Here is a 132,519-nt window from a genome sequence, read left to right as displayed (position 1 = left end):
AAGAACCAGTATACGCTGGAATTAAATTAGTTCCAATTTTGGCCACCAGGTGCAAATCTGTACAGTATCTCGTCGACGTCTCTGGCGCTGTCCCATTCTTATTGCATTACATACGGAAAATTGTCTATACGTCTTCCTTGCATTCACAGCGCCATATTTGCACCTGGTGACCACAATTGCAGTTAACTTTTTTCCAGCGTAAAGCGATTCCGCATTAGAATATCTACCAAGTTTCGCTGCCATACGTTAATTAAGTGCTCCCTGGACCTCTGTGAGTAACTGAACTTTGATTATAACCACTAGATACTTTGGAAGAGGTATATTTGAGTGCTGAACTACACATGCCATAAACATAAAAAATTTCAAAAATCTGATCGTCTTGTCGTCCCCTTATGAGACAGCTCGTCTGCAGTTGATGCTCTGCTTAGCAGTTTTTCCCTCAGTCGTAGTAAGCAGCCAGCGAAAACTGTTCCTCGACATACGCGTAAAATTTTGAAATAGGTCTAATGAAGGCCGGGTTTGTAATTCAGTGACTGGTGCCCATCCACTGCGTGTTTGATGCGTCTGCAAAAATGCAGACACCCATACTTTTTTTTCTTTTGCTGCTTTGCATAAGCAACAGCACAACTGCCACACACTAAAATCCCGTCAGGGTATCACTGTTTTTATCGCGACTGTTTCACTACGGTAGCGCTCAATCGGGCGAAATCTGTGTGTTGTCTTTTACTGTGTGAACGCTTGCTCGGAAGTCAAAGCGAGTGTAATGAATATCGATTTCTTTGCAGAATGTCCATGCGCTTATATTGGGAGCTGTGTATGGGCACCTTACCTGCTGCAAGCATTTCGACATAACGCTACTTTAGTGACCTTACACGGCAATCTCGGTGTTTAAACTTCCAAGCAGCCTTCTAGATGCCCTCACAAGGCTCAATGGGCGACCTTGCGAACGTTTCCACAGAAAAAAATTTAGGAAGTGGTCGTGTTTCGAACCCGGGATCTCTGCAGTAGTAGCCAAAACCGATAAGCATTACACTACAGAGTCTCGGTAGGATATGAGCTTTGTATTCTGAAGTCTAAGCGAGGAACAAGAAAACTGAATATAACAGAATCTGACGGCTAACTAACAGTCGGCATTATCATCAGCGATTGAAGCAGCGGTGGGCGCGTCTCTTGATTTTGATTTGTCTGCTAAGATTTTACGTGATTAATAAAAATGTTTCCTGACATGGTGCACACTTCAAATCGGAACCAACATTCCTAACTACCACCATAATACCAGAATTTTCAGTAAATGCGACCTGTGTTACAATTCTAAACGTTGAAACAGTTTATGCCTTTTCAGCTGCTAATATTTTGCGTGGCTGATCTGAATTAACGTCTTGTACTTACACAGAGCCGAATCCTTGCCCCCCGCACCAAGAATAAAAAATTATCTGCTCGCCTGTTGTCCGGATATCACTGTTGTTAACGCAGTTATTTCACTATGGTAGTGTTCTTTCGGATGAAATCTATATATATGATTTTAGCGCCAAGCACTCAGCGTTCGCTTGTGTTCACAAGGTCAATCTTAGTTCGGCAGTGTTCTCTTTCGCTCGTCTACTATAAACGCTTGTTCGCAAGAACAAGCGAATGTTAGTGAACACTAACTAGTAGTTTCCAGAGTGCACGTTCACTTATGTTCGCTTCGGTGTGCAGGCACACTGTCCATTGCAAGCCTTTCGACGTAACGCTAGTTAAGAGGACTTACGCGGCAGTTTCGGTGTTTTAACTCTCTAGCAGCTTTTCTGATTCCCTCCAAACGTCTCTACCAGAAAAAATTTGAAGTAGATGACGGGTTTCGAACCTGGCTGCTCAGTAGTACCAGTCACCGACGGTAACCACTTGTTTTTTTCTTCATTTTGATTGGTAATGCTTTAGACATGTGGTCTGGGCTCAAGTCACCACACGACAACCGTCATTTTCATTGTAGAATAATTTACTCATTTCTTTGTAATAAAGAGCAGCCAACTGACCAAACACACATTTTTTTTTAAAATTCTTCCACAAAAACGAATAGCTTAGAATAAAATGACATAAATAAGGTGACTAATTGCAGTCATAAATTACAGTATTCACACAATGAGGAATGATATTCAGTTCCTAGCAATAGCACACATTTAGCATCTTCCCTCTCACTTTCAACTGGTGGCAGTTCATCATATCCCAGACCCAACTTAATCATTCAGTAAATCTTTGATGTATGTTCCTAAGTCTCCTCCAAGGTAAAAACACAATGAGCTGCCGTGCCTGCGTTAGACCAGACTGTCTACAAGCTATTCGCTGCAATATTAGCTGATATCACTGGAGTGAAATCAGATGACTAAACGGCGTGCATCAAGCCACAGAAAATATATGGTGACTACCGGAGGAGAGAGAGATACTTTCGTGAACAATTAAATCTGTCGGTATAGATCCTAAGAGTCGGCATTACTCATCCGTGACTGAAAAAGCAGACGACGAATAAACAGACTTCATTACGGAAAATATCATCACCGGTATTTATTTATTTTTTCTTTTTTGCCACCTTCTCGGGCGTAAACGTGATGGTAACGCCACAGTAGTTCACTTTGCCGGCTAATAATAATGGTATTTGTTGTTTACAAACGACAAAATGAAAACAGAGTTTACAAAAATTGTTGAGTGGTCGAGCAGTGTTTCTCCTGTCTAACCTGCCTTGCGCCCTGCTCCTGTCTCAGCGCTCCCACGTGCTAGGAGTGCAGCGCATCCACTTCTGACAAGTGGCCTAGACAGGAACTACTAAAGGGCGCAAGGCCCTCGTCCCTTTGAAAGGTTCGAGATTTGCGGTGGCAGGCACCGCGGACGCTGCGATGCCTCGACAGACGTCCGAACTGCTTGATCAGGGCAGTCCTTCCCACACAACGGCTTCCCAGTCGCATGGGATTACAAGAGTCCGCCATAACTCCCAGCCGGATAATGTTCTCTCAGAAAGCAGTCACATAGCACCTCTAGCCGCTCCCAACATTATTTCGCTGCTCGCAGAATGCCGCGGCGTAGGAGTGAGCAAGAAACCTCGTATGTTATAAATCACGGTGATTGAGAAGTTACAGATATCACAATAACAACTTTAAACAGAATCTTGCTGCGATTTCAGTCACAACTAGGAGAAGCAAGCAGCCTCGAACATTCAACGTTGTGTGCCATCTGTTGGCCGAATTCCGCACTTCTTCCTGTGAACCTTTTGTCTCGCTGCGATTTCAGTGACAAGTTGTAACTAGCAACTGAAGAGCACAGTTAACATTCAGCGTCGTGTGTCATCTGTATGTACTTCTTTCTCTGAACCTTAGCTGCGATTTCAGTGACCATTTGCAAGTAGCAACCGTTATTTTTTATAAGGTCTTTGGTAGCAACTAAAAAGCACAGTTAAGTTCGACATCGTGTGCCATCTGTTGGCCGAATTTCGTACTTCTTTCTCTGAATCTATGTCCTACATTCTAGCCCGGATTTCAGTGAAAAGTCGAAGTAGAAGCCGCACGTAGTAACTAAAAACCGCAGTTAGGTGCTGTATGCTATCTGTTATCCCACGTCTTTACTTCGTTCTAAGAATCTTGTGTCTCACGATACGGATGCATAACATGCCTATGGTCGAAGAAATGCACAAAGAGGTCAATTTGCTCTGAGAAAAATTTTATACTAACTTGCCGCCGAGGAATATGAAGGCCCAATAAAGATTATGCTAATACACAGGCCCAAGACGTATAATTTTCGTGACATAGATAAACACACTCCTCATCACAAGGCACCGGCGACTATTTTGAAGCGTATTACAAATATACAGAGAGATTCAGGAAGATTTTAACGTGTTATTCTACAAGTAGAACTAAAGAAAAGAGTTCATATAAACATTGGTCCTCAAATGTTTAGTTACGGCTATACTAGATTTGGCCCGAAATTTAGCAACTTCGCTAATATGAAGCCATCGCAAAACTGTATGAGGTTAAACTAAAGCATAATTTCCATTTATTTTGTTTTTATTGATCTGGTGAATCTAACAAAACATGTCCCAGACGTTTATCTGCAGTAGTTTTCGAGAGCATCCACAGACGAAATTTCGTAAAATTTGTAATTTATCAACTACTTGGCCAAATTTGTTTTTTTAAATTCCAGACAATTGCTCGAAGTTTTCAACAGAAGTTGCTGAGAATTTAATTTTGGAAAAATGATGGTAATAACGTTTACTGAAACTGTATGAATGTGTCAGATAATCTGCTATTATTAATACCATAGCACTCATGAAGTCATGTGAAACCGGAAAAAACAAAGCTCAGTGTTAAGGCAGTTGTATAATGTGCATACAGTTTCACATCACATTCACAATAAATGTTCAAAAATGTCTCAATCGAGTTCAATGCATTTAGCTGCACGTGTATGAACAGATTTTCTTGCTCGTTAAAGTTTCACAGGGTTGTTCGTACTTTCGTTAATGGTTCGTGCATTCGTTCTCCTCCCAGTTGGATAACATAGGCGATATTCATTAACTGCAGCCGTAGAATAATCGTCACATTTGTCATAAATAAACACCATATGTGCGTATTCGTGTGCCGTAAATTTGAAAGACATCCCTATTTCATAAATAATCTACAAACTACAACAGTTACTATATGGTTTCACTTACATACACTGTTCTTTCGCTGAAGAATACAGAAAATTGACTAGCTTCAAGGTTAGGAAACTACTAAACAACTCACTAACGGTTGCAACAATGACATAACGTTTCTACATTCTTAATGCAAAGTAAACAAATTTACTTGTATAATAATCTTTGCTTCTCTGGATGTTCTAGAAAGCTACTGCAGATACACGTTTTGGACATGTTTTATTAGATTCACCGGACCTATAACAACAAAATAAATGTAAATCGTGCATTACTTTAACCTCATACAATTTTGCGATGGCTTCATATTAGCGAAGTTGCCAAATTTCAGGCAAAATCTTGTATTAGCCGGAACTCTGTTACCAAACAATTGCGAACTTATGTTTATATGAACTTTTTTCTGCAGTTTTAGTTGTAGAACAACATATTAAATAGTTGCATATCTTCGTTAATTTCACATAAACTACTAAAAATGCAATATGGTGTCTACTAAGTAACTTTTACCAAATGTTTTTCGGACAGTGCAATTCACAGTTAACCTTTTGTCTGTATTTTCAAATATTGCGTTAGTACTATTCCCAACGTCATCTTGTAATTGTAAGATCAGCGCTTTCCACTGTTTTCAGTTGCACATTATCAACCTTAAAACACGCAACCTTCCAGCCTAACCTAGACGTTAGGCTTGCTACAGGTTCGTCTGTCATCAAAACCAACATTCACGGCAGGAGGGTTAATTGTGTTTGTTCACTTCTCTTCCAACTTTATACGTTGATTCAAGAACAATAGGAAGTGCAAATATAAACAATAGTTCTGTGATACACGCTAGCGCCCTGCGACTGTTTCGCGAAACATAACAACTGAGCAGCGAATAGTGTTAAACCGGAGAATATTTTCGGGCCCATCAGTTCTGCCATGTCAATATTTCCGGTACTAACAACACGGTAATACCCATCCTCAGACGGTAAAAATATAGGCGAACTGCCAATAAACTGACAGCAGTATCGAACGCATGAGGGCCCCTTAAAGCGTAAAAATTTGAAACTAAAGATGTTTTATATCTATTTTCCAAGAAAAAACTAACAAAAACTTTTTTGTCGAATAAACGTTTGATAAGGACTAAACACATTTACTTCTATAGAAAAACTGTTGACAACGGTTCAAACACGCATATAAAGAGAGCGAGAGAGAGAGAGAGAGTATTTAGGATTCTTATAAATTTCCAGTGCACTGATCACACAACTTACGTCTTCACTTTCAGTGACCTACATGTCATCTTCGTCATCAGATTCATCGGTCGAAAATTAACTCGCTGTTTCGCGAACAGTGGAAATCCCATTTTGGATGGTAATGTTGCTACCTGGATCGCCATCTTGATCTGAACAGACAGCGTCACATTCCTCATCCCAGGTTAGTATACTTTCCTCGAAGTTTGGATCTGTAGCGTTAACTTTTTTGGATTCGCGGACATATAAACTAAACTGACAATATTACACTAACTGCTTCGCGGAGTCCTGGGAACTCGGACATGTCTCCCCACCCTGATCAACAAATACGAAAGTTACTACAGCTTCATGCTACCCTGGAGTCCCAGAGAATCCACAATGCCGTTGATAAAGCAAGGGAAACTATAAAAATAAAGTCTAGTAACATATTAGCTGCGTTTGATCTCATGGCTTACGTCTTCCGCGTTGGTGAAACACTTCGATGCTGAACTTTCATTTTGATGGCATTTAACATGATTATTACAGAATTTCGTGACTCAGATGCTGCATTTAACCCGTGTTACAGGTCTGTGATGGACCATCATTTTTACTGTAATTTCCACGTACATATTTGGCGAAATAAGTTAAAAAATATTTAGAGAAGCGACAGTTAACAGTTTTAGTTTGACATGCTTACGTATTCGAGAGGAAACTGTTGTTGTTGTGGTCTTCAGTCCTAATATTGGTTTGATGTAGTTCTCCATGCTACTCTATCCTGTGCAAGCTGCTTCATCTCCCATTACCTACTGCAACCTACATCCTTCTGAATGTGCTTAGTGTATTCATCTTTTGGTCTCCCTCTATGATTTTTACCCTCCACGCTGCCCTCCAATACTAAATTGGTGATCCCTTGATGCCTCAAAACATGTCCTACCAACCGATCCCTTCTTCTGGTCACGTTGTGCCACACACTTCTCTTCTTCCCAATCCTATTCAATACTTTCTCATTAGTTATGTGATCTACCCAACCAATCTTCAGCATTCTTCTGTAGCACTACATTTCGAAAGCTTCTATTCTCTTCTTGTCCAAACTATTTATCGTCCACGTTTCACTTCCATACATGGCTACACTCCATACAAATACTTTCAGAAATGACTTCCTGACACTTAGATCGATACTCTATGTTAACAAATTTCTCTTCATCAGAAACGCTTTCCTTGCCATTGACAGTCTACATTTTATGTCTTCTCTACTTTGACCATCATCAGTTATTTTGCTCTCCACATAGCAAAACTTCTTTACTACTTTAAGTATCTCATTTCCTAATCTGATTCCCTCAGCATCACCCGACTTAATTCGACTACATTCCATTATCCTCGTTTTGCTTTGGTTGTTGTTCATCTTATATCCTCCTTTCAAGACACTGTCCATCCCGTTCAACTGCTCTTTCAACTAGTTTGCTGTCTCTGACAGAATTACAATGTCATCGGCGAGCTTTTAAGTTTTTATTTCTTCTCCATGGATTTTAATTCCTACTCCGAATTTTTTCTTTTGTTTCCTTTACTGCTGGCTCAATATACAGATTGAATAACATCGGGGAGAGGCTATAACCCTGTCTCACGCCCTTCCCAACCACTGCAAAATACACATCGCACAAGAAAAGTTCGACAAAAAAAAATGGTTCAAATGTTTCTGAGCACCATGGGACTACTTAAACCTAACTAACTTAAGAACATCACACACATCCATGCCCAAGGCAGGAGTCGAACCTGCGACCGAAGCGGTCGCGCGGTTCCAGACTGAAGCCCCTAGAACCGCTCGGTCACTCTGGCTAGCTAAAAGTTGGACATGAAAAGTTAATATTTTCAAGGGGAACATCTGTCTGTGCTAAAACTGGTCGTCTGTTGATCCGGCTAATCCCCCAAGGAGGTCAAATTTTTATTTTAAAGCATGAACCCCAATGTTTATTGCAGATTCGGATTCCACGCCGATAAATAGTGAGGGTTAACCAACGGGAAATTTTCCATTCGTGGTGGACGGCACTATAATCGACCAAATGAAATTTTTCCGTTTTTTTGCAAATTGAGAATCAGCTTATTTCATTCTACAGCACATCCACCATAACAAGGTAAACAATGTTCTCCTAAACAGTTGACATTATTGCTAAAATTTAATTTAGTTTTGCGAAATTGATTGTACAGGAAAACATTTACGTTTACACATTTAAAAGTCTGGCAAATAAGCTACATTTAAATTAACCTAGTCTCCCATTCTCACAAGAGATGATTTGGGTAAGTTTCTGAGCATCAAGATGCTGGATTTCGCATGAACCCCTCCTGTCTCACCGCCAGGCTGATTTTGGTGGTTTCTTCATCCAGCCACAGGAACCCTTTCGCTGATTACGGCGCAATCTTCCTCAAATCACAAAAATTATTTTGGATTAGCTGTAGGCATATTTTGGCAGAGAATCCGTGTCGTCAATGAAAAGGGGAGTTCCCACTTGAAAATAAAACATCGACTTCCGTCCCCCATGGAGCTGTGGGTTGGGGACTGCTAGTTTAAGGGGACCACTCCGTGGTTTAGGTCAACAAAAATCGATTTTCGGTTTTCATCATATTTCGATATATTAAGGTTTCATTTAAGTACTCTGAAAAGGATTTCGCTGAAAAAATGTTTTTCGAGCGTTTAATGAGCATTTTCCTACCACATGTTTTTATGTGCCACGCCCACTTTTCTGTCACTCACTTTTCTGCATATATTTTAGATATTTATACCCCCTGCATTGCACATTAGGGATTTTTTTTACTCCCGAATGTGTTGGCTATCCTTGGAATGCAACGGTCGGTATTCTTTTGTTTCTGCTGTTTGTAAACAACACACTTTCAAACACGCAGTTAGTTTTGTTCAAGTGTGATTGCAGGTACTTCTTATGCTTACGTTTGCAGTGCTTGTTTACGTGTGTTCTGTTGTGTTTATTGACGATGACAAAACGTAAAGGCATTTTCAAGAAACGACAATTTAGAGGAAACAAGTTTAGAAAGCTTTATGTCAAGAGGTTATGTCGCTTGGCAACGATGTTTCTAATTGTAGTTCTAATGTTCAAATGTGGGACTTAACTGCTAAGGTCATCAGTCCCTAAACTTACACTACTTAACCTAAATTATCCTAAGGACAAACACACACACCCATGCCCGAGGAAGGACTCGAACCTCCGCCGGGACCAGCCGCACAGTCCATGACTGCAGCGCCTGAGACCACTCGGCTAATCCCCCGCGGCGATTGTAATTCTACGAGTGCATCATCAAAGAAGCTCTCATCATTTAAAGATAGTTACAACGAATTTACTGTAAGTGACAAGGGCAGCCGTAACATTATTCTAAATTTGAGAATATCATCAGATGTAATTTCTAAATTTGTACAAGGTAGACAGTGTGGTGAGTCACAGAGTGTGAAAATTTGTGAGAGTGTCAGTGGGAGAAAAGGTCTAGCAATTGCTTTGGATTTAATTTGCACTAAATGCTCAGTTGTGATTTCATTTATGAGTTCTTCACAACCAGACACAAGTGGCCCTTATGAAATCAATACTAGATTAGTTTATGCCTTACGATCCACTGCCAAAGGCATGGCTGCAGGGAGAACATTTTGTTCAGTGATGTACGTACATCAACCACCAAATAAATTTGAAAAACTGACTGCATTATTAGAGAAAGCTGTATGTGAGGTCAGAGAGGAAAGCATGAAACTGGCTGCTAGGGAAGCAGTGGAAGAAAATGATGGATGTTCGGACATTGCACTTGATGGGAGTTGGGAGAAAAGAGGACATACTTCTCTGAATGGAGTAGTGACTGCCACGATTGTAGACAACAGTAAAGTGTTAAATGTGGAGGTAATGTCTAAATATTGCAAATGTTGTAAATACAGTCAATGAACATAAAGAACACAACTGTGTGGCTAATTTTTGAGAAACATGTGGTGGTATGGAAGTTCATGTATTACAATAAAACGAGAATAGCTGATGCTGACAGGTCTGTATCTAATATGGCCAAGAAAGCAAGACAAACATCCAGGAAGGTGAAAAAGAAGTTGGGCGATCTGCTAGAGCAGGGGTCTCCAAGCTTTTTAGTCCGCGGGTCTCCACGAAGGGCCAAGATCTACCTAGTGCGATTAAAGCACTCTAGCACTCCATGATCACCGTAATGTAAGGCTAAAGGAAAGACGAAATCGCAGAAATCTAAGGTTGTGGGAAACGAACTGCGATTTTTAGTTAATTACGTAATTTTGATTGGTGGACGTACCTGACCGAAATTCTGGCGAATTTCACCGACGATAAAGTATGTTACTGCACATTCTTCACGAAAGCCGCTTGCAAAGTTAACGAAATCTCAAAATCATTGTTAGCAACACTGTTACTGAAAGACGTAACAGAGATAGAGTATGTCAACGCATTGTTGTTTCAAGCGGCGCAACAGTACATTTAGTTATGTAGTCTTGTAGCGAGCAGCAGAGCCAGAGCATATATTTGATAGTTCTGTTGCGTGATTCTGTCTATATTTTGTTTAGGCAGACTACTCCCTAGTGTTATTAGTATTAAATAGCACAATTTTATTTTCAGGTTACAATCTTTTGTGAAGTTCTGTACAAATGTGGAAAAGAAACGAAAGGTTGGCAGTGAATGTAGAATTTTTAAAGAGCAGTGGGGATGTAAATATTTCGTGATGGAGTTAAGCAACAAACCAATGTGTATTATTTGCAATGAAGTAGTATCAGTCTTCAATATACAATACAAAACGTCATTATGAGACTAAGCACTCAGAATTACTCCAAGTTTACAGGATGCGAACGATTAGAAAAGTATCAGTCTCTGAAACGCCAGCTAAAAACCCAGCAGTCGCTGTTTAAGAAAGTAAATGTTGGCAATATAGGTACCACCTCAAATATTTGGCGGGCCGGATACCGGGGATGTTCGGCCAGCTAACGCGGGCCGGTTTGCCGGACCTCGCGGGCCGCTTTCGGCCCGAGGGCCGTAGTTTGGAGACCCCTGTGCTAGAGGCCAAAGAAGGGCCACCATTAGCAGCAGGACAGTTTAAGTAACTGTAAGTAACAAATTTCAAAAGTTTGTTCTTTGAAATCAATATCCCACAAAGTAAAATTTTCAGTACATATGCCCCATTATATCAGAAACTGTCACAGATAAATGAATGAAATTTTCAGAGACTCAGCATAACATAAAAAGCCACCTCTGGTACTACATTCATTAATATTCCCCCATTAGGAAGTTCACAAAAAAATATTTTCTGCAGAAAAAACCTAATATTTTTTGTTAATAAATTTAAAAAAGTATTTCTTAAAAACTGTAAAATAGATAAGTAAATTTTAGTACAATTGACTCTAGCATCATGTAACATACAGTAAAAGCATTAAGGTCCTGCATCAAATAGTTTTTTTTTCAGAAATGGGTCAAATACTTGCCTAAAATAACATGGATTAGATAGGCAGGGTGTGGCCTCCTTAAGTGCAGACAGATGTGTCCTTTGAAAATATTAACTTTTCATCTAGAACATTTTTTCACACGATGCGTATTTTTTGAGATATTTAATCATTCCAAGTTAAAATAAACATAAAACAACTAAACTCCACCCGAATAGACCATGGAGGCCCAACGGTACCGACCGGCCGCCATGTCCTCCTCTGCCAACAGGCGTCACTGGATGTGGACGCGGAGAGGGCATGTGGCCAGAACATTCTTCCAGGCGTATATCAGCTTACGAGACCGGAGCCGCTACTTCTCTATCGAGAAGCTCCTCAGTTTGCCTCACAAGGGCTAAGTGCACCCCGCTTGCCAACAGCGCTCGGCAGACCGGATGGTCACCCAGCCTGACAGCGCTTAAATTGGATGATCTGATAGAAACCGACGTACCCACTGTCGAGAGCCCATTGGCTCAGAAAAAACATGCTGTATACAGGGTGTTACAAAAAGGTAAGTTCAAACTTTCAGGAAACATTCCTCACACACAAAGAAAGAAAATATCTTATGTGGACATGTGTCCAGAAACGCCTTCTTTCCATGTTAGAGCTCATTTTATTACTTCTCTTCAAATCACGTTAATCATGGAATGGAAACACACAACAACAGAACGTACCAGCGTGACTTCAAACACTTTGTTACAGGAAACGTTGAAAATGTCCTCCGTTAGCGAGGATACATGCATCCACCCTCCGTCGCATGGAATTCCTGTAGAATTGATGCAGCCCTGGAGAATGGCATATTGTATCATGGCGGTCCACAATACGAGCACGAAGAGTCTCTACATTTGGTACCAGGGTTGCGTAGACAAGAGCTTTCAAATGCCCCCATAAATGAAAGTCAAGAGGGTTGAGGTGAGGAGAGCGTGGAGGCCATGGAATTGGTCCGCCTCTACCAGTCCATCGGTCACCGAATCTGTTGTTGAGAAGCGTACGAACACTTCGACTTAAATGTGCAGGAGCTCCATCGTGCACAAACCACATGGTGTGTCGTACTTGTTAAGGCACATGTTCTAGCAGCACAGGTAGAGTATCTCGTATGGAATCATGATAACGTGCTACATTGAGCGTAGGTGGAAGAACGTGGGGCCCAATCAAGACATCACCAACAATGCCTGCCCAAACGTTCACAGAAAATCTGTGTTGATGACGTGATTGCACAATTGCGTGCGGGTTCTCGTCAGCCCACACATGTTGATTGTGAAACTTTACAATTTTATCACGTTAGAATGAAACCCCATCCGTAAAGAGAGCATTTGCACTGAAACGAGGATTGACACATTGTCGGATGAACCATTCGCAGAAGTGTACCCGTGGAGGCCAATCAGCTGCTGATAGTGCCTGCACACGCTGTACGTGGTGCGAAAACAACTGGTTCTCCCGTAGCACTCTCCATTCAGTGACTTGGTCAACGTTACCTTATACAGCAGCAACTTCTCTGACGCTGACATTAGGGTTATCGTCAACTGCACGAAGAATTGCCTCGTCCATTGCAGGTGTCCTCGTCGTTCTACGTCTTCCCCAGTCGCGAGTCGTAGGCTGGAATGTTCCGTGCTCCCTAAGACGCCGATCAATTGCTTCGAACGTCTTCCTGTCGGGACACCTTCGTTCTGGAAATCTGTCTCGATACAAACGTACCACGCCACGGCTATTGCCGCGTGCTAATCCATACATCAAATGGGCATCTGCCAACTCCGCATTTGTAAACATTGCACTGACTGCAAAACCACGGTCGTGACGAACACTAACCTGTTGATGCTATGTACTGATGTGCTTGATGCTAGTACTGTAGGGCAATGAGTCGCATGTCAACACAAGCACCGAAGTCAAGGTTACCTTCCTTCAATTGGGCCAACTGGCGGTGAATAGTGGAAGTACAGTACACACTGACGAAACTAAAATGAGCTCTAACATGGAAATTAAGCGTTTCCGGACACATGTCCACGTAACATCTTTTCTTTATTTGTGTGTGAAGAATTTTCCCTGAAAGTTTGGCCGTACTTTTTTGTAACACCCTGTATAAATTACTTTTCTTTAGGTATTTTTTCACTTTGTCGTATGTGGCAACTATGTCTGGTCGCAAGAGAGCAGTCCTGGAGAGACTGAGATGTACATTTTTTCTGTAACGGATTCTTCGTCAGTACACATGTTGCTGAATCCTTAATACACGCCAAGGAAATGGGAGGCTGTCATCAGCAGCTATTTCATTCCCACTCTGAAACGAGGTGTCTCACAACACCAAGGTGGTCCAAATGGCTTGAAGAATTCCCCTTGCAAGAGACCTCGTTTGGGAGGGAGAAAGAGGTGTGAATTTTATGTAAATTGTGTAGATGAAGTGCAAGGAGTACTGTTCAACATATAAGTGGTTTATTCAGTGAAACTGCATTAACCTGCATATGCAATAATTATTGAAATTTAATCAAATTCATTTAACAAACACTCACAAATTATTCAAATAATCATAAACAAAAATAAAAAATTTTGTTCGCCAGATACTGTAGAAAGTATCAAATAAAAAACAACAAACAGAATTGAATTGGCACCAAGAGCTCACAACAAGTGAATTATATGAGGTGCCTGCCCTGGTATTTGCTATTTAACATGAGCATTGTATGACTTCATTCTAATTTAACATATAAATTACACGAGACGGGTTGACCTGGCGTAATAAACAGCTGAACATATGGCTCTCTTAGTGGGCAAACGGTGAATACTGTGCCTTGCGTCTTTATGAGCATCTAAAACATTGACTTATAAACTCATTATATCTTAATCAAAAAGTTTCAGTTAAAGTGAGAGGAGAAAGTACATACTGGATCAGACTAGGAAAAGGAGTAAGACAAGGGTGCTGTCTATCGCCTCCTCTTTTCAACCTCTACTTGGAAAATATGATTGACCAATGCTCATCAGATGACGAAGGAGTAGAAATTGGAGGAAGAAGAGTAGGGTGTTTGTGGTTTGCTGATGACATGGTCCTTCTAGCCACAGGGGAAAAAGAATTACAGGATTTGGTGGAAACCATTGCAAGTAACGGAAAAAATATGGAATGAAAATTAACACAAATAAAACAAAAGTATTGGCACTAGGAGGAAATAAGGAAATAAAAATTATGCTGAATGGAGAAACACTAGAACAGGTGCACCACAGAAATTAAAACCAAGGATAGCAAATGCAAAAGAGGCGTCTTATAAGAAAAGGAGAATTTTCTGCAGCGTTCTGGACAGAGAATTCAGAAAGAGACTCATAAAATGTCTTGTATGGAGTGTTCTTCTATATGGTGCTGAAACATGGACTATGAGGAAAAAAGACAGAGAAAGGCTGGAGGCTTTTGATAACTGGACATGGCGGAAGATGGAAAGAATAAGTTGGATGCACAGAGTAAAAAAATGAAGAGGTTCTGAGAAGAGTGGGAGAGAAAAGATAGTTACTAGATGTAATAAAGAGAAGAAAAATAAATTGGATCGGGTATATATTAAGAAAGAATGACGGACTGATAAAAATAGTTTTGGAAGGTTATGTAGAAGGGAAAAGGAAGCGAGGAAGGAAGAGATTCCAGATACTGGATAACATGATGGACGGTACAACATACAGCAGCCTTAAGAAGGAAGCAATGGATCGCAGAAAATTGAGAGGCAAAGGACCTGCTAATATAGCAGATAACTGATGATGATGATGAACACATTGAAAAGAAATTGAAGAAAGCGAAAGAAGAATGCGCAGCGAGGAAAGCGGGCGTCTTCTGTATTACCATGTTCATAGCGTTGTCGGCGTGGCGGTGGAGTCGGCTGATTGCGTCCGGCTGCATCGAGGCTCTGCCGTCGACATAGTTGATAGCGTCTAACATGCTCTACGCTGAAAATAGTGACCGCAACTTGCTACTGGAAGTTATCATTATTAGACGTCGGCGTGCGTCCATCTGCAAACCTAAGTGAAACTGCATTAAACAAAGCTCAAAACTGTTCTAACAATACTACCGCCATTGGACATGTAGTAAAACAAAATGTGATCCTGAGTTAAGCTCTCGATAACGCGCACGGTGAGTGAAGCTCGCCCACTTGGATGTGACAAACTTTGCTCTCTACGCCGTTTGCGACGATTGCAAAGTGCAAAGTGCTCATGACGAGCGATAAGAGAATTCTTGCGACGTATCGGAAGCAGTCAAGAGTGAACTCCTGCCTCCTCACAAGCGAACCTCCCCATCGCACCCCCCTCAGATTTAGTTATAAGGGGGCACAGTGGATAGGCCTTGAAAAACTGAACACAGATCAATCGAGAAAACAGGAAGAAGTTGTGTGGAACTAGGAAAAAATAAGCAAAATATACAAACTGAGTAGTCCGTGCGCAACATAAGAAAAATCAAGGATAGTCTGAGCTAAGGAACGCCGTGCTCCCGTGGTTAGCGTGAGCAGCAGTGGAACTAAAGGTCCTTGGTTCAAGTCTTCCCTCGAGTATAAAGTTTACTTTCTTTATTTTCGCCAAGTTATGATCTGTCCGTTCGTTCATTGACGTCTGTGTTCACTGTAATAAGTTTAGTGTCTGTGTTTTGCGACCGCGAGCTTATTTGCTGGATTCATGTTGCCCACGAAATACATCTCACGTATTTAATGCACTCTCGTCCAAAGTAGCGAACAGTCAACTGCCAGCCAGGGAGCCTCGTTAGCATGCATACTCTCTCCCGTGCGCTGTAGTCGACTGACGTCGTGTGTTTCGATGTTTGTTTAGGTGTAGCGTCCCCATACTACGGCGCAGTTACCTCGCATGGGACGGATGGACCGACAGATAATAACTGTCTGAGAATAAAAAATTAACTTTTCACTCGAGGTAAGACTTGAACCAAAGACCTCTCGTCCCACAGCTGCTCACGCTAACCATGGGATCACGGCGCTCCATAGCTCAGGCTGTCCTTGATGTTGCCTATCTTGCGCATGGACTACTCAGTCTGTATATTTTGCTTATTTTTTTCATAGTTCCACACAACTTGTTCCTGTTTTCTCGATTGATCTGTGTTCAGTTTTTCAAGGCCTATCCACTGTGCCAACTTATAACTAAATCTGGGGGGGTGCGATGGGGAGGTTCCCTTGTCAGAAGCAATATTCGGAATCCCCTCTACTAGTGCACTCCTCGCCCCTGGAGAGAAAGAACCACTCCCCTCCAGAGTCTTGTCTCCAGCCTTCCGCAAATTATGTAGCTCGTACAATTTTCTTGTCTCCAGCCTTCCGCATATTATGTAGCTCGTACAATTTTTCAAAGCGAACATGAGATATGTTGCCAATGAAGAGGTCCGTATCAAAATTTCCTCCCTCCTTGCCGTTGCATTCCGCGAGGAAAAGAGAGCGACAACCTGTGTGAGACAGAGTATACAAATAAACCGAGACTTCTTCCTTTGAGTATTGCCGCTACGTTCCCAGGTGTTCTGCTCACGGGAAACGGCCAAAATTCCCCGGGCTACTTTAGATTCTTGAACACCCAAGTCGTGTTGTTGCTATACAACTCTGCTCGCGTTACCTAGAAACGTGACCTAACTGTTTTTCGCTCTACGTTTGCGTTTCCGCTGCCTCGGGCACACGTGCGAATGTCCACGGCTTCCCTCGGCAGCGTGTTGACGTATGCAGCGTCTTTGCCTGTTGCTAATTCTCTGGGGCCCTGCCCTCTGTGAAGCGTGCCGACAGAGGCCCGTGGGCGCACTACCTGTGTCCAGCTGGTCGCTGGGTGTTGTGTACATAGTTCCACGTAGTCAGCGCGTACACAACTTTCCCACTAGAGCGCGCCCCGCTAAGCACAACAGCGCAGGCGCAGCGCTCGTCCGCCTCCGCACTACGAGATGGCGCTGCCTTAGAGACGGACCAATGCTGCTTCCGCCGATCCGCGTATTAATATGTAACGCAACCAATGAGACTGCTGCTAACGTAGAACCTTTTCTCCTCGCGGATCACACTCGCCAGGTATTATAACGAGTGTACAGACCTCCGATTAGTCAGTCTGCATTTGTCTGTACCAGTCTATAGTCAAGTTTCAGTCTGCACCTAATAAGATTACCATATTCCTGTACATAGCCATGAAGAGAAATGTATAGACACTTTCGTCAAGTATCAGAGATATGTGAGAATAGGATTAACGTACCAGGACCAAAGGAACTTCAGATTGTCAATTGTAAATAGCATCCAGAACCAAGTTAAGTAATTTTTATGCTTGTCATTATTTTAATAAATGTGTGTGAAAATTAATCAATTTCTGTTTAAAGTTGGCCACCGTCAATCTACTACTCTAAGCGTGGAAGCGGCATTTTTATCGTCTGACCTAATGGGACTATGGGACTCAACATCTTAGATCATAAGTCCCCTAGAACTTAGGACTACTTAAACCTAACTAACCTAAGGGCATCACACACACCCATGCCCGAGGCAGAACCGTACGGCATCCGGGGCCGGCTGTACCAAGTTTGCAAAGAGAAGAATCATAGCCCTTTACCGACGCTTAGTGACAGAATAATTCACCTCCATCACACTTCATAATTGCAATAAACTAATGACTGATTTTAAAAGCAATCATCTCCTTTATTTAAAAACATGAAAAACTTTGACGCTTTTCACCTTTACTGAATTGGAGATGCTCCTTCCATTTCTGCCAGCCGCGGTGGTCTCGCGGTTCTAGGCGCGCAGTCCGGAACCATGCGACTGCTACGGTCGCAGGTTCGAATCCTGCCTCGGGCATGGATGTGTGTGATGTCCTTAGGTTAGTTAGGTTTAAGTAGTTCTAAGTTCTAGGGGACTAATGACCACAGCAGTTGAGTCCCATAGTGGTCAGAGCCATTTGAAGCATTTTTTTCTCTTTCCAGTGTAGCTGGTTTTGTGGGACCTAGGTTTCAGCGGGATCTTGTCTTCAACTGCTGTATAACGACTGCCCTGTAATTGCCTCGATAAGTTCCAGTTTTCTTGTCAAAGGGTATTAATGTTGGACCTGACAAAGTCATATAATTCTGTGTGGTCATTTTATATTTCAATGTATCCCTGTTCTCATAGCTGCATTTGGAATTTCATCCACTTGTTCTTAGTTTTTGACTTCGTAGTGGGTTTGCACCCAATACATCTTTTCTGTTACACTGAAGAACTGTTCTGTTATATTATCATCACTGTACACTGAGGTGTCAAATAGCGATATACACATATGCAGATACCAGTAGTATCGTGTACACAGTCCAATGATGGAGGTGTCATTTGTACTCAGGTGATTCATCTGAAAGGTTTCCAACGTGGATATGGGCACACAGCGGTAATTAATAGACTTTAAATGTGGAATGGTAGATGGAGCTAGACCCATGGGACGTACCATAGCGGAAATCATTAGGGAATTCAATATTCCGAGGTCCACAGTGTTAAGACTGTGCCAAGAATGTGTGGTTGTTGTTGTTGTGGTCTTCAGTCCTGAGACTGGTTTGATGCAGCTCCCCATGCTACTCTATCCTGCGCAAGCTTCTTCATCTCCCAGTACCTACTGCAGCTTACATCCTTCTGAATCTGCTTAGTATATTCATCTCTCGGTCTCCCTCTACGATTTTTACCCTCCATGCTGCACTCCTCATTAGCTATGTTCTAAACATTCATGGTGGTATCTGTTTGTTCTATATCGTGTCTCCCTACCACTTTCGCGCAACGGCGCTCTGAGCGTGTTTTTTAGGGAATTGACTAGTTTGAACCTGGGACCTGTTGCTGGTAAGGAGACGCCAGACCACACATGACATGTAGAATTCAGAAGAGTTCAGTGAGACTAGCGATGATATAAGCAAATACTAAATGATCTCAGCGTCAGCTCCACTGCACTCCCTGTAAAAGAATCTTAATTCTAACTAAATATAGTGGAAAGGGTTCAAGGCTTTCCTATTTTTAGTTAGCTGGTAAAATAACGTCGAAAAAGCAGTTAAGTTTACCATTGGAAATTTATTCTAATCACAAAACATCGTTTATAAATTGCACTATTGATAAAAGGAAATGTTTTAATACAGGATGGTAAAAACCAACAGCGTTCAACAAAAATGAGAACGAGTATTCCCTAAATGGGTTTCCAAGTTCTACAATCGAACGAAGGATGACCTATGCCATATCACATCTATAATCTAGGTTTAATTTAAGTTTCACAAAAGAGAAAACTATCAAAATGGTCTACAGTGACCCTCAATTATCTTTAATAACTTATCTAACTTGTCGTAAATTACAGTGGCTGATGTGGCTTCTCAACAACTACAATCCTGGAAATTGAAATAAGAACACCGTGAATTCATTGTCCCAGGAAGGGGAAACTTTATTGACACATTCCTGGGGTCAGATACATCACATGATCACACTGACAGAACCGCAGGCACATAGACACAGGCAACAGAGCATGCACAATGTCGGCACTAGTACAATGTATATCCACCTTTCGCAGCAATGCAGGCTGCTATTCTCCCATGGAGACGATCGTAGAGATGCTGGATGTAGTCCTGTGGAACGGCTTGCCATGCCATTTCCACCTGGCGCCTCAGTTGGACCAGCGTTCGTGCTGGACGTGCAGACCGCGTGAGACGACGCTTCATCCAGTCCCAAACATGCTCAATGGGGGACAGATCCGGAGATCTTGCTGGCCAGGGTAGTTGACTTACACCTTCTAGAGCACGTTGGGTGGCACGGGGTACATGCGGACGTGCATTGTCCTGTTGGAACAGCAAGTTCCCTTGCCGGTCTAGAAATGGTAGAACGATGGGTTCGATGACGGTTTGGATGTACCGTGCACTATTCAGTGTCCCCTCGACGATCACCAGAGGTGTACGGCCAGTGTAGGAGATCGCTCCCCACACCATGATGCCGGGTGTTGGCCCTGTGTGCCTCGGTCGTATGCAGTCCTGATTGTGGCGCTCACCTGCACGGCGCCAAACACTCATACGACCATCATTGGCACCAAGGCAGAAGCGACTCTCATCGCTGAAGACGACACGTCTCCATTCGTCCCTCCATTCATGCCTGTCGCGACACCACTGGAGGCGCGCTGCACGATGTTGGGGCGTGAGCGGAAGACGGCCTAACGGTGTGCGGGACCGTAGCCCAGCTTCATGGCGACGGTTGCGAATGGTCCTCGCCGATACCCCAGGAGCAACAGTGTCCCTAATTTGCTGGGAAGTGGCGGTGCGGTCCCCTACGGCACTGCGTAGAATCCTACGGTCTTGGCGTGCATCCGTGCGTCGCTGCGGTCCGGTCCCAGGTCGACGGGCACGTGCACCTTCCGCCGACCACTGGCGACAACATCGATGTACTGTGGAGACCTCACGCCCCACGTGTTGAGCAGTTCGGCGGTACGTCCACCCGGCCTCCCGCATGCCCACTATACGCCCTCGCTCAAAGTCCGTCAACTGCACACACGGTTCACGTCCACGCTGTCGCGGCATGCTACCAGTGTTAAAGACTGCGATGGAGCTCCGTATGCCACGGCAAACTGGCTGACACTGACGGCGGCGGTGCACAAATGCTGCGCAGCTAGCGCCATTCGACGGCCAACACCGCGGTTCCTGGTGTGTCCGCTGTGCCGTGCGTGTGATCATTGCTTGTTCAGCCCTCTCACAGTGTCCGGAGCAAGTATGGTGGGTCTGACACACCGGTGTCAATGTGTTCTTTTTTCCATTTCCAGGAGTGTATATAAAAGAAAAATCATCGCGTTTCAGATCTTTTCTTCAAGTGGCAATGTGAACACCATGAGTTTTAATTAACGATCGACACTAGTATTACGCAAAAAGGGGGTGTAACAGATGAGACTTCTGCAGTTCTGAGTGAAGCCTTATGTGCTCAAAAATGCGGCATCGCGTGCGTTCATTACCTTGTCGGTGTTTAGGCAGCGTCAGGGCGACAGCGGCCGGCGCAGCAGCCATCCAGCTCGCCGTCTCGGAACCAACTCCCCTCTAACTTCTCGTTACTACAATTTACTGAAGTTGGTTTAAAAAAAACTATCTGGCTGTGTTTTCATCTGACCAATCAGGGTCTCAATGTTAACCTTAAGCTCCGCCTACAAAAATTCTGTCTATCCAATGAGAAACGTTATACTTTTCGTGGTGGGGCAATGTTTTTAAAGTTTGCAACGTAACAGAGACGCTAAAAAGTCTCACGCTAAAACCTGCTGCGGTCCTTTTAGCGTTATCGTAAGATCTATACTGTTTTTCTGGAGGGCTCTAGCTTTTAACATGGGCTGGGGGTGATCCTTGACGTACCTGAGACGCGAGAAAGCCTGACGCTAAAACGTGCGGGTTGTATAGTCGTACAGGTAGGCTCGCGGCGTGGGTGCCCAGCCCCTCCCTTATCTAGCTTAACACGGTTCTGCTCTCGGCTTCTGTCCTCGTTTCTCCCCTCGGAACTGCGTCTGCCTCACGGTGGGAAGGTACGACATGCATTTAGGCATTCTTGTGTTAGTCTGTGGTATTCCATTTGCTCACTCGTTACTCGTATTACTTTGGTTAATTTAATGTCACGATTTATTCGGAGCTATGTGACATACTACTGGATTTGCTTATCATGTCAGGGTTTTCATGTAAGGTGTTGGATTTGCCTGACACCTTACAATGTGATGTACCCATCTAATCTTCAGCATTCTTCTGAAGAACTACATTTCGAAAGCTTCCATTCTGTTCTTGTCTAAACTATTTATCGTCCACGTTTCACTTCCATACATGGCTAAATTCCACACAAATAATTCCAGAAACGACTTCCTGACACTTAAATCTATACTCGATGTTAACAAATTTCTCTTCTTCAGAAACGCTTCCTTGCCACTGCCAGTCTACATTTTATATCCTCTCTACCTCGACCATCATCAGTTATTTTGGTCCCCAAATAGCAAAACTCCTTTACTACTTTGTCTCATTTCCTAATCTAATTCCCTCAGCATCACCCGACTTCATTCGACTACATTCCATTATCCTCGTTTTCGCTTTTGTTGATGTTCATCTTATACCCTCCTTTCAAGACACTGTCCATTCCGTTCAACTGCTCTTCCAAGTTCTTCCAAGTCTCTGGCAGAATTACAATGTCATCGACGAACCTCAATGTTTTTATTTCTTCTCCATGAATTTTAATAGCTTCTCCGAAGTTTTCTTTTGTTTCCTTTACTGCTTGGTCAATATACAGATTGAATAGCATCGGGGAGAGGCTACAACCCTGTCTCACTCCCTTCCCAACCACTGCTTCCCTTTCATGCCCCTCGACTCTTATAACTGTCATCTTCTTTCGGTACAAATTGTAAATAGCCTTTCACTCCCTATATTTTACCCCTTCCACCTTCAGAATTTGAAAGACATTGTCAAAAGCTTTCTCTAAGTCTACAAATGCTAGAAACGTAGGTTTGCCTTTCTTAATCTTTCTTCTAAGGTAAGTCGTAGGGTCAGTATCGCGTACACAGCGCATTGATGGAGGTCTCATTTGTACTCAGATGATTCATGTGAAAAGATTTCCAACGCGGTTATGGGCACACAGCGGTAATTAATATTCTTTAAATGTGGAATGGTAGATGGAGCTAGACCCATGGGACGTACCATTGCGGAAATCATTGGGGAGTTCAATATTCCGAGGTCTACAGTGACAAGACTGTGCCAAGAACACCACACTCCAATACAGGCATTACTTCTCACCACTGGCAGTTAGCGACCCAGAGTAGCGGTGTTGGTAGAGTTGTCGACTTTGCGTTGAAGGCCAAAGCAACAGACGACCGACGCCAAGTGCCTTTGCTAAGAGCATGACGTCGCATTCAGTGGCTTCGTGACCATATTGGTTGGACCCTGAGCGACTGCGAAACTGTGGCTGATTAGATGAGTCCCGATTTCAGTTGGTAATAGATGATAGTATGTTCGAGTGTAATGACTTTTCTGGAGACTAGAAATATACTCTGTAGGAATCAGCAAGGGGTTTCGAAAAAGACGATCGTGTGAAACCCTGCTCGCGCTATTCCTCCACGAGACTCAGAGGGCCATAGACACGGGTTCCCAGGTAGATACCGTGTTTCTTGACTTCCGCAAGGCGTTGGATACAGTTCCCCACAGTCGCTTAATGAACAAAGTAAGAGCATATGGACTATCAGACCAATTGTGTGATTGGATTGAAGAGTTCCTAGATAACATAACGCAGCATGTCATTCTCAATGGACAGAAGTCTTCCGAAGTAAGAGGGATTTCAGGTGTGCTGCAGGGGAGTGTCGTAGGATCGTTGCTATTCACAATATACATACGAGGTTTGTCGGGAAAATACGTATAAAAGTTGAATAATGTCTTTATGTTACAGGTTGCAGTCACCGCCAGGTGGGACTTCTGCTGTAATCAACCCCATCAACGCTCAGTTCGAGTCAGAGCACTCTGCTGGGAGTGTGCGGCAGCTTGTTGACGGTTACCGTGTTTCACCTGCCGTCGGCACGGAGCTCTCTCTGATTGAGGAACAGCGCGTCAAGTCAAGTTTCTTGCAAAGCTAGGCAAGAATGGCCGTGAGATTTTTGAGTGTTTGAAACAGGTGTACGGAGACAATTCTCTGAAGGAACCAACCGTGAACAAGTGGTTAAAAAGGAGTGAACGATGACCCTCGCCCAGGACGCCCGTCGACATCGAGTTCCGATGCAAATGTTGAACGAATTCAGGCTTGTGGTCTTAAAGACCGTAGATTGACAGTCGGAATGATTGCTGACGAGCTGTTAATCCTCGAAACAATCGTTCACGAAATCCTGACACAAAAACTTGAAATGAAGAAATTGTGTTTGAAAATCGCACCGAAGCTCTTGACGCCAGAATAGAAAGCAAAGAGGGTCGAGTGCTGTGAGGATTGATTGGAAGCAGAGGAACGAGGGGACTCTCTCAACCGAGTCATCACTGGAGACGAGTCCTGGTTTTACGAATTCGATGTGGAGCTCAAATCTCAAAGCAAGGAATGGAAACTAGCGGGAGAAGCGAGAACAAAAAAGTCGCGAAAATCGAGGTCCAATGTGAAGACAATGTTGATTGTTCTCTTTGATTCTAGGGGCAATGTTCACGAGGAATTTATCCATTTCGGCCAGAGAGTGAACGGAAATTTTTACGTTGAACTTCTGACACGTGTCAGAACTCGTGTGGCCCGAGTTCGACCGGAGTTGCTGAAAGGGGGCAGGTGGATCCTTCATCACGACAATGCGCCCGCTCATACATCGCTCGTTGTGCGCGCGTTTTTGGCCCGAAGCTCGATCGCCGTGACGGACCACCCACCTCATTCACCGATTTAGCCCCGTGTGACTTCTTCATGTTCCCGAAAAGCAAAATGGTGCTTCGGGGGCGGCATTTGGGAGATGTGGAAGTCATCAAGGCGGAAACGACACGGCAACTGAACAACATGACAACTGAAGGCTTTCAGCAATGTTATCAACAGTGGAAACGGTGTTGGCAGAAGTGTATCGCGTCTCAGGGAGATTATTTTGAAGGAGACCATACTCTAATACCTGCATAATTGCAAAATAAAGTTATTATTCAACTTTTATACGTATTTTCCGGGCAAACCTCCTAAATGACCTTCTGGATAACATCGAAAGTTCACTGAGGCTTTTTGCGGATGATGCTGTAGTATATCGTGAGATTGTAACAATGGAAAATTGTAGTGAAATGCAGGAGGATCTGCAACTAATTGCCGCATAGTGCAGGGAATGGTAATTGAATCTCAATGTAGACAAGTTTAATGTGCTGCGAATACATAGACAGAAAGATCCTTTACCATTTAGCTGCAATATAGAAGGTCAGCAACTGCAAGCAGTTAATTCCATAAATTATCTGGGAGTAGGCATTAGGAGCGATTTAAAATGGAATGATCGAATGATCATATAAAGTTGATCGTCGGTGAAGCAGATGCGAGACTGAGATTCATTGGGAGAATCCTAAGGAAATGCAATCCGAAAACAAAGGAAGTAGGTTACAGTACACTTGTTCACCCACTGCTTGAGTATTGCTCACCAGTGTGGGATCCGTACCAGATAGGGTTCATAGTGTGCTCCCTGCCGCCGTTGGATAAGCAGCTGCAGCAGCAAGTCGTATAACCCTAGCTTACTTATTTGTTAGATAGTTTAATTAATTTCTTTGCGTGTTTTTGGGTACTTGCATTGTTTAATTCATATATTTCGGGCGTACTATAGTATTTGAGGGTTGTAGCATCGCGCCTTAGTACCTGAATAGTGCAAATTCGCGTAGTCGTCTGTCTTCTGTTTTTGTTTTGAACAGCCAGTGTCGGTTGGTCACAGTCAGTGTGCTCCCTGCTGCCGTTGGATAAGCAGCTGCAGCAGCAAGTCGTATAACCCTAGCTTACTTATTTGTTAGATAGTTTAATTAATTTCTTTGCGTGTTTTTGGGTACTTGCATTGTTTAATTCATATATTTCGGGCGTATTATAGTATTGGTCAGTTGTAGCAACGCGCTTTAGTGTTTACTTCGTAGATTCTTATTTAAATTGCGTGTGAGTTTCGTATATGAGGTGCAATTTCGAGTTTTAGTTACTGTAATCGTAAATTCAGCAGATTGTAGCGCAGTCGTTAGGCATTTGTACAGGTTAGTTGATACATTCTTTTCGTGTTCTGCTTGCGTTATCTAGGCACGGACTCGTGTTTCGGTAACTGTTGTTAAACATCGATTAGAATGGACAGGGACTGCGATTGCTGTGTTCGGATGAGGGCTGACTTGGCATGCCTTCGCTCACAGCTGCAATCGGCGCTGACTTCGGTCGCGCAGCTTGAGGCTGTTGCCAATGGGCACCACTGTGGGGAGCCGGACTCGGGTATCACGGGGATGTCAACCTCGTCCCGTCTGTCCCCAGATCGGTCTGCCGCTGTGGTTGCCCCGGTTGCTGCCCGCAGTGGGGCTGAGCCCTCGCCTGTGGTTGATTGGGAGGTCGTTCCAAGGCGTGGCAGGCAGCGAAAGGCGTCCCCGGAGGCTGATCAGAAAGCCTCCCCGGTGCGTCTGACAAACCGGTTTCAGGCACTGTCTCTGGCTGAGCCAGATGCAGCTGCCTGTCCTGTTTTAGAGGATCATTCTCAGCCTTCAAGGTCCGGGCAATCGCAGAGGGTGGGCTTACTGGTAGTTGGGAGCTCCAATGTTAGGCGCGTAATGGGGCCCCTTAGGGATACGGTGGCTAAGGAGGGGAAGAAATCCAATGTGCACTCCGTGTGCATTCCGGGAGGAGTCATTCCTGATGTGGAAAGGGTCCTTCCGGATGCTCTTCATAGCACAGGGTGCAGCCAGCTGCAGGTGGTGGCACATGTCGGCACTAATGACGTGTGTCGCTTTGGATCTGAGGAAATTCTCTCTGGATTCCAGCGGCTATCTGATTTGCTGAAGGCTGCCGGTCTTGCTTACGAGATGAAGGCAGAGCTCACCATCTGCAGCATCGTTGACAGAACCGACTGCGGACCTTTGGTGCAGAGCCGGGTGGAGGGTCTGAATCAGAGGCTCAGACGGTTTTGCGACCGTATTGGCTGCAGATTCCTCGACTTGCGCCATAGAGTGGTGGGGTTTCGGGTTCCGCTGAATAGGTCAGGAGTTCACTACACTCAGCTGGCGGCTACACGGGTAGCGGAGGTTGTGTGGCGTGGACTGGGCGGTTTTTTAGGTTAGAAGGCCTCGGGAAAGTGCGGGATGGGCTGCAATGTCAAAGGGTGCTTGGCAATTACAGGACGTGCTTGGATCAAGGAACAGTCGGAATTATAGTTGTAAATTGTTGTAGTTGCGCTGGAAAAGTCCCTGAGCTTCAAGCGCTAATAGAAAGCACAGAAGCTGATATCGTTATAGGTACAGAAAGCTGGCTAAAGCCTGAAATAAGTTCTGCAGAAATTTTTACTAAGTCTCAGACGGTGTTCAGGAAAGATAGATTAGGCAGAATTGGTAGTGGAGTGTTTGTGTCTGTCAGTAGTGGTTTATCTTGTAGTGAAGTCGAAGTAGATACTCTGTGCGAATTGGTGTGGGTGGAGGTTACACTTAACAGCCGAATTAAGTTAATAATTGGCTCCTTCTACCGACCCCCAGACTCCGATGATACAGTTGCGGAACAGTTCAGAGAAAGTTTGAGTCTCGTAACAAATAAATACCCCACTCATACGGTTATAGTTGGTGGGGACTTCAACCTACCCTCGGTATGTTGGCAAAAATACTTGTTCAAAACCGGTGGTAGGCAGAAAACGTCTTCCGGGATTGTCCTAAATGCATTCTCCGAAAATTATTTTGAGCAGTTAGTCCACGAACCCACGCGAATTGTAAATGGTTGCGAAAACACACTTGACCTCTTGGCCACAAACAATCCAGAGCTGATAGAGAGCATCATGACTGATACAGGGATTAGTGATAACAAGGTCATTGTAGCTAGGCTCAATACCATTTCTTCCAAATCCATCAGAAACAAACGCAAAATAATTTTATTTAAAAAAGCGGATAAAGTGCCACTAGAAGCCTTCCTAAAAGACAATTTCCATTCCTTCCGAACTGACTATGCGAATGTAGACGAGATGTGGCTCAAATTCAAAGATATAGTAGCAACAGCAATTGAGAGATTCATACCTCATAAATTGGTAAGAGATGGAACGGATCCACCGTGGTACACAAAAAAGGTCCGAACGCTGTTGCAGAGGCAACGGAAAAAGCATGCGAAGTTCAGAAGAACGCGAAATCCCGAAGATGGGCTAAAATTTACAGACGCGCGAAATTTGGCACGTACTTCGATGCGAGATGCCTTTAATAGGTTCCACAACGAAACATTGTCTCGAAATTAGGTAGAAAATCCGAAGAAATTCTGGTCGTATGTAAAGTACACAAGCGGCAAGACGCAGTCAATACCTTCGCTGCGCAGTGCCGATGGTACTGTTATCGACGACTGTGCCGCTAAAGCGGAGTTATTGAACGCAGTTTTCCGAAATTCCTTCACCAGGGAAGACGAATGGAATATTCCAGAATTTGAAACACGAACATCTGCTAGCATGAGTTTCTTAGAAGTAGATACCTTAGGGGCTGCGAAGCAACTCAAATCGCTTGATACGGGCAAGTCTTCAGGTCCAGATTGTATACCGATTAGGTTCCTTTCAGATTACGCTGATACTATAGCTCCCTACTTAGCACTCATATACAACCGCTCGCTCACCGATAGATCTGTACCTACAGATTGGAAAATTGCGCAGGTCGCACCAGTGTTCAAGAAGGGTAGTAGGAGTAATCCATTTAACTACAGACCTATATCATTGACGTCGGTTTGCAGTAGGGTTTTGGAGCATATACTGTATTCAAACATTATGAATCACCTCGAAGGGAACGATCTATTGACACGTAATCAGCATGGCTTCAGAAAACATCCCTCTTGTGCAACGCAGCTAGCTCTTTATTCGCACGAAGTAATGGCCGCTATCGACAGGGGATCTCAAGTTGATTCCGTATTTCTAGATTTCCAGAAAGCTTTTGACACCGTTCCTCACAAGCGATTTCTAATCAAGCTGCGGAGCTATGGGGTATCGTCTCAGTTGTGCGACTGGATTCGTGATTTCCTGTCAGGAAGGTCGCAGTTCGTAGTAATAGACGGCAAATCATCGAGTAAAACTGAAGTGATATCAGGTGTTCCCCAGGGAAGCGTCCTGGGACCTCTACTGTTCCTGATCTATATAAATGACCTGGGTGACAATCTGACCAGTTCTCTTAGACTGTTCGCAGATGATGCTGTAATTTACCGTCTAGTAAGGTCATCCGGAGACCAGTATCAGCTGCAAAGCGATTTAGAAAAGACTGCTGTATGGTGTGTCAGGTGGCAGTTGACGCTAAATAACGAAAAGTGTGAGATGATTCACATGAGTTCCAAAAGAAATCCGTTGGAATTCGATTACTCGATAAATAGTACAATTCTCAAGGCTGTCAATTCAACTAAGTACCTGGGTGTTAAAATTACGAACAACTTCAGTTGGAAGGACCACATAGATAATATTGTCGGGAAGGCGAGCCAAAGGTTGCGTTTCATTGGCAGGACACTTAGAAGATGCAACAAGTCCACTAAAGAGACAGCTTACACTAAACTCGTTCGTCCTCTGTTAGAATATTGCTGCGCGGTGTGGGATCCTTACCAGGTGGGATTGACGGAGGACATCGAAAGGGTGCAAAAAAGGGCAGCTCGTTTTGTATTATCGCGTTATAGGGGAGAGAGTGTGGCAGATATGATACACGAGTTGGGATGGAAGTCATTACAGCATAGACGTTTTTCGTCGCGGCGAGACCTTTTTACGAAATTTCAGTCACCAACTTTCTCTTTCGAATTAGAAAATATTTTGTTGAGCCCAACCTACGTAGGTAGGAATGATCATCAAAATAAAATAAGAGAAATCAGAGCTCGAACAGAAAGGTTTAGGTGTTCGTTTTTCCCGCTCGCTGTTCGGGAGTGGAATAGTAGAGAGATAGTATGATTGCGGTTCGATGAAACCTCTGCCAAGCACTTAAATGTGAATTGCAGAGTAGTCATGTAGATATAGATATAGAAGAGATAGAGAAGATCCAATGGAGAGCAGCGCGCTTCGTTACAGGATCATTCAGTAATCGCGAAAGCGTTACGGAGATGATAGATAAACTCCAGTGGAAGACTGCAAGAGAGACGCTCGGTAGCTGGGTACGGGCTTTTGTTGAAGTTTCGAGAACATACCTACACCGAGGAGTCAAGCAGTATATTGCTTCCTCCTACGTATATCTCGCGAAGAGACCTTGAGGGTAAAATGAGAGAGATTAGAGCACACGCAGAGGCATACTGACAATCTTTCTTTCCACGAACAATGCGAGACTGGAATAGAAGGGAGCACCGATAGAGGTACTCAAAGTACCCTCCGCCACACACCGAAGGTGGCTTGCGGAGTATGAATGTAGATGTAGATGGTAGGGTTCCACTGTGATGTAGACCTCACGACGCCGTGGATCCAAGTTCGTGCTGCGGTGGTGGTTCCATAATGGTGTGGGTTGTGTATACACGGAATGGACTGATTCCTCTGGATGTTCGGTTACTAGGAGACCATTTGCAGCCATTCACGCCCCCAAACGACGATAAAATTTTCAGAATAACGATGCGCAATGTCACCAGGGCACAATTGTTGACAACTTGTTGGAAGAACATTCTCGACAACCCAAGTGCACAGTTTGGCCACGCAGATGGAAAGACATGAGTCGCATCGAACATTAATTGGACATGTACGACTGTACATGGGCGACTGTAGTGGCAGCATGGCTCAATATTTCTGCAGGGGACTTCCAACAACTCACTGAGCCCATGTCACGTCAAGATGCAATAAGCCAGGTCTGACACTATATTGGGAGTCATCCCATGACTTTTCTCACCTCTGGGTATTATGTTATACAAAGATGCTCACCACTTTCTTGTTGTCACTGAATTTAAAAGGGACATAGAATCAGTGACTACCTTAATTTTGTTTGTGGCTATATTAGGGCTCCCTTTATCCTGTTTTTCCTGGGAAAGTTGCGTTTTTTTTTTCCACTGGTAGTGGAGAAACTGGAGAATGTCCCATTGACCCAGAATTTTTTTTGTTTTTTTGAGCCTTCAAATGTCCCACTTTCTTGTGATATTGCTTGGTAAAAATATTTTACACTAGCATATACACTATGAAGTTCCACTGTTGCAACTTGCCCTACAATCTTCGTTTACTTAATGTTCATGTTAACTTGCATTTCTTATTGGTTTGGATGGCAAGAATTTCCTACATTGCAAGAATTTCCGCTTCCGTTGTGGTAAGCAGTCTGGAGTAGTCTTAGTGGATGCATGCATGACAAATCTAGATGTATGCAGTCATTGTTTCATAATGCCAAAACAAAAGTTACTTTTGACAGCAAATGAAAAAATGAGTTTCTTTTTATCATTAGTAGTGAAGAAACTGCAGACTGTGTGGGTGTTTTTCTTAGCGAACTCCTGCCAAACCGAACTTTAATGAGGTACCATGTGCTCCATTTTATTGCAAAATGTCAAATGAAGAAGTACTTCTTGACAAAATACACAAAAGTGAAAAGTACGTTGACAGGCGGCCAATCCGACGAAAGCTCCCCCTTAGCATGACTACCCTGTTGCATACCTACCTATATGTTTTCAAACGGCTGTAGCACGGAAATGTTACGTTTCCGGACCTGGTTCCTTTTTAAAAATGTTATGTGCTAATTCCCCTCTACAAGTCCAAGAAGTTTATAAAGGGAATTTTGGAACACCTTCTAGAGAAGAAAGTTGACAAAGCGTAGCACATCTCACAACCTGTACGCCTCATAACAAGGTCACTTAATAATAAGGTTGGTCAGTGAGCGCTCTGTCCTCCCATTGGCTGACGTTGTGACGTCAGCGTGGAAGCAGGCGCTCACAAGCGGATGACAGGGCATGCGCATTTAACTTGTTTTTGACGAAATATTTTCTTTATACCGCAATTTAGATGTCGAAACTGCTTTTCTGCCGCTAAAACATTACAGTTGAAACTGGTAGCTTATGCCTTACGCATCGATAAAATATCAGACCACAACGAAACTGAAGCACACTTGAAATGCGAAATGTTGACTCAAATCAGAAACTATTAATTTACTCTCACTGAAATAAATTTACATGACCATATAACTGTTGTATACTACGATTATATAAACAAAAACAAGTTTACTTACCATTTCTCCTCTGCAGTGAAGCTGCGAAGCAGTGTTGTAAATATGCAAAAACATTCGTAAGATCAGTCTTGTAACGCCATGACCAAATGTTTACAAACGCAGTATCACACGCAGCTACACCCTGTATACAACAGTTCCGTCAAAAATGTATGTACCTATATTCACAACTTTTATTTACAGAACAGACTATGTACTGAATTGATTATTGTGTAGACATATGCCATTTTCTCCATTTTTTTCGATGAGCTGTCTCTGATATTCTTGCTCTGTCTTTTAATGAAAGCAAGCACAAACGAATAAATGTGCAAGTTGTAGTGCTTTGCGTATATTGGGAAAATGTCCACCAAATGTTGCACGTAAGTTACTAATGATGCCCCTTTCTCTAGACAAATTGTCACTGACATGAAGGTGAGAAAAGGCAGTTCGAATTGGCTTATTGTTTCAAGTCATTTTACTGAAGGCCCAAGTAAACTTCTCCTAGAAATCATGCACAACCATATGACAGGTTTTTCTCCTGGGATTGACATCAGCTCTTCAGTAGGTGTGGGTAATGTTCTGTCGTACTGCGAGCGCCGATGAGCTATATATCCGGCAAGAGAACGATCTATTGATGTTTATCAGCATGGTTTCAGAAAACATCGTTTTGTGCAACGCATCTAGCTCTTTATTCGCACGAAGTAATGGCCGCTATCGACAGGGGATCTCAGGTTGATTCCATATTTCTGGATTTCCGGAAAGCTTTTGACACCGTTCCTCACAAGCGCTTCTAATCAAGCTGCGGGCCTACGGAGTATCGTCTCAGTTGTGCGACTGGATTCGTGATTTCCTGCCAGGAAGGTCGCAGTTCGTAGTAATAGACGGAAAATCATCGAATAAAACTGAAGTGATATCAGGTGTTCCCCAGGGAAGCGTCCTGGGACCTCTGCTGTTCCTGATCTATATAAATGACCTGGGTGACAATCTGACCAGTTCTCTTAGGTTGTTCGCAGATGATGCTGTAATTTAGCGTCTAGTAAGGTCATCCGAAGACCAGTATCAGTTGCAAAGCGATTTAGAAAAGATTGCTGCAAGGTGTGGCAGGTGGCAGTTGACGCTAAATAACGAAAAGTGTGAGGTGATGCACATGCGTTCCAAAAGAAATACGTTGGGATTCGATTACTCGATAAATAGTACAATTCTCAAGGCTGTCAATTCAACTAAGTACCTGGGTGTCAAAATCACGAACAACTTCAGTTGGAAAGACCACACAGATAAAATTGTGGGGAAGACGAGCCAAAGGTTGCGTTTCATTGGCAGGACACTTAGAAGATGCAACAAGTCCACTAAAGAGACCGCTTACACTACAGTCGTTCGTCCTCTGTTAGAATATTGCTGCGCGGTGTGGTATCCATACCAGGTGGGATTGACGGAGGACATCTAAAGGGTGCAAAAAAGGGCAGCTCGTTTTGTATTATCACGTAATAGGGGAGAGAGTGTGGCAGATATGATACGCGAGTTGGGATGGAAGTCATTAAAGCAAAGACGTTTTTCGTCGCGGCGACATCTATTTACGAAATTTCAGTCACCAACTTTCTCTTCCGAATGCGAAAATATTTTGTTGAGCCCAACCTACATAGGTGGGGATGACCATCAAAATAAAATAAGGGAAATCAGAGCTCGAACAGAAAGGTTTAGGTGTTCGTTTTTCCCGCGCGCTGTTCGGTAGTGGAATGGTAGAGAGATAGTATGATTGTGGTTCGATGAACCCTCTGCCAAGCACTTAAATGTGAATTGCAGAGCAGTCATGTAGATGTAGATGTACATGGTACCGAAATCCCTCCACGCTACTGTCGGAACCCACGGACGCTGAGGAAATCTCATAATTTTCTGCATTCAGTTCTATACCCTCGATTTCTTTCTGCCCTTCAACTATTGACAGTGCTTCAGACATATCGAGAAGAATGCTACTGAACGCTGCCGCAGTCACAAATGTTCCTTCTTCATCACGTTCAACGAAAGAAACACTAAATATAGGGATATCGAAACCACTGGCACTAAACAATAATAGCCTTATTCTATTTGTTACATTTACAGGAGCTAGATGGCCATAAAAATGTCCCAGGCCCCTTACACTAGAGAAGTAGTTTCCTACATATTCCTGATTCAACCTGGTACTATGTATTTATTTGAAATCGTATTCTCTAAAGTCGCTGAACAGATCTAAAGGTGACCGAATACATTTCATGAATCCTTTCTGAAAGGGTAATAAAGGTCTTGATGATCCAACGCACATGCTCTCACAGAATTTGTGGAACTTGCGCCTACATTATTCTCGTGCTTCGAAATGGATTCCGATCCACATGCCAGAGGTTTCGTACTTTCCAACGTCCTTGAATTGAGGACATCTAAAGTATCAAGGGCCAGCTGTATGAAGTCGCTAGTGTGTCGTCCTTCTGGCATTAAATACCGAACGGTCTGACAAGTTGTGTGTGAGACAGCAATTTGGCCGCTAACCGAACTCGCTGTTGGTCTCCGCCCGTAACAGAGATGTGTTGCTAAGTTACCTTTGGGCTCATTTTCATCTCGCCACTGTATAAAGCCAAAAGTCTCTCGAGCACGGGTTTTGTCATTGCCTTATTTTCTACAATGCCTTCATCCAGCAAATTATACTGTAACAGCTTAAGTAAATGTGGGACATCAGCGAACACCCACGCACGTTTCCGTGAGGGAAACAACTGTTTATGTGTGTCACGCCAAGCTCTTTTCAAACGGAAATGTTTTTTTGCTCCCATGTCAGCTACGCAAGCTACAACCTTATACGAATTACTGGCTAAGATGACAATTTCATTCAAGAGGATAGCTGTCATGCGAATATCAAAACCAAAATAAACAGGTTGTTGCCAACTTGCAAACAGCCCACGCATCATAACAACTAAAACATTACTGTGGGGTCCTAACACCCTGTCCTCTTGTTGATCATAACAAATCCTGCTGTCGATGTTCGTCTCGTCAGAGGAGAAAACGCAAACACGTTCTCTGTCGGTGAATGTCTTAGCCTGCACATTCATCATAATTAAAACATCTTTCAAAATGCCAGGGTTTCAACTAAAAGACCGGTTTATCAAGGCCCCGATTTTTTCCCTCAGAAAATTATAAGATTTCCGCGATATATCATGCAGAGTTATCTATTTACAAATGTCCTCATTACTGCCGGCCGGGGTGGCCGAGCGGTTCTTAATTCATTAAAAAATGTGCTTAATTCATTGAATAACAAGTTACAAGCAGGTATTTTCTGTGATTTGTCAAAGGCATTCGATTGTGTAAACCACAACATCCTTTTAAATAAATTAGAATGCTATGGTGTCACGGGCAGTGATGCAAAATGGTTCAAGTCATACCTCACTAACAGGAAACAAAGGGTGTCAGTGCAAGGGACTAGTGAATTAAGTCATCAGTCGTCATCAGAATGGGAAGAAATTACATGTGGTGTCCCACAAGGATCCATCTTAGGGCCATTGCTTTTTCTTGTGTTCATTAATGATCTCTCATCAGTTACACTGCCAGAAGCAGAGTTCGTTTTGTTTGCAGATGACACAAGTATTGCAATAAATAGTATGTCGAGTGTAGTTCTAGAAAGATCTGCTAATGATATTTTCATGGATATTAATAAGTGGTTTAAAGCCAACTCATTGACATTAAACTTCGAAAAGACTCACTATATGCAATTCAGAACCTGTAAGAGCTTTCCACCCAGCATATGCATAAAGTACGAAGAAGAGCAGATAGAAGAGGTTGACAGTCTTAAATTCCTGGGATTACAACTTGATAATAAATTCAGTTGGGTGGAGCACACCACAGAACTGCAGAAACGCCTTAACAAATCTGTATTTGCAATTCGAGTGTTAGCAGACATAGGCGACATAAAAGTGAAAAAAGCTTGCATACTTTGCCTACTATCATTCCATAATGTCATATGGTATAATATTTTGGGGTAACTCTTCAAGTCAAACAAAAGTTTTCAGAGTCCAAAAGCGTGTAATACGTATTATTTGTGGAGTAAACTCACGGACGTCTTGTAGAAACCTCTTCAAAGAACTGGTTATTCTAACTACTGCATCTCGGTATATTTACTCCTTAATGAAATTTGTCCTAAATAATATATCTCTTTTTCCATCAAACAGCTCAGTTCATACATACAATACCAGGAACGAAAATTATCTGCACAAGGACTTAAAAGCTCTTACTTTAGTTCAAAAACGGGTCCACTACCCAGGAACACTCATCTTCAATAATTTGCCAGCAAACATAAAAAATTTAGTTACAAATAGAGATCAGTTTAAAAGGAGCACGAAAGACTTACTAGTGGCCAACTCCTTCTACTCCATTGACGAATTTTTTAATAGAAACAAATGATGTGTTGTATATATTTCTACTATTAGTATTGTTATTTCAGGTTAAAAAAATTAAAATAAAAAAAGGTGACATGTTCCACATCCACGAGGATCTCCTCAACACGGATCTAGGGAATGAAAAACTAATCTGATCTAGGCGCTACAGTCTGGAACCGCCCGGCCGCTACGGGCGCAGGTTCGAATCCTGCCTCGGGCATGAATGTGTGTGATTTCTTTAGGTTAGTCAGCTTCAAGTAGTTCTAAGTTCTAGGGGACTGATGACCTTAGCAGTTAAGTCCCATTGTGCTCAGAGCCATTTGAACCATCCTCATTACTCCAGCGAACCCTTTTCGAGTCATTTAATAAACGTTTTATTTGATTGGGTGAAAATATTTTTCCCAACGCACGAGTAAGTTCATTAGACACAAGAACCCTCTTACTAATTTCTTCCTCACTCAGAAGTCGTCGTGTTCTTGATACCTCACTCCGAAGATCTCTATTACGCGCTCGAAGTTGCACACAGTTGTTTGTAAGAGCAGCGTTACTTCTTCCGAACGCCGCTATAGCATTCATCAAAGAAACTTTATCTGTGCCAGAAGAAAGATTGTCTTCTGTTCAAAAATGTTCAAATGTGTGTGAACTCTTATGGGACTTAAGTGCTAAGGTCATCAGTCCCTAAGCTTACACACTACTTAACCTAAATTATCCTAAGGACAACGCACACACACCCATGCCCAAGGGAGGACTCGAACCTCCGCCGGTACCAGCCGCCCAGTCCATGACTGCAGCGACCGAGACCGCTCGGCTAATCCCGCGCGGCTTATCTTCTGTGACTGTTCCCTTAATTAGATGTTTCTTATTTGGTGCCAGCTTTTCCAGAGTCTCGAGAGATCTTTTACGTAGTTGTCGTGTCTCACACCGCTTGCTTCTGTCTTCTGTTGCACGTGACACAATGACAAACGCACTACTGCACGGCAAATGGCATGATGGAACTGCATCTGGCTCGAGCACTCTTTTTCGGGGAAAATTGGCAATTCAGACGGTAAATCCCTTGCGTAATCTGCTTCTGCGAAATGACGATAGCATATTCGAGCTTGCGCAACATTTACACTGCGCTTCCTACAACATTTGGACAGCCATGGGTTTTGTAATGTTTCATTACGCGGGAAACTGTGATACATTATGTCAGTTCTCTTTGTGTTCTGGTTGTAGGGAGAACAGCCCGTAAAAGCACAGCCTTGCATTGCAAAAATTAATTTTCACACTCACTTATACGTTCAGCACTGAGTATTTCACAGGCCAAAACCATAAACCATACAGCTGGGGAACGTAATGTTGATCCCGCTCTCCACTGTTCGATAGCTATTTAAATTACGAATCAAATCTCTCTGCAACAATAGCAAAAACAGTAACACTTGCTAATCGGTTAAAGTTTCCACAGTTTACTGTGTACTTCCGAGGGAAGAACTCAAAGTACTCCACCAAATACAACAAAAACTATTACACACAACGCGAACTAATGTATCGACAGGCGTGTTTGCTTCCACTCTAACTTCACGCTCACAACAGAAAACGCTTTACTTTTTGCGCATTGCTTACAGCGTCCCCTGGTCTCTTAACTCAGAACTGCAACTGTTTAGTAGGCCGTCTTCACAATGTCGCCACATGCTCAGGCTTGTGCTGAATAGACTGTCCCACAACGTACGTTATAGATAAATTATGTCAAGAAAAGGCCCTACTGTGTACGTAATGTATCTGTTATTACACTGAAATGACTGCTGAGTAACCGAGGTCTAATAATAAAATAAAATATTATATCGAGTCACTGAACACGTGAGTGGATAAAATAAACTCTTTGGAGTGCGAGGTTTCTATGGCAACAGCAGCGGATGCTAAGAAATAGATAGTGTAGTGTAGCAGCGAGCGGAAGAGGATGGAACAAAATTTTGGGCAGTAATTTCTAGTGGTTCAGAAAGCTCTGGAAGTTCCAAGTGACATATAGTGATGCCACATGAGGGAATGAAAAGAAGAATTCTGTTTTCAGCATCTTGTTGTCAATCATAATATTGAATTCAGATCTTCATCAACTGGGCCTTGTGCCAATAATATAGAACGTTATTGGTCAGCCATAAAATCTATTGTAGGGAGGAGCAAACGACGCATTTTGACACTACAGAGTCATTTAGATGAATGTTCATGGAGGCGTAGTTTACCCGATTCATATTGCCCGTTTCAGTGTTTCCTTAAACGTGTTGGGCAAATATATCCACAAAAATTTGTTAATTTCCGGTAGGGATTGGGGGTGGGGTAAATGATAATCAAGGAAAAGGGTAGGTTTGCTCAGGATGGTTAAAATATTGATTTGAATTTCTGAGGTTGATCCATCATTATTCATTTCCTTATATTGGGTAATACTACTTCAGGTCATACCTACCGTTGGTGTGAACTTCTGGGTTTATCTGTTTGTATGTATGTGTTTTTTGTGATGTGTTTCTTGTGTATGTGATTTTCCTTGTCTTTCAAGCCGAGCTTTGGTTATTTGCGGAGGAGTTTGCGTATGGTAAGTTTAGTTTATGTTTTATTGAAGTTGATGTATTTCTTTGACGTATTATATTGTGCTGCGTTATGTGTGCGCTCGTCAGCTGCAGTACGGAATACAAATTTTAGAGCTGTTGGTCTTTTTCCCTTTCCTAGTCCTAGGATCGCTACGATTTTTTCGAGTCTGTGTTAGCACTACTCAAGGCGAAAAGACCGATATACGTAAAATTTGTATTCCGTACTTCACTTGACGTACATAGGTCAACTGAAGTACAGGATACTGGTGCTAGCTAGACGAAAAAAGAGACATATGTAACATTGGTATCATTTACCTATATAGGCCAACTGAAGAACAGGATACAAATGTTATGTATGTCGGTATTTTTCGCCTTCGCTAGCACTAGTATCCTATTCTTCAGTGGACCTATATGGGTCAACTGAAGTATGGGATGCAAATAATATACAGATCTTTTCGTCTTCGCTAGTAATATTGTTTACGTAAGAGTAGCAGCGGAGGCGAAAGAAGCAACACCTGTAAAATTTGTGTCCCGTGCTTCAATTGACCTATATAGGTCTGCTGAAGAATAAGTTACAAATGCTAATGAAAACTAATAAATCGACGTAAGTTCAATTTGTTTCCCATACAACAGTTAACCTATACAGATCGACTGAATTTTCGAATACATCGTCTGTGTTAGCTGATGTAGTCCATGCTAACGTCACTTATATCCCCTTTTTTTTCATTATTTTGTATAGAAGTACTAGGACTGAAACAATCGTTATACTTAACATTATGTTCGAACTATTAATGAACATGATCTGTTTTCCCTCTCCTGCATTCCTTTGTCTACGAACACTCATCTTTGCTGTTAAATCTGTGTAATAAATCGTCTCTGGCAAATTCTGACGTCATTGGTCAAAGCCGACAAGGCTGTTGCGTGTGACGTCACGACGGCGCGGAATTCAGTTTATGAATCTGTTGTGTTATAGATGTCGTTTCGTTGCGGTCGGTGGTGGCCCCTGGTGGTGTGTTCGTGGTTTGCGTGTTACGTGGTATATTGGGTTCATTTCGGTGTAACTGTTTGTCCTGCAAAGTACTGGATTTGATTGCCCTTCGACAGAAATTGGTTTGTGAGTTAACAATTTAGTTGTTACTGTCTTAAGTTATTGTAGTGCCATTGCTGTATGTCGTGTGTTAATTGTGGTTGATTTTGTTAGCGTGCGGAAATGCGGGGACAATGCGTTGTCTCACAGAATTTTTGCAACTGTATGGGCTGCTGGCAGAAGTGGTTTAGGTGCGGCGTGTGTCGGCAGGAAATAGGGTTGGCAAAAGTTCCGGCGTCTCAGACCAGGGTTGGCCACATGTGACGGTGCCGTAGGGACAACCTATGGTGCTCCATAATTAGGCGTGGTACCTTGTTCGCGAGGTCTAGGTTGGGCATGCGAGAGGTTGCGTTGATGAGGAATTATTTTTGTTAGATATCCTCTGTTTTTGTGCACATGAGAGGAAGGATGGCTTTTGTCTGGTTTTCGTTTTGTAAGGAAGTGTGTTCTGAGTATATTAAGTACAGGGGTAAGTTGGGTGGGCCTGGTGTAGTGGTGGAGGTTGACGAGTCGCAGTTTGAAAAGAGGAAGTGTGGGAGGGGTAAGTCTCTGGTTGGCTTATGGGTGTGGAAGGGCTGTTGTATCTGGGGGTGATTTTGCGGAGTGTGTTTTTACGGTTTTGGAGGGGTGCACGGAAAGGGAATTGGTGGGATTAATTGAGGTGGGTATAGAGGAGGACAGCGCAATAGTTTCCAATGCTTTTTCAACTTTATAGGGGGTAGGGCGAGAGGGGGTATAATTTAGTAGTTAATTCAAAAATTATGACTGGGCTTGATGTTTTGGGGGGCGGTTAAGTCAGTTATTGGGTGGGAGAAGAGGCGCTCTTCTGACCTGAAGTCTAACTTGGATGATTAATTCTGGCAAAGTGCCCCTGGGGACTACTGCAATTTTTTTTTAAAAGCGCGGTTAGTAAAATTTGTAGCCCAAATGTGGTTAAGGTGGTGTTGTGGCAAGGGGTAGGGTGTAGTTAGTAATGTTTGTGGAGTAGATGGGTGGGGGTGGTGGTTGATTTGTGATTATGTTGTGGAGGATCTATTCTGTTGCAATTTTTGAGTTGTAGTGTAGAATTTCCCATGTGTGGCCCATTAGTTTGATAATATTTTTGGAGGAAGATGTTAGTTTTTCGATGTATTTTCGTGTTTTTAATCATGTTTACGTACTGATGTCATAGGCGACATATTAGTCGTCGTGAATGGTCGTTTCCGCCATATTGGTGACGTCATGGGTGAAAGCAGACAGGGCGAATCGGACGCTTCTGTATTCCCACCCATACCTATGACCACACATTGGAATCGAACACATCCCTTGACGTATATAGGTCAATAGAAAACTCAAGAAAGCAACCACCTCCCTCCACCCTCTCCCCAAAATCAAAGACCCATCAACAAATAAAAACAAAAAATAAGCAGATCTGAATTGCACATTACAACTCAACAACTGCAACAAAATAGTTCCTTCACAACATAATCACAAAACCACCACCCTCCACCCACCTACCTCCACAAATATTAGCAACTGCTTCACCCCTACCCCCCCCCCCCCCCCCAACTAAACCACAGCCTATACATTTTATTAATTGCATTAAAAAAAAAAGAAAAATGCAGTAGTCTTCAGGGACACTCTGCCAGCAACAATCATCTAAGTTAGACTGAAGGTTAGAAGAGTGCCTCTTCTCCCTCCCAATAACTGACTTAATTTTTGAAAGCCAAACTATGGTTAACTACTAAATGATACCCCCTCTCGCCCAGCTTCCTGTAAAGATGAAAAAGCATTGGAAACTATTGTGCTGCCCTCCTCTATACACACCTCAATTAATCCCACCAATTCCCTTTTCGTTTGTCCCTCCAAAACCTTAAAAACACACTCAGAAAAGCCTCCCCCAGATACAACAGCCCCCCCCCCCCCCATACCCATAAGCCAACCAGAGACTTACCCCTCCCATACTTCCTCTTTTCAAACTGCAACTCGTCAACCTCCACCACCACCACCGCAGGCCCCATGTACTTAATATACTCAGAACACAGTTCCTTACAAAACAAAAATTAGTTAAGAACCATCCTCTCACACCTGTCTCATGCACACAAAAAGAGAAGATATATAACAAAAATAATACGTCAACACAACCTCTCGCATGCCCAACCTAGACCTCACAAACAAGTACCATACCTTATGGAGCTCCATAGGTTGTCCCTACAGCACTGCCACATGTAGCCCTCCTTGGTCCGAGACGCCGGAACGTTCGCCAACTGCATTTCCTGCTAATGCACGTTGCACTCAACCACTTCAGCCAGCAGCCTGAATAGGTGTATAAATTTTGTGATGGGCAATGTATTTGTCCCCCATTTCTGCACATAAACGAGCACTATTAAATTTATCCATCATATCCAAACATAACAAAAGTAGTCACCAATTAACAGCGACATACAGCAAACGGCACTAAAATTACTTACACAACAAAAACTAAATTGTAAACTCACTGAAACCAATTTCTGTCATAGCACAGTCAAAACCAACACCTTAACAGATCAAGGAACAACACCAAAATTAGCCCAATACAGCATGTAACAAGCAAACTATAAACACAACACCAGAGAGCACCACCGACCGCAACAAAAAATCTATAAACACAACACATTCATAAACTAAACTCTGCACCGTCATGATGTCACTAACCACAACAGCCCTACGTCACGGGTCAAGGTCGGACAGGTGGGATCAGACACCTCTGTTGACCCAATGCTGATTATGGGTGATGCAGTACTTCCTCTGCCATGGGAGGGAGGCACGATGTGTTAGGAAGTAGTTAGCTAAATAATTCCTTACCTGATAAACATAAAAAATGATGATGCAGTGTAATGTCTCTCTCTCTGCTGTATTCTGATTGCAACATTTCCAAAATATTTCTGGCATACACCCATAACTTTTCAGGCAAGGGGGGGGGGGGGGGGTACCTTCATAGTCTCAGATGTTATTGAATTTAGCATAAGTTAAAATTCAGGAGTAAGTAATGAAACACGTAACTTTTGTTTTCTCCAAAAAATTCCTGCCCAGAAATAAAGGTCTACAAAGAACTGTGAACATCATTTTGAAGATGCGAATTTTGGAAAAAAAATTAAAATGGTGTATCTCTGTAACAGTTCTAAATATATTAGTTTTTTTATTTGAAAAATAATTGCTTTATGATTACAATAGTGTCCTCCATTTGCTAGGATATATCAAAGTTCTTTTACTGTCATCTTTTGACTTTTTTAATAATTTTTTCAAAAATTCCAGTCCATAAGTTAGATTTTTTCTGTTGATTAGTACCATGCAGTACTGTATTCTGTACAGGACAACTTCCACTTCTAAGTTCGACAGGATTTATTTTTAAAAAATCATGTTTTCTTTTAGCTTTCAAGGGTAATGTATGTCTTCACTGAAGTTTTCTTACTAATTTCTTTGTTACAATGTCATTTCTGTTGTCATTGTTGCAGTTATGTCTTAAGCTTTGTTGTAGTTTGACAGTTTCTTTGTTGCAGTTCATTGCAGGTTTCTGTATTGTAGGTGTTCAGTGCTAATTTGTTTACTGAGGAGGCTTCTAAGAAATCTGACACATTCAGTGAGTTCTGTGTTTTCGTGGGAAATTTGCCAGTTGATGCAGTTGCAGTGTGTTTTTGTGAAAAGGACTGTTTGAAATGTCTTCTGACTGGGGCCACAGGAGAGCGAAGTGTGCTGACTATTTGCATATCCATAAAAGGGTGATATAAGACGAACAAAAACATTTTTCCAGTTGTGAATAGGTGGTCTCATTTGAAAACTGTTTCAAAGTGAAGATGTTTCCATTGACAACTTTTTGTTCTAAATGTTTTGACAATATTAACAATGATAGTATCTGAACAAGGTGAAGCCTCTCATGGTGCAGATTTTGCATCAACAGAGGAAGAATTAAATACCCTGAATCAGTCTACTACAGAGGTTGGTGTTAGTCCTGTTAAAACAGTGATCAGTTAAGTTGTCATAAGCTCTATGCATCAAGAAAGCACAGATAAATTAGCAAAGGTGTGGCTGAATATATTACAGCAAAACTGCCCACTCTTCAAAGTAGAAATTCCATCTTCAGAAAAATTGAACCAAAGCACCCATGCACCTCTTGCCAGGAATTTGTCACAAATATCAGTGCAGTTGTTAAATTTTGTGCATCCTACAGTGAAAATGTGCAAGTTTTAACTTGCCAGAGTGCCAACAAAAAGACACTACAACATAACAGTAACAGTTGTAGGTCAAAAAGTTGTGAAAGTTAAGATGTACATGACTCGCAGTATTAAAGAAACTTCTGTAATTTATGAGAGCAACTATACAACTTCTCATATTGGAAGATCAAAATTTTATTCCCTACGACCTAGGTAAGTGGGTAGTTCCACAACCACCTAGAGATGTCTGTTTATGCATGTACTGCGTGAATTTTGAACTGTGTCTGGTAACTTTGAAGTACTTACTGGAGCATATGAGAGAACACCTTGGCCCTGCAAAGGGAGGACTGTCTTTACAGATACTTGGCCTGGAAGATGTAGCAGATAACTCTGCAGAAATTACATATGCAATGTGGGTGGAAAATAAACTGATTAAGAAAACTGTGGTTGCCTTTGTCAGTTTCATTGATGAACTTGGTAAATGTTTAGTGAAAGCAGTAACACACATGTCTGAAGAAATTGCAACACCACAAAGTGCAGAAGTGAAAAGGGTGTGTACAGGCAGAAAAACTATGTTTAGTGGTTCACTATGATCTTGCTGAGAAATGGTGTGCAATTTTCCCACGAGAAGTACAAGGGTATCACTGCAGTAATAACCAGGTTTCAATTTTTACAGGAGTGTCATATTTTCAAAACAAGACCATAAGTGCTGCAGTTATGTGATGACATGGGTCATGACTCGGCGCTAGCAGTGTGCAAAATTCTTCAACTACAAACAGGGCAGAGGAGATCATCATTATTTCTGATGGTGCTCCTAGTCGTTTTAAAAATGGTTACCAGCTGTTTGAGTTAAGTAGCTTGTACCAACTGTCTTTCCAGACCAAATACAGCTGCGATTCTGAATGCTGAGGATTTTATGAGAGTTGTGAAACCTTGCACATCCACAGCCCTCATTCTTTTTGTCCAAAGATGAAACCTAAAAATTCCATAAGTAGAAAAAAGAATGGTCCAAAAAAACTACTCCTGAGAAAGGAATTCAGAAGACACATTTTTGGACTCAAAAGTGATGGGTGAACTCATACTGCCCGGAATTTAAAGAGCAAAAAAGAATTTCATTTGTTTGGCCAACACTTCAGAAACAGCAGGATAATATTCAGATTCACTACCTCAGGAGGGGATGTTTGTGGCTGTGACTAGAGGATTGCAGAGATTATAGACACCAGTTATGAGTTAAACAGAATTGTAGTGAACTTTATGCTGCCACATGGACCAGCTGCTGGATATAGGTTTCCAGCTGAAGGACAGCAACAACGCCATCATTGCTCACTTCTTGTTCACAATGTTTTGAAGATTGTAGGTGCTCCAGTTCCTATTGGTTCAACAGGCAGGCATCACTCTATATCAAAGGAAGATACCGAAGCAGTGCAGAACACTGTTACTTCATTGACTGGCTAATTTCAGTACAAAACAGAGTGCGGAGAAGTTGTATAAATTGAAATCTTTAAATCTTTAGACCTTTCACATACATTTTGGAACAATTTAAAATGTTTGAAAAATGAGTCTCTTACTCATCTTTCAAATCTAAAATTATGTTAAACAAGTCTAGGTTTTGAGTTTTATTAGCCTGTTATGTGATAATATGATGATAAAACAGGTTTTATGTATGACAAAAATTTCAGTTGTTTATAAAACCTGTTCAACTTAAAAGTGGCAGCTCTTCTTTTCAGGGAATGTAGAACTATATGGATTTATCAAAAGAAAAAAAATCAATTTTATGGATTGGCATCTTTGGAAGAAACAAAAATTTCCATAAAGTTCAGAATGCTATAATAAAAGTACTTTGACACATAAGTCCAAATGAAGGATTTCTTTGTAATATTAAAGCAAGTATCTTTCAAATAAAAAACCTAACAAAATATATAGCACTGTTCAAGAGGTGCAGTATTTTAAAATTTTCCCAAAATTTGCATCTTAAATATGGTATGTGTAGTGTCATCTTGAGGGCTGTATCTTGGAGCAGAAATTTTTTTGGAAAAACAAAAAAATATGGGTTCTTTACTTAGTCCTTCATTTTAACATATGCTAAATTCAATAACATCTGAGACAATGAAGGCAACATTTTTTCCTAGCCTGCCTGAATTTATACAGACTAAGCCTTCTGGTAGTTTCACGTACAATGTACGTAACTATTATGTGCCCTGTGGCAAAGTACATAGACAGCAATGCAGGTGTGCATCCGTTTGCCAGGTCCTTGCAAGAGATTGTACTGGTGTAGTAGAGCAACATCCATACCATAGGCATATCTGTATTTGAAAATCTGTGTGCACTGCCATATTTTATTTTGCTCATCAATTATTATGTTTTTTATACATATATTTTTTTCTTTACAGTGAACAAGCACAAGAAGTGGTGAAAACTGCCATCCGTATTTATACATCATCTGAAGCCCGTGCCAGGTGTTTCCTGTAGAATTGAGAAGGCGTATTATTTCTCAAAGGCAATGAAGTTCACACTTCTGTTTATCAAAACAGTGACTATACCTGATGGAAATTTGTAGGAGGAAGAGGAAATTACGCCTACTGTGTAACAGTTTTGTGAATTCTCTCTCAACAATTATCTGGGCAGAGGAGAAAGCTGAACTGCTTGTGGGGACCAGCCTGATACATCCCTTGCTATGGTTACATATAGCCCCCAATTATGGTGATAGTGGGACACCGCACCTGCCATGTATGGATGTAAGTAACCTGATAAGATATCTATACCAACTTCCCTTACTGTGGCACCTGGTTTAGTATTTTCATTCTTTACTGCCACCTCTGCTATCCCATGCTATCTTACTTGTCTACACCTTGAGACATAATATCTTATACCGTCTCCATTCAAACACCCCCAGAAAAAATAGGTGCATCTTGAAGTGCATCCAACAGTTCATTAGGACTGCATCTTTCATTTTTTTAATAAGATTACTAAGTGCCATAGTGGAGTATGTCAACCTCCAATTTGGACGCATGCACTGTATCTAAGTACCATTCTCGTAAGTTTTCAGGTAACTCAGTGTATGTATATGAAAACCTTCCATTCCTCATCAGGAGAGAAACAACACAGATGGAAACGAACACTTGTCTATGACAGAATCCACATGCTGTACACTTCTATACATTGGTGGGTTGGGATTATTCGGGCTCGAGTAAAAATGTTACAGAAATCTAGATCTTTTCTGTAGTTCATGAATTTGTTGAACAAAAGTCAGTAGACTCTTATTTTCTGTACCCTTGTAGACTTCCACCCTAGCAACTAAATCTCTTAAATCACATTCCTGAGAGGGAACAAGTATCAGGAACTGCTAGAATGCAATTGATACTGTATTTCACTGTTGATCAGTTTTTTCTATGGTTGATGAATGTCATTATTATGCTCAGTTTTTGTTTCTGTGGTGTGCACTGACAAATTTGCTTGTATCAGAAATAGCAGAAAATTTTCATACTAATGTATCATGTGATTGTGTCTGTAATCCAAACACTTTAATAGAAGGAATCTGCACTTAATCTGTGACTTACCAATATCTATAACACCTTAAGTAATATTCAGGGTCATCATGTTTGTAATATATTATGTCAGAATGAATGGATATTATAAACTGAATTCAAGAGTTCAACTAACTAATCTTTGCAAAGAGAAAAGGCTCTCTAGAAATTTCATACCTTGGATTATTTGATAAAGTTTTTATGACTTAGTGGAGCATAATGTCCCGTTGGAGTCCATATCATGTTCATTATCAATTTGGGATGGGATGGACCATGGTCTGGCAATATGAATGAAAAGATGGTTTATTTTTGTCTTTATTGGAAAAAGGTGACTACAATGCAAGTGCAGATACATTATCTAGTATCTACATCTACAGTTATACTCCGCAAGCCACCCAACGGTGTGTGGCGGAGGGCACTTTACGTGCCACTGTCATTACCTCCCATCCCTGTTCAAGTCGCGTATGGTTCGTGCGAAGAACGACTGCCGGAAAGCCTCTGTGCACGCTCGAATCTTTCTAATTTTACATTCATGATCTCCTTGGGAGGCATAAGTAGGAGCAAGCAATATATCAGATACCTCATCCAGAGACGCACCCTCTCGGAACCTGGACAGCAAGCTACATTGGGATGCAGAGAACCTCTTGCAGAGTCTGCCACTTGAGTTTGCTAAACATCTCCGTAATGCTATCACGCTTACCAGATAACCCTGTGACGAAATGTGCCAGTCTCCTTTGGATCTTCTCTATCTCCTCTGGCAACCTGACGTGGTACAGATCCCACACTGATGAGCAATACTCAAGTATAGGTCTAACAAATGTTTTGTAAGCACTCCTTCGTTGATGTCCTACATTTTCTAATGAATCTCCCAATGAATCTCAGCCTAGCACCCGCCTTACCAACAGTTAATTTTATATGATCATTCCACTTCAAATTGTTCTGCACGCCTACTCCCAGATATTTTACAGAAGCAACTGCTACCAGTGTTTGTTCTGCTATCACATAATCATACAACACAGGATACTTCTTTCTATGTATTCACTATACATTACATTTGTCTATGTTAAGAGTTGCCACACTCTGCACCAAGTGCCTATCTGCTGCAGATCTTCCTGCATTTCGCTGCAATTTTCTAATGTATTCTGTATACTACAGCATCATCCATGAAAAGCCAACACACACACACACACACACACACACACACACACACACACACACACACACACACACACACACAACAGAAAGAAACTTCCACATGGGAAAAATATATTAAAAACAAAGATTCCAAGACTTACCAAGCGGGAAAGCGCCGGCAGACAGGCACATGAACAAAACACACAAACACACACACAGAATTAAGAGCTTTCGCAACTGGCAGTTGCTTCGTCAGGAAAGAGGGAAGGATGTGGGTTTTAAGGGAGAGGGTAAGGAGTCATTCCAATCCCGGGAGCGGAAAGACTTCCCTTAGGGGAAAAAAAGGACAGGTGTACACTCGCGCGCGCACACACACACACACACACACACACACACACACACACACACACACACACACACACACACACACACATCCATATCCATGTGCGGATGGATATGTGTGTGTGTGTGTGTGTGTGCGTGTGTGTGTGTGTGCGTGTGTGTGTGTGTGTGTGTGTGTGTGTGTGTGTGTGCGAGTGTACACCTGTCCTTTTTTTCCCCTAAGGGAAGTCTTTCCGCTCCCGGGATTGGAATGACTCCTTAGCCTCTCCCTTAAAACCCACATCCTTCCCTCTTTCCTGACGAAGCAACTGCCAGTTGCGAAAGCTCGTAATTCTGTGTGTGTGTGTGTGTGTGTGTGTGTGTGTGTGTGTGTGTGTGTGTGTGTGTGTGTGTGTTCATGTGCCTGTCTGCCGGCGCTTTCCCGCTTGGTAAGTCTTGGAATCTTTGTATATATATATATATATATATATATATATATATATTTAAGGAGATGGGACCTGGATAAACTGAAAGAACCAGAGGTTGTACAGAGTTTCAGGGAGAGCATAAGGGAACAATTGACAGAAATGGGGGAAAAGAAATATAGTAGAAGAAGAATGGGTAGCTTTGTAGGATGAAGTAGTGAAGGCAGCAGAGGATAAAGTAGGTAAAAAGATGAGGGCTAGTAGAAATCCTTGAGTAACAGAAGAAATATTGAATTTGATGAAAGAAGAAAATATAAAAATGCAGTAAATGAAGCAGGCAAATAGGAATACAGACGTCTCAAAAATGAGATCGACAGGAAGTGCAAAATGGCTAAGCAGGGATGGCTAGAGGACAAATGTAAGGATGTAGAGGCTAATGTCACTAGGGGTTAGATAGATACTGCCTACAGGAAAATTAAAGAGACCTTTGGAGAGAAGAGAACCACGTGTATGAATATCAAGAGCTCAGATGGCAGCCCAGTTCTAAGCAAAGAAGGGAAGGCAGAAAGGTGGAAGGAGTATATAGAAGGTTTATACAAGGGCGATGTACTTTAGGACAATATTATGGAAATGGAAGAGGATGTAGATGAAGACGAAATGGGAGATACGATACTGCGTGAAGAGTTTGACAGAGCACTGAAAGACCTGAGTCGAAACAAGGCCCCCGGAGTAGACAACATTCCATTAGAACTACTGACGGCCTTGGGAGAGCCAGTCATGACAAAACTCAACCATCTGGTGAGCAAGATGTATGAGACAGGTGAAATACCCTCAGACTTCAAGAAGAATTTAATAATTTCAATCTCAAAGAAAGCAGGTGTTGACAGATCTGCAAAATACTAACGCGAATTCTTTACAGACGAATGGAAAAACTAGAATAATCCGACCTCGTGGAAGATCAGTTAGGATTCCGTAGAAATGTTGGAACACGTGAGGCAATACTGACCCCACGACTTATCTTAGAGGCTAGATTAAGGAAGGGCAAACCTACGTTTCTAGCATTTGTAGACTTAGGGGAAGCTTTTGACAATGTTGACTGGAATATTCTTTTTCAAATTCTGAAGGTGGCAGTGGTAAAATACAGGGAGCGAAAGGCTATTTACAATTTGTACAGAAACCAGAAGGCAGTTATTAGAGTCGAGGGACATGAAAGGGAAGCAGTGGTTGGGAAGGGAGTAAGAACGGGCTGCAGCCTCTCCCCAAAGTTATTCAATCTGTATATTGAGCAAGCAGTGAAGGAAACAAAAGAAAAGTTCGGAGTAGGTATTTAACTCCATGAAGAAGAAATAAAAACTTTGAGGTTTGCCAATGACATTGTAATTCTGCCAGACAGCAAAGGACTTGGAAGAGCAGTTGAACGGAATGGAGAGTGTGTTGAAAGGAGGATATAAGATGAACATCAACAAAAACAAAATGAGAATAATGGAATGTAGTCGAATTGTCAGGTGATGCTGAGGGAATTAGATTAGGAAATGAGACACTTAAGGTAGTAAAGGAGTTTTGCTATTTGGGGAGCAAAATAACTGATGATGGTCGAAGTAGAGAGGATATAAAATGTAGACTGGCAATGGCAAGGAAAGTGTTTCTGAAGAAGAGAAATTTAACATTGAGTATAGATTTATGTATCAGGAAGTCGTTTCTGAAAGTATTTGTATGGAGTGTAGCCATGTATGGAAGTGAAACATGGACGATAAATAGTTTGGACAAGAAGAGAATAGAAGCTTCTGAAATGTGGTGCTACAGAAGAATGCTGATGATTAGATGGGTAAATTACACAACTACTGAGGAAGTATTGAATAGGATTTGGGACAAGAGATTTGTGGCACAACTTGACCAGAAGAAGGGATCAGTTGGTAGGACATGTTCTGAGGCATCAAGGTATCACCAATTTAGTATTGTAGGGCAGCGTGGATGGTAAAAATCATAGAGGGAGACCAAAAGATGAATACACTAAGCACATTCAGAAGGATGTAGGTTGCAGTAGGTAATGGGAGATGAAGCAGCTTGCACAGGATAGAGTAGCATGGAGAGTTGCATCAAACCAGTATCAGGACTGAAAACCACGTATATTAAAACCATAGATTCCAAGACTTACCAAGCGGGAAAGAGCCGGTAGACAGGCATAATATAATTTCTAGCTTTCACAGCCGACAGTTGCTTCATACTGAAAGGTAAGTTCCCATCTCCGGAGTCCGGATAGGTTGGTGTTGGTGGGAGGTATTCAGATAACCCGGACGGTGTAACAACTGTGTCAAGATGTGCTGGCCATGCACGGAGGCATGTTTCACCACAGGGTGATCCTCATTACCAACAAACACTGTCTGCCTGTGTCCATTCATGCGAATGGACAGTTTGTTGATGGTCATTCCCACATAGAAAGCGTCTCAGTGTAGGCAGGTCAGTTGGTAAATCACATGGGTGCTTTCACACGTGGCTCTGCCTTTGATCGTGTACACCTTCCGGGTTGCAGGACTGGAGTAGGTGGTGGTGGGAGGGTACATGGGACAGGTTTTACACCGGGTGCGGTTACAAGGGTAGGAGCCAGAGGGTAGGGAAGGTGGTTTGGGGATTTCATAGGGATGAACCAAGAGGTTACGAAGGTTAGGTGTATGGCGGAAAGACACTCTTGGTGGAGTGGGGAGTATTTCATGAAGGATGGATCTCATTTCGGGGCAGGATTTTAGGAAGTCGTATCCCTGCTGAAGAGCCACATTGTCTGATCCAGTCCCGGGGAGTATCCTGTCACAAGTGGGGCACTTTTGGGGTTCTTCTGTGAGAGGTTCTGGGTTTGAGGGGATGAGGAAGTGGCTCTGGTTATTTGCTTCTGTACCAGGTCGGGAGGGTAGTTGTGGGATGCGAAAGCTGTTTTCAGGTTGTTGGTGTAATGGTTCAGGGATTCCGGACTGGAGCAGATTCGTTTGCCACGAAGATCTAGGTTGTAGCGAAGGGACCGTATGATATGGAATGGGTGGCAGCTGTCATAATGGAGGTACTGTTGCTTGTTGGAGGGGTTTGAAGTGGACGGATGTGTGAAGCTGGCCATTGGACAGATGGAGGTCAACGTCAAGGAAAGTGGCATGGGATTTGGAGTAGGACCAGGTGAATCTGATGGAACCAAAGGAGTTGAGGTTGGAGAGGAAATTCTGGAGTTATTCTTCACTGAGAGTCCAGATCATGAAGATGTCATTAATAAATCTGTACCAAACTTTGGGTTGGCAGGCTTTGGTAACCAAGAAGGCTTCCTCTAAGCGACTCATAAATAGGTTGGCAAATGAGGGGGGCCTTCCTGTTTCCGAATCCATGTTGTTCATTACATAGGATTTTGTTTTTATTTATAAATGTCATACATAACTTTTCCAGGACTTTAGAGATGTAGGAGGAAATTGTGATGGGTCTCTAGTTATTTACATTGTCTTTATTCCCTTTTTTATATACGGGGATAACTTTTGATGTTTTCAACACAGCGGGGAAAGTGCCTGCCTGAAGTGAGCAGTCTCATAAGTGTGTGTGAGTACTTGAGTTAGGTTTGATGTGCTCTTCTTTAACATTGTTGCAGGTATGCCATCAATACCGGCTGATTTCGAATTTTTCAGCCCTTTTATTGCTTTAGCTACTTCATCTTGTGAAACAGAACTGATGTACATCGATCTCTACATGCACTTATTTTATATTCATTTGCCTGGGCGCTCTTAAAGTTTGATTGTAACATATTATCAGCAACACCTGTGAAAAGCTGTTAAATGTGTCGGCTACTTCTAAGGGGTTTGTTACTTTATTTTTATGTGATAGGGTTATATTTTTGTAAGGTTGTCTGTATTCTCCACATTCTTTTTTTATAACACTCCACATAGCCTTTGATTTATTAACTGAATTATAAATGATTTCATCATTATGCATTATTTTTGCTGCTTTTATTACTTTTCTTAATATTTTGGAGTATTTTTTTATAGTACGTGCATACTACAGGTGAGGAATTTTTGAGTTACATATTTCATGAAGTAGTCTTTTCTTCTGGCATGAAACCCTTATTCCCATTGTAATCCAGCTGTTTGTTCTAGAGTTCCCCCATATGGTTAATGTTTTCAGTGGGAATGCAAGTTCAAAGAAACGGGTTAATGTATCAATGAAAGTGTTGAATTTTTCATTTATGTTGTTCATTTTGTACACTCCTAGCCATTTTTCTTTCTGTAATAAATTGTTGGAGTAGTTTACATTATGCTGATTATAACTTCGATATGCTGTTCTGAAAGACATGTTGTTAATAATACTGCCTTGTACTTTTATGCTTAATATTTGAGCAAGATGGTCACTAAAACCTGCATTGAAAATTTTTAGTGAGGTGTTGTGTAAACTCTTCTTGACTAGAAACTGATAGAGCTGTTTGGCAAGTTTCTGATACTCGGGTAGCTGCTTTTACTTCAGCCTTTAAATTGTAGGACATTGCAAGGTTCAAAGTGGTCTCCCTATTTCCACTATTCGTGAAGAAGTCAATATTCATTTGTGGTGATATGACTTAGACATATTTGTATTGCGTCATGGACTGACAGGGTCGTTTCTATAACTTCACTTTTGTACAGAAAGTCCCTTAACTTTGTGAAGATGTGATCTATTTGAGTACAGGAGTTTGTAGTTATATGTATTGGAATAGTTATTGCATTGTATAAGCCATATCTTTTCATTTTATTTAGAAGCTCCCTACTGTCATTTGTGTCTTGCAATGTGTTTATGTTCAAGTCACCTAGTAGCACAAGTGCACAGTTCTTGCTTAGGATGATATGTAAGAGCTCTCCTATGTTTTCAATTAATGTTTCTATGCACCCATTTGACAGTCTGTATATGTTTAAGATGTACAGTGAGGAACTACTTGGAACTATTTTTTGGCCTGTTACTTAGACTAAATTTTCAATGTTATATTTTTAAGGCTGTTTATATCGTTTCTGCTTACATTGTTATGGGTTAGTATAGCAGCTCCACCTCCCTTACTATACCTCCTATGAACTAGTTGTTACATTGTAATTTGCAACAGTAAGATTCAGAATTTCATGCTCATTTAGACCATGTTCTATCAGAGCTAGAATGTCAGGGGTTTCTTTATTTAGCATTATTTCTAATTGGGTTACCTTATTTCTTAAGTATTTTATATTCTGGTGCATTATTTTTATCACTGAATATCCTGATTATATGCTTGTTTTTGTCCTATATTCTTTATCACTGTTTTGTGGATATCAGATTTCTTGATTTTTACCCCTCCCCCCCCCCCCCCCTATACAGTGTTAGTTTCCCTTGTTTCTAATGATTTTACAAACACCTGTATACATTCTGCTGAGTGTTACTGAACCTAATCTATTTAAATCTGTGCCATCCTTTCCCAGACAATTTTCACACAGGAATTTGTTTGGGTCTATGAAGATAGCATCAAGACAGTCACACTCTTGTTTGATGGCACAGTTTATTTTGGATATGTATTTGTCACTCACTGACCTTTTTACAATTCCGCTAAGTATGAATTTGGATCCTTCATAAAAACTTCTTGCTGCATGAATCATGTTTCTTGTTTCATTCACTAATTCATCTTCGCTGCTGCTTTTAAGTGAGTTTGTTCCCACATGTATAAAAACACCTTTGTAATTTCATTTGTTTTGTTTCCTGTTCTGTAGCTGCTTGTTTTGCAATATATTTGAAATATTTGCCGAGTTGTTGCACTCTTATCCCAGGTCGCATTGCTGATTTTGCAGTTGGGGACAGCGATATTTTTAAAGAGCGAATCTCCTATTACTAGAAACTCGCAATCTTGTACAGCTGTGGGCTTGTTTCTTCTTTTGGTGTATGTCACCGTCTTTCACATAAATTTGTCTGCTGATGTTTGACCTGTTGACTTTTTCGTGTCTTCATTGGAGGCACTGGGTATATTCTTATTTTTGAAGTTTGAGCCTGCATATGGAGCACGGGATATGTTGTTGTTTTTAGAGTTTGTAATTTTGCGTTCTTCTGTTTGTTTTTGGTGGTTTTCATTCTCATGGCACTGCCTTTCTTGTATTAGTGTATCATTTTCTTTCCTTGCCTCGAATAGTTCAGTTTTTACAGTGTCAATGTCGTCTTGTAGCCTCTATAGTTTTATTTTCTGATGCTTTTGATTCTATTTGACGGATTTCACACATGCAGAGCTGCTTTTCATGTATTAACCTATTATTTTCTTTCTTTATGTTTATATTTTCTGTCTTTGGCATATCAATATCCTCTTGTAGCAATTTTATACCTTCCCTAGCTCATCAGCAGGGAAATCACTTTAACTCTTAAATGCTGCACCCTTCGGTACATGTGTGGGTTGGGATTATTCTGGCTCCAGCTACAACGTTAAAGAAGCTGAGAGCTTTTCTGTAGTTCACAAATTTCGTGAAGGTACCGCATTTGACATTTATTCGCTCTACTCTTGTAGACTTCTGCCCTTCTATCTAGACCTGTTAGATCATATTCTGGAGAGGAAAGACATGTCACAAACTGCTAGAATAGAGCTCTCACAGTATTTCACAGTTCTATTAGTCTTTTTTTCTATAGTTGATATGTCACTAATATGCTCAGTTGTTGTTTCTCTGGAGAGCACTGGCAAATTCACTTGCAGCAGAAATTGAAGCAAATTTTCATTCTAGTGTCATTTGAGTGTCTTTATAATGCAAAAACTACTAATGTCTATAACAATTTGTTATATTCAGGTCATCAGATTTCTAAAATATTATGTAGGGATGGATGGATATCTTAAACAGAACCTAAGAGTTTTGTGAACTAATCTTTGCAAAGGCAAATGGCTCATTGGAAAATTCAGCCATTGTATTATTGGTGGACCCATGTTTTTATCACCCAGTGGGGCATAATGTCCACTAGGAGGCGATAACATGAGTTATCATAGTTGGAGTGTGATGAACCATTGCCAGCCAGTGTGGATGAACAGGTAAAAAGGAGCCAAGGTATATATTTGGCCATGCCTATCAACCTCTGACTGGATATAAGGCTATAAAAGAGGCTTTAGCAGGGAGACAAAATTACTTCAAAAAGGTTTCCAGAATACAAATTTTTCAATGGTTTTCATTTTTATTTGTAGAGGAAAATGTGTCTACAACATAAAGTGCAAATACATTATCTATTACAGGGTGATTATCATCTGTGATCCCAAAATTACCATAGATAGTTTGTATTGTAGCTATGATAACTGAGAAGTGTGGTCCATGAACTAAACTTAATTGTATATAGAATGCAATGTAAATGTCATCAGTGTTGTCTGTAACCCTAACTGTCTGAAGATGGGGAATTTATCATGTCTAACCATTCCTGCCTTTATTTTAGAGATGGTCCGATATGTTGGGTGTGTCACTCCTGTCATCTTGATATCTCATGGGTTCGAAATCATTCTGTACAATCTTAACTTTCCCATGTTCTGGCCTAAGGTCTCATTAAGCTGGGCGTTAGACAAAATTGCATGTGGGGTTATCTATCCTACAGATAGCAAGTGTAACTGCTGTAAAACATAAATACAGCGTGGAGACAGTAAGGCTTCTTTGCATCAGATACTTAATCTGAGGTCAGGCACACAAGCCTGCCTAGTGATCCAGCTGGAAATATTGCATTAATTAGCACATGAGTATCAGAACTGGGCAGAGATCTACATATCACTCTACCCAGTTCCATACATTTGCACACTGCCTCAAAGTAACTGACAACAAGGCAACCTCCTACCTCACATATTGACTAGTAGCATCCAAGTAGGTTTCTCAGTTTGTGAGTATAATGAAACAAATCTTCTAAGCTCAGTGTGCTGTGGCAAACACCTATAGAGTGGTGAATACTCCTGCATCTTCACAGAACATATTAACAAATATGAATTTGCATGTAGATGCAACAGTCTTTATTTTGTCCAGTTCTGCTGCTCAGTGTTTGCATGTTGATTAGATCATGTCAAAGTATTCATATGCACCCACTTGTACTGTTTCTCTCACACAGCCTTCATGAAATTTAATTACTTGTACTGCAATGTCTATTAGTCTGGCAGTATGCTCAGTGTTACCGCTGAGGTAGCCTGAACCCTTGGTCTCCCCAACACAGATTAGATATTGAGAAACATTCGTGAGAGAATGAATAGCGTCAGTCCAGCACTAGAATAGGTCTTTATTTCTCTCTGCAACATCGTAGCAACCCCTCACTGCTAATGTTTCTGTGACACCCCTCCTGCTAATGCTGAGCTTAAAACAACCAAGAACTTTTGTTGTTCCAGATAAATCACTGCCTGTAATTAGAACACACACTCCTGTCGCATGTCTCGTCAGGTGCTTTACATTGCTGAATATGTGCTAATGCTGTGGTTGCATATAGCCTCAAGGTAATGTGGATATAGCGAGGTACAACTCCCGTCGTGTATGGATGTAAGTATCCTTGTGACATCTCTGGACTGAGTTTCCCTTACTTTGGATCTGGCTTGGTGTTTTTGTTCTTGGCTGCCAACTCAGCCATCCTAACCTAGGTTACTTGTCTACAGCTTTAGGCATGATATCTTACAGTCTCTGTGAAAACACCCTCAGAAATCCTAGATACATTTTGAAGTAAACAGCATTCATTAGAACTGCATCTTTCCTTTTCTGAATTAAGATTCTTGAGTGCCTTTCTAGGGTATATTAGCTTCCAATTTGGTCATACCACCTGTATCTGTGTATCATTCATGTAGGTTTTCAGTAAGCTCGCAATGGTTTTACATCCATGCCTTCCCTATCTTGTCATCAGGGGACACCTCGACTCTTAGACCTTACTCTTCTGTACATATGTGGGTGGGAATTATTCTGGCTCCAGCTACAATATTACAGAAGTCTAGAGCTTTTCTGTAGCTCACAGATTTGTTGTAGGTACTGCAGTCGACTCTCATTTGCTGTACGCTTGTAGACGTCTGCCCTTGCATCTAGATTTCTTAAATCACATTCTGGAGAGGGAAGATGTGTGAGGAACTGCTAGCATAGACCTCACACAGTATCTCACAGTAGTATCAGTTTGTTTCTATGGTTGATGAATGTCAGTATTATGCTCAGTTTCCATTTTTTGGTGAGTACTGGCAAATTCACTTGTCGCAGAAATTGCAGCAACTTTTCATTCTATTGTGTGACATGATTGTTTTGTTGCTGGAATCGTTTGTAATACGAAAACTTTAATATAAGGCACTTGAACTGCAAATCCAATGATGCGTAATAGTAAGGTCTTTGTAGGTCAACAAAGATCAAAAAGGTGGTATGAAAATAGATTTACGTAAGGGGTTTGAAGTTATGACTATTGGTATCAGTGGAGTAGTGCAGTCTTATCATGGCTTGAGTAGTATATCTTATCACTTCAGCACTTATCGAAGAACATGCTCTGACAATTCTCTCTTGTACATAGTGCAGATAGTAAATATTCGCCGATTACGGTGTATCCATCTAACGTGCCATTGACGTGTAAACACCATTTGACGGTTTTGCAATGCAACACTAATAGGAATGGCATAGTTGAATCAGGCGAATGTCCCCTCTGGGGCTGTGCATTCGTTCGCAGAGTATGGGCTTGGCGACCCCGGGGTTCTCGAGCTGGGGCTGGTAAGTGCCACGAGTTCTCTGTCACAGTTAGCTCTGGTCGTACTTCAGCGACCACCGTGTGGCGCAGTGGTGGAATGTTGTGTGTATTCGAGAACGGGGTTCTTGGCTTCACTGCCTGGACCACGAGGAAGGTACACAACTCTATAAAAAAACCTCAACCTCAAGGTGTGCTACGTGCTGAGGAGGTGAATGGCTGTTGAGATAAGTCTTTAGCTGGCAGCCTCTGGGGCACCTGCCACCAGTGTGCGATTAGCAGGGGGGATTGCCCCACCTCCCCCCTCTAAATCAGACTATCCCCTTCTCTGGTTTTAGTTTATGCATCCCAACCTGGGATGTTTATTTCCCACACCCTGGAGCAAAACTTTACATATAATTTAAATTTGTGGAGCCGAACACTGAAAGTTTTTAATAAGTCTTACTATTAATGCTGTTAATGTTTGTTTTCTATCATCAGAATAAGTACAGATTTTCACAAATGTGCCTCTACTTTTGAGTTCCCCTTGTATACTTGTATGTAGATGATTTTGTAAATAAGCTTTACGTATAATGTACTTTTAAAGATACAACTAGGGATGGCTTTTGTGATAGTGCATACACGTGAATAGTGAGTTTCGGCATTATCATCTATTTACAAATAGTTGTTTAACCATGTGTGACGCCACAGTCCAAGCTAGTAACATTTATAATGTCGCCCTAACCGCCATCTGCTTCACGTCTGCTGTGTAGCGAGCTACCTTAATTTAAGTATTAACTATATTTGTCTTACTTGTCACTTCTTCTTTGGTGTGTTTTTGCTTTTAGGAAGCTTTAATAGTCGAGTGCTAGTAATAGTGTTCCATAGATTTCGTGTTCGTTCTGAATACAGTCAGAGAGAGTCCCTTTAGTCATAGTGCCAGTAGTGCTAGTGTTTGTTTTGAATACAGGTCAGAGACAGGTAGTGCTATTTTCATTGTTTTCTACAAGAAGTGGTTAGCAATCACAGTTTAGTCAATAATCAGCTGCCTTTAGTGAATTAGCAGTCTAGTTAAAAGTTGATTAAGTATCTTCAGTAAATTGATTCATTAGGATGGATAGGATGTGTGACTGCTGTGTACGGACGCAGGAGGAGCTGGCCACTCTTCGCGAACAGCTGAGCGTGTTCATGGCTGCGGTCAGCCGTCTTCAGGCTGCTGCCTCGGAGTGTAGCGGCAGTGGGGAGTCTGGTGCGCTGCAAGGTACACCCCAGGTGTTACATGCTTCACCCACTGTCCCTGCTGTCGAGGCATCTTCGCGGGTACCGGGCGCGGTTGGGCCACCCTCTTCCCAAGGGGAGTGGCGGGTTCAGCGGCGTTCGCGGCGCACGAGGCGGAGGGTCAATGTGGAGGCTGGCCGTGTGGCGTCGTCCGCTCTGCCTGTGAGTGGACATGTGGCTGCTCCTTCAGCAAGGTCCGAGCAGGCACATGGGGGGAGGGGTTTATTAGTTATTGGGAGCTCCAACGTTAGGCGGGTGATGGAGCCCCTTAGGGAAATAGCGGAAATGTTGGGGAAGAAGGCCAGTGTTCGCTCTGTCTGCTTGCCGGGGGGTCTCATCCGAGATGTGGAGGAGGCCCTACCGGCGGTGATAGAGAACACTGGGTGCACCCGACTGCAAATTGTTGCTCATGTTGGCACCAATGACTCCTGCCGTCTGGGTTCAGAGGTCATCCTCAGTTCGTACAGGCGGTTGGCGGAGTTGGTGAAGGCGGAAAGCCTCGCTCGCGGGGTAGAATTAGAGCTAACTATTTGCAGTATCGTTTCCAGAACCGATCGTAGTCCTCTGGTTTGGAGCCGAGTGGAAGGCTTAAACCAGAGGCTCAGACGATTCTCCGGAGAGCTAGGGTGCAAATTTCTCGACCTCCGCTATTGGGTGGAGAAATGTAGGGTCTCCCTGAATAGGTCAGGCGTGCACTACACGCCGGAAGTGGCTACGAGGGTAGCGGAGTACATGTGGAGTGCACATGGGGTTTTTTTAGGTTAGAGAATTCCCTCCCTAGGCCCGACAAGATGCCTCCTGAGACGCGGCAAGGCAGGAGTAGGCAAAATGCAACAGGGAATAACAATATTAATGTGCTAATAGTAAACTGCAGGAGTGTCTATAGAAAGGTCCCAGAACTGCTCTCATTAATAAACGGTAACAACGCCTATATAGTACTAGGGACAGAAAGTTGGCTGAAACCACATGTAAACAGTAATGAAATCCTAAACTCAGATTGGAATGTATACCGCAGAGACAGGCTGGACAGTGATGGGGAGGCGTGTTTATAGCGATAAGAAGTGCAATAGTATTGAAGGAAATTGACGGAGATTCGAATTGTGAAATGATTTGGGTGAAGGTCACGGTTAAAGCAGGCTCAGACATGGTAATTGGATGTCTCTATAGGCCCCCGGGCTCAGTAGCTGTTGTGGCTGAGCACCTGAAGGATAATTTGGAAAATATTTAGAGTAGATTTCCCCACCATATTGTAGTTCTGGGTGGAGATTTTAATTTGCCGGACATAGGCTGGGAGACTCAAACGTTCATAACGGGTGGCAGGGACAAAGAATCCAGTGAAATATTTTTAAGTGCTTTATCTGAAAACTACCTTGAGCAGTTAAACAGAGAACTGACTCGTGGCGATAACATATTAGACCTTCTGGTGACAAACAGACCCGAACTATTTGAATCAGTTAATGCAGAACAGGGAATCAGCGGTCATAAAGCGGTTACTGCATCGATGATTTCAGCCGTAAATAGAAATATCAAAAAAGGTAGGAAGATTTTTCTGTTTAGCAAAAATGACAAAAAGCGGATTTCAGAGTACTTGATGGCTCAACACAAAAGTTATGTCTCAAGTACAGATAGTGTTGAGGATCAATGGACAAAGTTCAAAACCATCATACAATATGCGTTAGTTGAGTATGTGCCAAGCAAGATCGTAAGAAATGGAAAAGAGCCACCGTGGTACAACAACAGAGTTAGAAAACTGCTGCGGAAGCAAAGGGAACTTCACAGCAAACATAAACATAGCCAAAGCCTTGCACACAAACAAAAATTATGCGAAGCGAAATGTAGTGTGAGGAGGGCTATGCGAGAGGCTTTCAATGAATTCGAAAGTAAAGTTCTATGTACTGACTTGGCAGAAAATCCTAAGAAATTTTGGTCCTTTGTCAAAGTGGTAGGTGAATCAAAACAAAATGTCCAGACACTCTGTGACCAAAATGGTACTGAAACAGAGGATGACAGACCAAAGGCCGAAATACTAAATGTCTTCTTCCAAAGCTGTTTCACAGAGGAAGAATGCACTGTGCTTCCTTCTCTAGATTGTCGCACAGTTGACAAAATGGTAGATATCGAAATAGATGACAGAGGGATAGAGAAACAATTAAAATCGCTCAAAAGAGGAAAGGCCGCTGGTCCTGATAGGATACCAGTTCGATTTTACACAGAGTACGCGAAGGAACTTGCTCCCCTTCATGCAGCGGTGTACCATAGGTCACTAGAAGAGCGAAGCGTTAGAATGGATTGGAAAAGAGCACAGGTCATCCCCGTTTTCAAGAAGGGACGTCGAACAGATGTGCAGAACTATAGACCTATATCTCTAACGTCAAATCAGTTGTAGAATTTTGGAACATGTATTATGTTACAGTATAATGTCTTCTCTGGAGACTAGAAATCTACTCTGTAGGAATCAGCATGGGTTTTGAAAAAGACGGTCGTGTGAAACCCAGCTCGCGCTATTCGTCCACGAGACTCAGAGGGCCATAGACACGGGTTCACAGGTAGATGCCGTGTTTCTTGACTTCCGCAAGGCGTTTAACACAGTTCCCCACAGTCGTTTAATGAACAAAGTAAGAGCATACGGACTATCAGATCAATTGTGTGATTGGATTGAGGAGTTCCTAGATAACAGAACGCAGCATGTTATTCTCAATGGAGAGAAGTCTTCCGAAGTAAGAGTGATTTCAGGTGTGCCGCAGGGGAGTGTCGTAGGACCGTTCCTATTCACAATACACATAAATGACTTTGTGGATGACATCGGAAGTTCACTGAGGCTTTTTGCGGATGATGCTGTGGTATATCGAGAGGTTGTAACAATGGAAAATTGTACTGAAATGCAGGAGGATCTGCAGCGAATTGACGCATGGTGCACGGAATGGCAATTGAATCTCAATGTAGACAAGTGTAATGTGATGCGAATACATAGAAAGATAGGTCCCTTATCATTTAGCTACAAAATAGGTCAGCAACTGGAAGCAGTTAATTCCATGAATTATCTGGGAGCACGCATTAGGAGTGATTTAAAATGGAATGATCATATAAAGTTGATCATCGGTAAAGCAGATGCCAGACTGAGATTCATTGGAAGAATCCTAAGGAAATGCAATCCGACAATAAAGGAAGTAGGTTACAGTACGCTTGTTCGCCCACTGCTTGAATACTGCTCAGCAGTGTGGGATCCGCACCAGATAGGGTTGATAGAAGAGATAGAGAAGATCCAACGGAGAGCAGCGCGAAAGCGTTACGGAGATGATAGATAAACTCCAGTGGAAGAGCCCCCAGGGGCTCAGCATTCACTTGCTGAGTACGGGCTTGGCGACCCCGGGGTCCTGAGCTGGGGACTGGTCTGCGCCGCCAGTGTCCTGTCACCGTAACCCCCGAACATGCTTCAGCGACCACCGTACGGCGCGGCGGTGAAATGTTGTGTGCTGCGGGGAATGGTAATCTTGGCTTGACCGCCTGGATTGCAAGGAAGGCCAACCTCTATAAAAACCCCTCAATCTTTCGGTGTGCTCCGCGCCTAGAAGATGCATGGCTGTTGGGGTGGAACAGTTGCAAGCGGGCAACCTCTGGGGCACCTGCCGCACCCCAGTTGTATAAGGCTTACTCAGGCACGCGGGGCTCTGTCTGAGCGGACTTTTAGTTCCCTAGCTGCTCGTGGGACCGCAATGGACCCTTCGACCTCTACATTTCCCCCTACCAGTGGCTTGGGTGGGCCGCTGGTAGGAAAACACACCCCATCGAAAAAGCGGCTACGCACTGCGAGTCCTCCAGCGCCAGGTGTTGCTAGAGATTTAACAGAATGTAGTAACGGAGCACATGCTGATAATCAGAATGTGTTTTTGATTATTAAAAGGAAGGAGGGTAGCTTTGAGAGGGTTTCTCCCTTTTACATCCACAAGGGTCTTGAGGGAATTGCAGGAACACTGAAATCTGTAAAGCGACTGCGCAATGGGACTCTGTTAGTTGAAACTTCTAGTTCCCGTCAAGTCGCTGCCCTTCGGAAAGCAAATTGTCTAGGAGTACGCTGTCGAGACCGAGCTCCACTCCTCTTTGAATTATAGTAAGGGTGTTGTGACGTGTAGGGACTTGGTGGATATCCCCATAGACGTGCTAAAATCTGAGTGGGCTGACGAAGGAATTGTTGACGTGCAGCACATTATGAAACGAGTCAATGGGGACCTCGTCAAATCTGACTCGTTTATTCTCACATTCAGTTGCCCGATACTCCCGGAGCATGTTAAAGCGGGGTTCTTACGTTTGCCCGTACGGCCATATTTCCCCAACCCATTGCGCTGTTTTAAATGTCAGGGCTTTGGGCATACTACGTTGGGGTGCAATGGGATAGCCACGTGTGGTAAATGTGGTCAGCCTGCCCATGACGGAGCCGATTGTTCATCGCCTGTGAAGTGCGTGAATTGCTCTGGGAGTCACCCTGTCTGGAGCCGGATCTGCCCCATCTATCTCGAAGAGCGGAAGGTACAGGAGATAAAAACATCTAAGCGCATCCCCTATGGTGAGGCCAAGAAGATCTTTAAGGCCATGCAACCTCCTGTGTTTTCAACATCTTTCGCTTCCGCTCTCAAAAAACCGGTACAACTGGCCACTGTTGCTACACAAACGGAGGTTGCTAGTGTTAGCACTAAAACCTGCGCTTGCCAGTGCACTTGTGCTGCTGCGGTTGTTTTGCAATCTGCGGCTCTCCCCGCTACATCGGACAAGGCCGTGGTTGCTGACATTGAGGTACTTCCAGCTTCCCCCCATATGGCGCCTTCTGCCCAGGCGAGTCAACCTCCAACTGTTGACAAGGCTCTGCATTCCAAGCCCCCCAAGACAAAGCCTCAGAAGATGAAGGTTCTGTCACCTGAGGAGACTAGTCAGCGTCGGTCCGATGATGATGCCATCGTACTGCCTGACATCTTCCGTGGGTCGTCATCGGATCTTATGGACATTGATGTCGACCGGGGGCGATCTTCTCGCCCCAGGAATAAATCTCCGGCAGGTACGGTCTCTCCTCCAAAGCACAGAGGCAGGGTGAAAGTTTAGCCACCCTGATCACTGGCTCCCATATTACAGTGGAACCTGAATGGTTTCAGGACGCATGTGGCTGAATTACAACTCCTTATACGAGAGTGCCCCTTGTGCTTATGTCTCCAAGAGACACATTTTCGGGCCACTGATTCTCCTTCTTTACGCGGCTATACCGCATATCGAAAAGATGATCTGACGGGGCAAAGGGCAAAGGGTGGTGTTGCAGTTTTTGTCCGTGATGTGCACCCCTCATCTGAGCTCCCTCTCGTCACCGACTTGCAAGCAGTTGCAGTTGACATTCTTGTGGGTCGGAGGCTCACAGTCTGTTCTGTTTATTTACCACCTCCGGATGCGATAGACACTGAGGCTCTCACGGACCTTATTAGCCAACTCCCTCGCCCATTTCTTCTTCTGGGGGACTTCAACGCTCATAATGTCTTATGGGGCTCTCCGACTACTTGCCCCAGGGGTCGCATTCTGGAAAGCGTCATGATGTCTGAAGAACTGTGCCTCCTCAACTCTGGTGCTCCCACTCATTTCTGTACTGCTTCCGGATCGTCATCGGCTATTGACCTTTCCTTTTGCTCTCCAGCACTCGCGGATTCTGCTCTGTGGGAGGCTGCAGCTGACCTCCATTCTAGTGACCACTTCCCCCTCTGGATTCGCCTCCTGGATGAGGCTGTGGCATTACCAGTGCCGCCCCGTTGGCACCTTTGCAGAGCTGACTGGACACTTTTCAGCCAACTGGCTGTTTTGGAACACCGTGCCGGCGTCCACGAATGGGTAGACCATGTTGCAGCCATGATCTCACATGCTGCTGAATTGTCAATCCCACGGTCATCCGGTCATCCCAAGAGGCGTCCTGTCCCTTGGTGGACCACTGAGTGCCACTCAGCCATCTGCGCCCGCCGTGCAGCACTGCGCCACTTCAAGTGCCGTCCCTCAGCTGACAATCTTGCGGCCTTTCGGGTGGCAAGGGCCAGAGCGCGGCGAGTGATTAAAGAGAGCAAACGACGGTCATGGCAATCGTTCTTGAATTCCATCTCTCGCTCCACTAGTTCTACGAAAGTATGGGAAGCCATCAGGAGGATTTCCGGGAAACTCAGCCCGCTACCTGTCACGGCATTGCTGCATCAGGGATGTCTCCTCACGGAGCCGAGAGACATTGCCCAGACACTGGCCATGCATTTTGCGGAATCTACCGCCACTATTAACTGTGATCCAGATTTCTGCCGCTACCGCACTGCCGTCGAAAGGGGTCACTTGGACTTCCGGTCTCTTAATTCTGAACCCTATAACTGCCCCTTCACAATGTGGGAACTGGATTCTGCGCTGTCTGTGGCTCATGATACTGCGCCTGGTCATGATCAAATCCGGTACAGCATGCTGCAGCACCTGTTGCTGCCATCGAAGGAAGTTCTCCTGAACTGTTTCAATATGATATGGTTATCTGGCACGTACCCTGACTCGTGGAGGGAGGCAATTTTGATTCCCCTCCTCAAACCAGGGAAGGACCGAACGCATCCCAGTAGTTATCGGAGTATTGCCTTGACGAGCTGTGTTGGGAAGACGTTGGAACGCATGGTCAACCGCCGCCTGGTTTGGCTGCTCGAGACCAGGCAGCTCCTTAGCCCCTCTGTGTGGCTTTCGGAGATGTCGTTCCACTATAGACAACTTGACCCTGCTTGAGGCCGCCATCCAGCAGGCCTTTATACGTAACCAGCATTGTCTAGGGGTCTTCTTTGACATTAATAAGGCGTATGACACTACTTGGCGCCGCCTTATCCTCAATCAACTCCATGAGTGGAACTTTCGTGGCTGTCTCCCCATCTTCATTCGGTCCTTTCTTTCTCACCGCCTCTTTCGGTATCGGGTTTGTAATGTGCTATCGGATTTGTACGTGCAGGAGAATGGTGTTCCTCAGGGCAGCGTTTTAAGTGTCACCCTCTTTGCCGTTGCTATTAACAGTATCACGTCCACTATCCGGAGTCCTGCCCAATGCTCCTTGTTTGTGGACGATTTTGCTGTTTTCTGTTCTTCCTCCAGTCTTGTCAGTGCTAGTCGGCAGTTACAGCTTACGATAAAGCGCTTAGAGGCATGGACTGCAAAGACGGGTTTTACCTTTTCTGCAGACAAATCTGTGTGTGTTCATTTTAATCGTTCTCGGCGTCTTTTTACCTCCCCTGAATTGCGTCTGAGGGACACCGTTCTTCCTTTTAGAGACACTGTGAGGTTCCTGGGCCTCACTTTTGATTCCAAGTTGTCGTGGTTGCCTCACCTTAAAGACCTCAAGGTGCGGGCGCTGAAGGCACTGAATATTTTGAAGTGCCTGAGCCATCGGTCCTGGGGAGCAGATTGGGCGCGTCTGCTGCAGTTTTATAGGGCTTTCGTCCGATCGCGTCTTGACTATGCTTGCACCGTGTATGGGTCAGCAAGGCCTTCGTATCTGAAGATCCTTGACACAGTACACCATGAGGGTATCAGGCTGGCCACTGGTGCCTTCCGTACCAGTCCCATCCCCAGCCTGTGTGCTGAGGCAGGGGAACCGCCGCTCGCCATCCGGCGGAAACTCCTCATGGTGCGACGGGTGTGTCATTTCCTTGCCTGTCCTACCTTCCCTGCGTACCCTACCGTTGCCCGACCACCTATGGAACGTCTCTTTTCCAGTCGTCCCAGGGCAACAAAACCATTTGGGATTCGTGCCAAGCATTTGCTTGAGTCCCTTGGTGTGGAGCGTGTGGCCCCCCAACGACAAGGTTTTACTCGCCTGCCTCCCTGGTTGCTCCAGAGGCCCAGCATCCTTTTAGACTTGTCGGAGAACCGGAGGAACTGCACTCCGGCGTTTGTTTTTACCTCCTTATTTTACGATATTTTAAACCAGCATCCGGACCATGTACCTGTATTCACAGATGGCTCTAAACAGGGGGACACTGTCGGTTGTGCTGTTGTTTTCCCTGATCGAGTCGTCAAGTTACGGCTTCCTGCGGCATTTACCATCCTCGATGCCGAATTGTTTGCAATCTTGCGGGCATTGGAGCAGATGAGATGTGTTACCAGTCTTAAGTTCCTCATCTTTTCTGACTCCCTGAGTGCCCTTCAGATCATGCAACACTTGTACCCAGCGGATACGGTCGTCCAGAACATCCACGATGCCCTACTCCACCTGCAACGGCAGGGGAAGGTGGTTTCTTTCTGCTGGGTGCCGGGGCACGTGGGTATTAGGGGGAACGAACTGGCGGATGTGGCTGCCAAAGATGCATGTTCCCTCCCTCACGTTGTTGAATGTGCCGTCCCCCTCCATGCTGTAACCTCCCTTTTGCGTTTTCGTGTTATGCATCAATGGGAAGAGGAGTGGTTGGCAGTTTCTGACAATAAGCTGCGTCTGGTAAAGGCCACTACGCGACCATGGCGTACGTCCTACCAGTCATACAGGCGGGATGAGGTTCTCCTCACTCGCCTCCGCATTGGACACAATCCATTCACGCATGGTTTTTTACTCCGGCGGGAGGACCCCCCAATCTGCAGTGCTTGTGGCGTCCAGATTACTGTCCGCCACATTTTACTTGACTGTCTTTTATTCTCTGACCAGAGGGCGGTGGTTTCCTTGCCACCGGATTTGCCCTCTATTTTGCAAGACGACGCAGCGACTGTGGTTAAGGTCTTACGGTTTTGTGTCCTGTCCAGTCTGTTGCCTCGGATTTTAGGGAGAAGGTTTTAATGTGCTGCTGGGTGACTGGCTCACCCAGGTTTTAGGTAAGAGGTCCGCCAGTCACGATTACCTCCTTGTTTCCCTTCGGTATCTGTTCTCTTTTCCTTGTGTTTCCTTTCCTTTTTTAGTGTGTTTCTTCTCCTCTTGTTTTGCCTCTTTATGTGCGCATTTGGAACTGCGTCAGGCCTGTGTCTTTTAGCCGTTCTCCTTGTTCGGCGTCCGTCTTCGTCCCTTCGCCGCTTGTGTTCCTGTTTCTATGCGTCTGGGCGCTGATGACCACGCTGTTTAGCGCCCGTAAACCCCAAAACACACACACACTCCAGTGGAAGACTCTGCAGGAGAAACACTCAGTAGCTCGGTACGGGCTTTTGTTAAAGCTCCATGAACATACCTTCACCGAAGAGTCAAGCAGTATATTGCTCCCTCCTACGTACATCTCGCGAAGAGACCATGAGGATAAAAACAGAGAGATTAGAGCCCACACAGCATACCGACAGTCCTTCTTTCCATGTACAATACGAGACTGGAATAAAAGGGAGAACCGATAGAGGTACTCAAGGTACCCTCCGCCACACACCGTCAGGTGGCTTGCGGAGTATGGATGTAGATGTAGATGTAACCCCCTAAGACATCCCCCCACCCCCCTCCTCTTACTGGTAAAAGCACAAATCACACCCTGCCTGCCACTTCCCCTCACCCCCCGTTGTATCAGGCTTGCTCAGGCATGCAGGGCTCTGCCTAGGCTGATGGTTGTTTTTGCTACATCTCGTGAGATCCTTAAGGAACTGCCCCATGAAGCTACTATTCCTGATGAGACAGGTGTACAGTCAGGCAGCACCTGCACCCACTCCTCGAAGAGAGCTCAGTTGTCGAGTCGTCCTGAAAAGAAGCCTCAGAGTAATAGTAACAGGGTATTAGTGTGCTATAATACTTTCATTGTAATCCAGTGAAATGGGGTAAGCTTTGAGAAGATATCCCCTTTCTACATTTGCGAGGTATTGCTGGGTCTCTGAAAAGCGTCAAAACGACTTCAGAATGGAACACATTTAGTTGAAACTGCTATAATTCCAACCAAATATCTAAGTTTCTGGGATGGAAGGCCTTACTCGACTACCCAGTCGAGGCTGAATTGCTTAACACTCTTAACTATAGTAAGGGTGTGGTTACCTGCTCTGATATAATGGAGGTGGACTCTGCACAGTTAACGTGAAGAGTGGAAGAATGTGGGTGTAAAGGAGGGGCAGAATTAAGATGAGTCAATGGCAAATTGGGAAAATTGGCTTAACCCTATGGCTCTCTGCTGTCACTTCCTCTATATTGTTGACATGTACCGGGGAAATGAAGTGCTTTACACAGACGGCTCGATGGCTGATGGTCACGTAGGCTTTTCCTATGTTCTTGAGGACATATTGAACAGCATTCCTTGCCGGATGGCTGCAGTGTTTCCACCGCGGAGCCGGTGGCCATATCTCGTGCTATTGAGCACATCCGCTTGTGCCCTGGCGAGTCATTTCTCCTGTGTACTGACTCCTTGAGCAGCTACAAGCTATTGACCAGTACTATCCTCGCCATCCTTGGGCAGCGTCCATTCAGGAGTCCGTCTATGCTCTGGAATGGACCCATTGTTCAGTGGTGCTTGTGTGGACCCCAGGACAGGTCAGAATCCCAGGCTGACAGGCTGGCCAAACAGGCTATGCGGAAACCGCTTCCGGAGATAGTCATCTCCGAAACTGACCTGCATTGTCTTACACCACAGGGTTTTTTGGCTTTGGGAGACAGAATGGCATAACAATACGCACAACGAACTGCGTGTCATTAAGGAGGCTACGAATGTGTGGAAGTGTTCCCTGTGGGCTTTTCAGAGAGATTGTTGCCCTTTGCCGACTGCATTGCACATATGTGGGTCACACAGCGTTACCTCCTCTGTTGCAAGGACCCACCTCGGTGCTGCTGTGGCTCACAAATGAGTCGCCCACCTCTTGCTGGACTGCCCACTTTTAGCCACTCTGCGGCAGACTTTTAAATTTCCCAGCAACCTATTTTTGGTGTTGGGCGACAATGCCACAACAGCAGCTTTAGTTTTACGCTTTATTCGTGAGGGTGGGCTTTATCATTTGATTCAAGTTTTAGTGCATGTCCTTTGTCCCTCTGTCCTCCAGCCTAGTGCTTTTAGGGTGGAGGTATTAATGTGTTGCAGAGTGGCTGGCTTCTCCTTTTTATTCTCATGGTCAGCCAGCCATGGTAATATGCTTTCTGGTTTTGATCTCTTCTACGTGTTTGTGTGTCTGTGGTTTTCTTGTCTGTTTTTGTCCATTTTAGTGTTTGTTGCCTTTCTGTCATTCTTGTGGTTTCTCCTTTCTTCCAGTTGTGTTTTGTATGTCTCACTTATTTTAATTCCTCAAGGGCTAAATGTATTTTCAGATGGCAAAAGAAGGCCATCAGATGTATACTAGGATTAGCACCCATAGATTCCTGCAGAAACCACTTTAAATATCTCGGTGTAATGACAGTACCTAGCATGTACATATATAACTGTTTCATGTATGCTAAAGAAAATCTGGACAAATTCAGCACGAGATGCGATGTACACAAACACAATACCAGAAATAGTCATATGTTGGATTTTGCTTTCTCGAGGCTAGCTATTGTCCCTAATAACTAAAACATTTGGGCATAAAAGTTTTTAATAAGTTACCATTCTCAGCTCGTACAGCCTCATTTAATACATTCAAGAATGTATTGTAAAATTGATTAAAATGCAGTTGAATTCCTAGGAAATACTCATTATTATATAAGTTTTTAATAAGTGATAAAGAAATGTTTTCAATTCTTAAATAAGCTAAATAATTTTGTCTATGTAAGTATATATTGTGCTTGACCTTACTCCATTGTAAATTGACGAAGCCAATTATATGAAAAATACTGAGAGGTGAATAAAAATTATTCTATTCTACTCCCACCCTTGGGAGTAATTATTTTAATCAGAACGAGGGACCGATGACCTAGCAGTTTGGTCCGTGCCCCCTCGCCCCTATTTTAAACCAACCAACCAATCATTTTGTTGGCTCTGTTTAGCAATGTTCCTTTCTCACCCAAGTTGTGCAAAATAATTGCTCCAAGGTATTTAAATTGTAGGACTATGTTAATTGCTTGATCGTTTATGAAGATTCTATCCATGCAAAGAAGTTTCATGGTCTTGACTTCATTTTTCTCAAAGGATATTTGTAATCCTATTTTTGAAACAATTTTCTGGAGACGTGTGATCTGAGCACGAACTTCTTCCGTGTCAAAGGCTGTCATCATTATTATTATTATTATTATTATTATTATTATTATTATTATTATTATTATTATTATTATTATTATTATTATTATTATTATTGAGTCTGAGTATTTGAACAAGTTATGTTGCATGTATTGATCACCGTGATCTCATTTCATCAACATGTTGTTTGTGGTATGTGAATAGAGGAAGTCCACGATGGGCCAAAACTGTAGGCTTTCTGTGGATATCTTTAATGGATTGGGCCTGCTGATCTGAAGCCATTTGGTTCCCACTAACATTAAGGCCCTGCCTGATGGATCTAGTCTCCCCAATCTGCCCACAGGCCAGGTCTGTTTGTGTGTGGGGTAATGCATAGGATTTTCACGGTTTATTCATGGACTCAGGACAGTGATACTCCTCAGCAGGCAATGCGGTGAGACAGTTGCAATTCGTGAAATCCATCACTCAAATACGTTGTGCAATGTGGTGTTTTATAGACTTTTTTGTTCTAGTGTATGTTGACATTTCAAAACGAGTTTTTATATTAGAGAGTATGGACAATAAGAAGAAGAAAATTGTCAGTTGCTGTGGGTTTATAAACTATGTACTCAGATATTTCTTGAAAGAAAATTCACAAAATACCTGTAAAATAAGAGATATAACATAGTGGGTAATAAGCTACAATAACGAACGTAGTAGAATCGACATTTTATTGGCGGTCACCTACAGTGTTGGTTTACTTAATTCTTCCCCACCTTATACACTTCTTTCAAGAGGCTGACTTTTTTGTGAGGTTGTTTCTGAAATCTGTGAAGGTATTTTAAATCCGTCTTGCAATTCCAATGGAATGTGTGTATTTGTTTTATTGAAATAAAATAACATCAGTGGTCTTAATGAAACACGTATACCATTTGGCTTGCTTTCTCGATCTAAAAACAATTAGTTACAAAAGATGTTTGTGTTAGTACTTAAGATTTTTGTTCAGATCAGGAAATGCCATCTGCTTGCCTGTTTTTTTTTAGATATTTCCTCGTTGCATTATTGTTTCTTGTACCATAGCTGCAAAGGGAGATTGTCAACTTACATCGTAATTTCCCCTTGATATCTCAAAATTTGTCAGGGATAAGTGCTAAAACTTCTCTGGAAATCAGGGAAATATCAGGGATTTCACTTGGGGAAACTTGTGGCAACCCTGATAACTGATCAAGACAGAGGAGTTACATATTTAGAATACGTAAATGTTTCATTGTCCTTCATACTAGTCACACAATATTATATAAAATCTCAGTGATAATGCCCCATTTTACAGATACAGTATGCTGCTCAGTACTCTACCTTCACTACTTCCTCACATCTTTTCAAATGACTCGCTCCTTATGTCTGTACCATCCATTGCTGTGCGCTGATCTTCTGCCTCTACTAACCCCCCACCCCCAGAACACTCTTATGTTTTCAACTTCACATGATTACTAACTTATTTTAGTCATATACACTACATGCTGCCGGCTGTTGTGGCAGAGTGGTTCTAGGCACTTCAGTCTGGAACCACGCGTCCGCTACGGTCGCAGATTCGAATCCTGCTTCGGGCATGGATGTGTGTGATGTCCTTAGGTCGGTTAGGTTTAAGTTGTTCAAAGTTCTGGGGGACTGATGACCTCAGATGTTAAGTCACATAGTGCTCAGAGCCATTTGAGCCACTACATGCTGGAAAGGTGTGTACCCTACTCTTGTTTGCTGGATGTTAGCACGCTACTTGATAAATGCATGGGGTGGCTTCCTCTTTCTTCCACCACTGAATTAGACACTGCTAACAGTTGATAACAATTCATCCAACTGTTAGTAAACATACTCATATGTCAGTTCTTTGACTTGAGGTTTATTTGTTTGTTTCCCTTACACTTATCTTTTATATCTAATACTTGAATAATGAACCAACATATTTATTAGAAAAATATTTTTTGTTTTATTGAAGCCATGAACACAAAATACAAAAGGAATTGCACCAAAAGCCCCAAATTGTCATGCTTTTCCCTATTTAAATTTAGATTCTACATGAATAATTTGGAGGCCATTTGCTGTTCTCAACATAGTTTGCAGTTGCCATTTCTACTCTGATCACTAGATTTGACTGCAAGAGTGAGTTTGTATTGTTAATTTTTCAGTTACTAATGTGACCCCCGCACTCTTTTTTGTTAAAAGTTTAACTGTAAGTTGTGATTTTGGTAATACAGTTATAGCATTCCTCATCTACTTGATAATGGAACTCAATTCTATATGCTTTGTATACCTGTCATTTAACACACTGTCTGCAGAATACTATCTGATTAATAATTTATGAATACTATGGACAATGGCTACATAGAATTTGCTTCTCTGTGTACATATTATCTGCAAGCTCACGCTAGAAAAAGAAATTAAACTTATCTCAGAAAAGTGCTTTGAGACTTCAATTGTTCACTTAAGATGCTGAAGTGATTTCAACTGACACAATATTTATTCTCATCATTTGTTGGATATACCTTGCTTGTTCAAATGTCCATACTCAAAGTAAGGTGCTCATTCTCTCTGCATGTTAACTTGCCGTAGGGTAGTTAAAGTATCCTTAATTTATAGGAAACTGGACAAATAAAGGAAAAGAAAAGGTTACAAAGGAAACTGAGTACAGAAGAAACATAACAATTCGATGGTTGTCAATGTGTCTGGCATGCGAGGAGAGCATAGTGACTTATCATCCTTAGGGAATGAATTTCTATAATGTATCTATATTGCAAACTCTCTTTCCCCTTCCATTGCACAGATCTACCAGAAACACTTCTTTTTTTTGGGGGGGGGGGGGGGGGGGGGGGAAAGGGGTATACCAACTACTTTATACGAGCCTTCATATTGGTGAAAGAATTTACTAATTTCTTGCTTTACACTCGAACTTCAGTAGTGTGCTCTTACCAAGTCTTTTAGTTTAAAATCTGGTGCTACTGCTTTGTCATTACATTCTTGATCTCTTGTGTTCTGGTTGGTTCCTTACTATTCTTCAGAATTCTATTTTATGTTGCGCAAGTCTGGTCTTCATTCTTCCAGCCAAGTGAAAAACTTAAGTAAGAATTCAAGAATGAATTCCTTATCTGTGACTCCCATTGGAGACAATCCTGTCAATAAGTGCAGTAATTCAATTAAAATAACTAAATCCTGGTATCAGCTAAGTCCAAGTGGTATGTCTGCTGGAACAATACATAAGGCATAACCTCTGAATCTCTTTATTACTTGTGCTGAGGGGTTAAACTGTTGATGGTACTTAAAAATAGTAATGTTTTATGCCTTCCCACACTAAAAATCATTTAAAATTATAAACAAGCAAAAGTTTTGGTTTCACCACATCCTCAAAATATTCTTTTACACAATTGAAGACAAAGTGAGTATTTGCTTTTGTTATAGGATCCAGCATCAGATATTTTGTCCAGCAGCCTTAAAACACAAAAATGTGTGTGACATGACCCCAACCTTTTGGCAAAGGTCAGTAGAAATCAGCATCTGTTACGTCATACATTGCCTTAGGTATCACATGATTCAACTTGTATGTAACATGACTGTCGTCCTCTTTAACCAGGATCATAAAGAATCTTGGAAAATTTCCAAACCCACTGGCACCCTTTAAGCAATAGGATCAGATCTCGATACCCGACTGAATTGTATATCTGCACGCATAGGATGAGATGTTTCTCTCATCTTGTGGGGGGGATATGGGCTGGCTCACATGATGTTATAATTTGGTCTGAAATTATAAACTTGAAATTCTACTCTCTTCTTTCCATTGACTTCGTTTCTGATGTGTTGGTCCTATGCTGAAAATTTGACAGAAGCACTCTAACTTAAAACTTCTATAAAGTGACAGAATGAACTTCGTCTTTTATTTGCTTGTATTCATCCAACATTTACAGCTTGGCAATGCCTTGTACAATGTGTGTTTATCATATGATAGTTGACATTACATGTTACATACATCAGATTTGATAGATCATAGTAGACTGACCCAAACCACTTCTTTGTCTCAATGATGTAACTGCTGATTGTCACGAACATCCTTTTTTGATGAAGGATGGTGTAACTCAAAGGCAGGGGTCAGCTGCGAGGAGCAACAAAGAGCAACCACCAAATCAGCAAGTGCTGCAAAATGTGAGCCGTTGTCATCATCCCATCTGATAAGGAACACTGCATCCATTTCCACTTCATTACATTCACAGACAGAAATGAATTCCCAGTATGCATGTCCAAACTTACCAAATACAAAAATAGAAAATAGTTTTGCAACTGACGATCATCATTCGTCACTGTTGACATGGTGCAACAAATCACTTGAGCACCGCCCTGTTACTCTCAGGCAGAGACCAAAGTGTCAGGGACTGGAGATCGTTGGTGCCATTAGGAAGGGAAAATACTGTCTAATAGACTGCATATTCCAGGTACTGTTGTGGAAAAATCTTTCAAAACTAATGTAAAAAACGGTGCCAGTTTTATTGCATCATTTCATAAATGTTTGATTTGTGCAGCAACTGGTTGATCAGAACAGTTTCCCAGACAGTGCAGCCACTACTTTAATAGGCTTATGTTACTATCAATGATAAAAATTATGAACAAAAGTATTTATAAGGAGCAGTGAAATAAAAACTGAAAACACAGTGCAACGGGCAGGTGAAATGGTTCTGTTCAATATTAATCACCACACACATGAAGACATTTATCTCACTGGGAGACAACAAATTCCTGTTTTGTAGACTGCAGTCAGCCACTGAAGGCCCACAACCACACCCACACCCACACTTCCTGTCCAGCTGAAACAGACATCCACACGTGTCATTCTTTAGGTCACCAAAGATGTGAAACTCGCACAGTGAAAGATCGAGGCTGTTCAGAAGATGCTGCAGTGTTTCCTCACCAAATAGCTGAAGCACAAGCCTCATCCCAATGGTTGTTGGGGGAGCGGGAGTTATTGTACAGATCGGGGCATCCCAACCTTTTCAGCTGGTGGACCCCTTCTTCAGTCAAAAATCCATGGTGGACCCCTAGTCAGTCAAGACCACAATAACTTTAAATTTCAGAGCAAAACCCATGGGAACTGAAACCTTCTTAATGCAAGTTCAATGTTCCCAATGACCCCCCGCCCTTCCCCTCAAACTATCAATAGTCTTTAAACCTAGAGATGAATGAAAACAACTTTCAAAGATTGACTTATGAAGTAGGTAGTGCACTGACAAAGCAAGTTTAACATTTAATGATGCCTGGGATCGCATACGTGCCAGCGAGCACAGTGATTGGTCCACAAAGCTCACTCCGCGCATGCGTAAAAGGTATCAGCACATCTGCCACCATGAGCCGGTGCACAAACAACCCCCGTGTTGTTGCTAAACAGTCGATCAGAGAAACCGCATTCTGTCACTAAACTGTGTATGCTGTCTCACTTAGGAACTGCAAAGGCTGCTTGGGAATATGACCTGAAGTAAAAGTACACATGTTTTTTCACACGAAAAAAATAGTGATGAATTTGATTTTCGCTTTTTTACTCAATAATTTTACTCATTATTTTACACTATTTGGTGAAGGGTGGCCATGGACCCCCTAGAAAGAGCCGGCGAACCCCTAAGGGGTCCGTGGGAAGTCCTGGTGCAGATGATTCCATCTGACAGCATTCCTGGGCATTTTGACTTATGGCACTTCACAGTTTCTGCAAAATGTCTCTGTAGCACTACTCTTCAACAATTTGATTGGTAAACTCGGCAGCATCCTGCCCTGATCTTTCACCATACAATTTTCACATCTTTGGCGACCTGAAGAAAGACGTGTGGACATCAGTTTCAATTGGGTGAGGAAATGCGAAAGTGACTGTGGTTGTGGATCTGTCAGTGGCCAACCGTGTTATACAAAACATGTATTGATCATCTTGTCTCCCGGTGGGATAAATGTGTTAACGTTTGTGGTAGTTACTTTTGAATGGAACCATTCAGTGGTCCTCTTTTGGTGCATGTTCAGTTTTCATTTCACTGCTCTCTGGTCTTCATATGTATACCACAAAGGATCTGTTAAAATCTTTTCTATGGTGTAACTAGTTTCCAAGTATTTGTCAGTGTTCTGCAGACTTCAGAGTCTAATATGGTGCTTACTACATGTTAAAAAGAAAGAGTTTCTAGCATTGATGATGTAATTGGTTGTTCCAAAGTTATAAGTGAAACAAATTTCCTAAATTTCCGTAAGGCCACAGTGTGCCTTATCTGCTGCCATCAGAGTGTGGAGAAGCAGTTAGTTGCTCCTCTTTGTGTTGAAGATATGTTTTTTTGGATTATGTGAATTCAATCAAATAACCCAGTTGATTAAATTTCTTGAGATGGAAAATCAGAGTAAGCTTCTTGAAGTTACAGTGCACAACATGTCACTAATAGTTACCTTTTTCTCTTGGAAGAACTTTATAGCAGTTTCAGAATCTCCAACAACTGTTTTTCCCCTCTTGATGGCCATTTCAATCTTAGGCATATTGAAATATCTTCTAGCCATCTGAAATGAAGCAGTGATGTATTCAAAACATTGGAGATGTGAATTAAACAATGCCTTCAGTCACAACTTTTCATGTCTTATTAACTACATGATGCATTTTGGACCCTGTGGGTCCATCAGGTGTTGTTTGTTTTAATATATGTTTTGTTTCTTCTCCTGAATGAGGTGAAATGCATGTTCCACATCATCCAAAGAAAGCATTTTTAACGTTTTAGTACCAGCAAATGTTCTTTTCTCTGTCGTTTTAGTACAAATCACTTCATTCAGGATGTACATTTGCATACACATGTTTATAAACACTTCAGATGTTTTTGTACATTTAGAATTCATCAGTTCAGTAGGAGATCATACGCATTAAGAAACCACCAATTTCAAGGTCCCAAACTGCAAATTGGATGCAAAAATGCAGCACAGTCACACATCATCTGTAAGCAAGTCCTAAATGCAGTATATAGAGGCCACCAGACATCAAGCTGGAAAGAGTTCCATCCAGTGGTGATATGAATATATATGATATAGTTTGACCCAACAAACATCTTGGATCACCACCAGTTATGGGAGTTGAGAAATTATACTCGGTTGAACTTGTACACTAAAAAGGGCTTCTAAAATTTGCTATTATGTACCTCTGGATTGCAGTTAGTCCTTTCTGTAAATTTGCCTTTACTTAGCTGTTTTCTGTTTGTCATTTCAGTCGTGACCTTCAACTGAACGTAAGGGTTTGGCTAAAGAAATAGAAACTGGCTCATTTTCATGATTTGTGTTATGAGATAACATACTTTTGTGTTTACCTTATTCCTAGTAGTGTGGGTGTTTGTTATAGTAATTGCCTAATAATGGTGTGAGGTTACAAGACTCATATGTGTTTTACACTTGCATTAACTGGGTCTTAAATCTCAAGTTATAAACCAGTGTGTGTGCTCTTCTGTGTGATCACTCTAAACACAAGAAGCAGCATTAAGAGCAGACCATCAAGCTAACCTAGTCTCGTTTCTGTATCATCACCATATCTAGTTCCTTAGCCTGACATCAGTCATTTTCTACAACATCTAACCACAGAGACCTGAAAACTCTCAGCTTGACCCTGTTACCATCTGATTGCTGCATGTAGCTGCTCACTTGCTGAGATGGATTACCTCAAATCCTGCATTGGTTCTGATCTGAGTGTGTGTTGCAACCCACATCAGGCTATGATAGAGTTCTGTGAGGCCATTCATCTATGGGTGGTAGGCAGCTGTCATCCAGTGGGTGATATTGCTGTATGAAATTACCTCTGGTAATACCTTCTTGACCAGAAAACTTGGAGATCATCACACAGAGTGCTCGTGCTTCAGAGTGACATCTTCTACAAGGAACTCTGCAATTTATGTGCCTTTGGTAGTCGAGATGTCTTTGATGACAGCACAGTGGGTGAGTTAGTCAGAGCAGACTATTAACCATTGATGCCAATTTTATCAACTTTTGGAACCTCCCCAAGAGATTGATTCCAACTCACTGCAGGTGGGATCGGTACTAGATAATCCAGTTTTTTTTCTTATCATATGGATAGCCCTCCCCCTCCCCCTCCCCTCCTCCCCACCCATCAGGCAGACCATTCGTTGGGTGCAAGTCTTTCAATTTGACACCACTTCAGTGACCTGCACTCGATGATGATGATGATGATGATGATGATGATGATGATGATGATGATAGCACAACACCCAGTCCCTGGGCAGAGAAAATTCCCTGATCCAGCTGGGAATCTAACCTGGGCCCAGAGGATTGACAATCCGTCACACTGACCATTCGGCTACTGGGGTGGACAACCCAGGGGTAATTGCAGCACATGCCCCGATGATGGCATTGTGCACTGTGCCTCATTTATTTATTTATTTCATGTTCCGTAGATCCAGTTAGTGAGTCAATCACAAGGATATGGAACGTGTCAAATTGTACAGGTTTCAATTTAAACTTACAATAAATACAAGGGCAATTCAATGCCAAATTGTACATAGTCTAAGTAAGACATACTATAAATACAGTAATATATACAATGTCAGCTAAATAACATAACAACTATTTAACAGAAAAAAGTTTCAAATAAAGGTTACAAATAAGAGCACAAGGTTAAATCAGACATTAGGCCTACATGAGTAAATACAGGTACAGCCAATTTGTTGTTGCAAAAACTGTGATTATGCTCAAATGCTCAATAAAATCAATTGAACTGGTTCTAGACACATTATGTTTAGTAATGATGTACACTTTCTTTCAAATATTCATCCACAGTATAAAAAGATCTGTCAGGTAATCTTTAAGAACTTGTTTAAATTTTGGCAGTTCTGTATGAACACATTTGATATGTAGTGGGAGAGCATTGAACAGCTTAATGCTGGAGTAGTAAACTCCTTTTTGTACGAGAGTGAGACGTTTCATTTCGACATGTAGATTGTTTTTGTTTCTGGTGTTATAGCCATGGAATTTACTGTTGTCTTGGTAGATAGAATAATTTTTGCACACAAAGGTCAGCAAGAAAAAAATATACTGTGAGGCAGTTGTTAGGATACCTATCTTTCGAAACAAGTGCCTGCAATTGTGTCTTTGATGGACCCCACACATTATTCTGATTGCTTTTTTCTTTTTTTTGGAAGGGTGAAAACTTTTTTTGCAAGTGGTTGGTTCCCCAAAACATGATAGCATATGATATCAATGAGTGGAAGTAGCCAAAGTAGGCAACCTTAATGGCATCAACTTCAGCCACTGAAGAAATTACCCATAATGCAAATGTTGCCGAGTTAAGTTTCTTACATAGATGTAGAATGTGAACTGACCAATTACATTTCCTGTCTATATAAGCACCCAGGAATTTTGTGTCTTCAACTTTCTGTATTGGTTGATCTCTACATTTTATGTTAATTTCATTGAGATTACTTTGTGATGTATGGAACCTCATTATATGAGTTTTATTTGAATTGAGTGAGAGACCATTTGAGGAGAACCAATTTAAGATGTCATTAAAGACAGTATTTGTAGTTTGTTCAAGATTGTGATCTATCACATCATCAATTAGAATTGTGGTATCATCAGCGAACAGGGTAAATTTGCTGTTTGTCTCAGAACAAAGAGGAAGATCATTGATGAAGATGAGGAATAGCAATGGGCCCAAAACGGAGCCTTGAGACACCCCACATGTTATTGTGCCCCACTCAGATGAGGCAGGTTTTCCAGAAGAGCCATTTAGAATTACTGTCTGCTTCCGATCCTTCAGATACGATTGCAGCCACAAGCCAACAGTACCACCTAAACCATAGAATTCTGCCTTTTTCAAAAGAATTTGGTGGTTTATACAGTCAAAGGCTTTCGTAAGATCACAAAAAATACCCACTGGAGACATTTTTTTGTTAATGGCTTCCAAAACTTGGTTGCTGAAAGAGAATATTGCCTGTTCGGTACAAAGATCAGCATGAAAACCAAACTGATTTTTGCTTAAGATACTGTGGAAGTTGAGATGATCCACAATCCACCCGTGTATGAGTTTCTCAAGAATTTTCGAGAAGGTAGTTAATAGGGATATTGGGCGATAGTTTGTTACATCGTTTTTATCACCTTTTTTAAAGAGAGGAATCACTACAGCCAATTTTAATCTGTCAGGGACAGTCCCTTCTTGTAGGGATGTATTGTATATGTTGCATAAGACGGGACTAACAAATTTATAACAGTGTTTTAGTATTGTACTAGAAATATTGTCCACACCAGCAGAATTTTTATTTTTTTAATGATCTGATTACTCTTATGAATTCGCTTACAGTAACTGGAGGTAAAGATAACTGTGGGATTCTGTTGCTAATAGCTTTCTGTAGGAGGGACAATGATTCTTCCATAGAACCATTACAGCCTGTCTTCTCTGCTGCTCTCAAAAAGTGGTTATTAAATATTTCTGCATCTAACTCTGGTTTCTTTATGATACTGTCCCCTGTTATAATCTCTACCTGAGACACGTTCTGTTTTCCTGCCAGTTTCCCTCTTTATTACATTCCAAATAGTTTTAATTTTATTTTCTGAGCTTTCAATTTCTGATTTTATGCACATAGTTCTAGATTTATTTATAACCTTCTTGAGAATGCTACAGTAAAGTTTGTAGTGTTGTTGTTTCTTTGGATCATCACAAATCCTGAGAGAACTGTATAACATCCTCTTTGTTCTACATGATGTTATCACTGTAGGTATCCAAGACTTCTTGGCATGCCTGTATGACTATTTCTAACTATTTTTTTTTGGGAAAGATGGACTCAAAGACATAAATTCATTTAAAAATGAATTGTACTTTTTGTTTCCATCTGTTTCCTTATATACTGGGCTCCAATCTCTCTCTTTTAGGCTGTCATTGAATTTCATAAGGCCCTCTTCATTTATTATCCTAAAAGATTTCCAGGAATGCTCAGGACTGTTGCACACACTAATGTATTTGAGCCTAAGTAATTGACCACCATGATCAGAAAGGCCAAGGACTGGATGTACAGTGATCTCATTGCATTTAGACTTATCTATAAATATATTATCTATCAGACTTTTACTGTTAACAGTAACCCTAGTTGGGAAATCTACAATTGCCATCAGATTATAAGACTCCATTAAATGTACTAAATCAGCTTTACTATTGCTCTCATTTAGGAAATCAATATTAAAGTCACCAGTAATTATCAAGTTCTTGGAATTTGAGTACAGTTTGGATAATAAAGAATCTAAGTGCTTAAGAAATACATTCAATTTCCCTGAGGGAGATCTATACAGTGCTAACACTATAACCGTGATGTCATTTACAGTAATCTCAACGCCACATACTTCAATTTGTTGCTCTATACAATGGCTCTTTAAATCTAATGTATTGTAAGATATGTTGTTTTTTACATAAATTACCACTCCACCTTTTTCCATGATGGTTCTAGAGTAATGCACTGCCTGACAGTAACCGCTTAGCTGCAACCTTTCAATATCTTTCACATGATGTTCACTAAAACATAATACATCAGTATCTTTTATTCCTTGTGGTTCCTCTAACAGAACAGTAATGTCATTTACTTTATTACCAAGTCCTCCCACATTCTGGTGAAAAATTGTCATTGCTTTGGAGTTAGATGCAGATGTAAACTTTTGCCTAAAAAATTATCTGAAGCTACACAAGCAGTACGTTCATTACTAACAATTTCCTGAAATATTTGAGATTGAAACTGAGTCTGACTTGATGGCTGGAGCCATTTAAGTGGGATTGGTTCCAACTTTGGGGTACATCTGTGGACATCTTCCAATATTTTTGTTTTTAAAAGGGTACCTAATTCTTTTTTCCTGATCTGTTCAGGTGCATACCGTGTCCTGTAAATAATTCTCGTCCAAAACTGCTTATATCTACAACACAAGTATTGTTAAAATGCTTACACAACTTTGCTAACTTAGAGTTCGTTTGTGAGATAGCCTCATTTACACAGGACTGTGGGATTAAGTCATGTCTCTTTGGAATGTTCACAACAAATACCTCAATAGTTTCTTAACAGGTATGTAGAGACCCGGTCAGTGGTACTTGAGTGTGATTCTGTCTGTAGTCTCTTCAGATGCCAGGTGGCCAGATGTTGGAACATAATGGAAATACTTCTGGATAGCTGGCCAGAGATGGGCTGGGATGACGAGCAACCATTTCCGTCCAATTGGATCATAGTTCCTCTTACAGAATGCTCTGTTTATCTGGAATTCTCGTGTGGTCAGTTCTTTCTTCAAGGTGTTCCACAAGAAATTTGGAGTGTTTCAGCAGATCTTGTGTAAGGTAATGTCTACTGTGTCACACACCACTTTGAGTGTAAACAGCTGTGACATTATCCCTGACATCTGTAGGATCTCCAGCTGTCTCTCTCTGATCTGCAGTGGATACATTCCAGCTGGCAACTCCTTCCTTGCAGCGTCCTTTCTCTAATGATATACTCTCTGTAAAGCCAGATCAGTGGATCACGTACCAGTATCTTCAATCATATGCAAACATTTTGTACAATGTCTATGAGCTCATTAAAGCTACAGAAAGAAAATATATTTATAGTCATCTCATTTGTAAGGTGGTCAATATTTGTCCTGTGCAGATCAGCTGCAATCTTTCTTGGCCTTCTTCCTGTTAAAATGAACCTTTTGCGGTTGTTCGTGTCTGTCCTCTGCCATTCTTGCTGTGCCGCATGGCTGTCCTATGCACATACCTTTAGGGATGAGTTGTGGCTGCTTGACAATTACTGATCCAAAGTTCTCCTTGTCTATCTACAACATTTATGATCTGTGGCATGTAGATTTCTTATGTGAGGTTTTTAGTTTAACTGAACATCTCAATTGACAACTGAAACTATACTCCATCACAAAAACCAACCTCATATAAACATTACATTATATATTCTTCCATATTTTTCTGGAATCTCATTATATTTCATTTCACGTGGAACAGAAGCCGAACTGTACGGAGTACAGTCAAGTATCATAAGGACACATTTTATGCTGTACATTATGCTTATGTCGACTCAGTGATGATACAGGACGGGAGCTTTACCATCACATTTAACTTGGATAGCACTGGCCAGGCAAGTGATCCAGTTAAACTGCGGTGATGTGAACAGTTGCAGTAAAGACGTGAAAAGCAACAAGCAGAGAACAATAGAGGTTTGAATGTCGTTTTTTTTAAATGGAAGGAGATAACATAAGGCAAAACTCAGGCAATATGCGTCTTAGGTGACCAGACAGAAAACGCAACATGCTCTCGATCTTAGCTAACATAGTATCGTAATTAAAAACAAGAGTGATGGGAATTCCTGTCTTTAACAAGGGTAATTTTTCTGTATGGGCTATGTATGCCATAAAGGTGCACTGCCAATTTCCTGTGTAGTTAAATATTGAAGCCATTGAAGGTCAATCGTCTGGTAATATCTGAGCTCCTTCCTTATCGGACTCCGAGGAATACAGTACTTTTCAGCACTGCTAAACTGATAAAAATGCAATCGGCAACAGAATCCCGAGCCACAGTCATTTTCTCCTCCTCCTCCTCCTCCTCCTCTTTCATGACTTGCTGTTGCTGCATTTCACCATTGTTTGGCTGCGACATGTCAGGAAGCTTCACGCATTAGTTCCAGTATGTTCAGCAGTGTAAATGTCTTATTTCTCCTGACAGATCCCTTAACTTGGCTCCAGATCAATGCTACTGCGTTCAAATTGCAGTGTTAGACAACTGTAGAAGTGGAGCATTTGTACAGTGTGCTCAATGGTATGAAAATTGTTCCCCATGTTTCAACAAATCTTGTCACTGTGGATTGTGAGAGACCACATCAGTCCTACAAAACAGTTAGCATATTCAAATAGAATATTTGATTTTTCAGTTTTCTAGAAAAGAATTAATTGTGTAATGTCTTCTTTAAGCATCTTTTATAAAATATTGATAATCAAGGATGTATATTTGCAATGAAAATGAGAATTTAGCATGTGAAATGTAACTAGAAACTAGATTATGTGCATTTTTATTGAAACATTTTGGTTAGGTATGAGTTAATTAACATACATTTGATGAATTTTATATTTAAATTATTTAGGTATTCAAATGGAACAAAATAATTAGAGATCGCAATGGGTTCCAAACTGCCACCCGCCAGCATACACGATTGTCGTTCTACGATGCTATTGCTCACACCGTGTGTATTATCGGAATGCCCTTTCTTTTATTTATTACATAATGTTTCACGAAAAATGTCAAAGCTGATTTTTGTATGTAATCTCATGAAAAACATTAACAGCTTGATTCTCACCATTAACAGTGAACTGTATGCGTGTTTCACTACTAAGCAGGAAGCAGCGTCATCTATTTTCACAGTATGTATGAACAGATAGACAATCAGAGCACAAGTAGCATTTAGAGACTTCAATTTACAGTGAGATAGTAATAAGATACTTAACTCATTAGTGCCAGAATTAATTTTTTCATGATTTTTAATTTTTTAATTTCTTTTTAAATTGTGTTGTCTGTAAAAGGCATAAATTACACAACAGAGTTGTTTTGACAAGCCATTACCGCCATTAGTGAGATATTTGATGTTGCCATATGGCAACGTTAGGTGCTTTCACTACCTAAATTTATATGGATTATATCTTCAACTAAAATAAGTAGGTTATAGACATTTCTTATTACATATACAAGTTTTGTGCAAATTTATTATTCAGTCTTCATCATACAATTGATACTTCATAACACAGTACAATTAATAATCAAAAATCAAACCCGGAACTCGGCATTATTTTACATGAAATGAAATAAAACAGTCAGTACACAATCCCACAGCCCACATTACACTTTGAACACATTGTTCTCACAATAGATTTACAGTCCTTGTGTGCACACCTTTTCTTCTTTCCTTCTGTGTGCTGGATGAGGTGGTCAGTCATATCAAACCTAATTGAATCTGATATGTGGCTGTTGGAACATGCCCTTGATGCAGATGGTATCCTGGCTCCTTTTGGTAAAGCTTGGTGTCTTTGCAAGTACACTGTTGCAACTTATCTCTTGAAATCAAGCTGAGAAATAGTTTGGTTTCTTGGTTTATTATACAAAATCCAACTGTTTTGTATGGCGACATCTAACATCCATGTAAAGAGACACCAGTACCATTTCTTGCTCCTTATTGCAATGTGATAGCATGCTAGATTCTGATCCATCTGATCAGTACCTCCCATATATGTGTTAGATTTGGCTACCAGTTTTGGTCTGGGAATCATATTTCGCTTTTTTAGTTGCAAGAATCTCTTGACTTGGCCAACTTCATGTGAACCACATGAAGACAAGATCATTGTGACAACAGAGTTGTCCAGCCACCGTACATACAATAATACATCATTCTTCTCTATTGCTGGGGGCTAAACAAACACATCACCTTCAATATTGTCATTATAAAGAATCTCCAGCGCCTCAGCAAGCGAGAAACCTCTTCTAAAACAGAAAAGAGAAAATTCGTCCTTTTACTAAGTCAAGCGCCTAGCATTGCCATATAGCAACACCGATGTTCAAACGGCCTAAATGAACATAATTTATTTCACAGCAAGCAGTAACCTCCAAAGAATGAGTATTTAAAGCACAACCATACTAAAAAACCAAATTATATATGGTAAGTTAGTGTGCAAAACATACTTACTCGAACTTTTACTCCATTTTTCTCCATCATTCAGCAGACGACGACTTCCAACACTGCTTATGCTATAGAATTTAAATGTATTGTTAAAACTGTTGCATTTTAGTGATCTTTACAGTCTTGCGGAATGGAATCCAGTGCTGCCAACACTCTCGCTTCGTTGATGTGGAATCAACGATTTTAAAAAAGTGTTACATACGTTGCCATGTGGCATTGTGTGTGCGATTCTTCAGCTTCTCCCAGTGTACCTCACATTGAAATAGTTTGGGTGAGCTGACAGATTTTAAAGTTTTGATGTTCGGATAAGAAGTTGGCGTCTCTTTAATCTAAGAGTAGGTGATCAATGCTGCTAGCTGCTATCTCTGTGTAACGTCTTGTCCATATAGACATGTATCTGTTGTCTTTACGATCCCTTCACCTTCACACAAGTCTATACAGTAAAGTAAGGCCCTCCCAGTTCTTGGCTGATCCGTGATAAGACAGGCAAAAAATTAGACTAATGAAGAATTATTAGTATTATCTCTATTTTCATTCGCTCTCTCTTTCTCTCCTTTATCTATGTATAGTTTTTAATATAAGATTTCATTACGTGATAAAAGAAATCAGCCAAATAGAATCATTGGTGGAGTCCTTTGTCTTGGTAATCAGCAGCTGGCTTGCTGTAAGAGATCTTTACGTTTATTATTACTGTTAAGCACTGCAGTCAGTCGGGAGACTCAATCGTTTGGAAAATTTGTTCCTTTTACGAAAGATTGCAAATTCCAGATGTGTACGAAGCCTTTTTGGACGATTTAACACACCTGGTGATTGCAGGCTCTCCTCGACTCAGCTGAAACTTCCCCACTGATTACAGGGCCAACGTGATCAACAAATGATTCAGAAAAAACTCATTTGTTCATTCACTCCAGAACAAAAAAGTCACAAACATTATTTATGGAGGAAATCGTGTATTAAATCCATCTCCATTACATGTCCAGATCTCTGGTGATTCCACGTCTTAATTATTTTCCTTTTACAATCTCTTTCTCTTCAAAACAAACCGGTAGTGGCACAAATGTTAATTGGCTCGCTTTAGCGAGAAGAAAAGCAGAGTATCTGTCTCTCAGAAACACGTCAATCCCTCAACAGATACTCCGGAAGCTGTCCTAGTTACCACTACCCCAACCATGGAGAATGCAGATATGCATCTGTTATTTCAAAGAATAAAAGCACTAGAAAATACTTTGGCGTCATCGAGCCGTCGTCACATATATTATGAGAAAATCAGATAACTTTTCTAAAGTGAATGAATGTGGATGGTTTGATTGAAAATAATTAATTGGTGTGTGATAGAGTATTTGCTGTGGGGACATTACAAGATGTCAGTGTCGAATGGGCACAATATTTTGGTAAACAACAACATTGCCATCATCAGGTGTGCCGATTGAATGGCACACGAGCACACATTGTGATGACAACATGGTCGTTCGCTGAAATATTGTCCCGTTGGACACTGACATCTGGCATTTTTCCTGTGAACTATTATGCTATGTGCACTTGCTGGAATAGCTTTCTCAGTCTGGAGCAAACATTTTCTACAATGTCTATGAACTCATTAAAGCTACAGAACGAAAATATATTTATCATCTCATTTGGAAGATGGTCAATATTCGTCCTGTGCACATCACTATATCTGTTAAGATGGCATATTTGGACTTTGTCATTGATAGTTATTCTTGTAATACTTTCCTGTCAGCAGCATGTTTTTTTCCCATTTGTGACTGTCAGCACAATTGCTTTCATGTCACAGAATTTAGTCTTCTGTAGCTGATGATGTAATTTTCCACAAGATTTCAGGATTGCTGCTGCCTCTTGTCGACTCCTTTCCATGATATTTCGGCTGACAACCTTAGCGCCATCTTCACGCGAGTGTTTGACACGGGAGATTGCTACTGCATGTCACTCTATTTATACGTAAAAGTGCCGCAAGACGCGCATGCACAAGTTACATTGCATGCGCGCCACCTGTCGATTCCAAGGCCCTCTACAATATTACTGCATCTATAGAGCGCAAGTGAATGTGTGGTGCAAGTAAAACATGCACGCCCCCTGTTGGCAGACGTGTCCAAAACAAAATGTAAAATTTCAAAATTTAAATTACTTGTCGCTCGACATGTCAGAAGGCATCAAGTTTTCTTTTGGTTGATATTAACGAAATCAACAGGTCCCAGGCCTTATTCAATTGAAAGCCGCCATCCCGATTAATGAGATTTTCCGCCAAACATATTTCCACGGATTCCTTAACAACTGAATCCCAGAAGGATCTTGATGGTGCCAAGATTTTCGTGGCAGAATGATCCATAGTATGTCATGTGGAAATACAATGTTCGGCTATGGCCGACTTACTGGGCTGTAAAAGGCGAGTGTGGCGCTGATGTTCAACGCAGTGGTCGTGTACTGTGTGTGTGGTCTGACCAATGTAGGCTTTCCCACACTCGCAAGGTATTTTATAAATTCCAGCCCTCCGTAATCCCAGATCATCCTTGGCTGAGCCCAGAAGAGCACGAGTCTTTGTAAGTGGCCGGAAGATTGCTTTCACATGATGTTTCTTTAAAATTCTGCCTACTTTCGATGAAATGTTACCGACATGGGAGAAATGCTCTGGACTTAAACACCTCCTTATCCTTTTGACCTTTGAGTGGTCACGTTTTTCATCCTTAAAGCAGTACTGACCTGATGTGCAGAATATCCATTATGTTGAAATACAGATTTCAAGTGCTCTAATTCGTCTGCAAGTCTGTCTTTATCACACGTGTCCTATGCACCAACGTTCGAAGGATGCCCATAGTTTGTGACGGGTGATGACAGCTTGACGTCTGCAAGTACAGGTCCGTACGCGTGGGTTTTCGATAGACAGAATGCCCCAATGACCCACCCACCTTGCGATTAACCATGATGTCCAGAAATGGTCGGCAACCATCCTTTTCAACTTCCATCGTAAACTGAATGTTCGTGTGGATGGAATTCAGATGTTGTAAAAATCATGACAGCTATTCTTCACTGTCAGGCCACACTACAAAAGTATCGACCACGTACCACCAGAAGACTGTTGGTTTAAACATCGTCGAATCGAGTGCCTTCTCCTCAGTCTTCCATATAAAAGTTTACTACCGGAGGGGACCTACAAAAACTGGTGCTCTTCTGGGCTCAGCCAAGGATGATCTGGGATTACAGAAGGCTGGAATTTATAAAGTACCTTGCGAGTGTGGGAAAGCCTACATTGGTCAGACCACACGCACAGTACACAACTGCTGCGTTGAACATGAACGCAACACTCGCCTTTTACAGCCCAGTAAGTTAGCCATAGCTGAACATTGTATTTTCACAGGACATACTATGGATTATTCTGCCACGAAAATCTTGGCCCCATCAAGATCCTTCTGGGACTCAGTTGTTAAGGAATCCATGGAAATATGTTTGGCGGAAAATCTCATTAATCGTGATGGCGGCTTTCAATTGAATAAGGCCTGGGACCTGTTGATTTCTTTAATATCAACCAAAAGAAAACTTTTTATGCCTTCCGACATGTCGAGCGACAAGTAATTTTAATTTTAATATTGAAATTTTGCATTTTATTGTTTTCGACATGTCTGCCAACAGGGGCGTGCATGTTTTACTTGTACCACACATTAGCTTGCACTCCATAGATGCAGTAATATTGTAGAGGGCTTGGAATCGACAGGTGGCGCGCATGCAACGGTAACTTGCGCATGTGCATCTTGTGGCACTTTTACATACAAATAGAGCAACATGCACTAGCAATCTCCAGTGTCACACTCGCCTGAAGATGGCTGTAAGGTTGTCAGCCGAAATATCGTGGAAAGAAGTCGACGAGATCCGGCTGCAATCCCGAAATCTTGTGGAATATTCGATACGCCGGGAAAACTTAGTGTCACGATGATGTAATTGTTTGACAGTACAGGAAAGGAAGCCCTGAGTTGACAAATGACAAGACATGCTGGCCTTCGATGATGATGGCGACTCAAATCTGTGAGGGATTTGAATCTGTGGTGGCCTAACTGCATGTGTGGCTCTCTCTCTCTCTCTCTCTCTCTCTCTCTCTCTCTCTCTCTCTCTCTCTCTCTCTCTCTCTCTCTCTCTCTCTCTCTCTCTCTCTCTCATATATATATATATATATGAATTTCCTAAAATTGGTGGGTAGGAGAGAGGCTGGTACTTATATATGGTGACAGAACAGCTATGGCATGTCGGGGACCTCATCCAGGATACGGCAATGGGCTTCTTCCTACAGGTCAGCTATAAAGATCTGCACTCAGTTGACGTGAATAGAACTGTTGCAATGGTTGTTTTCTGGCAGCATAGTAGTCTTTCACTCACCTTCTTTCTTCAGTGGCACATGTGCCTAAGGCATCCACAATGGAAACACTCCAGCATGTTGTCCTTTGTCCTTGAAATGTCTGTTCTACTCCTGTTGATTATATAAGGTATAGGAGTAGCTTGTAGCTGTGTTTGTAGGATGCTTGGTTGCTGTTGTATGGCTGCAGAAATAGTCCCAGTTAAGAAACCATTCTTACTGGCATGTTTGCCTGGTGGCAGATATTGATACTAAAGATTGACCTGCCTGTTCTACAACATTCTCTATTACCACTTGACTTAATGGGTCAACATTCATGGCTGCTATCTCTTTCTTACTAGGTCTAAGAGTTCTAGTTGCCACAAAAAGCTGTTTCTCTTACTACCTCACATATAAGAGAAGTGAGATCACAGTGGTCTTCCACAACTGTCACAGAGATTACATTCCACAGTCAGTCATACTACTTTGGTTCGATTCTTTACTGTTGTATTTCTTGGATGGATTCAATTGTTGTGACATCATTTTCCAGGAGACGCTGGACATGTCTTCAGCAGCTCCTTTCATCAAGTATGATACTTTGTCAACTTATGTTGTATTTGGAGACATAACGTGGCAAAGGCCGGTCCTGTTCTTCAGCTGTTGATTCCACTAAGTAGGTTTGCTGCTGGTTGCACAAGTGTTGTATTGCAAATGGCACATACATTCTAAACTAACTATTGTAGTGGTTCTCCTTCAACTTTTTCGCAGAAGCATGTTCAGTTCTTTCTTAGAAGGCAGCTAACTCTGAGAAAGATTTGTGGTGATTTTCTCATTGCTACTGTAGATCAGAAAAAATTTACTTTGTACACCTATAGATTCTTTTTATCCCTGCCACTATTATTAATGGTATTGTCATAATTAATATTAATAATCTCTCTATTAGTGTCAACAGCTGCAGTAGTCAAAGTACTGAGAGCATTAACTTTATCAGTTCATTCTTAGTATTATTTATGCACATTGCCACTTCATTTGGATCATTTTAATACTGTTTTTCATATTAAAGGAAACTGTGATGTAAAAGAATTAATTTGTGTGTGAAATTGTGGTGTGGTGTAAGAGAAGACTTGATGGCCGTAATCAGATCAGGTTAAATAAGAGTGAAGACATTTGTGCTTTTGTTAATCTGTTGTGGTAAGTGTTCTTCCATTTTCTCGTGGAACTATCTAAAAAGTTTTATTCCTCTTCTTGATAACTTTTTCCAAGGAATCCAGAAAAACAAAAATACCAATTATTGTTTTTCTAGACAAAAAAAAACTTACACAGTGGCATACAGAGTTATTCTCTCAACATTTTTGCCCTTCACAGCAGGCGCAACAGTGGCAAGTCTCTGAAAGACAATGAAAAAACCCTAGTCTGCTGCAGCATTTGCTTACCTCGATCCATTAAAACAGTGCAGCCAAATTAGAGATTACCAATGATTGTGCCAGTGATAGTACAAATACTAGTGCCAACAATTTTGGGAAGTTTGATTCCGCGAGGCAGCACTTGTCTAGCGGCTCTGTTTTTCACTAGTAAATGGTACAACAATCAATTGGAGAAAATATTTATGGCATGTCCAAATTCCAGTAACTGTCCCTCAGCACTGAAGATCGCCACACAGTTCATCAAATTTGGATATATAATAAACATTATCTGCGAGCCCTTTACTACTTGGAACCATTTTCTGACCCTACACCACTGTGGCACGCAACCACTTCCCAATACAGCCTCTGACATGTGATTTACGTGTAATGTTTTTACAGTGCAAATATTGTAGAGGGTGATTCAAAATGAAATAACATATTTCAGTTTGTTTTTTTTTTACAGACAAGGTATGAAAGATAAAAACACATTGCCTATGTCACTGCATAGAGAAAAGTTCAAACGTTTGCCACAGCTGCGATGTTGTTTATTTGTAGCAACAAGGTGACGACATAATAAGAGCTAATTTTGTGTCAGAATTTGTATGAAGTCAACCCTTAGTTCAAGTGCAGCATGCATTCCACTGCAGATTCTGCAAGAAATTGAGCGCTGTTCAAGCAGGCTTACGACTGGCATACAAAGTTCTTGAAAGCTGATTGCATATGCAAAGGGAACAGCACTTGTTGACCATACACATCTCATGAAAATGTTGAGTGTATCTGTGATGCATTCACACAGAGCCCTTGGAAATCCACAATATGTGCAGGCCAGAAACTTGAACGTCCTCAAATAACGGTGTGGTGTGTTCTGAAATGAAGTCTGTATATGAGGCTTTACAAGCTGCAGTTACTGTAGCAATCGCATCCTTTGAATCATAATAGAAAGTACAAATTCTCCAGTATAGGGCAGAGGACACTTTTTTGAAGGACTTAATCTTTCCAGACAATCAATGTTTCATCTGTCAGGTGAAGTAATGGTTTCATTTCTGTACATTATGGCACCTCATCTCATTTTTACCTTGAGGTGTGATGTCACCTTAACAACACTATCCCATAATGTTGGATTGCAAGAGGTGGACAAGAAGATACTGTTGATTCCTTGTGTCCTCCCAGGTCACCAGACTCCATAAATTGCATTTTTTCTGTGAGGCTACATATGATAATCTTTCTCGCACCTATGTTAGCTACTCTTAAAGAGCTGAGAAACTGAACTGTTGCAGCTTTTAGTTCAATAAAGAGGGGCCTGTTGGTTTGTGTGGAATGAAATGGACTAGGGTTTCAAAGTTTTATGAGGAATGCATTCTGCTCATGTTGAGTGTGTGGTGTAGTGTCTATGTGAATGTAGAACTTTGACCTTTCTTTGTCCATTGACATGCACAGTTTATCTTTCATGATTTGTCTGTTAGAAACAATTGAAATTTATCATTTCTTTCAATCAACCTGTATCTCTCACATTTCTCAAAACAGCAAAGATGTCAACAATCTTGCATTACACAAAAAATGTGTGATATTTTGCTTCAGTGTTTAGACTTAACTGGCGTCATAAACAGGTTAGTTCCAGTATAAATTTATGTAAGAACAGTTGTAGCACATTTAGGAAAAATTAAATTATTTGTTACTAGGCCACAGTAAGTGTCTGTGGTTAGTGTGTTTTATGTCCAGTTCCTTCAATGGTAATTGTTAGGCTGTTGAGTACTGCTGGCATTATTTCTGTGAAAAGCCCAAGAAACATTTGCAGGAACTGTTAACTAATTACAGCAGCTCATTTATGATGTATTGAGGTGAAGTAGTGTGTAAATGTATATTCTAGTTATTTTAGAAGTTCCATTTTCTTGCATATGTTGGGTATGTGTATTATTATTAATAATAATAATAATAATAATAATAATAATAATAATAATAATAATAATAATAATAATAATAATAATAATAATAGCAATAATAATAATAATAATAATAATAATAGCAATAATAATAGCAATAATAATAATAATAATAATAATAATAATAATAATAATAATAATAATAATAATAATAATAATAATTTATTATTATTATCTTTCACATTTGAAACAGTGTGTTCAAACAGTCTTGTGTTTGTCTTTTTGTCAAAAACCACCTGTTATGTACTCTATATTATTTAAAGAAATTGTAACTGCTCAAATAATGTCAACTGAAATGCTTAATGAAATTTCTGTATATTATTGATTTAAGTATACTGAAAATATGTCGTTAATTAAGTTCTGTGCATGGTAAAATCATCATTGAGGCAACTGCAGATTTACTTAAATTTGAATCTAAAATATCCATGTGTTGACAGTATTTTAAATTAACGTATCTGTCAGTCTGCCAAAGATAAAAGCTTGGGAACTGTCACAACCAATCATTTGTATATTCTAGATTTTCAGAGTCCCAGGCTTGTGGATACGGCTTTGTGTACTATGTTATGTTGCAAAGTGTTGATATTTATTTTTAAAGTCAAAATTTTTGTCATGGCAGTAATGCACAGAAAATATAGTTAGGAAAAGGATTCTTGCTACTCACCATATTGTCATTATTCCATGCTCAATTTTCCATTGTTTAAAGACATCAGTTGTTTATTCATCCATAGATCATTTATGAAAAGGTATCAGGCATGAAACTTCCTGGCAGATTAAAACTGTGTGCTGGACCGAGATACGAACTCAGGACCTTTGCCTTTCGCGGGCAGATGCTCTACCAACTGAGCTACCCAAATACGACTCACTTTGTCCTCACAGCTTTAATCCTGAGAGTACCTTATCCTGCCAGGAAGTTTCATATCAATGCACACTCTGCTGCAGCGTGAAAATCTCATTCTGGAAACATCCCCCAGGCTGTGGCTAAGCCATGTCTCCGCAATATCCTTTCTTTCAGAAGTGCCAGTCCTGCATGGTTTGCAGGAGAGCTTCTGTAAAGTTTGGAAGGTAGGAGACGAGGTACTGTCAGAACTAAAGCTGTGAGGACGGGGTGTGTGTCGTGCTTGGGTAGCTCAGTTGGTAGCTCAGTTGGTAGCTCAGTTGGTAGCTCAGTTGGTAGCTCAGTTGGTAGCTCAGTTGGTAGCTCAGTTGGTAGCTCAGTTGGTAGCTCAGTTGGTAGCTCAGTTGGTAGCTCAGTTGGTAGCTCAGTTGGTAGCTCAGTTGGTAGCTCAGTTGGTAGCTCAGTTGGTAGCTCAGTTGGTAGCTCAGTTGGTAGCTCAGTTGGTAGCTCAGTTGGTAGCTCAGTTGGTAGCTCAGTTGGTAGCTCAGTTGGTAGCTCAGTTGGTAGCTCAGTTGGTAGCTCAGTTGGTAGCTCAGTTGGTAGCTCAGTTGGTAGCTCAGTTGGTAGCTCAGTTGGTAGCTCAGTTGGTAGCTCAGTTGGTAGCTCAGTTGGTAGCTCAGTTGGTAGCTCAGTTGGTAGCTCAGTTGGTAGCTCAGTTGGTAGCTCAGTTGGTAGCTCAGTTGGTAGCTCAGTTGGTAGTGCACTTGCGCGCGAAAGGCAAAGGTCCCGAGTTCGAATCTCGGTCCGACACACAGTTTTAATCTGCCACGAAGTTTATCAGCACACACTCCGCTGCAGAGTGAAACTCTCATTCCAGGTATCAGGCATGTTGTCTTAAATGAAGGAGGTAACAATTTGAGAAAAATTACTTAATGGTTGCATCTAGTAATGTTCTCATGTAGGTCTAGTTAATCATCATGTATTGTTAATTTTGATATTTTTTGTATAGTGTTTTGACACATACTTGAAAAGTTTACAATTAAGTAAAAAAATACTTTAGCTCTATTAATTTGTTAAACTGATCTCTGCCTACACTCACACACGTTAGGCTGGCTTCAGGTTGTCGATAATTTTGCCATTCTATTGAATTCTTTGTGTTGTCCCGTTGGTCTGCCTGAAAAACCAGTCGGAACCTTACCACAATGAAGATGTTGAACTCAAGAAAATGGAAATAAGATAGAATTATCCATCACAGATACTGGCCTTAGGATTTTATATTATGATTCATGAAACTGACAATTTGCTGTAAAATAACAACTTTTTATTGTTAGGTGACATTAATTTTTTATCATTCTTTACTCTGTCACTTACTTATGTCTGTCAGCATTTACGAGGTACAGTTTTTACTGTCTTTTTAAATACTTATATTTTAGATGTTTCTTTAATCTCCTGGATAACTTATTCTACAATTTCATTCCTTAATATTTGATATAATTACTGATATTCTATGTAATCTGTTAAAAATTGAGAATTAACTGGATACTACATAACTGCTGAAACTGTGAGATTGGTGATGGCATTATTTGGAAAAAGAGCTAATAAAGATTAGTACACTGGTGCCCAAACAATAGGGAACCTGAACGACTTGCAGGTTTATTTAGAATTTCCACTGTTCAATGAGCTGATGATTTAGAGCTGTCTTGTGTTGGTCTTTTTGTCAAAGATTACCTGTTATGATCTCTGTATTATTTAAAGAAATTGCACAAAAATATTTTTAAAGAAATACTTCCCTTTCTCACTGTACACTGACTTTTTTCAGTTGGATATTTTTTATAGGCACGTTTAAATGTGAACGTACCCTAGTGGTACTTGATTCTGTGATGCTGTAATGCTGTAACTGTGTTTTACCTTAATTTTGTCTTGTTATTAGTGTGTGTAATATGGGACAAATCAAATGAAAACAATACAAATTTGTGTAAAATGGAAGAGTTCTTATTACCTATGTTAACAATAGCAGCAGCACTAAATGAACTTATAAATTATAACTGGAACATTACAACCAAATGGCATTATATAGCCACAGGGCCTTTTTGGGGTTTATCATCTCGGTAATGGTAGGATCAAGGTTGATGGTGTAACCTCCTTCATGACTTTAGAGGTCCTTATTAGGCTATGTTCAGTTTGTGTGCTTGAGTTTTCTGATATTTCTGCAGTGGTAAAAAATTTGTGTTTTTCTACTTGTTTCCAGCATGATACAATCTGCTAGTGATCATATTGTTTCTACATGTGTGTAACTGTAGGGAAGTTGAAAATGTGTGTCCAAGCAATTTGTGTGAAAATTTACTTTCTCACTGCTTCAGTATCAAGTGGGTGTAATTTATGTTGTTCCAATTCAATTAATTTTTGAAGCGATTGTTGCTAACAGTGCTGTACAATTAATGTTCTTGTAATTTTCCTTGCAAGCATGAAGACTAATTTGTGGGAGCAAAACAAATGGGTTGGACAAAGCAGCTTAGGACTATTGTTGGCAATTATAGTCACATCAGTCAATGTGAGCAGTTATATGCTCCATCTTGAATGCCTATAATGTGCCTTAACTATTTGTGATAGTGAAAGTATGTATTCTATAAATAAGTGTATATCTATTAGAAAGTGTATGTGGCTGTAACACTGAAGCAGTTAACAGCGAGAACTGTGTATATCAAAAATCAAGTGTGCTGGTGAAAGACGTATCAGCGAGCCTCACACATTAGACATCTGGTGTTGCAGTCAGGGCCTGGAATACACCATACAGGAGGTGTGCTGCCACACTTCCATGAGAAGTCATCACCAAAAGATGTAGTAGGCTGGTGGAAAACACTTGATGCTGTCATCACTACATGAATATTTTGCAGTACCACTGAACCAGCTTTGCATGTTCGACCAATGATGACAGTGGGAATAAAATGGACGAATGTGTTAGCCCTCAGTATCACTTCACAACTTAAAGGGCCATCAAGGATCTGTGCTGATAATCATCCTGTGCACACCAAAAGTAATTCATTTTCCATGACGAGACTGGATGTGACAACGGGTCTGGTGCAACATTGGAAACAGTCTTCTGTGGGTGAGCATCGCTACCCTTGTGTTCGTCAGATTTGCTTCTCTTTGGTGTGCAGCCACCAGCAGAACATTGTTCCTAGATATACTGAAAATTCCAGGTTTCTTAGATTCCTGCCATTGAATCTTTTCATCTTGATGCCATTGGCCCACTGTCATCAGGGGGCAGTGGGTGCTTAACATTCCTTACTGAAAGGAAGTTGGTGCCTGGTGGATGCATACCTGACCACAGCCCTAAGGTCAGCAGCTGCTGTTCTTCAGTTTTGCTTTGACATCAGATTTATAGAGAAAAAACATCATGAGTTACATCTTGAGACTTAGGAACTGAAGGACATGAACCTGAATGTGCCTTAAAACCTTTCTCCTGTGGCAGATGTTTTGGCTGTTCTGTGGACTGTGACTTTGACAGACTCTGCTCCTAAACTAATGGTGGTGGTCATAACTTGGTGATGTCTCTCAGCACTTCCAGAATAATTAAGTGTGCAGCAAGAAACGTGTTGTCAGCCATCTCTTACTGGAGGGAGAATCATTGTTCCGCACTCTTGATTCACTCGATCTGCAGTACTGTGAGACACTGGAGTGAGCATTGCTATTACACTGGACAATAAAATGAAGGACCCTGTAGTACATGGAGTGACGTGTCCATGACAGTTAAACTACTTTTCTGTATGCACCAGCAGCTGTGTAGGCACAACAGTTCAGTTCTCTATTTATGCGTTTGTTATGCCTTTGTATTTTTTAATGTTCTCATTGTTGTGCTTGTAAAAATCAGTAATTTTTTATTACTTATGAGTGTTCTGTTTCAAATGTTTGCAGAGACAAAATCATGTTTTCTGTAATGCCCTCAACATTTCTGTACCTGTTTTTAAACTACTTTAATCGCTCTCTGTCCATTTATTTTACCTCTAATTTCTTAAGACCTCTGTAATACTTTGTCGTTGCAGAACATGAAATTGCATTATGTGAGCAATGATTGAGTGCCATGACATTAATCATAGCAATAACATCAACAATAATAATATTACTCTAGTGAATGGATAGTCCATTGGGAACTATTTCTTAATTACATCAGACAAGTTAATTGTTAATTAATGTAGTGCTATCTGTGTTGTGCTTACCATTTGACCAATTTCAAATGAACAAGATAATTGTATTAAACAGTTAAGTTTTGCTGTGCAAATTTGTTGCTGCAGCAGTATTTCTGTATTTCCACAACTAAATAAATTAAAATTACATAATCTGTCTCAGAGAATTGTATATTCGTTTGGGTGTACACCAGCATATCATTTCTTTATTAGCGTGTTCGAATATTAGTTATACAACAGTTTTTGTGTCAGCTTTGCACTCACTGTTGTCTAACTTGTTTGTAATTTGGTCTCGAAAAGAGGACTGGTAAAGAATTCACAAGTTGTTTGTATTTAATATATTGTTTAAATGTTAGTACATCCTGGGCATCAATAATCTTGTATTTCCAATCCAGCTTCTCACTTCTTCAAATTTGTTTTGGCTTACAGTATTTGATTTGTGTTTGTAATACGTGTGTATTGATATGCACATCTATATCCCTATTACTCATTACTTTGTTAGTGATCTCTTACAAAACATTGAGTGTATATGCTTATTGTGTATATTATGTTTTCATGTGTATTTTCTATTTCTGAAACATAAGTATCCTCATGGGTGCTCACAATGTTATCCAGTGATGGCAGGATTAGTTATACCATAATTCAGAATGAAATAAAGTACTGTTTGATGTTTCATGTGCACAGCTGTTTTAATTCATGTACCTGTGAGTGAAAAGTGTGTAAAATGTCAGACTATAGCCACAAAGATCACTTTTCATATCGTGCAATTTTTATTAATGTGATAAGATAATCTGGAAATAAACCTCAATGTGCAAACCAAACCCTTCTAGTATTTTTGTCCGTAACGTTTCTGATACATATTACAGCAATCCCAAAACTAAGGTATTTTTGATACAGTCACTAAATTCTATAACAATTCAGTTTCAAGTTTAACAATGATTTATTTCCCTTTATAACAACCATTTTGGTTGATACGTTTCTGTAGATGCTGTGGCAGTATTAGTGTTCATCATACCAGCTTACCACATTGTCCTTCAGCAAGTGTTGAATCTCACCTTTCACATTGTTACTAGAGCACAATTGCTATCCACATACATGTTCTGTCAACTTAGAAGACAAGTGCTAGGCACTTACACTTGATGTAAAGACTGAACTGTTAGGTGGGCTAGTATGGGGTAAAACAAACCTCGAAAGGTAATTTGGCAATTATATTTGGAGGAAATGTCTCCAAAATGATGCTTGTAGAAAAAGTTTCTCATACAAATGTAATTAACACCCTTGAAAACTGTACAATTAAAATTTTGCAAAATGCCCCACCGCCATAAACGAATTTTGAATATCAAAAACATTTCTCACAACATAAATTAAAGCTTTCAAGCTACATATATTCATGCATACTAAAGCTGAGTTTTTAAATAGAATTTTTGGGAAATAGGCTGTACACAGTGTACTGTTGGAGTATTTTCAACCTACCTAATTAAAATATCTGAACATTTGTTATCAGTCTAGTTACTGATGTTACTTATATTTGTTCTAGGTTTTAAATTATTTAACATTTTTATTAACTGTTTACTTATATGTAGGTAACAGAACAGACACTGAATTTAATTGAAAGGACAAAATATAAAATGGAATAAATAAAGCAGGCAAAAAGGAGTACAAACATTTCAAAAATAAGATAGACTGGTGGAAGTGCAAAATGGCTAAGCAGGGATGGTTAGAAGACAAATGTAAGGATGTAGAGGCATATGTCACAAGGGGTAAGAGACCTTTGAAGAAAAGAGAACCACCTATATGTATATCAAGAGCTCAGATGGAAAACCAGTACTAAGCAAAGAAGGAAAAGCAGGAAGGTGGAAGGAATACAGTGTCAATAAAAGGGTGATGTACTTTAGGGCAGTCTCCCAGAAATGGAAGAGGACGTAGATGATGATGAAATGGGAGATATGATACTTCATGAAGAATTTTTACAGGGCACTGAAAGACCTAAGTCAAAACAAGGTGGTGAGCAAGACGTATGAGAGAGGCAGAATACCCTCAGGCTTAAAGAAGAATATAATAATTCCAATCCCAAAGAAAGCAGGCATTGACAGGAGTGAAAATTACCAAACTATCAGTTTAAAAAGTCACGGCTGCAAGATACTAACATGAATTCTCTACAGCTGAATGGAAAAACTGGTAAAAGCCGACCTCGGGAAAGATCATTTTGGATTCCGTAGAAATGTTGGAAGACGTGAGTACAATTTGTACAGAAATCAGATGGCAGTCATAAAAGTTGAGTGACAGAAAGCGAAGCAGTGGTCGAGAAGAGAGTGAGAGGGGGTTGCAGCCTACCCCAGTGTTATTCAGTCTATATATTGAGCAGCAGTAAACGAAACAAAAGAATTTGTAGTAGGAATTAAAATCCAGCAAGAAGAAATAAAAACTTTGAGGTTCGCCGATGACATTGTAATTCTGTGAGAGACAGCAAAAGACTTGGAAGAGCAGTTGAACGGAATGGACAGTGTCTTGAAAGGAGGATATAAGATGAACATCAACAAAAACAAAACGAGAACAATGGAATGTAGTCTAACTAAGACAGGTGAGAATTACGTTACGAAATGAGATACTTCAAGTAGTAAAGGAGTTTTGCCGTTTGGGGAGCAAAATAGGTGATAATGGTCAACGTAGAGAAGATATAAAATGTGGACCCGCAATGGCAAGGAAAGTGTTTCTGAAGAAGATAATTTGCTAACAACTAAGATTTAAGTGTCAGGAAGTCTTTTCTGGAAGTATTTGTATGGAGTGTATCCATGTATGGAACTTAAACATGGATGATAGTTAGATAAGAATAGAAGCTTTTGAAATGTGCTACAGAAGAATGCTGAAGATAAGATGAGTAGATCACTTAACTAATGAGGTGGTACTGGATAGAATTTGGGAGAAAAGGAATTTGTGGCACAACTCGACTAGAAGAAGCCAGTTGGTATAACACATTCTGAGGCATCATGGGATCACCAATTTAATACTGGAGGGCAGCATGGAGGGTAAAAACTGTAGAGGGAGACAAAGAGATGAATACAGTAATCGGATTAAGAAGTATGTAAATTGCAGTAGGTACTTGGAGATGAAGCAGCTTGCAGAGGATAGAGAAGCATGGAGAGATGCATCAAACCAGTCTCTGGACTGAAGACGACAACAACAACAACCACCTGTCCATACATGCTTTATATGTAACAATGATTCTGTATCGTAATATTGAGTTACCTATTATTTCTAATTAACAGAATACACCTGCCTGAGGTAAATTAAAAAATGTACAACAACAATTTAAAACACAAATATAAGTAAAATAAATAACTAGACTAACGTCTTTTCACATGCTTTAATTAGCTATGTTGAAAATACTCTAATAGAACATCACATACAGCTTTTTTCCAAAAATGATGTTTCAAAAACCTGCTGTATCACGCATGGATGTTTGTAGCTTGAAAGCTTCTTTAATTCATGTTGTAACAAAAGATCTCATTTTTCAGATTTAATTAATGGTGGTGGGATATTTCACAAAATTTCAAATTATTACAAAATTTGATTGTACAGTTTTCAAGAATGTTAATTACATACCAACTTTTATATGAGACACATTTTTTTACATATAATTTCAAATATACTCCCTCCAAATGTAATATGCCAAATTACATTTCAAAGTGTGTTTTACCCTTTGAAAGTGGAATTTGACACAAACAAAATAATATGTATTGCATTATTTTGCCCGCTCTACATGCCCGCCAAGTTTCATCAAGATCGTTTGACACTTGGCAGTGTTCCATTGTGAGATTCAGACCTCAAACGACACAGCTTGAAAGGCTAGAACATTTTATTCAGTTATGCTGCCATGAAAGACTTTGGACGCGTAACTATCCTTACATAAAAACATTCAAATCATTGCTCACACTTGTCAATGGATATGAGAAACCAGTTGGACTGCCAATCGTCGAAACAGAGGTATTATAAATCTCTTCATGAAATTATAATTGTCAGCTTTCTCCTTTGAAAGCTGAAACACACTGCTGAAAAAAAATTAGTACACATGGAAAGATGACATCAATTTTGATCTGATGATGGTGTATGTCATCTGCGGGATAGTAGACGTAGTGATAACGGTTTCATTGTTGTCCACCACCTGATAGTGTAGTGGCACAACTACCATAGTGCCATCTGTGTCCACCCTTTAATATGGAATGCTCAAAGCCAGAAGGCTCAGTGTGCTGCAAATATATGAAGCAATGATGCAGTCAAGAATAATATAAGAATGTTGTATACACGGAAGAGGCCTGGAGATACTGTAAGGTGTCAGATAGATTATATAATGATAAGACAGACTTAGGAACCAGGTTTTAAATTGTAAGACATTTCTAGGGGCAGATGTGGACTCTGACCAAAATCTATTGGTTATGAACTGTAGATTAAAACTGAAGAAACTACGAAAACGTGGGAATTTAGAGATGGGACCTGGATAAACTGAAAGAACCAGAGGTTGTACATAGTTTCAGGGAGAGCATTAGGGAATGATTGACAAGAATGGAGGAAAGAAATACAGTCGGAGAAGAATGGGTAGCTTTGAGAGATGAAACAGTGAAGGCAGCAGAGGATCAAGTAGGTAAAAAGATGAGGGCTAACATAAGTCCTTCTGTAACAGAAGAGATATCGAATTCAATTGATGAAAGGAGAAAATACAAAAATGCAGTAAATGAAGTAAATAAAAAGGAATACAAACGTCTCAAAAATGAGATCGGCAGGAAGTGCGAAATGGCTAATCAGGGATGGCTAGAGGACAAATGTAAGGATGTAGAGGCTTATCTCACTAGGGATAAGAGAGATACTACCTACAGGAAAATTAGAGACCTTTCGAGAAAAGAGAACCACATGTATGAATATCAAGAGCTCAGATGGCAACACAGTTCTAAGCAAAGAAGGGAAAGCAGAAAGGTGGAAGGAGTATATAGAGGGTCTATACAAGGGCAATGTTCTTGAGGACAATATTATGGAAACGGAAGGGAGTAGAAGAAGATGATATGGAAGATATGATACTGTGTGAAGAGTCTGACAGATCAGTTTTGATTCTGTAGAAATGTTGTAACACGTGAGGCAATACTGACCCTACGACTTATCTTAGAGAATAGATCAAGGAGAGGCAAGCCTACATTTCTAGCATTTGCAGACTTAGAGAACCTTTTGACAATGCTGATTGGAATACACTCTTTCATATTCTTAAGGGGGCAGCAGTAAAATACAGGGAGTGAAAGGCTGTTTACAATTTGTACAGAAACCAGATGGCAGTTATAAGAGCCGAGGGACATGAAAGGGAAGCAATGGTTGGGAGTGAGTGAGACAGGGTTGTAGCCTCTCCCCGATGTTATTCAGTCTGTATATTGAGCAAGCAGTAAAGGAAACAAAAGAAAAATTTGGAGTAGGAATTAAAATCCATGGAGAAGAAATAAAAACTTTGATGTTCGCCGATGGCATTGTAAGTCTGTCAGACATCAAAGGACCTGGAAGAGCAGCTGAATGGAATGGACAGTGTCTTGAAAGGAGGTTATAAGATGAACATCAACAAAAGCAAAACGAGGGCAATGGAATGTAGTCAAATTAAGTTTGGTGATGCTGAGGGAATTAGATTAGGAAATGAGACACTTAAAGTAGTAAAGGAGTTTTGCTATTTGGGGAGCAAAATAACTGATGATGGTTGAAGTAGAGAGGATGTAAAATGTAGACTGGTAAGGGCAAGGAAAGCATTTCTGAAGAAGAGAAATTTGTTGACATCGAGTATAGATTTAAGCATCAGGAAGTCATTTCTGAAAGTATTTGTATGGAGTGTAGCCATGTATGGAAGTGAAACGTGGATGATAAATAGTTTGGACAAGAAGATAATAGAAGCTTTCGAAATGTGGTGCTACAGAAGAATGCTGAAGATTAGATTGGTAGATCACATAACTAATGAGGAGGTAGTGAATAGAATTGGGGAGAAGGGGAGTTTGTGGCACAACTTGGTTAGAAGAAGGGACCGGTTGGTAGGACATGTTCTGAGGCATCAAGGGATCACCAATTTAGTACTGGAGGGCATTGTGGAGGATAAAAATCGTAGAGGGAGACCAAGAGATGAATACGCTAAGCAGATTCAGAAGGATGTAGGCTGCAGTAGGTACTGGGAGATGAAGAAGCTTGCACAGAATAGAGTAGCATGGAGAGCTGCATAAAACCAGTCTCTGGACTGAAGACCACAGCAACGATGCAATCCTGCAACACTCGTGCTTCCTATAGCCAAATGATTGAGTTTAAAAGGGGTCACATTGTGGCCTTCTGAATGGCAGAATGGTCTTTTTGGGGAAATCTGACTCAAGTTGGATGTGCTTCATGAGTTGTGCAACGATACCAGTATCAATGGTCATGTGAACATTCTCACACCCATAGACAGGGTTCTGGACGTACACGCAGCACAGATACAAGACAGAATCATCGTATTGTAAGGCCAGCAGTAGCAGATCCTACAGCTACCGCAGCATAGATAAGTGTGCTTGTGAGCCCACACGTGTCAACACTAACTATTGTGAACTGTTCATTAGCAGTGGGACTATGGGGACACACACACCGCTAGCCCGTCTTCCACCCGCACTACAGCATCAATGTGCACGGCTCGACTGGTGCCATCGGAGGATCACTTGGAAGGTGGAACAGCACACAGTGATGTTCAGCAATGGACGCAGATTCTGCCTGCATGCAAGTGATGATTGTCTGTGCATACAATATACACTTGGTGAGAACATCTACATCTACATGGATACTCTGCAGATCACATTTAAGTGCCAAGTGCCTGGCAGAGGGTTCAAATCATCAGATGCACTGAAAGGAAAAGCCAAAGAAACACTAAACAGTGTACATCAGTGGGCATCCAATAATAAACTAACCCCCCCCCCCCTTCTTTGTCTGCAAAAAAACACACTATAACAACTTTAAGTTAAACAATGAAACTATAGAATGTGTAGACTACACAAAATGTCTTGGTATGCATGTTGACAGTCAGTTAAAGTGGGAAGAATGTATTAAAATATTTACTTGCAGAATCACTACAGCATGCTATGCTGTTAAAATTCTGACTGCAGTGTGTGATACTACATGTGTCAGATCTGTATATTTTTCTTATATCCACTTTGTTATTACCAATGGAATAATATTTTGGTAAAAATATTCAAATAGTTTTCAAATTACAGAAAAGAGCAATTCGTGTAATAACCAGGAGTGGCAGTAGGGCTCACTGCCTTGAACATTTGCAAAAGCTGGAAATCCTAACTGTCCCCTGTGAATACATTTTTCAAAGTATTATGTATGTAACAAAAAATATTGACTGCTATGTAAAAAATTCTTTGGTACACAGCTATGAAACTAGAAACCAATATAATGTGCATCTAGAGAGAAAAAATAAAATTGAAACTCAGCAGAGCTTATTGTACAATGCCGTTAAATTATATAAGAAATTACCCCAAAATATAAAAGATATTGACACAATTGGACAGTTCAAAACAAATAAAAAAACTTTTATTAAATAAAAGTTATTACGCACTAACGGACTATCTGAATTTAAACATGTAGTGTAATTAAAGTAGCCTGCATTGTAATACATGAGGAAATAATTATAATATGAAATCCAGAATTATTCAGTTCTGTAAGAAAATTACATAAGGATATAAGACTAATGTAAGATATTTTAAAAATGTGTGTAAATATTAATTTTATGTGTATAAATTGTAGGTATATTGTATTGTATGTGATTTTGCTGACAAAATCCACACATTGTAAATTGTTACATGGATTAATAAAGAAATCAATCAACCCACCTTCATAACTGTCTGTTATTCCTATCTTGTGTAATGTGCGGGAAGAACACACACCCATATCTTTCCATGCGAGCTCCGATTTCCCTTATTTTATTGTAGTGAGCATTTCTACCTATGTTGGTCGGTGTCAACAAAGTATTTTTGCATTTGGAGGAGAAAGTTGGAATGTCATGATTCCTCTGCAATGAAAAATGCCTTTGTTTTAATTATGTCCATTCCAAATCTTGTATCATTTGAGTGACACTCTCTCCCCTATTTCACGATAATACAGTACTTGTTGCCCTGATTTATCATGTAATTGAAGTTCAATGGATTCCTTTTTGCACTCATGTGGATGACCTCACACTTTTCATTATTTACGGTCAATTGCCAATTTTTGCACCATATATACATCTTCTCTAAATCGTTTCACAATTTGTATTGATCTTCTGATGATTTTACTAGTCGATAAATGACAGCGTCACCTGTAAACAATCTAAGGCGACTGCTGAGATTGTCTCCCAAATCATTTATATAGATAAGGAACAGCAAAGGGCCTATAATACTCATTATCTTGGGGAATGCCAGAAATCACTGCTGTTTTACTCGGTGGCTTTCTGTCAATTACTACAAACTGTGACCTCTCTGAGAGGAAATCACAAATCCAGTCACATAACAGACGATATTCCAGAAGCACACAATTTCACTACAAGCCACTTGTGTGGTACAGTGTCCAAAGCCTTCTGGAAATCCAGAAATATGGAATCCATTGGAAATCCTTTGCCAACAACACTCAACACTTTATGTGAGTAAAGAGCTGTTTGTGTTTCACAAGAACAGTATTTTCTAAACCCATGTTGACTCTGTGTCAATAGATCATTTTCTTCAAGGTGATTCATAATGTTTGAACACAATGTGTGTTCCAAAATCCTGCTACATATTGATGTTAATGATATGGGCCTTTAATTCAATGGGTTATTCCTATTACCTTTCTTGAATATTGGTATGCCCTGTGCAACTTCCCAGTCTTTGGGTAGTCAAGCGAACGGTTGTACATGATAAAGTATGGAGCTATTGCATCAGTGTACTCTCAAAGGAACCTAATTGGTGTACAGTTGGGACCAGAATACTTTCTTTATTATGTGATATAAATTGCTTCATGACTCCAAAGATATCTACTTCTACGTTATTCATGTTGGCAGCTGTTCTTGATTGGAATATTTACGTCGTCTTTTGTGAAGGCATTTTGGAAGGCTGTGTTTAGTAACTCTGCTTTGGCAGCACTGTCTTTGATTGTATCTCCATTGCTATTGTGCAGAGAAGCCATTTATTGTGTCTTGCCTCCAGCCCACTTCACATACGACTGATAATATTTTTGGATTTTCTGCCAGGTTTAGACACAAAGTTTCATTGTGAAAACTATTATAAGCATCTCACACTGACTCTGCGCTAAATTTCAAGCTTCTGTAAAAGATCGCCAATTTTGGAGACTTTGCATCTGTTTAAATTTGGAATGTTTTTTTCATTGTTTCTGCAACAGTGTTCTGACCTGTTTTGTGTACCAAGGAAGATCAGCTGCATCGTTTGTTAATTTATTTGCAATAAATCTTTCAATTGCTGCAGATACTATTTCTCTGAATTTCAGCCACATCTGGTTTAAATTTGTATTGTTAATTCAGAAGGAGTGGAGATTGTTTTTCAGGAAGGTGTCAAGTGAATTTTCGTCTGCTTTTTTGAACAGGAATATTTTTCGTTTATTTTTGTAGGATTTGGGGGTTTCAATATTCATTCTCACTATGACAACCCTGTGTTCACTAATTCCTGTATCCATTTTGATGTTCATTATTCACTCAGGATGATTTGTTGCTAAGAGGTCCAGTGTGTTTCCACAGTCATTTACTACTTACTTGGGCTCATGAACTAACTGCTTGCAATAATTTTCAGAGAATGCGTTTAGTACAGTTTCAGATGATGTTTTACCGTACCTCCAGAATTAAACACGTATTTTTGCCAACATATTGAGGGTACATTTAAGTCACCATCAACTATAATTATATGAGTCAGGTACATGTTTGAAATTAAACTCAAGTTTTCTTTGAACCTTTCAGGGCCCAATTATTATTTTATTCCAGTTGCCAACAATGACCTCTGCCCATACTAACTCACAGGAACTATTTACTTAAATTTTGCGTCCAAACATGTCACCACCAACTGTGTTTAGCCTATCCTTTCGGAACACTTAGATTCATTGCAAAAAATTTGGTTGAACTTATCTCTGACTTTAGTCAGCTTTCAGTGCCTATAATGATTTAGGCATCAGTGCTTTCTATTAGCGGTTGGAGCTCTGGTACTTTCCCAACACAGCTACAACAATTTACAACTGTTAAGCCAATGGTTCCTGTATCTACATTCTTCCTGTGTTTGCCCTGCACTGTTTGTAACTGAAGCCTTTTTTGTGTTTTCCCGAGACCCTCTAACCTAAAAAACTGCCCAGTCCACGCCACACAGCCTCCTGCATATAATGGACTCTTGACATATTCAGCGGAACCCGAAACCCAACCACCCTTATGACTGTCTTGTTGAGTGCAGTTGTCCAAGACGCACTGGTCTCACTTCTGGTCTTATGGTCTGGGGTTCAATAAGGTACAACTCTCATCCATCTTTGGTGTTTCTGGAGGGGATGCTAACAGCACCCAGTTTGCGTAGAATGTTGTTACACTGATTCTTTTGCCATTCTTCCAACAGAAACGTGATGTGTTTTTCCAACAGGATAACGCTCACCCACACACTGCCTGTAAAACTCGAGGTGCTCTGAAAGATGTGCAGCAACTTCCCTAACCAGCTCAATCTCAGACTTGTCTCCAATTGAGCATGTGTGGGATACGATTGGACGAGAAGTGACTTGTTGATCAACAACTCTTATACAACTCTGTGAACAGGTTGTGCAAGCATGGCATAACATATGCGAGGACAGATTTTTCCATCTGTACAATCAAATAGATGTCAGTCAGCAACTGGATGACCATCCCACAGAGGCTACACTACATATATTAATATTAATGTTTCAGCATGGGTCAGCACCTGATGCCTCAGAACTGATAGTGCTATTGCCCTGTAAATTTAATTTCATGTTATCCATATGCAATGTTGCAACAATAAATTGTGAGTGAATTGGAAACATCTAAACAGTATACTAATTTTTTTTTCTGTCAGTGTACTTTATTGACTCCTACCTACATAGGGAGAAATGACTACTGTGATAAAATAGAATAATTCAGAGCTCACAGGAAAAGATTAATATGTTGATTTTTCCCATATGCTATTGGAGAGGGGAATGTAATGTGAAATATGATAATGATCTGCGAATCCTCCACCAAACACTTAAGGGTGAACTGCACAGTAATAATGTAGTGTAGATCTTTGCTTGCCTGAGACCGACAAGCTTTCCTGGAAACTTATAAAATGGCACTCCAGTAACAAGGGAACGGTCAAGTTTCAGGCAGCGCAAACTCGACATTTTGAGGATACTGCTCAGACCTGGTTGCAACTTTGGAAAAATCCATGTTTTCCGTAAAAAATGTGTGAAGTTGTGGTCGCACAGCAAGGTAGGAGACCAGGGCTCTGTCGAAACCTCTGCAGTGTGATATGTCCAGTCTAGATCAAACAACAAATGTGCTATCATATATCTGGGAACAAGTTGGCAGAGAAAAATGTAATAAATGTTATTCCAGTCATCAAATGTGAAACGGAGCACCACTGATATAAATTTAAAAAATCATGAACAACTGCAACCAAGATTGTTACAAGGGTTATTCAGAAAGTAGGAAATGTTTCTGTCTGACGCCACTAGGCACATGCCGATCACATATATTTTGGTATCTTATCAACCATGACACTGGATACCAGCTCAGCACCACTTGGAATCCAGCACTGATGCATCTGTAAACACAGTGAAGACAACATGGAGATTCAAAGAGAAACCAAAATGGGAATGGAGACTGACAAAACAGCAACTGCACAGAGCATCAGACACTACAGGCTTGAGGTGACACATCACTAGATGGGCCCAACAGTAGCAGATGTAAGTCAGAACACCTGATGTTCCCACGGAGGAGACGGAGCACCTGGAGCACCCGATGAAAAGTACATCACTGGCGGCCAGCCCCAACAGGCAAGGACTTCACACACAATGCCAAAGACAACCAAACGATGGCCAAGGTAGCAGCAATCGGTGGATAGAATGCCAGGTGAGGCACGGATGAGAAACAGAGCATCAGACAATGGCCACGATACCAGAGGACAGCTGAGCCGGTTGCAGACGACAGTTGAAACATCAGTGGCAAGAGAGGACTACTAGAGCCACTATCCGTGGACACGTACCATAGACAGTGCACCTGACGTGGCCCGAACTGGAAATGGAGTGCTCGAGGTGAGGCTCCTGAGGACAGCATCTGTGACAGCAACAACATCTCCCACCGTGCCTGCGATGGTGACGAGACGCAGCTGAAGGATGGTCTCAAGATCACTGTGCAGAATGCCAAGCGACCAGAGGCACCAACACTCCCTGTCCTTGTCTACGTCCAGCACTAGGGTGAGAATTTGGTGGTGTTCCTTCGCACACTGGAGGGAACTACATCTGCGATAAAGGCATAAACTGCTTAAACGACGATACTCTTCTCGAGGTGCAAGTCGAATCCTGGAGCAACTACGAGATCCTCTTGCCTCTTCTTGACAAGTACATTATTCCTGCACTGGAACACTTGCCACAGAAAGGGAAGACAACAGAAGCTGAGTTATTTCTCGGAAGGCTACCATGGATATGCAATGAAGACACAGTCCACAAAGGATTTGGGCTGTTTGGGGAAGGAGACCAGACAGCGAGGTCCTCGATCTCGTCGGATTAGGGAAGAACAGGGAAGGAAGTCGGCTGTGCCCTTTGAAAGGAACCATCCCAGCATTTGCCTGGAGCAATTTAGGGAAATCACAGAAAACCTAAATCAGGATGGCCGGATACAGCATTGAACCGACGTTCTCCCGAATGCGAGTCCAGTTGCTAACAACTGTGCCACCTCGCTCGGTACAAAGGATTTCTGCATGCCAGATTCAGAGGTGTGGTGAACTGGCTGCACAGCAATACAAATGAATGGAAACTGCTGCTGTTCATCTTAGTGGTGGACATAGCAGAGAAACAGAGATGCAGGAAGGCAGTAGACGCCATCTTCAAGGTGCACAAACTGCATGGCTTTCAGGTGCAAGTTGAACCTCTTCCAGTGGGACTTGACAGCAAGCCACAATTCTTTAGGTGTCAAGAAGAAGGAACCGTGATAAAATATTGCTGCAATGAGCCAAAATGTGTAAAGTGTGCTGACAAAAATGCCAGCTGCAATTGCACATTGCAGAAGAAAGATCGGGTAACATGTCTCATTGTGGCAGGCCTCATGTTGCAAATTGGGGTGGGTAAAGATTCCACAGGCCCTAGCGACATCATGAGTAAAATGCCCAGTGCCACCCAAAAAATAGTTCAAACGGCTCTGAGCACTGTGGGACTTAACTGCTGAGGTCATCAGTCCCCTAGAACTTAGAACTATTTAAACCTAACTAACCTAAGGATATCACACACATCCGTGCCTGAGGCAGAATTTGAACCTGCGGCCGTAGCGGTCATGCAGTTCCAGACTGTAGCGCCTAGAACAGCTCAGCCACTCCAGCCGGCTGCCCAGTGCCACCCACGCAAAATCAGCAGAAGCTGGCCGAGTCAATAGAAAATGCTGCCGAAGGGGAAGAAGGCGCAGTAAAGCTGCGGCTTCGGCCACAGAGCTGTGGTAACTGAGCAGAGGTCTCGTCTCCCACGTGGCCAGCAGCACCTTCTACCAGTGAGAGAGGTGGAAGGGGAAGCTGGCGGCCCGGCACTGAGTTGAGGCAGTCAGCTGTGAGGGGCAAAACGTTGCAGTGGCGCAACAACCACTGGCAAAGAAGAAGACTGCTGGACAGTGTTAATGCCACTCAAGAAGACACCTAATCCCACTTCAGGATGGTGCCCCACGTGAAGATGGATGCTGTGTGCCTCTTATTGAGGGAGGTGTACCACTGTCGTCTGCAAATGGAGTCTTGTGTGTGCCAAACCAGTGCTCGTCAACTTGTCTCATCTTCCTCCCAAATGGAGGGCCACCACAGAGAGATATAAACATCTTACCAAAGATGAGCACATCAGTGCAGACGTTTGAGGTGTTCAACTGATTTAGCATCCTGACGAGACCTCGAAAGCTGGAAGAATTTAACTGAAAGGAAGTGAGAAAGCTGACACAGTAGGAGCCAGACCTGTTAGCTATAACCAGGATTTTTGGAGATTTCCCCTCAGCTGTAAGGCAAATGCCAGAGCTGTTCCCCAAATGCTGTTCACAGAACTACTAATTAGGAGACATGCTATCTCAGGCGAATTGCCCCAAACACATGACAAAAAGAATCCCAAAATACTAAGACAGAACAATGGCAACGAAGAGTCTGAGAAGTCTCAATTAACCCTCTCAACCCCCTAAAGAGGCAGGGAGTGGAAGGTTAAAAAATCAAGGATCTCCTGCCTCCTGCTGAGAGAGGTTCACAATTGTCAGCCATGTTGCAAGAGTCACAGATTGGCACACCAACAGACCTAATAATGGTCTCCCAGATGGAAGGTTGCCCACTACAACACTGAGAGATGCAGACTCCCCTCCCAGATGACTACGAGGCTCAGCTCAGGAAGATAAACAGTAAAAAGATGATGGTGAGCAACTCTGCAACACAAACGCCAGAGATCAACAGAAAAGACAGTGTCTCAGTCACCCAAATAGAGAGAACCAACCAATTGGTCTAAACCATTGAATTCATCAACAGCCATTACTGTGCAATTAACACAACCACAAATGGCAACATAAATGGATGCTCTACCATCACTGCAAGGAGAAGGACAACACCCAACAGTCTAAATCCACAGCGAGGAGACTTCACTGATGCAAGCAGACGAATCTTGAAAAAAGGAACACAACAAAACAAGCTGAAAATACCACAGTACCCCAACAGGTGGAAACCCAGCACTCCTGGCAAGGGGAAGGGGTTTCAGAGGTTTCCCTGCAGCTGAAAGTCGAGCCTCTTGCAACTCCTCCTACACTCCCAGTTGAAATACAGCAAATATCACCGTCCCTCCCCTGCCACCACTCCACGACGTTGGTGAAGCACGTGCAGGGGGGAAAAAAAAAAACCGAGGACCAGTAGCAGGGAGCTGCTGAAGAAGACAGTGAGTCATGCCATCAAAATATCATGTGATAGCAATGTGAACATCTGGCAGAGGCCTAGATTATTCAACATGTCTATATACATATCTGCCCAGTGTCGTCTCTGCTGGTGCCACGTAATGCTAAATTGTTATTAACAAGCACAACTGGTGTGACTTATTTGTTGTGGACATACAGACTCTGCCTACAACCTCTCCCTATGCTATCTACCTGCAGAGTGACTCTCAGTTATAAAACAAGAAAATTGTGGGAAAAATATGAACATGTGTGTGAAAAATACATAAAATTGGGAAACTATGAAAATGTAGAAAAATACATAAAAATGAATGTACTTTCATACACATTTAGTTGCTGCACTGCTGGCGCCTCGAATGTTGATATATGAAATTGGTATCAGAACTGATGTGACTTAACATAATGTTTTATTAACAAATATAACACAAATAATGCAATTTGTTGTAAAAAAAGACACACAATCTCTTCATATACTGACCAGCTCTTGAGTAACCTCTCCATCACAAGTGACCCAGTTATGGAGGATGAAGATGCAGAGGGGGTGCCTAATCCTCATTGATCCAGAGTAGTGGGAAGGGGAGGAGGAGAGGGATTTGCCACCATTTTTAGTTTGTCACATAATGACTATAGAGTTACGTCTTTACCTTGCTTGGGTGACCTTGATCAATTCCTGGGGCTCCAGTGGAGGAGAAGAAGTGGGTGCACCAAGGTGCCCAAGTGGGTAACCTGACACCAGATGTCGTTATCTTATATGATGATAAAAAATCATTTATTACGAGTCTGGACTCCAAACCTTCTGTGCAAATATTTCCTGCAAACTCCAAATAATAATAATAATTTCCCAATGCTGTTCACTGATATTATATTTTTCATTATAAGATGAACATGATGGGCACAAGTATGTATGTACTCTGTGTTATGACAGAATTTTTTCACAGTAGCTTCTACCCCACCAGAGGACCCAGCTATAACAAATACCCTAATGTAGGTCTGAGCAATTAATTTCTGGGCAGTTTCATTTACTTTTAGGTTGTCTAACTTTTCCAGCAAACTTACAGCTTATTCCCATATGTCATGTTTCGAAGGAGACCAGATAATGCAGAACATTTCTATTGGTATACTTCTTAATATGTTAAAAGTATACAACAGCTAACTGAAATACATTTGATATATCACTAGTTTCATATGCTACATCAGCGAAAAAATCTGTTCTCTTATTTTTCATGAAATTTCTTCTTGGCAAATCTCCAACATCATTTGCAAAAGCTCCATTTCAGTTGTTTTGGATCTTCCTCTGAAAACATTTCCCATATGGTATTGCAATTCTGCAATTATTCAGGATTTGATGATGATTCAATTTTGTCATGAAACCTTAAGGTCAATTGAAAGCAACCACAGAAATGAACACAGTTTTTCAACACATACCTATTGTGCCTAGCTTTTCATCATATTCCACAAATTTCCTTCTGTACCTACTATCCAGTTGTTTAACTACATTGACAGCTCCTACAAGAGCCAGTCTTAAAAAATGTTGTTGATGAACGTCTGAAGATTCATGTTTCTTTACTTTGGTACTCAGATGACTTATGCCCATAACTTCCACTTTCATTCACAAGGCTCCCTTGTCAAACTATAGGCATGGGAAGCAGAATAATGCATTTTTAATTTCACAGCCACATAACCAATTACTCTTTTTATAAGTATGCAATTCAATGTGCTCTCTTATAGTGACAATTTTCAGTATTAATATTTTGCATAATATTTAAAGCTGGTAATGGCCATCCTAGTTCCTTTATAGGAAGCATCTTCTTATCATAAATGTGGGAAAGTCTTTCACTCACACTTGACCACCTAGAAACTATGTAACCTGCTTGTTCTCTCTGCCCAGAATGTATCAGATACAGCAATGCATAGCAAACTGCAGTATCAAGGACCAAGGAACCAAAACACTAAATCAACTCAAAACATCAGAATTCCTGCACATGGTATTCTCAGAAATAATGTAAATACACATGGCAGAAATTATGGCAGCAGTAACATCACAAATCCCAATACTCTAGCCACTTTCCAAAATGTCACAATGTTAGCTTCAATTACTATTGACAAAAACATGAAAGGTATTTATGCTGATAAGAAAACATTTCAATCCACATGTGTGTGATTACTCTGCAATTCACATTTAAGTGTGTGGTAGAGGGTCATCAAACCACCATTAAGCTACTTATTTGCTATTCCACTCTTGAACAGTGCATGTGGACAATGAACATTTAAATTTCCTCTGTGCAAGCTCTGATTTCATTATGATGATCATCTCTACATGTATAGATTGGCACCAACAAAATATTTTCACACTATAAAGAGAAAGTCGGTGATTGAAATATTGTGCGAATGCCCTGTGACACCAGAAAATTACTTTTGCTTTTACTACAGAACTGCTGTGACACATTACTTAGTGAGAGATTCTGTTTCTTTTAGGAATAGAGCATTTGGCCATGGTCTCCAAAAGAAAATTCAGAATACAAAAAAGTTGTGTGTTCTCCCCATCTGAAGGATTTTTTAACCACAGGCATGACAAAGAAGAAACCACCAAAATAGGTAATAACCCAAACAACTTCTCCATTTTTTATCAAAATATAAGGGGAGTAAGAAACAAACTAGATCAATTAGAAGTTAACATAAATGACAAAAACTTTATGAACAATGCTCAGATCTTTACAGAAGGAATTGAAATGTTATGTGTAGATAGTTATAGCCTTGCCACTGTAGAGATAGCATGGGAAAAGGTGGAGTAGCTATTTTCATTTAAAATATCTTAACTTTTAGATCTGTAGATGTAAGCAAATATTGCATTGACCAACAGTTTGAAGTATGTGCAGTAGAAGTGACATTAAACAGTTCAAAATTAATAGTGGTTACAGTCTACAGGGCACCAGGAACCAATTTCACAGACTTTCTGGTGCAGTTAGAATTGTTACTATCAACCCTATTTTCGAAAAATAATGACATTATCTTACTTGGGGACTTTAATGTCAACTTTGCAACCGAATGCAACAACAAAGTAGAGCTCCAGAATTTGCTGAGTTCCTACAATCTTATATTGGTAGTTGACTTTCCTACTAGGATTACACCTGACTGTCAATCTCTAACAGACAATATATTTTTAGACGTAAGTTTATACCAGAACTTCACTGTCATCCCAATCTTAAATGGCATATCAGACCATGATGGACAAGACCTCACTCTACACGACTACAGACCTCTCAGGAAAACAGCCCCATCATGGAAGGCAATCAGACATATGAACAAAGAGTCCCTGGAAATTTTTAACCATAAGCTGCAGCATGAAGACTGGAATTCAGTGCGCAAAGTAGATGATGTTGATACAAAGTTTAACATATTCATAAATGAATTCCTATCCTGCTTTGAAGAAGCTTTTCCTAAAAAGTTTGTTGGGAACAATATTTCCTCACCCTTAAAGAAGCCATGGATCACAAATGCTGGGAACATATGGTCATCTTTTCTTATTCATAAGCTAAAAATTCTTTGGCTTTTTAAGGAACAATATTTTTTCAATGTTTGCTCCTGGAATAGAAGAAACTGTGTACTAACTATTCAACACATAAGGTGCAAACTTTGAAGCTTCTGCTCCCAACTCAAGTAGCTTAAAAAAACATAAAAAATTTCTATTACTATGTGTGCACATGCTGTTCTTCACGCCAATGGTAGTTACTGAAAAGATAATTTTACTTATGATTAAGAAAATGGAGAGAATTCTATTCATTGGTGTACCTAGATGTCTTGTTATTAGCATTTTTAAAATAGTGGAAGTCAGTTCTTAATTTTGGTTGCCTGGAAGTCATACTAATGTGCCGAGAAGTAAGACTGACATCAAGTAGGGCAGTGGTAGTTGTGGTGTTGATGTTGGTGGTAGTGTGGGGCATAAGATATATACTATAACTACTACATAATTCAACCAAGAAGTAAAGAAGAGGTGTCACATCACTTAAACTTCCAGAAGAATATTCTGAATGTCTTGAGTCGAAAAATCTAACATTCCGACTATTCTGTGAATTTATCTTCCCCATAAAGAACAAGGAAAGTGTTGGGTAATGCAGAGGAGAAAACTTCTTCAATTTTAATACAGCAGCTAATACACACTATGGCCATGTGTCTATTATATCCAGGGTGACAGTTATTGAACTGTATTAAATAAAATTGTCATAAATTCTGCATGGTCTGTGTTAGGACATTCAATCTGAACAGTTGGCCGCAAGACATGATGGCAATTAGTATGTGCATGCACATGCACCTAGTTGTCAGCCATTTGCACATGAATGTCACTATACAGCATGCTTAAGCATATAACACTTATGAAGGCCTACTATGTGAGCTGTAACAACCCAACTGTAGTTCAAAGCAAGTTTGTGACTGAGTTCAAGCTGGAGACAACTGGTCCAGGTGTGCTAACAATCAAGAATTTGATTCAGAATTTTGAGAGAATGGGTAGTGTTCGTGATGACAGTGTTGACAATGTTGGTCATCCATAAAGGTTGAAAGCACCTCAATGAGAAGACACTGCTGTGTTCCAAACAAGCCCCAGGAAATTGAATAGACAAGCTACACAACAGGTGGGAATCAACTGGGAGACACAGTGACAAATTGTTGTTGAAGACCTGCATTCCTTCCCAAATAAGATTCAAATCCCTCAGCCATTAAGCCCCAGGACCATGGAACAGTTGTTGTGTTTTGACATCACTATTTTCCCCATAACTGACAAACTGGAGTTTGATGTGAACACAGTTTGGTTTAGCGACAAAGCACATTTTCATTTGGATGGGTTCATCACTAAGCAAAACTGACAGCTGCATCAACAGCATTTGTGGGTCTGAGAATCTGCATTTTGTAATCGAGAAGTCTCTTCACCATCAACAAGTGACTGTGTGGTGCGCACACAGGGAAACTAATACAGCGGACCAATTCCTATGGATTTAGGTCCGAAAGAACTAACAAAGCGAGGGACCGTAAATTTGCAGTAAAAACTCACATCGGTGTAAACTTTGCCGACAGTTTAATAGATACTGTAAATTCTTTAGTCAGTAAAACTAGCTTCATAATGCACTTAAACATAGGTGGTGTGTCGGGAGAAATGATGAACAAACTATATGACTTAGAAATACTCTTAGGGCAAATTAACTCTGTAAAAGTCATATGTTTGAATAAACATTGGCTTAAATGGGTCAATGTCAAGCTACTAAAATCACTCTCAGGATACAAGTTAGCATCGAGTTTTTGTAGAAAATAGGGGTATGGGGGATCATGTATATTAGTTGAACAGACACACAACTTCGAAGCCAAAACGACATTCGATTGTTTAAATGAGGAACAGGTAGTCGAAAGCTGTTGCATTGAGCTGTCTGAATCCGGTTTATTAATCATAAGCATATATCATGTCCCGGAATATTGGGCTACTAGGGCATTTCTAGAGAAATTTGAAACTCTGCTAAGTAGGTTGTCGGTAGGGAAACCATATAAAAAGATTGTAATTTGTTCTGATTTTAATATAGATATAAGAGACGAAAACAGGTTTGTTACCATGCTGAAGGATTTGTTGGCTACAAACGGCTTAACACTAAATTTTACTGAGTACACCAGGGTAACAGCCACTTCTGCCACAAGCATTGATAATATAGTGAGCAGCAAAAATTATGGGAATACACAAAAACATGTATTAGACTTAGGAGTATCTGATCACTCAGCACTTTTTATGTCATTGCCATACATAGACAAAACATATAGGCCAACAGTGAAATTGGTCAGAAATTTCAGCCAGCCAAATATAAACACAGTTATCTTGAAATTAAAGGAAACCCATTGGACCTTCAGCAACCATTGTTTAGTAAACAAAAATTACAACACTTTCATATCTGAACTCAAGAACATTTTCAATAAATGCTTTCCCCTCATATCAACAAATGATAAATACAATGAAAGTAAGACGGATTACAGAAGGTATCAGGATCTCTAGCATCAGAAAGAGGGAAGTGCATAAGGAAGCGAAAACCAACTGTGATGCTGAATTTATTAGGTACAAAATCAAATACAAAAAAATATTTGATTGGGTAGTTAAACAAGCTAAACGATTGGCAAACAGTAAATATATAGCTAATGCCCCAAATAAATCAAAGGCAGTGTGGCAAGTTGCCAAGAAAGAAACAGGTACTGAAGAAACAAAACATTTTAATTACAAACTAGAAATTGGTGGGAATACTGTTTCTAACACTCGGCACATCTGTGAAGAATTTAATAAGTACTTCATAACCACAAACAAAATTCATAACTTTATACTTCCACAAATAAAACCCGATGCAGTACTGCAGGCATCAAGACAGTTTAAATTTACTGCAGTATCATGTCATGAAGTACCTAACATCATACAATCCCTAAAAAATGTTAAATCTGTGGGCTGGGATGAAATTCTAACAAATATCATAAAGGCAGGAAGTGATAGCATTGCACCTCAACTCTGTAAAATAATAAACCAATCATTTGATGAGGGCTGCTTTCCAGACAGACTGAAATATGCTGAAGTCTGTCCAGTCTACAAAAAGAGAAAACAAGAAGATTTTGTAAATTTCCGCCCAGTGTCTATACTCCCAGTTTCCTCTAAAATAGTTAAACGAACAGTATGTAATCAATTAGAAAAGTACAATAAGGAAGGTAATATTATTCTCAATAACCAATATGGGTTTCAGAAGTGACGAAACACTTTACAAGCTGTAAATGAACTAATCTCCAAAGTAAGTAAATGCCTTGACAACAAACAAAGTGTATCTGGTATTTTTTGTGACCTATCAAAGGCGTTTGACACAGTAAACCATAAGCTACTGCTCCAAAAATTGGGTACCTATGGCTTCCATGGAAAATCTATAAGATGGTTTTCATCTTATCTGAAAAACAGATACCAAAGGGTGGTGATACATCAAAAGGGAGAGAAAACTTGCTCTAGCTGGAAAGAAATTCAAGCAGGTGTGCCTCAGGGCTCGATATTAGGACCACTTCTGTTCTTATATTACATAAACGACATGCCTAACAAAGTAAATACAGATACAATATTTTACGCAGATGACTCAACTGCTGTAGTCTGTTGCAAAGACACTGACGAATTAGTAAGGACCACGAAAGAAACTCTACAAGAACTTGAACAATGGATAAAAGATAATGCTATGAAATTAAATCTTGAAAAAACCCAAATCATACACTTCAGGACCAAACAAACTACTGAATGTATGTCACAAATAGAATATTCCAGTAAAGAACTGACCACAGTTGAGTCTGTAAGATTTCTTGGGATAACTTTAAATAAAAACTTGCAATGGTCCGACCATGTGAACAGTTTACTGAAGAGATTAAATAGTTTAGTTTATGCAATGAGGGTACTACACAAAGTAATGGATTTAACAGTGAAGAAAACTGTATACCACGCTTATTTCATAACACATAAGATATGGAATAATATTTTGGGGTGCGGAAAAGACAAACCTCCTTAAAAAAAAAAAAAAAAATATATATATATATATATATATATATATATATATATATATATATATATATATATATATATAAAAAACAGAAAGAAACTTCCACATGGGAAAAATATATTAAAAATAAAGATTCCAAGACTTACCAAGCGGGAAAGCGCCGGCAGACAGGCACATGAACAAAACACACAAACACACACACAGAATTACAAGCTTTCGCAACTGGCAGTTGCTTCGTCAGGAAGGAAGGAAGGAGAGGGAAAAATGAAAGGGTGTGGGTTTTAAGGGAGAGGGTAAGGAGTCATTCCAATCCCGGGAGCGGAAAGACTTCCCTTAGGGGGAAAAAAGGACAGGTATACACTCGCACACACACACACACACATATCCATCCGCACATACACAGACACAAGCAGACATATTTAAAGGCCTATAAGAAGCTGCTAGAAAATGATCGGTTTTGTGGGAAAAACGGGAATGGAAATAAAACGAAAGTTGTCGAAAAAAACTGAGATGGTTGTGTAATGGGTGAAAGGAACTGAAGCTGTGAAATAGTATTCACGAGTTTACACGAAATGTTTGTAAACTTGGAACAATGGATTTTATAGCAGCGGTTATGTTGAAAGCGTTGAAAATTTTAGGTTATGGTTTGGAAGTAAATTACGTATTATTGAGTATAATTAGGCAGGATAAAATGTATGGTAGATTACGGAAAAATGGAAGATGAATACAAAGTGGAACTTCTTGTACAAACGAAAAGAGAAAGTAAGACGATAGAGAAGATTTCGAAATGCAACAGAGACAATAACAAACGTAATTGTTGGGTTCAAATTAATGACGATGTAAATAAAACAGAAAGAAACTTCCACATGGGAAAAATATATTAAAAATAAAGATTCCAAGACTTACCAAGCGGGAAAGCGCCGGCAGACAGGCACATGAACAAAACACACAAACACACACACAGAATTACAAGCTTTCGCAACTGGCAGTTGCTTCGTCAGGAAGGAAGGAAGGAGAGGGAAAAATGAAAGGGTGTGGGTTTTAAGGGAGAGGGTAAGGAGTCATTCCAATCCCGGGAGCGGAAAGACTTCCCTTAGGGGGAAAAAAGGACAGGTATACACTCGCACACACACACACACACATATCCATCCGCACATACACAGACACAAGCAGACATATTTAAAGGCCTTTAAATATGTCTGCTTGTGTCTGTGTATGTGCGGATGGATATGTGTGTGTGTGTGTGTGCGAGTGTATACCTGTCCTTTTTTCCCCCTAAGGGAAGTCTTTCCGCTCCCGGGATTGGAATGACTCCTTACCCTCTCCCTTAAAACCCACACCCTTTCATTTTTCCCTCTCCTTCCTTCCTTCCTGACGAAGCAACTGCCAGTTGCGAAAGCTTGTAATTCTGTGTGTGTGTTTGTGTGTTTTGTTCATGTGCCTATATATATATATATATATATATATATATATATAAATGATGATGTAAATAAAATAGAAAGAAACTTCCACATGGGAAAAATATATTAAAAACAAAGATTCCAAGACTTACCAAGCGGGAAAGCGCCGGCAGACAGGCACAATGAACAAAACACACAAACACACACACAGAATTACTAGCTTTCGCAACCGATGGTTGTGTCTGTGTATGTGCGGATGGATATGTGTGTGTGTGTGTGTGTGTGTGCGCGCGCGAGCGAGTGTACACCTGTCTTTTTTTCCCCTAAGGGAAGTCTTTCCGCTCCCGGGATTGGAATGACTCCTTACCCTATCCCTTAAAACCCACATCCTTTCGTCTTTCCCTCTCCTTCCTGAAGAAGCAACCATCGGTTGCAAAAGCTAGTAATTCTGTGTGTGTGTTTGTGTGTTTTGTTCATTGTGCCTGTCTGCCGGCGCTTTCCCGCTTGGTAAGTCTTGGAATCTTTGTTTTTAATATATTTTTCCCATGTGGAAGTTTCTTTCTATTTTATTTACATCATTATATATATATATATATATATATATATATATATATATATATATATATATATATATATATATATATATATATATATATATCAGAGCAATGGCAGGAACCAATAGTAGACATTCCTGCAAACCACTATTCAAAAGCCTGGACTTCATGACAATCCCTTCCATCTTCATATATGAAATACTTCTCTTTGAACAGAAAAACTCACATCTGTTTGAAGGAAATACATTCACACATGCCTATGAAACTAGACATAAATTGAAATACATGCTACCTTATCACCGACTCACAGTATATGAAAATACTCCATATTACATGGCTCTGAAGATCAGAAGATAAGGTCAATATTTTGTGTATCCACATTGGGGACCATTGGCACATACCTAAAAAGCAAATGTTATTATATCCTAGAAGAATTTCTAAATGAATAAAAAGCAATATTATAGTTTAGAAGAATTTATAAATAGGAATAGGGAGTAAAGATGCAAGTACAAATGGTATACTTTCGATCCCAGATAGATACAAAGTATACACATTCACTTTATATTCATGTTTATATATAGAATTATATGACGGTTTGTATCCCATTCAGTACATCCATACTTCATATAGGTGTGTGAAGGCTATAGTAATGATTCGATGAGTTAGGAAAAGATTTAAAATATAATTTATTTTTATTATAATAAGCAATGTATGTATGACGTATTTCCTGTAGTATATAAAATACTGTAACAACTTAGGTTAAAGACTGACGAGTCACCAATGTTCTCAATCGAATGATTGTATAAAAACATGTTATGTGACAATAAAGTATCTTATCTTATCTTATCTTATCTTATCTTATCTTATCTAATGTTCAGTCACAGAATGATCGGTGCAATATTCCTTGATGGAACGGTGACTACTGAATGGTACACAAAGGTTTTGGAATGTAATTTCATCACCATTATCTAAAGTGACACAGATTTTTTGACAAGATGTGGTTCGTGCAAGATGGAGCTCAACCCCATTGATGCAGGAGAGTGTTTGCTGACCTGCGGAGCTCTTTGGGGATGCATTTTGATTCTGAGGTACTCAGAGGCCACTGGCATGAGCCTCAATTGGCTGCCACATTCTCCAGATCTGAACACATGCAACTCCTTTTTGTGGAGCTGTATTAAAGACAAGGTGTACAGCAATAACACCAACACCACTGCTGATCTGAAAACAGCCATTCAGGAGGCCATCAACAGCATCAATATTCCAACGCTGCAGCAGGTCATGCAGAATTTCACTATTCATCTGCTCCACATCATTACCAATGATGGCAGGCATATCAAACATGTCATAACCTAAATTTGAATATCTGTAGTGACGTTTATATTGTGAATAAAGTATGTGCACATCATAGTTTTTTTTCATATAGTTCAATAATTGTCACCCTGTATTTGTGGCCAGGTAATGTTTTCGGCTTATAACTTTTGCAATGACCAGTTATGAAGTCATCAATGAAACTGATTGCTAACAGGAATGTAAGAAAACCATAGTTAAATGTAAATCAACCTTTAATACCATACTTGTGACTGGTTGCGGTGCTCAGGTTATAATCCTTATAAGTAGATTATTGATTTGATAGTTGAAATAATGAAGCATTACCAAGACTGAAGAAAACAGTTGACTGTATGTGAACAGTGCATGCTATGAACTCAGTTCATAGACTTTTGACAGCCTAGCTATCACAACACCTAACCACAGAATTGTTGGTGACGAACTTTATTCAAACATCAGTTGCACTGTAGAAAATGGAAAGCAACACAAAAAACTAAATGTGCTGTTACATGAAATAAATGGAGCCCATTGACAGTGTGACATCACTAAAATATGTACTGATGAAAGAAAAAGTAAAATACCTTGTTCTGTTCAAAATGGAATCTTCTAACATCTTTACTTTCAGATACAAAAAACACCTCAAGAAGAATGTGTAGCATTATTGTGTGAAACTTAGAGGAGCACCATGAGAGTGTCACAAGCAGCTGTTAAAAATGTTATGTCAGAGAGTCAGTACCAAATCAGCTGCCACGTTATGCAGACCTGACTGATTTTTCTCAAACTGTCATCCTGAAGACTGGATTTTTCACATTCACTGTTTTTCTGGTGTCAGGAGGAGGCAAACACAAAAGGGTAGGCGTCTATTAATTGCCATCATATGGCAAATGGTGGTACCCCTTCGGGAAATGGCAGCAAGGTGCAGGAAATGACACCAGGTGCATTCATTGTGTGTACCTGGTGCCTCATTCAACATGGCTATTCCAGCAGCCATTGAAGGATCAGGATGCAACTAACTGCACTTTGTGATGCACATTGGAATAAATGATGCCTGTCGTCTGGGTCTGAGGTCATTCTTGGGTCATTTCAGTGACTGGCAGAGGAGGCTGAGAAGACCAGACTTGTGCGGTTTGAATGAAGCTCACAATTTGCAGCATTGTTCCCAGAACTGATCATGGCCCTTCGATTCTAAATCGAGTGGGAGTACTGAACCTGAGATTTCAAAGGTTCTGTGACAAGGTAAGCTGGGAAGACTTGCGCCATACGATTGAAAACTGTAGGAAAACTCTAGGGTCCCCTTAAATGTGTCTGGTGAGCATTACACATCAGAGGCCACTAGCTGCTGTTCAGGTAAGTGGCTTTGTGTGTGAGTGTGTGTGTGAGGGGGGGGGGGGGGGGGGGGTTGCACACAAGAGTTTCTTAGATTAGTCGACTCTCCTGCCAGTGATAGCTTTAGCAAACCCAGAAGTATCAGTGAAAGGCTGAAGAAATGCCTCCCAAAGGTGACGGTATTAAAATCCTAATGCTAAGCTGCCAAAGCATTTGCAACAAAATGCTAGAGTTTGAAGTGCTCATGGAAAGCACTGAAGCTCAGATAATACAAGATACAAAAACCCGAAATATACAGTAGTGAGACTTTTGGGGAAATTTGAAGCGTACCTCGAAAGAATAGGCAAACGGGGAATGGTAGTGGTGTATTTGCTGCAGTAGACAAGAAACTCAAATCCACAGAAATTGAAGCTGAATTTGAGATTATCTGGGCAAGGCTCACTATCATGGATGGGCATAAAATGGTAATTGGATCCTTTTATTGCCCACTAGACTCGTCTCCTTATGCAACTGAAAACTTTAGAGAAAACCTCCGTTCACTTGTATGTAAGTTCTCTAATCATACTATAATTGTTGGCGGAGACTTTAATCATCCAAAAATAAATTGGAAAAATTACAGTTTTGTTAGTGGTGGGTGTGATAAGACATCCTGTGAAACATTACCAAATGCCTTCTCTGAAAACTATGTAGAACAGATAGTTTGGAAACGTCCTCATGATGGAAATATATTGGATCTAATGGCAACAAATAGACCTGACCTGTGTGATTGAAACTGGTATCAGTGACCATGATGCAGCTGTGAAAACAATGATTATCAAAGTACCAAGGACAACTATATCTTGAAGAAAGATATATGTGTTCAGTAAACTAAATAAAAAAATCAGTAGTGTCATAGCTAAATGAGGAACTTGAAATGTTCAGCACAGGGCAGGAGCAAGTAGAGGAACTCTGGCTCAATATTAAAAGACTAGTTGACCAGGCACTGGATAGATATGTACCCAGTAGAGCAATTTGTAATGGAGGGGGTCCCTCCATAGTATACAGTCACTGTAAAGAAAACTCCAAAGACACAGAGATTGCTGTATAATAGGTGTAAAACAAAGGTAGGGCTATAGAATTAACTCTCTTTGGCTGTCAAGAGCAATATGTAATGCCTGCAATGACTATCATTGCAGAATATTATCAAATGATCTTTCACAGAATACGAAGAAATTCTGATTGTTTGTGAAGGCTGAAGTGGCACCAAAGTTAGTTTCTGGTCTCTAGTGAATGAGACAGGAACTGAAACTGACAGTATCAAAGCAAAAACTGAAATTCTTAACTGCATTTTTGAATGTTCCTTTACATAGGAAAACCCCGGAGAGTTGTCCCAGTTTAATCCTTGTACCATTGTAAAGATGAGTGTGATCAGTATTAGTGTCAGTGATGTTGAGAAACAGCTGAAATCGTTAAAACTGAACAAAACTCCAGGCCTGGATGGAAATGCTATCTGGTTTTACACTGAATTGGCAGCTCAGTTAGCCCCTCTTCTAACTATAATCTATCATGGATCCCTTGGACAAAGAGCTGTGTCCATTTCTTGTAAAAAAATCAAAGGTCACACATGTCTGCAAGAAGGGTAGTAGAAGTGATCCACAAAACTACTGTCCATTATCCTTGATGTCAATTTGTTGAAGAATCTTATAACATAATCTGAGCTCAAACACAATGAGGTATCCTGAACAGAATGACTTTCTCAATGCCAACCAACATGGATTTTGAAATCATTGATCACGTGAAAACCAACTCGCACTTTCCACACATCACAAGCTAAAAGCGTTGGATTGAGGCAACCCGGGAGCAGCTGCATTTCTTGATTTCCAAAAAGCATTTGACTCAGTACTGCACCTACACATATTTTCAAAAGTGCTGTCATATGGGATATCAAGTGAAATTTGTAATTGGGTTGAGGATTTTTTGGTGTGGAATACACAGCATATTACCTTGGATGGAGAGCCATTGTCAGATGTAGAAGTAACATCAGGTATGCCTCAGGGAAGTGTGTTGGGACCTATGCTGTTCCTGTTATATACTAGTAATCTTGCAGACAACATCAATTGTAAAATCAGGCTTCTTCCAGCTGATGCAGTTATCTATGATGAAGAATTATCTGAAAGAAGCTGCATAAATGTTCAGTCAGATCTTGATAAGATTTCAAAGTGGTGCAAAGACTGGCAACTTGCTTGAAACGTTCAGAAATGTAAAATTGTGCACTTCTCAAAACAAAAAAGGGTACTGTTTTATGACTATAATATCAGGGAGTCACTGTTGGAATTGACCAACTTATACAGACCTGAGTGTAACACTTTGTAAGGATATGAATTGGAATGATCACATAGGCTCAGTTATGGGTAAAGCAAATGGTAGACTTTGGTTTATTAGTAGAATACTGTGGAAGTGCAATCAGCCTACAAAGGAGATTGCTTGTGAATCACTCGTGTGAACAGTTCTAGAATATTGCTCAAGTTTGTGGGACTCTTGCCAGTCAGGATGAACAAGAGACATTGGACGTATGCAGCCAAGGGCAGCACCAATGGTGACGGGGTTGTTTGACTCATGGGAGAGTGTTACAGTGATGCTGAAGAGATTGAACTGAGAGACTAGTTAACATAGACATAAACCATCTTGAGAAAGTCTATTGACAAAGTTTCAAGAACCAGCATTAAATACTGTCTCTAGTAATATACTAAAATCTTCTATGGATAAGTCACATAGGGATTGTGAGGGCAAGATTAGAATAATCGCTGAATGGACAGAGGCATTCAGTCATTCTTCCCACACTCTATATGTGAATGGAATGGGAAGAAACCCTACTAACTGGTACAATGGGATGTACCCTCTGCCATGCACATTGTTGTGGTTTGCAGAGCACAGATGTAAAAGAAGATGTATACATTATTACATTTTCTTTTACTGATACTACCATGTTCTCACATACAGTATAAGCATTAGTTGACCAAGTTTTGAGCCTTGAGCTACAACATGCTTTACTACATGAAAATCAGAGTAAAAAGTTTCCATTGTATTCTTTACCTTTTATCTTAATTCTACTCTTTTTTCTCTGTTTTCCACAAATGGTTTTATTAGACTGGCTACTTTCCCCCAATACTATATTTCTGCAATGACATACACAGACAAAGGATTCTGAAGGAATTAGGAATACTCAATAAAATTTCTTCTTTTCTTCCAAAGGTCTGATTATGTGTGTCATCAAGCTTGCTACTGCTGTTTTTGTACAGTTTCCCTTTGTGAATCCATGTTGCGCTTCATCCAGGATATCCTTTTTCTAATAATTTCATAGCTGTTCCTACTGTTCTTTGATAAGGTAGGTGTCAGTGTTATATGTCTGTTCAACAATGGAAAATGCAGGATGGAATGTAACAATATTATAAAAAGGGTAGTTGCTATTCACCACATAGTGGAGATGCTGAGTCGCAGATAGACACAAAAAAAAGGACTGTCAGAAAATGAGCTTTCAACCAACAAAGTCTTAGTCGGAGATGAAAAACATACACTGGCCAAGAACTCGTTTTCTAACAGTCCTTTCGTTGTGCCTGTCTGTGACTGAGCATCTCTGCTATATGGTGAATAGCATCCTTTTCATAATATTGTTACATGTCTATATTTTTAGGATCCCCCTTGCCACTGACATTATAAATCAGACTACCTTACTCTTTCTCAGACATGTTGGATACAAACCTCTATCTGTTACCCAGTTTACTTTGAATGTCAGAGCCTTTGCTAGATACTGTGAGCAGTATTTGCTTACTTTTGCAGATATTCTATCCATGCTCTCTTTATTGCCATTTATTAGTAATCTCATAATATTTTTAACTTGTTTGATCTGTTGCAAATAGGAATAGGCATTCTGTTATTTCTGGTTAAGCTATACTGCTTTTAGTCAATGCTTCATTTGATTTCATTAGCTTTTACATCTATAGCTATAGTATGCTAACCACTGTGAAGTGAGTGGTGGAGGATACATTCCACTGGACCAGCTATAAGGCGTTTTCCTATTCCGTTGAGGTATGGAGTGTGGAAAGAATGATTGTTTAAAAGCGTCTGTGTATGCTGTAATTAATCTGCTCTTGTGCTCATGATCCCTTTGGAAGTGATGTGTAGTGGGTTGTAGTATATTCCTAGAGTCTGCATTCGAAGTTGGTTCTTGAAACTTTGTTAGTAGATTTTCTCAGGACAGTTTGTGTCTATCTTCAAGACTCTACCAGCTTCTAAACTA

At 41.0% G+C, this 132,519-nt stretch overlaps 1 long non-coding RNA gene across 1 annotated transcript; it reads left to right on the top strand.

The window, feature by feature from the left end:
• The first annotated feature begins 38,284 nt into the window (after positions 1-38,284).
• Positions 38,285-101,724, top strand: LOC126293523 (uncharacterized). Its single transcript, XR_007552299.1, has 3 exons — positions 38,285-38,966; positions 46,608-46,952; positions 99,246-101,724. It is a non-coding gene; the product is annotated as an uncharacterized LOC126293523 (long non-coding RNA).
• Positions 101,725-132,519: the final 30,795 nt, after the last annotated feature.

Source organism: Schistocerca gregaria, chromosome 10, assembly GCF_023897955.1.
Source record: "Schistocerca gregaria isolate iqSchGreg1 chromosome 10, iqSchGreg1.2, whole genome shotgun sequence".
NCBI lineage: Eukaryota > Metazoa > Arthropoda > Insecta > Orthoptera > Acrididae > Schistocerca > Schistocerca gregaria.
The sequence above is the reverse complement of the archived record's forward strand: the minus strand, read 5'-3'. Positions and strand labels throughout refer to the sequence as shown.